We start from the raw sequence: 114,677 nt of genomic DNA, 5'->3' as shown, positions 1-114,677 counted from the left end.
AGAGGTTCACAGGGATATTGTCATCCACAGTACTCTTTCAATTTTTCATTTTTCAACTCAATTCTTTCTTGTATTCTCCCAAAGTGTTGTTTATAACTCTAATTTTTAGCAAATATTTCTTGCAGATAAATTATGTTGACCACTTTTAGTGCTATCCCTCCCTTTCCAGGGCCCATAAAGGCTTAATCTTGATCGCGTTCAAATCCATATACATCTCAATAAAATTGAGTTGGGATAACTGTCAGCTGTGCGTACTTACGACTACATCGAGTCAGTGTCAGTCGATACTTGTAAAATTAACAATTCTTCAACGCCTACCATGTACCTATGTTTGTCCTGTGTAACTGCAAACTTTTCCTTGGGTGCTGAAATCCGTAGTTTTTGATAAAAGTACAATTGCCAAGGGAGCCATTGTTTGTTAACGGAGAAAGAGCAGCAGATTCTTTAGTTTTGACAGGGGATGCACAGAATGCAATTGTTTATTAAAAGAACGATGGATTCCAACTCCGACTGACAACTCTATAACGATCAGGATAAGCACGGGTACACAGTAAGTTAAAGAATGGATCATTGTAAAAGTATCGAGTGGTAGCGCACGGTTGAATTCGTAATTTCAGCCTCCATTGGGAAACAGTGGATTACCGAGCGCAATTTGACAGACGTCACAAAAAATGGCGTTTTAATAAAAAACGACGGATTTCAGCATACACAAAAAAGCCTGCATGTACACAGGACAAACATAGTACACGATAGGCATTTAAAAATTAAAATGAGTTTTACAAGTATCGACTGACAGACTCGACACTCATTGCAACTCAACTCAAACCAGATGTATATTGAGTTGAGTTTACTAAGTAACACAGTTCTATGTGATGTCTCTGTATACCAAGTAGGTAGTAGCTCATCCGCAAAAGTTGTAATAAAAGACTTGCCTGCGAAAGTTGCAAAAAAAGTATCCAACAGCTTGAATCGAGTTTGAAGGGCTCAATTCCCGCGTCAGTTTGTCTGATAATGAGCAGCAGTATTTGTCATTATTAAGGATCTCCATTATGCTACTGCCCAGGCAGCAGCTACTCCTTCCTGATGTCCAGCAATATTAAGGCAGTTATATACAATTAAAAATATTACATGACATTACAATTAATAACACTTTTCACAACACATTAAGTGTGTGCCCTCAGGCCACTACTCTACTATCACATATCTACAATACATGGTAGTAGGCTCTTACTGGAGGGAATTGTTGAGTATTTTATTATTTAATTTCGGTAGATTAATCTCCTAAAAGATAACGGAGTTAGTTTAATCTTGCATAGAGCAAGCTAATTCAATATATGCCTGAATACTAGCTAGCTAAAATATGCAAGCAAGCTAGTATAGCAACAGCCGATGAAAGGACAATAGCTAAAAAACAGAACAGGCGGTGGACAAGGAGCTTAAAGGGCCAAGCAGGTAGGTCATTTTCATTCAAATTTTTCCTAAATAGTTGGCATTAAACATGATACATAATATGAAAGTGATGTGTCATTAGCAACATTGTTCATTGGTCTAGTCTAATGTGCAGGCGCGATCTCATAATGCGTTTGAGTTACACCTGCCATAAATATTAATGTAAAGAAATGTTAAAATGTACCAAAAAACAACTTTCTGAAGCAATAACAACAGATAGCCACAGGGAGGCGCTAAGTATCTTATCATAATCCAGCACGATTTGAGTTTGCCTCCCCATAGACTTTAAAGGCCCAGTGCAGTCAAAAATGGGATTTACCTTGTGTTTTATATATACACTACATGAGTATGTGGACACTTGCTTGTCAACCATCTCATTTGACAAAACATTTCTGTATGGACTTCGCTTACTGCACGGAGGCATTGTCATTCTGAAACAGGAAAGGGCCTTCCCCAAACTGTTGCCACAAAGTTGGAAGCACAGAATCATCTAGAATGTTATTGTATGCTGTAGCATTAAGATTTCCCTTCACTGTAACTAAGGGGCCTAGCCCGAACAATGAAAAACAGCCCCAGACCATTATTCCTCCTACACCAAACTTTAGGCAGGTAGTGTTCTCCTGGCATCCGCCAAACCCAGATTCGTGCGTCGGACTGCCAGATGGTGAAGTGTGATTCATCCCTCAAGAGAACCCGTTTCCACTGCTCCAGGGTCCAATGGCGGCAAGTTTTACACCAATTCAGCTGACCCTTGGCATTGCATATGGTGATCTTAGGCTTGTGTGTGGCTCCTCGGCCATGGAAACCCATTTCATGAAGCTCCTGACAAACAGTTATTGTGCTGACGTTACTTCCAGAAGCAGTTCCTGGAATTTTGCAACCCTATTCAGGACTGCTGTTGAAACAGCTGGGTAAGTTGTTGGACCTGCCCCCCAAACTAGTTGCTTTCAGATGAGTAGCCTATTATTATCAGATATTTATCCAATTCCCACTACTGTCCCCGACCTTTAGGTGGCAGAACTTAGTCGGAACCCCTCATTTAACCCAACTTTGACAACTTTAACAATATGACAACTGGTAACAAAATGACAACTTTTATGTTACAAAAAGGTTTTTTCTTTAATGTCACAACATTCTGTACTAAGCCTGTCCGTTAAGAAAAGACAACAAGAGAAAACAACAATACCATTTTTTATTTCCAATATTTATTAAGAGCTAACCAAACATGTGCAAAATATGACTTGGGTCCACATGGGAGTTTGGAAAACTGGAATTACGTGACCGTTTGGAATTACGTGACCCCTGAAAAGCGTTATTGTACTTGTCCATGGGTGTTTAACGGTGCCCTCAACAACAAATCTATATGGGAGGATTCCAGTGAGCTATTGGTGATGTGTGTGCCCATTGTCATTAACTTATTCCATTATGAAAATGTAAGTAATTATTGGGGTCGGTACTTTCAGGAATGGACCAGTGCTATTGCTTATCCTTTGACGTGAATCTTTTTTTGTTTTCAACCTCATGACCTTCCCTATTACTGTGGCATGCTGGTTTTCACAAGAGAGTTGAAAGGTTTTTTGAGAGTGGTAACTGAGGGACAGACAAATATGTTGAATGGCTGGAGCTACAGTATCTTCATCTAAAAGCGAAACAGAAAGGACAATAAAATCATGACTGGATAAAAAAGATAACCTTTGTCACACAAACCAAACGCCTTTTTCGCTGTTTTGAAAATAAATTATTATTGCAACTACATTGCTTTGCTACAAAGAACTGTATCCAATAAGAGTGAAATAAAACAAATTACAAGTACAAAATACATTCTCAATCAGGGGGTAGAATTGACATTGTACTAGCCTTCAGAGTTAAGTCGAAGATACACAAGCACTTCATTCATTGTATTTCTTAAATATTTCAATAAGAACAATAAGCACTACAAACAATTTTTACTCTTCTATCAACACCCATTATAGAGAATCAGTAAACGCCTATAATGGGTTGATGGTTCTTATTTAGCACTTTTACAACAAGTGCTGTACTAAATACAAAAAATACCTTTGACAAAAATGTCTTCTTCTCATAATACTGTAAACCAGGTTTACAATTGAGGTACTATACTGTAAGTCAGGTTTACAATTTAGGTACTATACTGTAAATTAGGTTTAGGGTTTAGGTGCTACACTGTAAATCAGGTTTACAATATAGGTGCTATACTGTAAATTAGCTTTAGGGTTTAGGTGCTACACTGTAAATCAGGTTTATAGTTTAGGTGCTATACTCTAAGCCAGGTTTACAATTTAGGTGCTACAGTGTAAATCAGGTTTATAGTTTAGGTGCTATACTGTAAGCCAGGTTTACAATTTAGGTGCTATACTGTAAATCAGGTGTATAGTTTAGGTGCTATACTCTAAGCCAGGTTTACAATTTAGGTGCTATACTGTAAATCAGGTTCATAGTTTGGGTGTTATACTGTATGTGCTTCCCTAGGACATTGTCTTTTGAATATGAAAATATTCAGATCAGTGCTGGCAGTTGAAGGTGTGAGGGTAGAAGAAAACAAACTAAACAACTCTACATCTCTACTCTCTGACATGGACAGACACTTTGAGAAGTGATAAAACAAATGGAAACTGAAGAGGCAACTTACTGTACAAACTGACATACTGTACATACACACATCCACAGGGCAACAAAACCACACACACACACACAACGTATACACATTTATATACATAATGTACACACACACACACACAAACACACTTGCACACTGCACAAAAACATATATACATCCACATTTCCTAAGCAGTGGAGCTACTTTTCACACAACAGTCCAGAAGGCTCTTTAAGAAGAGGAGGTGATATTCCCAGAGGATACGATGGTCTCCCTTGGCAAGTATTCCGGCTCATCCTTATTGGGGTGGGACGAGTTGTCCGACTTGCTCCGGCTGAACTCTGCACCAATAATGGGCTGGGAGAACTTGCCGGAGGGCCGGATGCAGACGCTGCAGCACAGGAGCGTTTTGAGGAAGGCGCGACGCATCTCGTTGCTGGTGAGTGTGTAGATGAGGGGATTCATGGCCGAGTTGAGCACGGCCAAGGCCAGGAACCACTCGGCCTTGTACAGGATGGGGCACATGCGGATGTCGCAGGCCACGTCCAGCAACAGAAGGATGAAAAGTGGGGCCCAGCAGGCGATGAAACAGCTCAGCACGATGATCACGGTCTTCAGCAGGGCCATTGACTTCTCAGAGCTCTTGCTGCTAGCGCTACCCCCGCCGCGGCCATTGGAGACCTTGCGGAACACCATCTTGCGGCTGCGGGTGCGCACCAGGGCGTAGATGCGCGCGTACAGCACCACGATGGCCATGAGGATGACGCTGAAGACGGTGGTGCAGAACAGGATGTAGGTCTTGTGGTAGAGCGGCAGTACGGTGGAGCAGCTGGGCATGCTCTGGATGCAGTTCCAGCCCATGATGGGCAGGCCGCCCAAGATGGCTGCAATCAGCCACACGGTGCTGATGAGCATGAAGACACGGCACGTGTTGCCATTGTTGTGCAACTTCATCTTCAGCATGGTGAGGTGGCGCTCGATGGCGATGGCCAACAGGCTGAAGATTGAGGCTGCCAGGGCCACAAACATACTACCCTCCCGGAAGAACCACTGTGTGGGTGTCAGTTTGTATGTGTTGGCACCTGACAGCAGGATGTTGGCAGTGTACACCACCCCAGCCAGCAAGTCTGATAAAGCTAAGTTCCCAATAAAGTAGTACATGGGCTTGTGGAACTTCTTGGTCCTCCAAATAGTAAGCAGGACCAAGACATTCTCAAGAATAATGAAGCAACATACAATGATGAAAACCACAGAGTCCGCTTTGAGCCTGGAGTCCTGCTCCACTTTCCGGAGCTTCCCTGTGAAGTTGTAGTGTCTGGCTATCAAGTCAGAATACATGGAGTCACCCATGGTTCTGTTTTTAATCAAATCCCCCAAATTCTTTAGTTCAAGATTTTAGTCCATTGAGTGGAGCTGGTGAGTCAAGGCACAGCTGGCAATGGTAATCCTAAACGCTTGATGGGTTGTCATTGCAGACGCTCAAATCAAATAATCCTCAATGTCGCAGGATATTCTGAGAATGTTCTTGGACCCAATCATGAAACTCCTGGAAAAAATTGAAAATACCAATTTAGAACAGTCATGAGAAAATGTTTTGTTGTAGATTTTTCTAAAATTCAATCTATTTACTAGCTCAGGCTACTCCTGCCCTTTTTATATGGAATGGTGATTGAGTATTCAGTAGGCTTATTGAACAAAAGACAAAGACAGAACAAAAGTCCTTCTAAAAACAAGTGAACATGAGACCGAGGCAATTATTTGTAAAAGAGTTGAGGATAACTCTTTTTTTGTTGTTGAATGTGTGATAAAGCAAACAATCAGAAAAGTCGGACCCAGATCGGCCCTTTATGGACATGACGATCATGATACCTGATTCTGAACTGTGTGCTGAATTCCACAAGATGGAAAAGTATCGCGATGGTGCATAGGTTAAATGACCATCGTAATAGGCTATTCTGATTCTGATCTGTGGTAAGAATGAGATGGGGGTGACTCATTGGTAAACTATGAAGTAAGCTATAAAAAAAATACGTTTGGAAAAAAAATCATGAACTTCAGAACAAACTTGCAAGAACTAACTTGCAAAACGATCTAACGGCGTCTTAACATTCACTTGAAATGCGTTTAAAATTCATGGGGAAGTGATGAGCAAGATGAACGTTATTTTGTTCAAACATGTTTTTTCGATTTCTTCTGTAAGCCTATTTAAGATATGATCTTAAATTACTTTAGAAAGCAAATAGTATTTTTGTTGTTTTATTTGCATTATTTTAAATTCTTCATAACCTACTAATAATGATGGCCAGACACCTAATTAGACCAAATACATTGATAAAATATAGAAATTGTCAATGTCATGTTTCCTTACCTTAATAATAGTCGTCATCAATGCGAATATTCTTTACAAGTGTCAACCTTTTATATTGGCACAATTTGCTAAGTAAGAAACCTTTTTGTGTATTTCCCAGTGGCTGAGTTGTTTCCCCACAGTGATCCCATGGACTGAGCACCGTGCGCAAGATAGGCTAAGTAAAAGCGAATCTTTTTGTCAGTTCAACACGCGCAACTCAACCCTCCCCTCTCATACCGTCCCAGTCGCGTTGTCCAGCAGTAAATTCACAGAGATTACATTTATTTAGAATTTCGAAATTTAGTGTGCCTTACATTTAGAAATTCTTCCAATTCTCCACAAGAACACATACATTAAATTAATATAGGCAATGAAATCAGTGTAAAAAATATATATATATTTGTCAAATCTATGTGCGTTCAAGCAATTTAGCGTCTGTTAATGAAGTGGTGGTTTGATATGGCTATTTGTGTTGCACTTTATTTTAAAATGCATAAATGACCAGGTACATACAAGAGATTACATTGTAAAATGGTAATTGCGTAGTAATAATCTGAGATACTAGATAGATAGATGTATAGATTGTGTTGATAGTTTTCATATCCGTGGGAAGATGATTATGGCTTCAACCCAAATGTTCCTCCATTGTAATCTGAACAGAATAGCCTGCCTAAAAATACCAACATCTGTCCTGACGATGTGGTGCAGTTGATTTAGTATGCTTACTAACATGAATTTAGATATTCGAATAGACACAGATGAATAATTATTATGATACCTCTACTACTATTACTTTAAGTATTGGTAAAGCCAGCAGTCGGTGTGGTAGTAATTATAACAAAACAATAATGATACAAAAATACCATTAATAAATTCAGTTATCAGAAATAATTGTGCTTTTATCTCTGGGAATGCACCAGCTGTGCACATTATTCCACCCCTGATGACCCCCTTTCACCAAATTAAGTCAAGCTATATGTGCATGAGTAACCCCCCTCCGTCGCCTGTGCTCCATGAGTAACCCCCCTCCGTCCCCTGTGCTCCATGAGTAACCCCCCTCCGTCCCCTGTGCTCCCAGAGTCCCAGGTCCATCCCCTGTGCTCCCAGAGTCCCAGGTCCATCCCCTGTGCTCCCAGAGTCCCAGGTCCATCCCCTGTTCTCCCAGAGTCCCAGGTCCGTCCCCTGTTCTCCCAGAGTCCCAGGTCCGTCCCCTGTTCTCCCAGAGTCCCAGGTCCGTCCCCTGTTCTCCCAGAGTCCCAGGTCCGTCCCCTGTTCTCCCAGAGTCCCAGGTCCGTCCCCTGTTCTCCCAGAGTCCCAGGTCCGTCCCCTGTTCTCCCAGAGTCCCAGGTCCGTCCCCTGTTCTCCCAGAGTCCCAGGTCCGTCCCCTGTTCTCCCAGAGTCCCAGGTCCGTCCCCTGTTCTCCCAGAGTCCCAGGTCCGTCCCCTGTTCTCCCAGAGTCCCAGGTCCGTCCCCTGTTCTCCCAGAGTCCCAGGTCCGTCCCCTGTTCTCCCAGAGTCCCAGGTCCGTCCCCTGTTCTCCCAGAGTCCCAGGTCCGTCCCCTGTTCTCCCAGAGTCCAAGGTCCGTCCCCTGTTCTCCCAGAGTCCCAGGTCCGTCCCCTGTTCTCCCAGAGTCCCAGGTCCGTCCCCTGTTCTCCCAGAGTCCCAGGTCCGTCCCCTGTTCTCCCAGAGTCCCAGGTCCGTCCCCTGTTCTCCCAGAGTCCCAGGTCCGTCCCCTGTTCTCCCAGAGTCCCAGGTCCGTCCCCTGTTCTCCCAGAGTCCCAGGTCCGTCCCCTGTTCTCCCAGAGTCCCAGGTCCGTCCCCTGTTCTCCCAGAGTCCCAGGTCCGTCCCCTGTTCTCCCAGAGTCCCAGGTCCGTCCCCTGTTCTCCCAGAGTCCCAGGTCCGTCCCCTGTTCTCCCAGAGTCCCAGGTCCGTCCCCTGTTCTCCCAGAGTCCCAGGTCCGTCCCCTGTTCTCCCAGAGTCCCAGGTCCGTCCCCTGTTCTCCCAGAGTCCCAGGTCCGTCCCCTGTTCTCCCAGAGTCCCAGGTCCGTCCCCTGTTCTCCCAGAGTCCCAGGTCCGTCCCCTGTTCTCCCAGAGTCCCAGGTCCGTCCCCTGTTCTCCCAGAGTCCCAGGTCCGTCCCCTGTTCTCCCAGAGTCCCAGGTCCGTCCCCTGTTCTCCCAGAGTCCCAGGTCCGTCCCCTGTTCTCCCAGAGTCCCAGGTCCGTCCCCTGTTCTCCCAGAGTCCCAGGTCCGTCCCCTGTTCTCCCAGAGTCCCAGGTCCGTCCCCTGTTCTCCCAGAGTCCCAGGTCCGTCCCCTGTTCTCCCAGAGTCCCAGGTCCGTCCCCTGTTCTCCCAGAGTCCCAGGTCCGTCCCCTGTTCTCCCAGAGTCCCAGGTCCGTCCCCTGTTCTCCCAGAGTCCCAGGTCCGTCCCCTGTTCTCCCAGAGTCCCAGGTCCGTCCCCTGTTCTCCCAGAGTCCCAGGTCCGTCCCCTGTTCTCCCAGAGTCCCAGGTCCGTCCCCTGTTCTCCCAGAGTCCCAGGTCCGTCCCCTGTTCTCCCAGAGTCCCAGGTCCGTCCCCTGTGCTCCCAGAGTCCCAGGTCCGTCCCCTGTGCTCCCAGAGTCCCAGGTCCGTCCCCTGTGCTCCCAGAGTCCCAGGTCCGTCCCCTGTGCTCCCAGAGTCCCAGGTCCGTCCCCTGTGCTCCCAGAGTCCCAGGTCCGTCCCCTGTGCTCCCAGAGTCCCAGGTCCGTCCCCTGTTCTCCCAGAGTCCCAGGTCCGTCCCCTGTTCTCCCAGAGTCCCAGGTCCGTCCCCTGTTCTCCCAGAGTCCCAGGTCCGTCCCCTGTTCTCCCAGAGTCCCAGGTCCGTCCCCTGTTCTCCCAGAGTCCCAGGTCCGTCCCCTGTGCTCCCAGAGTCCCAGCTCCGTCCCCTGTGCTCCCAGAGTCCCAGCTCCGTCCCCTGTGCTCCCAGAGTCCCAGCTCCGTCCCCTGTGCTCCCAGAGTCCCAGCTCCGTCCCCTGTGCTCCCAGAGTCCCAGCTCCGTCCCCTGTGCTCCCAGAGTCCCAGCTCCGTCCCCTGTGCTCCCAGAGTCCCAGCTCCGTCCCCTGTGCTCCCAGAGTCCCAGCTCCGTCCCCTGTGCTCCCAGAGTCCCAGCTCCGTCCCCTGTGCTCCCAGAGTCCCAGCTCCGTCCCCTGTGCTCCCAGAGTCCCAGCTCCGTCCCCTGTGCTCCCAGAGTCCCAGCTCTGTTCCCTGTGCTCCATGTCTTCTGCCCATTAATCTGTGTGTGTGTGTGTGTGTGCGTGTGCGTGTGTGTGTGCGTGTGCGTGTGTGTGTGTGTGTGCGTGTGCATGTGCGTGTGTGTGTGTGTGTGACTCATTCAAAACCACCCTTAGTTTCAAACATGATGGTGGCTGCATTATGTATTGGGAATGATTTAACCAGAAAATGCTCACGACTGTAATTGCTGCCAAAGCTGTTTTCACCAAGTATTGCCTCAGAGGATGTATACTTAGTCCTATGCAATCACAACATCAAATGTTCTTGCGTTAATTACATTTTAAAATTATTTTTACTTTGAATTAGTGGGGGGAAATCCTTACGTGTTTGTGTCTGTGTGAGAAAGAGAGAGCAAAGAGAGAGGAAAATAACTCAAAGGAAAGAGGACAACATGGAAAACTTCCTTCAAGAGGTCTCTTTGGTAAATTCTTTGACAGAAGGAGAATATCTATATCCCTGCTCCAGTTGGTTGTCTGTGAGCGAGCGTTGGCACCATCGCTGTCAGCTCTCTGGACCATCAAACCAAGTGAGATCACAAGCCTGCTTGCAGAGAGAGACATGGTCTTTATTTTGGTAAGTCCCACCGCCATACCTCTTTCTTTGTTTATTTTCGATCTCCTTCACTTAGACAGTCTTTATCCACCACAGGACTCTGGCCCATTTATCCTCCAATAGTGGTTGCTCCCAAAGTGGCCTAATGGAAGCAGAACATCAGCATGAATCTAAAACAAATTGACCATCCAAATAAGCCCTCTAGACTTTATATACGAATCATTTCACATTAATGCTTTGCTACAGTACACATTGCTGTTGTATTTGATACATTTGTGTGAATGTGATCCAAAGCAGCTGGAACCTTAGGCATGTTAACCCCCCCCCCCCCCCCCTCCAATGTCCGAGAGGTCAGAGGGAGAGTAGCCATGCAGAAAGAATACGTGGAGGGGCGAGAGGAAGAAAGGAGAAGGGGAATGAACAGAGGACTGTGCTTTTGAGGTCCAAGGACTTTGTTTCATGACTCTCAGAGGAGAGAGTCGAGGACGTGAATAACATTGGCACCATAAGGAAGAGGAGAGGCCCCAACATGACAAGCTCCGTTAACGCACTGGTACGGTTAGAGGAAAACCAAGAGATGTGCTCATTGAAATTGCTCCACCGTGCTCCAACTGATCCACCATGATACTTCAACTGTGACATTCTATACATCCATGTGCCAGCTGAATTGGGCATCTCACCATCACCCCATTCCACTCCTTTTCTTGCTATCTATTCATTCTGTTGCATCTGGTTGGTTTATCCTTATCCCAGTCCTTCTCCAGGTGCAACCCCACCAGAATCTGTATGTCCATAACCCTAACACGCACACCAACACAGTCATTGGATTGTGAGAAGACTTGAAAGTCTATTGGTTGATCGTCCTTTATGCAATAAACTCCTCCCCTCCATACTAGTACTGTATGTGTTTGATAAATGTTAACGTACCCAGACTTAAATTGATTTATGTTTGTGTAGTATATTTTCCCAGGGTGCCAAAAGTTATAGTAGTTATATATGAGCTACAGAGACATTACATCAAGACAAAGTCACACGTTCAGAGGCCACCTCTGAGCATAGCCTAGAAAATTATGGAGATGTGACATATGTTGGACAATGAGAGCACATAGGCCACTCAACCCAGTAGGCGGTACTACTCTAGATTATTGTTGCAGTTTAGCTTCATAGCCATAGGTTTAGACTGCTAGACAAATCAAGTTTTGAGTGCAAATCATCTGTTTTAAAGAAAGCAATAAATACAAGAAACAGACAAAGTACTGCAGGGCAGGTTAAGTGCAGCAAATCATTTATGGAACACAGCAGTCAATTTAGTGTCTGGTAACATGACTGTTGTTCTGTTGACCATGTCAGATGTCAGTGTGGAAAAGGAATCCCCAAAAAAGAAAAGCAGGAGTGGAAAGGAAAGCCTTTCTCTCAAACAAGTGATGGATTTACCTAGAGGTGAAGTAGAACATGTGAGAGCTGTAGGTATTTTTAGAACCCCCTCAAGTCATGGGTTGTAAACATACCGATGGCGTGTACTCACAGCGTTACACTGCTCTCATAAAGCATTCCACAGGAATATGATTGCAGGAAATGGTCAATGAAGGAGAGGACAGAAAACAAAAGTAATTTCCGGAGGTTTTTACAAGGCCTCCAAGGGTTTCATGTTACATTAGATAGGCCTAAGTGTAAAGTAAAATAAAAATGGCAACAAAGTATGTCCTTATATCAAGATGTTTATTAGTCCCATTTAAGACACACGGATAAGTACAAGTAGTATGGATGGAGTAATTGAAAATAGACTGAAAAGGATACACTTAGTCTTTTAACAGGATTTCAATGTCCCTGACCAACCTCAAGCACAGACATTAAAGTGAGTCCCAATTCTAATCATCCACCCATTCACCACTTATCTAAAATCCTTCACCAGTTCAACTGGGTCAAATATAAGTTGTAATGGGGGGTGGAAGAACAACATTTCACAAAAGATAACAATCCCCACATCCTTGCCTTTTCCTTCCAATGCCCTAAACAAATATACCTTTCTCCTTCCTCTATCCGGTTCTCACAGTCAGTATAGATAGCGCCAATCAGGCCCACACTAAACATAGTTTGGGAATCTTTGTTATACTGACCATAAAGGCCACATACAGAAGCACTGTCATCAAAATGCAGGTCAAAAGGACAACTCTGGCAGGTCAAAAAAACGTTAGGATGATCAATACAATGCATTGAATTATTGAATTTTAGATGAGCATGTTCCCATTTTATGTATCACCCAAACAGAGGAAGGCCTACAGAGCATGTAATTGAGATTGTCACCATTTAAGAGAGTCCGTGTTAACCTGTAAGGACAAACAGTATGCAATGGCATGATCAGTAGAGACAGCAATGAGACGTGGTCCCGTGTGCCTCCGTTGGTAGAGCATTGTGTCTGCAATGCCAGGGTTCTGGGTTCCATTCTCACTTGGAACCAGTATGAAAAAAATGTAAGTCACTCTGGATAAGACTATCTGCTAAATAATAAATAAAATGTGATGCCAAATACAATATGGGGTGAGATTGCAAGGCATATGTTACATGTTCTTCACGTCATGGCTAGCTGTGAAGTCCCAGGAATGTCTCTCACCCCCTAGAGTAAAATGGTTGACAGTGACACTTCAGTATTTCCATTTAATTGACATATAAATCATGGGAGCTTCATTCTCAAAGGGAGGGATTCATCAGCAAATGCAAGACTGGGAATGGAGATGGTCAACATTGTTGCTGTTCATTAAGTGTTGTGATAGAGGCTTTGTAAAGCTAACAGTAAATGAGGACCGCTGGTTATTTCAGTTCAATTATTTGTTACAGCATGAGCATACCATCATTAAAGTGAGCATTGGGGAAAGCCTTGAGAAGTAGCTAAATGCTCAGGGTTAACAACCATTGCCTAGTTACATTTTAAAAAACAATATAAAAAAACAGAAGGTCTCTAAGATGGAGACTGTCCTGGACATGCCAGGACTGTGAGGAATACTGGAAACATTTTGGCTCCATGAGAAAGTGCCATAGTTTTCTGAAACTTTTGAAAAGGTGTGTATCATATACATCTGTGTTCCTGGACATGCAACTGGCCACACAAGTAAGTAGAACAAAAGAGTAAGAACCTCCATTTGTTGTCGTGGGCATCAAATCAGAGCGTGACGTGATCCAGCTCAGCGTAAGCCTTTTGGCTTTTAGAGGGCCTTTGCAGATTGGTCCGACAAAAGAATGCTTTGTGTTTTAAATGCAGAAGAAAAAAATTAACCACACACACTCGCCCAAACACACAGATCTTGAACGGGGAGGGGAGAAGTGAGAACAAGCTACAGAGAAGTCACTAGTCTTCCGTTATCAAACTGTGGGGTTCAATCCAGTTATGGGAGCTCTTACTATGATCTGTCAGCTTCAGTAGAAAAGATTAAAGCAGAAAAATCTTTCCAAGTAATAATCTCTGCAGGAATTAAATACATCTTTCAATTTTGATTGGTTTCTCTGGAGTTAAAGTAAAATAGGAAATATGAATGTGTGCATTGCAATATTCAGTAACATCAAGCAACTATGTTTTGGTCGTACATTAGGTCTGATATGTAGACCACCATTTATTTTTCATCCCACTTGCTTGTAAATTTTCTCTAGTTCTGACATGGCAAGCCGTATACTCTTGTTCTTCACTGTCATGGATAATCATATTCAGAAACGTTAATGGCTACTGTACACATGTCTTTGTCATGATTAGTTTGATGATTATTTCAGGCAAAATCGTTGTGCTATAAAGGGTTTATTCTATATTGGTCAAAGTTCAAACAATGTCCTGTATTGTTTCCATATAACTTTCTGTTAACTTGACACGTCTCTCGGTCTCATCCATATAGCTTATAACATAACATGGTGTCAGAAGTGGCATCCAAACCCACGCCTCCTTTGGCAGGGCTTGCTGACTGACATTAGAATGTAAACTGTGGAAGGACATCATCTCCATCCCTCACTGGTGCCACTCCCACCATCTCTCTGATTGGAACTATTCTCCAAGAAAGCATTGGTTTGGAATCAGGTGAGAGGCTATATTTTGTGAAGTTCTGTCAAGTTTGGTCTCTAAAACTGTTATAGGCAGAAGTAAAGAACTATGTACTCGACCACCTAAACACATCTTAAGATTCCTGTCACGTCATAGTGTGTTTCTCTCTGATGAATCTAACATTACCGTAACTTTGGGAAAATTCACTTCCTCCAGTGGAGGTTTTCTTAAGGCACCCAGGAGAATGAAATGACACAGGCGCATTGACACTGCTAGTTCTCCAGCATGTCGCCATGGTGCTTAGTAAACTATGCCAAGCTCTGAAAAGGGTGAACTGCACTCAGAGGAAAGTCTTTTGTCGGAGGAACGCCCCCTTCACAACTCTTCTCTTTCTCGTCATCTTTTCTCTGATTTTCAGAGTCTTTCAGTCGAACAGGAAATGGGATTTGGACAGGTCATGAGTCTTGGTCACTCGCCCTGAACTGCCATGTAAAAATACACCATGGACAATTAGTTCAGTCCTACCCCAAGTTGAGCTTACCCACTAGCTAACAGGCCAAGATTGCGGCAAACACTACATTGTAATGTCTAGTTTTTGGTTTGAATCCAACAACTTTCAATGAGTCTGTGTCTTTGAAACTTCAAAACACAAATGATCGATGATGATCGAGGTCTACTATGCTCTGGAGCGTAAAGGACTGGTCAGTGGCAAACAAAAGCCTGCCTTTCCAGACCTGGCACAAAGCCATCTGGAACAAAGCCACACTGGATGTTGTTTATGAAGGAATGAATTCCATGCTGGCAGATCTCCGTTATCGCATCTAAAATAGAGATGTTGCTACATATAAAACTCTGACTCATGTAAACTCAGCAAAAAAAGAAACATCCTCTCACTGTCAACTGCGTTTATTTTCAGCAAACTTAACATGTATGTAAATATTTGTATGAACATAACAAGATTCAACAACTGAGACATATACTGAACAAGTTCCACAGACATGTGACTAATAGAAATTGAATAATGTGTCCGTGAACATAAGGGGGGGGGTCAAAATCAAAGTAACAGTCAGTATCTGGTGTGGCCACCAGCTGCATTTAGTACTGCAGTGCATCTCCTCCTCATGGACTGCACCAGATTTGCCAGTTCTTGCTGTGAGATGTTACCACACTCTTCCACCAAGGCACCTGCAAGTTCCCGGACACTTCAGGGGGAATGGCCCTAGCGCTCACCCTCTGATCCATCAGGTCCCAGACGTGCTCAATGGGATTGAGATCCGGGCTCTTCGCTGGTCATGGCAGAACACTGACATTCCTGTCTTGCAGGAAATCACGCACAGAACGAGCAGTATGGCTGGTGGCATTGTCATGCTGGAGGGTCATGTCAGGATGAGCCTGCAGGAAGGGTACCACATGAGGGAGGAGGATGTCTTCCCTGTAACGCACAGCGTTGCGATTGCCTGCAATGACAACAAGCTCAGTCCGATGATGCTGTGACACACCGCCCCAGACCATGACGGACCCTCCACCTCCAAATCGATCCTGCTCCAGAGTACAGGCCTCGGTGTAACACTCAATCTTTTGACGATAAACGCGAATCCGGCTATAACCCTGAGACAAAACCGCGACTTGTCAGTGAAGAGCAGTTTTTGCCAGTCCTGTCTGGTCCAGCGACGGTGGGTTTGTGCCCATAGGCGACGTTGTTGCCGGTGATGTCTGGTGCCCTACAAGCCCTCAGTCCAGCCACTCTCAGCTTATTGCGGACAGTCTGAGCACTGAGGGAGGGATTGTGCATTACTGGTGTAACTCGCCACACCCGTCCCGCAGGTGTGATGTTCGGATGTACCGATCCTGTGCAGGTGTTACATGTGGTCTGCCACTGCGAGGATGATCAGCTGTCCGTCCTGTCTCCCTGTAGCGCTGTCTTAGGCGTCTCACAGTGCGGACAATGCAATTTATTGCCCTGGCCACATCTGCAGTCCTCATACCTCCTTGCAGCATGCCAGCATGTTCACGCAGATGAGCAGGGAACCTGGGCATCTTTCTTTTGGTGTTTTTCAGAGTCAAAAAAGGTCCCTTTTAGTGTCCTAAGTTTTCATAACTGTGACCTTAATTGCCTACCGTCTGTAAGCTGTTAGTGTCTTAACGACCGTTCCACAGGTGCATGTTCATTAATTGTTTATGGTTCATTGAACAAGCATGGGAAACAGTGTTTAAACCCTTCACAATGAAGATCTGTGAAGTTATTTAGATTTTTACTAATTATCTTTGAAAGACAGGGTCCTGAAAATGGGCCGTTTCTTTTTTTTCTGAGTTTATATACAGTTTTTCATAAGAAAACAAGGTACCCCTGTACTATTTCGTCTCGCTGTCAACAGAAAGGTTATAAATATCCACGACTTGTTGGTCTCAGGATGTTTGAGTGACCCCACCTAGGTGAACCTTGACGCCATTGTCCAAAAGACAGCACATGTTACATATTTTAAAACACAGTCTCAGTGATTTTAAAATAAAACATTCAGCACTTGCCACAATGCAATCAATATATGATGAACTGGAACTCACAAATGGAGTCATGGAAATTGTTGTTCTGTGTCTTATTTTCCAGCCCCATTTCGTGACTTGGGATCTGTTGGTACGCACTGTCCATTCTAGAGGCACGACGCCCCTAAACAATGGCTTGGCTCGAACTGACCGGCCACAACACTTGACCCAGGATGTGTGTGTGTGTGTGTGTGACGGAGGGCTTATTCAAAGAGGTAGTGAGGTCAGAACGCATACAGATGCCTGAGTCCTAGAATGGCTGGGAACCTTCCATAAAAGGTAGGGCAGCCATGTCACCCAAAATTCAATCAAAACACATGACCATTGTTACAATCACCATGGTGATTATTATTGTTGTTGACTTCTGACTCTCTCTCCCAGGATGTAATTCCTGGTTTTCAGTTGGTGCACTTTGTCTGAATCCCTTTTTGTGTTGATTAGCATCCATGGGTTATTAACTGAGTAGTTTCTCTGTCATGATATGGCGCTCAAAAGCAGAGACAGAGATGCAGTTGTGCTCCCTGTACCTCAAAGGGCCTCGGCAACAGCTAATTGGGGAGCCTAATAAATACTACTAAATACTACCAATGGACATTTTTGCAGGGGTTGAATTATTCGTAACGGAAAATCACGTTTGAAATTTCTAAGTGGAAATTACACACTTTAGATGTCTTTTTAAACCTCAAATACACTACAGGTTGTACATTTCCTGCATTTTCCTTTTTGTACATTTCAGGTCTGTACCATGATCTCTCTAAGTGAATGTCCCTTGTTACGTAGCCTTACATGGAAGACCCCTCGCTTTGTTGTATCTGTTTGCCTTGGCTCAGATGTGGACTGAAATGGGCCCCGATTGTTCTTGGGAAATCTAATGGTAACCGGAGTGAGAAATGTCAACATCTGGCGAGAGGCCAGACGGTACAGTCTATGCCACTACAGACGCTCCTAAGAAAGTGGGATAATTCAGGGGAAGAACCAGCTAGCACCTGATGTCACTAGGAACAATAGTGATGTTTGGAAACACCAGGGTCGGCCCACTGAGGTCTCCCTGCTGGGAAATAAAAGGCACGCTTGCTAGTTTTGCTCTTCCCAAGCTAATCTTTTCAATTTAAACTATTACAACCCATCCACCAGCACAATATATTCATTATATATTCAATATATATTCATATTCATTCATATATTCAATATATATATATATTCATATATTCAATATATTGACTGTGACTCCATGGCAACAACACGTCCCACCATCCAAGATTTTGTTGAAAAAACATGCAGAATTGTAGGTTCGGTATAGTTGTTGATATAATCGATTAATTGAATAGTTGAATAGACAAACACTTAAATAACACATTTCAGCTAAAAGCCTTCATCAGGGTGCTATGAAAATTATATCAATAATCATCTTGAATCGTCTGTAAATCATCCAATAAAATGTCAGTCTCTTGTGAGAGGACAATGTAGTGATTGGGCCAAACTCTACTCTCTGCAGTCTCAAATGATAGATGTCCGGGTCCCTTTCCAGGGGACTTCCTGTATCACCGTGGAGAGTTGGACCACAGGGAAATCCAGCTCACTCTCTGCCAAGTGACAAACCCCCTCGACTCTGTGTTCATCATTCAGCTTTGTCCTCATGTCTCACAGTCTTTTAGTTGATGAGATACTGTGCTGTCAGACAGCCAATGCCAACCAGCCAAATGGTACATAAATAAAGAGTGAGAATATGGCACAATGAACACCTTGATCTCTAGGATATTATGAGGATACACTTAAAGGTTAACAATATAAGGCCCAGTTGATGCTCTCAGTAAACAAGCACCCAGTGGAGATTACTACATCGTAATCTGTAAACACTGGTGTGCCACAAGGATGTGTGCTATCCCTAATGCTGTTCATTCTTTGTTCTATCAACTGCACAAGCCATAGCCCCATCTTCTCCATTGTTGGCAGCAGCACAATAGAAGGCTGGACTAGACATCAACTAGACTCCTCCCATCAATTTGCATAGCAAAAATGTACTGTTTGAATGCACCATGAGAGCATAAATCATGTGTTGTACATAATTTAACATTACAGGATAGAATAGTTCAGTTGAAACCAGTCTTCTATATAAACACACAATGAGCATGGCATTTTCCAAACTGTAATTACTCCAATTATTCCTTTATCGCTGTAACAATTCTCGTGGGCTGAAGGAAGAGTGGACCAAGGTGCAGTGTTTAAAGTGTTCATGATTTAATCCAAAAAACCAAATCAAACAAAAACAACAAACAGGAGAACGAAAGCAAAACAGTTCTGTCTGGTGCAGACACAAAAACAGAAAACAACTACCCACAAAACACAGGTGGGAAAAGGCTACCTAAGTATGGTTCTCAATCAGAGACAACGATAGACAGCTGCCTCTGATTGAGAAACACACCCGGCCAAACACATAGAAATAGAACAAAAACATAGAATGCCCACCCCAACTCACGCCCTGACCAACCAAAATAGAGACATAAAAAGGATCTCTAAGGTCAGGGCGTGACAATCTCAGGCTACCAGCTCTTGGCATTGGTGTTTAAATTAATTATACATTTAAATTAAATCAGTGTTATCAACAATGTGCAAATGTAATCGAGTGCATGTCATTAAAAGCACATCTCAGGCATGCACTCTACAGTACAACAAAAGACAAACCTATCCTCTTGACATTTGACTTCAGTTGTGTTTCAAGATTTTTCTGGATTATTTTCAGTATGAACACAATGCTACCTCCATCTTTGACTTTACTCTGACTGAGATCTTGCTATAAAATACAACTCAGGTGCTCTACTCTACTCTACTCACATATGGAAAATATTTAGGTAAATCTTTGATGGAAATGTAATATAGGGGACCTTTTAAATAATAGATAAAAACTGATTAACAAAATCAGCAGGCCAAAGGACACTCATCGGCACAATGTTTGGACTGCTCTAACAAAAATCTCTTGTAATATGTAGGAATGTCAGAACCAACTGTCACTGTAGCTATAATTACTTCCAACTGTCTAAAGAGGGAACAAATCAGAACAAGAACTCGAGAAAAAGAGAGCAGTACTGTAGGACCCTGACCCCAACCATACCCATGGAAGACTTGTTGGGGGGAGGAGGGATGTTGAAGTGGTGGCTGGGTTTGGGCGGCTCACTGAAGGGTAGAGGGGAATTGGGGAAGGGGGTAGTTGATTTAAAGGGTTAAGCGAAGCATGTCATAGGAATGTAAATGGATTTTGTATAATTGAAGCGAGCCACTGGATGGGTTAGGAGCAGACAGAAGAAGTCCCAGAGTTGGAATGCGCAACCTGTAAATGAAAAAAGAACTCTGACTCATGTAAAAAATAACTCTGACTATGAAAAAAGAACCAGAACCCACCCACCAGTTCTTCCTACTCATCTCGACATACTGTAGCCATGTTTACACATTAGATTTTGTTTCCAAATTGCTGCCTGTGTGTGCATGGTCTTACGTGAAAGTATCTACGTCTGAGCGGAGTGTACCTGGTGGGAGTAGTAGGCTACTGTTGTAGTAGATATGAATAGTTGCATCCTTTTATGTGGTATGTCAGTCCGCTTCCTAAACGACAAGTGTTATATTGCTACTACTGTAGGTCAGTATTATGACAGTGCCTGGGTCCCTAAAGTCACGTGTGACCAAAGAGCAAGGACAGAATGCAGTAGCATTAGAATGAGTTAGTGAAACTTGACTGTACAAATCAAACCCATGAAAAAAAAAAGTGCTTTTAAATTGCTCCTCTAACTATGACCGACTAGTTACTTCTTGTGGCCTCCTTGGGAGGTAACTTTCTATTGGTTGAATAGAAAGATATAAAGGCAGTCAAGCTCTCTGGAGTCTGGGAGAGGGAGGAGGTGTAGTGGTGATGTTACCACGGGAGCACAGGAAAGCACTAGACTGCTCCCTCTCCATCAATTCCTCTGATGTCATACACCGCCCTTTCTGGTAACATAGCGGTGGTTTGGGAAGGCCTACTGACTCGTCATATCCCACATTACTTCAAATTCTAACTTTGGAATACTCAGGGCTCTATGAAGTCTGTATGGTTGAAGCGTGATAGAAATGTAAAGGTCATTTCCAATTGAGCCGACCTATACCGCATCTCCGGTGAGTTCAGTCTCTGCTAACGCGGGAACATTGCCTTTAATCACGCTGTAACGGTGAACGTCCGCGATATGGATTGAATAAGGCTCATAATAACACTTGTGGGGAGACTGATTACAGTTGCTTGTTCATCAGATCATAGAAAAGAGTTGTATAATGCTTACTAAAGGGAACCTAAGAATTATACGTCATGAATATTTATAAAATATTATTATTTTTCTAGTAAACTTTCATTGTCCTCCAAGATATTATGTTGGAACTGATCAACTGATGTGCTATAATTAAGCTGGAAACCAAAGTGCAGCATTTTCCCTCCTATATACTGTACATAGCAGGTGAGCTTAGTTTCTTTGCTCTAATAATAACATGCTATTATCCAACCTCACAGATCCCAACAGACCCCCCATTAGATGCTCTTAGTGGACCAATGGTGAAAGGGGAAACAATCAAGGGATGTGAACTCAATACATAATGGTGAGCTGAAGAGATCCTATTGCAATTATTAGTTGTTGTTTTAAGCAAACATGGTCTTTAGTAATACATTTTGTGATAAAGGCACAAACATACATAGTATACTGTACATTCACACACTATAAATGCCAATACAAACGTGTGTGTGTGTGTGTGTGTGTGTGTGTGTGTGTGTGTGTGTGTGTGTGTGTGTGTGTGTGTGTGTGTGTGTGTGTGTGTGTGTGTGTGTGTGTGTGTGTGTGTGTGTGTGTGTGTGTGTGAGCTGAACAGATTCTTGTGAGGGGACACTGTGTTCCAAGTGACAATAGAGCAACAAGAAATGTTATCAGCAGAGGAAATCTGTTGAACAACTGAATTATAAAAGAGGGGCGTTGTCAGAACTATGGCTATTTGCTATAATTAACATGCTTTATCAGCTTTCACAAGCGTGGATTCATGTGGAACACTTAATAATGTAGAAATCCAAAGATTTGGAACGTAGAGGAAAATGTTATGTAGTGCTGTGGTAGATCATTATGTCAGGGTTGATTGTTGCCTTTTGCTTGTCTGATTAATACCTGGTACGATGACAGAGTTAATACATGAGAGTGATGTGTATCTGTAACTTCTACCCTCTAATGTCTCCATTAATGCTGCCAACGTACTAATAAGCAGAAATGCATGGCATTCATAAGTGTGTATAAATCACATTACTGCCTTTCATATTACTCTATGTCTCTCTCTCACACACACACACACACACACACACACACACACACACACACACACACACACACACACACACACACACACACACACACACACACACACACACACACACACACACACACACACACACACGCAAATTCTCATCCAGTGCTGCCTCTCAAGCCAGTACTAAGACAGTGCCAGTGGCCTATAACAATGAGAACCAGGAACACCAAGTCCATAGAACAAGTTACAAGTGCAACCAAGCCAAGTGAGCGGGCCAGGGGTCCTGAGAACAACCTTTATTCCCACTAAATGGACTAGGCATTCTCTCTAGACAGAATCTGTTTCATAAAATCCCTCTTCTCCAACAGTGTTTGAAACCAGCATAAGGAATGCTGTCTACAGAGAGAGAGACATATTTACAGATGTTAAATAAGAGTGTAAAACAATGTGATTTTTGGTTTATGTGTCTGTCATTTACTGTAGAGGTCCAACATCCGGACCCAGGCTGGATCATAAAGATGGCTATTAGATCTACTGGAGGTGGTATCTGGGGTCTACTGGCCTCCTTCCTAGGTCACTGCTATAAAATCTGACATCGATCCTGAGTCATTAGTTCAACCCAAGACTGTTTTGACCTGCCAAGCTAAAGCCTGCTTTATATCTCTGGGAGCCCACATGTCTCTCCTAACCTATGGTATCTCTTTGGTTGATTTTCATCTTCTTACTGACAAGTCAGACCACAAACAGAGAGAGAACCCCCTTGGCATCACCCATTCAGGTGCATGTCAGTCACTGACAGTAAACAGTAGAGAACCCCCTTGGCATCACCCATTCAGGTGCATGTCAGTCACTGACAGTAAAAGAATAAGACGTTGTATGCTCTCGTCCCTGTCTGTCTGTCCTGTCTGTCTGTCTGTCTGTCTGTCTGTCTGTCTGTCTGTCTGTCTGTCTGTCTGTCTGAGATGTGAATGTGTGTTGATTCAACACTGTGATTCGATGATCGTCATTGGGGGTGAATTAATTGTTATTGACGCACACTCTCACCCAGTGGCCTCCAAGTACAATAAGAAACACAATGTATTGGGCTTAGACCTCTGCACAAGAGCTGATCTAAGGTCATTTTCATATTTTAATTCCTGGTGGTTAACGCTATAAATAGGGGTATGGTAAGCTGATCCTAGACCTCAGTGGTGTAAAGTACTTATGTAAATATACTTTAAATTACTTCTTAAGTCGTGTTTTGAGGTATCTGTACTTTGCTATATATATTTTTTATTACTTTTATTTCCCTACATTCCTAAAGAAAATAATGTACTTTTACTCCAAAGATTTTCCCTGACCCCCAAAAGTATTTAAATTTCCAATTCTTAGCAAGTCAGGAAAATGGCCCAATTCACACATTTATCTAGAGAACATCCCTGGTCCTCCCTACTGCCTCAGATCTGGCAGAATCACTAAACACATGCTTCATTTGTAAATGATGTCTGATTGTTGTAGTGTGCCCACTATATATACATATATAGTGGGCACACTACAACATCAGACATAAAAGAAATCAGCCAAGACCTCAGGAAAAAAAATTGTAGACCTCCACAAGTCTGGTTCATCCTTGGGAGCAATTTCCAAATGTGCCCACTATATATATATAATCTTTTGATTTTCCCATGATGTCAAGCAAAGAGGCACTGAGTTTGAAGGTAGGCCTTGAAATACATCCATAGGTACGCCTCCAATAGACTCAAATGATGTCAATTAGCCTATCAAATCAAATCAAATTTATTTATATAGCCCTTCTTACATCAGCTGATATCTCAAAGTGATGTACAGAAACCCAACCTAAAACCCCAAACAACAAGCAATGCAGGTGTAGAAGCACGGTGGCTAGGAATAACTCCATAGAAAGGCCAAAACCTAGGAAGAAACCTAGAGAGGAACCAGGCTATGAGAGGTGGCCAGTCCTCTTCTGTCTGTGCCGGGTGGAGATTATAACAGAACATGGCCAAGATGTTCAAATGTTCATAAATGACCAGCATGGTCAAATAAAAATAATCATAGTAGTTGTCGAGGGTGCAACAAGTCAGCACCTCAGGAGTAAATGTCAGTTGGCTTTTCATAGCCGATCATTAAGAGTATCTCTACCGCTCCTGTGGTCTCTAGAGAGATGAAAACAGCAGGTCTGGGACAGGTAGCACATCCGGTGAACAGGTCAGGGCTCCTGGCAGAACAGTTGAAACTGGAGCAGCAGCACGGCCAGGTGGACTGGGGACAGCAAGGAGTCATCATGCCAGGTAGTCCTGAGGCATGGTCCTAGGGCTCAGGTCCTCCGAGAGAGAGAAAGAAAGAGAGAAAGAGAGAGAATTAGAGAGAGCATACTTAAACTCACACAGGACACCGGATAAGACAGGAGAAGTACTCCAGATATAACAAACTGACCCTAGCCCCCCGACACATAAACTACTGCAGCATAAATACTGGAGGCTGAGACAGGAGGGGTCAGGAGACACTGTGGCCCCATCCCCATCCCCCGGACAGGCCCAAACAGGAAGGATATAACCCCACCCACTTTGCCAAAGCACAGCCCCCACACCACTCGAGGGATATCTTCAACCACCAACTTACCATCCTGAGACAAGGCCGAGTATAGCCCACAAAGATCTCCGCCACAGCACAACCCAAGGGGGGGGGGCGCCAACCCAGACAGGAAGATCACGTCAGTGACTCAATCCACTCAAGTGGGGATGGCATGAAAGAGCACCAGTAATCACCAGTAAGCCAGTGACTCAGCCCCTGTAATAGGGTTAGAGGCAGAGAATCCCAGTGGAGAGAGGGGAACCGGCCAGGCAGAGACAGCAAAGGCGGTTCGTTGCTCCAGAGCCTTTCCGTTCACCTTCACACTCCTGGGCCAGACTACACTCAATCATATGACCCACTGAAGAGATGAGTCTTCAGTAAAGACTTAAAAGTTGAGACCGAGTCTGCGTTTCTCACATGGGTAGGCAGACCATTCCATAAAAATGGAGATCTATAGGAGAAAGCCCTGCCTCCAGCTGTTTGCTTAGAAATTCTAGGGACAATTAGGAAGACTGCGTCTTGTGACCGTAGCGTACGTGTAGGTATGTACAGCAGGACCAAATCGGAAAGATAGGTAGGAGCAAGCCCATGTAATGCTTTGTAGGTTAGCAGTAAAACCTTGAAATCAGCCCTTGCCTTAACAGGAAGCCAGTGTAGGGAGGTTAGCACTGGAGTAATATGATCAAATGTTTTGGTTCTCTCTAGTCAGGATTCTAGCAGCCGTATTTAGCACTAACTGAAGTTTATTTAGTGCTTTATCTGGGGTAGCCGGAACGTAGAGCATTGCAGTAGTCTAACCTAGAAGTAACAAAAGCATGGATACATTTTTCTGCATCATTTTTGGACAGAAAGTTTCTGATTTTTGCAATGTTACGTAGATGGAAAAAAGCTGTCCTTGAAACAGTCTTGATATGTTCGTCAAAAGAGAGATCAGGGTCCAGAGTAACGCCAAGGTCCTTCACAGTTTTATTTGAGACGACTGTACAACCATCAAGATTAATTGTCAGATTCAACAGAAGATCTCTTTGTTTCTTGGGACCTAGAACAAGCATCTCTGTTTTGTCAGAGTTTAAAAGTAGAATGTTTTCAGCCATCCACTTCCTTATGTCTGAAACACAGGCTTCTAGCGAGGGAAATTTTGGGGCTTCACCATGTTTCATTGAAATGTACAGCTGTGTGTCATCCGCATAGCAGTGAAAGTTAACATTATGTTTTCGAATGACATCCCCAAGAGGTAAAATATATAGTGAAAACAATAGTGGTCCTAAAACGGAGCTTCTAAAGCCATGACATCATTATCTGGAATTTTACAAACTGTTTAAAGGCACAGTCAACTTAGTGTATGTAAACTTCTGACCCACTGGAATTGTTATACAGTGAAATAATCTGTCTGTAAACAATTGTTGGAAAAATGACTTGTGTCATGCACAAAGTAGATGCCCTAACCGACTTGACAAACTATAGTTTGTTAACAAGACATTTGTGGAGTGGTTGAAAAACGAGTTTTAATGACTCCAACCTAAGTGTATGTAAACTTCCGACTTTGTGTGTGTGTGTGGTGCGCTGTCTGGTTTGCTTAATATAAGGAATTTGAAATGGTTTATACTTTGATACTTAAGTATATTTTTTCAATGACATTTACCTTTTGATACTTAAGTATATTTAAAACCAAATACCTTTTAGACTTTTACTCGAGTCGTTTTTTACTGGGTGACTTTTACTTGAGTCCTTTTCTATTAAGGTACTTTTACTTTTACTCAAGTATGACAGTTGGGTACTTTTTCAATCACTGCTTGACCTGAGCTTGTGGGCAACTCCTTACTAGAGTTTGGGAGTGACTTCGGGCTGCTGTGTTTGTTTGTCTGTTATCATGGGTGTCCTGCACCCAATGAAGACGTCTGGGTAAGGCATTAAAACCCTAAACAAACACAGAGCTAATCCAGATAAATCCTGACCAAGCAGACGTGCATGTTTCTTCTTTGCTGCCCCTCTGGACAGAACTATAGCAAAGTAATAAGCTAACAAAAATCTTTATTGAATAGTAATGTCTAAAGTTGATTTAAATATGTCTTACCCCCTGTTGGAAAATGCACATGAAAATAAGGGGAAACGGAAATACTGAGTCTCAACCCTCCATATTATGTCAGCTGAACTGAGAATTGCTGTCATTGTTTCTCTCCAATAATGATACAGAAATCAGCTTTATTTGTAGAATTGTTAGTGGTAACAAAATGTAATCTTAAGTGGTAACCAGGCTATTCATTTCACAACTACTACATGCTTCTTACACAATATGTTGTACAACAGAAATACAGCAGTTCAGCCTGAGAGATGTGGAGTAGTTTATCTGTAGTACAGCCTGAGAGATGTGGAGTAGTTTATCTGTAGTACAGCCTGAGAGATGTGGAGTAGTTTATCTGTACTTCAGCCTGAGAGATGTGGAGTAGTTTATCTGTAGTACAGCCTGAGAGATGTGGAGTAGTTTATCTGTAGTACAGCCTGAGAGATGTGGAGTAGTTTATCTGTAGTACAGCCTGAGAGATGTGGAGTAGTTTATCTGTACTTCAGCCTGAGAGATGTGGAGTAGTTTATCTATAGTACAGCCTGAGAGATGTGGAGTAGTTTATCTGTAGTACAGCCTGAGAGATGTGGAGTAGTTTATCTGTAGTACAGCCTGAGAGATGTGGAGTAGTTTATCTGTAGTACAGCCTGAGTGATGTGGAGTAGTTTATCTGTAGTACAGCCTGAGTGATGTGGAGTAGTTTATCTGTAGTACAGCCTGAGAGATGTGGAGTAGTTTATCTGTAGTACAGCCTGGGAGATGTGTAGTTTATCTGTAGTACAGCCTGAGAGATGTGGAGTAGTTTATCTGTAGTACTTCCTGAGAGATGTGGAGTAGTTTATCTGTAGTACAGCCTGAGAGATGTGGAGTAGTTTATCTGTAGTACAGCCTGAGAGATGTGGAGTAGTTTATATGTAGTACAGCCTGAGAGATGTGGAGTAGTTTATCTGTAGTACAGCCTGGGAGATGTGGAGTAGTTTATCTGTAGTACAGCCTGAGAGATGTGGAGTAGTTTATCTGTAGTACAGCCTGAGAGATGTGGAGTAGTTTATCTGTAGTACAGCCTGAGAGATGTGGAGTAGTTTATCTGTAGTACAGCCTGAGTGATGTGGAGTAGTTTATCTGTAGTACAGCCTGAGTGATGTGGAGTAGTTTATCTGTAGTACAGCCTGAGAGATGTGGAGTAGTTTATCTGTAGTACAGCCTGGGAGATGTGTAGTTTATCTGTAGTACAGCCTGAGAGATGTGGAGTAGTTTATCTGTAGTACTTCCTGAGAGATGTGGAGTAGGAGTAGTTTATCTGTAGTACTTCCTGAGAGATGTGGAGTAGGAGTAGTTTATCTGTAGTACAGCCTGAGAGATGTGGAGTAGTTTATATGTAGTACAGCCTGAGAGATGTGGAGTAGTTTATCTGTAGTACAGCCTGGGAGATGTGGAGTAGTTTATCTGTAGTACAGCCTGAGAGATGTGGAGTAGATTATCAGTAGTACAGCCTGAGAGATGTGGAGTAGATTATCAGTAGTTCAGCCTGAGAGATGTGGAGTAGTTTATATGTAGTACAGCCTGAGAGATGTGGAGTAGTTTATCTGTAGTACAGCCTGAGAGATGTGGAGTAGATTATCAGTATAGAGCCTGAGAGATGTGGAGTAGTTTATCTGTAGTACAGCCTGAGAGATGTGGAGTAGTTTATATGTAGTACAGCCTGAGAGATGTGGAGTAGTTTATCTGTAGTACAGCCTGGGAGATGTGGAGTAGTTTATATGTAGTACAGCCTGAGAGATGTGGAGTAGTTTATCTGTAGTACAGCCTGAGAGATGTGGAGTAGTTTATCTGTAGTACAGCCTGAGAGATGTGGAGTAGTTTATCTGTAGTACAGCCTGAGTGATGTGGAGTAGTTTATCTGTAGTACAGCCTGAGTGATGTGGAGTAGTTTATCTGTAGTACAGCCTGAGAGATGTGGAGTAGTTTATCTGTAGTACAGCCTGGGAGATGTGTAGTTTATCTGTAGTACAGCCTGAGAGATGTGGAGTAGTTTATCTGTAGTACTTCCTGAGAGATGTGGAGTAGGAGTAGTTTATCTGTAGTACTTCCTGAGAGATGTGGAGTAGGAGTAGTTTATCTGTAGTACAGCCTGAGAGATGTGGAGTAGTTTATATGTAGTACAGCCTGAGAGATGTGGAGTAGTTTATCTGTAGTACAGCCTGGGAGATGTGGAGCAGTTTATCTGTAGTACAGCCTGAGAGATGTGGAGTAGTTTATCTGTAGTACAGCCTGAGAGATGTGGAGTAGATTATCAGTAGTACAGCCTGAGAGATGTGGAGTAGATTATCAGTAGTTCAGCCTGAGAGATGTGGAGTAGTTTATATGTAGTACAGCCTGAGAGATGTGGAGTAGTTTATCTGTAGTACAGCCTGAGAGATGTGGAGTAGTTTATCTGTAGTACAGCCTGGGAGATGTGGAGTAGTTTATCTGTAGTACAGCCTGAGAGATGTGGAGTAGATTATCAGTATAGAGCCTGAGAGATGTGGAGTAGTTTATCTGTAGTACAGCCTGAGAGATGTGGAGTAGTTTATATGTAGTACAGCCTGAGAGATGTGGAGTAGTTTATCTGTAGTACAGCCTGGGAGATGTGGAGTAGTTTATCTGTAGTACAGCCTGAGAGATGTGGAGTAGTTTATCTGTAGTACAGCCTGAGAGATGTGGAGTAGTTTATCTGTAGTACAGCCTGAGAGATGTGGAGTAGTTTATCTGTAGTACAGCCTGAGAGATTTGGAGTAGTTTATCTGTAGTACAGCCTGAGAGATGTGGAGTAGTTTATCTGTAGTACAGCCTGAGAGATGTGGAGTAGTTTATCTGCAGTTCGACAGCTGGCCTTGGCTTTCCTGGGAAGCATTGCCCGGTGAGACTAACCTTTCAGACTGAGTCAGACATCAACGTTGGGAGCCCCTGTGTATATTGTGTACGGCGGTGATTGACGGTAGGGTAATAATAACAGTATGTAACAGTATTTAGCCACCTTTTTGAATGTGTGTATTTTTTTATGAGGGGCTCCATTGTGTGGCATTGTATTTCTTTCCACAAGGACTCAAATGTCACATTCTAAGCCGGGGAGATGTTTAAGGACTTTGAGTTATTTTCCCAGCCTGGGTCAGAACAATGCAAAAGCTGTCGACCAGCCGAGGTGACTTCAGGAGGAGAGCAAACAAAATGAACCTATTGAACAATAATAATTGCCTTTTCACATTGTGTGTCCTGCACTTTGAGTGGCACAAAGCTCTTGCTGGTTATAGCATTTCAACTCTTGTTCAGTAGAAACTTGTACAATGACTGGTTTTACAGCTGGCACTTGCGTTTTGTGTGAGAATGAGAAGAGAACATCGTAGCACAAGATAAAAGAGAGCGAGAAAGACCTAAAGTCCTAAAGGAATGTAGAATAGACTGAGTCCACTTCAATTGAGCAGTTTAGAGCGGTTAGGCCCTTCTAATGATCACTATCTACCTGTGTCCCCAAATACCCTTTCAGTCAATACACTTACAAACTTATGTCTACATGATTTATTGGTGTTCTTCGATATACTTTACTGGTCTAAAGTTTTAGAACACCTACTCTTTTAAGGGTTTTTATTTATTTTTACTATTTTCATTGTAGAATAATACTGAAGACAAACTATGAAATAACGAATATGGAATCGTGTAGTAAACCCTGGAATGAGTAGGTGTGTCCAAACTTTTGACTGGTACTGTATTTTTTAAATATATTTTCCCCTAACCGTACCATCCTTCCCGTAATTGGAGTAAACTAATGGACAACAACTCTTGGGCTTCTACTTCCAGCTTATACATACTATATACATTTTACGGACACAGTATACTTTACAATAGATATATTTTGTTTGTTTTTAATCACATCCTTCAAAAAGCATGGGACTAAAACTGGCTCTAACCAGAATAGAAAGAGGAGTGGGAGGCCCTAGTGACCAAACTGAGCAAGAGGACAAGTACATTAGAGTGTCTAGTTTGAGAAACAGACGCCTCACAAGTCCTCAACTGTTAGCTTCATTAAATAGTACCCGCAAAACACCAGTCTCAACATGAACCGTGAAGAGGAGACTCCAGGATGCTGGCCTTCTAGGCAGAGTTGCAAAGAAAAAGCCATATCTGCCAGTTAGGACTTGCGAGGCGTCTGTTTCTTAAACTAGACACTTTAATGTACTTGTCCTCTTGCTCAGTTGTGCACCGGGCCTCCCACTCCTCTTTATATTCTGGTTAGAGCCAGTTTGCGCTGTTCTGTTAAGGGAGTAATACACAGCACTGTATGAGATCTTCAGTTTCTTGGCAATTTCTCGCATGGAATAGCCTTCATTTCTCAGAATTTGTATTTTTTATTTAACTAGGCAAGTCAGTTAAGAACAAATTCTTATTTACAATGACGGCTTAGGAACAGTGGGTTAACTGCCTTGTTCAGGGGCAGAACAACAGATGGGAGATTAAATCTACCAATCTTTCAGTTACTGGCCCAACGCTCTAACCACTAGGCTACCTGCCGCCCCTAGAATAGACTGAAGAGTTTCAGAGGAAAGTCTTTGTTTCTGGCCATTTTGAGCCTGTAATCGAACCCACAAATGCTGATGCTCCAGATACTCAGCTAGTCTAAAAAAGGCCGGATTTATTGCGTCTTTAATCAGCACAACAGTTTTCAGCTGTGCTAACAATTGCAAAAGGTTTTTCTAATGATCAATTAGCCTTTTAAAATGATAAACTTGGATTAGCTAACACAGCGTGCCATTGGAACACAAGAGTGATGGTTGCTGATAATGAGCCTCTGTACGCCTATGTAGATATTCCATTCAAAATCAGCTGTTTCCAGCTACAATAGTCATTTACAACATTAACAATGTCTGCACTGTATTTCTGATCAAGTTGATGTTATTTTAATGGACAAAAAATGTCCTTTTCTTTCAAAAACAGGGACATTTCTAAGTGACCCCACACTTTTGAACGGTAGTGTATATAACATTCTATTTGTTGCAATAATTCTAATTGAAAGTTTTGAATCCAGCATTGTTTTGTGTATCAGTTCATAAACCATGTGCCGTGGAATCGGTACATCAAAAATCTCTTTCCAACTATTCTGTAATCTATATGACACAGCTGTCAATGAAACTGGTATACTTTTTTATTTATCACAATTTCTTTAGCCAATTTTGGTCTTTAATGCAGGGCCGACAGACAAGTTCCTTACTTTCTTCACCTTCCACTTGCCTCTTCCATTTTTGCAGTAATGCTGCAATTCGTTGGTTGTAATTGTGAGTAGAGCAGACATTTACAAAGATTTAACCCTTTTATTTTATATCCAAAATATTGGATTTTTAATAATTTGTATATTTGAGTTTAACCATAATATTTGTTGTAATATTTATTCTGTCTTTTCTGGTGGATTAAACTGAAATTGCAAACAACTTTCTATGGGTTGTTTAAAAATAGTGATTTTCTTTTAGATTTTCAAATAACTGAAAGTGAGAGGTTGTAATCTGAATAAAAGGTAAAAGGCCATTCTTGAACATGGGGTAAGACATTCTGACTAATCTGCTAGAAAACCAGTTCGGAGTTAAATATTACTTTTTGAGTGACTGAAGCTTTTAGTGCATCTTGTTTAACCCAAATATCTAGAATTGCTGAACAGGAAACTGAGTTACTACCTTACTTTAGTTATGACACTGTCTTTTCCATCTAATTTTATGTGTTGATCTCCCATAATCTTCTACATGTAAAGTGGATTCTGGATTTTCAAGTTCAACCTTCCGGCTCAAACAGGACATGGAAACGATTCCAGCTGAGACAACTATAATTCCTTGCTTCCAGATCCTGTTTGCATAATGTATGAAAGTGGGAAAAGCACTTGACCAGAAATTGGACAGGAACTTATGGATTCTCTTGTTGTTTATTCAGCTCTAGCAGAAATATGCTATATATATAGTGCATTCGGAAAGTATTCAGACCCCTTGACTTTTTCCACATTTTACAGCCTTATTCTAAAATGTATTAAATATTTTTTTTCCTCATCAATCTACACACAATACCCAATAATGACAAAGCAAAAACAGGTTTTCATAAATTTTAACACATTTTTTAGAAATAGAAAACTTTGATATCACATATATATATAAATATTCAGACCCTTTACTCTGTACTTTGTTGAAGCACCTTTGGCAGCTATAACAGCCTTGAGTCTTCTTGGGTATGACGCTAGAAGCTTGGCACACCTGTATTGCTCTGTTAGGTTGGATGGGGAGTGTTGCTGCACAGCTATTTTCAGGTCTCTTCAGAGATGTTCGATCGGGTTCAAGTCTGAGCTCTGGCTGGGCCACTCAAGGACATTCAGAGACTTGTCCCAAATCCACTCCTGCATTGTCTTGGCTGTGTGCTTAGGGTTGTTACCTGTTGGAAGGTGAACCTTCACCCCAGTCTGAGTGTTCTGGAGCAGGTTTTCATCAAGGATCTCTCTGTACTTTGCTCCGTTCATCTTTCCCTCAATCCTGACTAGTCTCCCAGTCCCTGCCGCTGAAAAACATCCCCACAGCATGATGCTGCCGCCACCACCATGCTTCATCATAGGGATGGTGCCAGGTTCTCTCGAGGCGTGACGCTTGGCATTCAGGCCAAAGAGTTCAATCTAGGTTTCATCAGACCAGATAATCTTGTTTCTCATGGTCTGAGTCCTCTAGGTGCCTTTTGGCAAACTCCCAGTGGGCATTAATGTGCCTTTTACTGAGGAGTGGCTTTCGTTTGACCACTCTACCCTAAAGGCCTGATTGGTGGAGTGCTGCAGAGATGGTTGTCCTTCTGGAAGGTTCTCCCATCTCCACGGAGGACCTCTAGAGCTCTGTCAGAGTGACCATAGTGTTCTTGGTCACCTCCCTGACCAATGCCCTTCTCCCCCGATTGCTCAATTTGGCTAGGCGGCCAGCTCCTGGAAGATTCTTTGTGGTTCCAAACTTCTTCCATTTAAGAATGATGGAGGCCACTGTGTTCTTGGGGACCTTCAATGCTGCATACATTTTTTGGTACCCTTCCCCAGATCTAGCTGTGCCTCGACACAATCCTGTCTTGGAGCTCTACGAACAATTCCTTAAACCTCATGGCTTGGTTTTTGCTCTGACATGCACTGTCAACTGTGTGACCTGATATAGACATGTGTGCCTTTCCAAATCATGTCCAATCAGTTGAAATTACCACAGGTGGACTCCAACCAAGTTGTAGAAACATCTCAAGGATGATCAATGGAAACAGGATGCACCTGAACTCAATTCAATTTCGAGTCTCATAGCAAAGAGTTTACGAATATTTACGTAAGTAAGATATTTCTGTTTTTTATTTTTAATACATTTGCAAAAATCAAAAAAACAGTTTTTGCTTTGTCATTATGGGCTATTGTGTGTCGATTGATGAGTAAAATGTTGTATTTAATCCATTTTAGAATAATGCTGTAACGTAACAAAATGTGGAAAAAGTCAAGGGGTCTGAATGCTTTTGAATGCATTGTACCTGCAAATACCTGCAGTATTTAGCAGCTAGAGAAATAGGTTCACAGGTGCTCAAAGGAAACAATGTCAAGGACTTTGAAAAAATTGTTTTCCCCAAAAACATAAATCAATCCCAGACATTCGTGCTCTGTTTGTTTATACGTATTTATGCAAAAAGTTACACAACTGTTGGAGCAGAGCGTTTGGAGAGCGTGATGAGAATGACAGTGGTGAAGAGAAATGAAGGGATGGAGATAGGGAGAAGGAGGGGAGGCCCAGCACTTCATTGTTAGCCCCAACAGAACCATCTCCAATTACTGCACAAAGGGGGCTCATTCAGGCCCCGTGGACTTGAACACTGTGCTTCAATGAATGCTAAGAGGACCCCAGAGAAGGAGAGGGCCATTCTACAGGGATTCACCCACAGACTGGGGTCTGCTATTAAACACTACTCTACCCTGCTCCATCACAACCATACAGGCTCATTTACCTATAGGGCCAGATTTACTAGACGCTTTGTGTCACTGCAAGGTTTGCACAACATTGGCTGGCTACAGCTTTTAAATCAACCTGCATCTTTTTTAAATTGGTTTTATACTGGAAAAAAATATGTACAAATGTAACATGCAACAATTTCAAAGATTTTACTGAGTTACAGTTCAAATTAGAAAATCGGTCAATTTAAGTAGTTTAATTAGGCCCTAATCTATAGATTTCAAATGACTGGGAAATACGATCTTGTCACAGTATTTCTGTGCATTCAAATTGCCATCGATAAAATGCAATTGTGTTCGTTGTCCGTAGCTTATGCCTACCCATACCATAACCCCACCGCCACCATAGGGCACTCTGTTCACAACGTTGACATCAGTAAACTGCTCGCCGAAACAATGCCATACACGTGGTCTGCGGTTGCGAGGCCGGTTGGACGTACTGCCAAATTCTCTAAAACGACGCTGGAGGCTGCTTATAGTCGAGAAATGAACATTAAATTATCTGGTAATAGCTCTGGTGGACATTCCTGCAGTCAGCATGCCAATTGCACGCTCCCTCAACTTGAAATATCAGTGGCATTGTGTTCTGTGAGAAAACTGTACATTTTAGAGTGGCCTTTTATTGTTCCCAATCACAAGGTGCACCTGTGTAATGATCATGCTGTTTAATCAGCTTCTTGATATGACACACCTATCAGGTGGGTGGATTATCTTGACAGAGGAGAAATGTAAACACATTGAGCAAAAAATTATAGAAATAAGCTTTATGTGCGTATGGAACATTTCTGGGATCTTTTATTTCAGTTCATGAAACATGAGACCAACACTTTACATGTTGCATTTATATTTTTGTTCAGTGTACATTTTCACTGTTAACATTAATTTACTCCTGAAGTTGGGAAATTTGTGCGGCCTCAAACATTTCCGAAGGCCCCATAATGTAGTGTTAACCTTTTTATTTTCAGGAGATCCAGGTCTAAAAACATCTGGTTATAGCATATTAAAACCCCTACTAAGGAATGTATGGCTGGATGCTATTAGTCAACACCAGCTAAATGGCGTTAGGTTACAGTAAAGCTATGGCCTGAACTACTCACTGCCATATTCACCTTCCTGATCTTTATTTTCCTCGTCCCCTCATCTTTTTGATCAATTGCCCAGAGAACATCCCATTGTTACCAGAGCCAAATTTTGGTTGTCACATTTTGCAGTTGCAAACTCACCTCTCCAACTTTTTTCCTTTGAACTGAGTCAGTGTGTGTACCCTACAAATTTTGGAGAACAATGTGTGTATCTCTATGGGTTGCTGAGGACACGCTACTGACAGGAAGCCTGGATGTCACCAGGAAATTAGCCATTCTCGTCTGTACATCCCATTGCGTCACATTTATGGAAATGCATTGAATTCCTCTCGTAGTTTCAGGGATGCAATTGTAAAGGTGTTTTCTCCTGGTAGTCATCCACATAGCGAACATCTTTGTCACCTCTCACATTGACCTTCCATTGTTTGCATGTTGGGTTTATCCGTCGTTAGGATATGTGTTGTTATGATATGTGTAAGGACTTTTCCAATAAGTCCAACAATTTTGTCTCATTGCTGAAACATGGTTATCCTGCCATGAACATTGCTTGTCAGTCCAGTGAAATGCATTTGGTAGAAATAATCATTGTCATATTTCACTAAGTTGAATTCACAATACATGTCAGGCTCATTAATTAATAAGATGTAGATGTTTTTTTTTGTTGTCATTTAGCAGATGTTCTTATCCAGAACGACTTGCAGGAGCATTTAGGGTTAAGAGCCTTGCTCAAGGGCACAGACAGAGTTTTCACCTAGTTGGCTCAGGGACTCGAACCAGCAACCTTTCGGTTACTGGCCCAACGCTCTTAACCACTAGGCTACCTGCCGCCAGGAATGCTTCAACTTGTGAAGTACTCCATCCACTTTCTCTTAGTCTGATAGAAAAATGTTGTCTACATGGTTCCAGTGATAAAACGTCATCTATGCTGTTCTTCTACCCTCATTTCCATGTCACAATACCACCTCCACTATTTCAAGAGCAGGTTTCTCTCCAGTGTGCGCCTTGGGGGTTGTTGAGGGCATCGGGGGGCTATGACAACAGAACAGGTCTAAAGAAACAAATTCTTGACAATTCCCCTGACATACAGTATCTGGTTCACAGTCAGCAACATCTACCTGACATAGGGGACTACCTGACACTGTGAGACGTGGGAGAGGTCTGACTGCAGCCAGTGGAGGAAACAAGTCGTTTCATGCCCAGATAAGAGCATAGGAGTACAAGGCAGCCTTCCTGCTGTTTATATTAGTTGCTTGTAGTTTGTGCTAAATTTGTTTCTACTAATTCTAATTGTTATACTGCACTGTCATGTTGATATGTGGGCAGTGATGCCTGCTGGCTAGGCCAAGGGTATTGGTTCTATTCCAGTGGGATCGCATAATTGTAAGTGGCTTTGGATAAAAGCATTTTCCAAGTGGCATATATTATATTAAAATAAGATTGGGAACTTCTTTTTTTTTAAATGTCTCCAAACAGCTACATTCAAACACCATATTTACGCCCACTCTCTTTTAGTCCACACTGTATCTCACTTTCTCTACACATCTCTCGCCATCCCCTCTCTGACTCCTTTTAAGGATACAAAACAAGTTGCACCTTTACTCCGAAAGTCCTCCCGATGCTGAGTTATAGTAGATTTAACCAAGGGGCTCAGGATGGGGAAATAGTTCATGTTTATGTGTGTGAGGAGGACACTCACCAGAACACAGTCCAACCATATTGCCATATTGGGACAATTTGCCACTGGCTGACTGGACTCAAACAAAACGGGAGAGAAAAGGGACCACAGGACAACAGAGTTCCAGTGAAAGCTGGCAGACTGAATCAGCTCAGAGGAGGAGCACAGAATGCCATTACATAATCAGCCACTAAAACAACAACCGCAGCCATTAATTGGGCCCCAATTGCAGGTTTGGGGAGGAGTGGTGCCAGGGGAGAGCCAGGCTGTTTACCACTTGAAGGGTTAATCAGAGAGTCTTGCAATATTAGGTGAATTAGGTAGAGCTGATAGGTTGATAAGCCTAGATACCTAATATTAGACAGAGAAGAGTGACACGCTTCAAAAGTGTATCATATCATCTACCCATTCTTCCAGTACAATTATAAGGAGAGACAAAGCAACACATCTATTATACTTCATAAGGAAAAAAACATCATTGCAGAGTATTTGAGACGAGAAGCATCAAAACTGCTGCGCTAATAGAAAAATAACACCTTGACCCAGACATTATTCCTTCAAGTATTGTACATAAACAGGCACAGGGCAGTCCATGTTGCGTGTCCAAGGAGCAGAACTCCATTCCTCTTTCCGTCATCTCTCTCTTTATCCCCCTCTCTTTCACCCCCCCATTTTCCCACACCACTTGTGTGAAGTAAATTCTCATTAAGAACCAAATTGTTTTCAGATGCTGGCCTGGCGAAGTTTCCCAGGAAACGGCTGGGGTGGCAGGGAACAGGCTGGGGTGGCAGGGAACAGGCTGGGGTGGCAGGCAGTGTTGGAATGGGCAGAGGGAGAAAGAGAGAGATCCGGGCATGCCTCAAATCCCATTGCCAGGGTTCAGCGAGCTCATTTTGCCATGTACAATGTCTGCTGACGGGCTCTTTTTGGACCTTTACAAAAGGCCAAGGAAGAAGCACTGACAAGCCCTTAAGGAAATCATTTTCTTTCACGTATATTACGAAATATACAGTATTTAATTCCTCACCTTTAGGGAAAACAAATCATTCTGATGTTATGCTGGAAACAAAGTTTAAAAATGTGAAGTAGATCAAATCAAATCAAATTTTATTTGTCACATGCCCCGAATACAACAGGTAGACCTTACAGTGAAATGCTTACTTACAAGCCCCTAACCAACAACGCAGTTCTTATTCTTATTCAAAAAATATGAATAAGAATAAGAAATAAAACAAACAAGTAATTAAAGAGCAGCAGTAAAATAACAATAGCGAGACTATATACAGGGGGTACCGGTACAGAGTCAATGTGTGGAGCACCGGTTAGTCGAGGTAATTGAAGTAATATGTACATGTAGGTAGAGTTATTTAAAGTGAACTATGTATAGATAATAACAGAGTAGCAGTGGTGTAAAAGAGGGGGTGGGCAATGCAAATAGTCTGGGTAGCCATTTGATTAGATGTTCAGGAGTCTTATGGCTTGGGGGTAGAAGCTGTTAGGAAGCCTCTTGGACCTAGACTTGGCGCTCCGGTACTGCTTGCCGTGCGGTAGCAGAGAGAACAGTCTATGACTTTGGTGGATGGAGTCATTGATAATTTTTAGGGCCTTCCTCTGACACCGCCTGGTATGGAGGTCCTGGATGGCAGGAAGCTTGGCCCTGGTGATGTACTGGACCGTATATACTACCCTCTGTAGTGCCTTGCGGTCGGAGGCCGAGCAGTTGCCATACAAGGCAGTGACGCAACCCATCAGGATGCTCTCGATGGTGCAGCTGTACAACCTTTTGAGGATCTGAGGACCCATGCCAAATCTTTTCAGTCTCCTGAGGGGGAATAGGATTTGTCGTGCCCTCTTCACGACTGTCTTGGTGTGCTTGGACCATGATAGTTTGTTGGTGATGTGGACGCCAAAGAACTTGAAGCTCTCAATCTGCTCCACTACGGCCCCGTCGATGAGAATGGGGGCGTGCTCAGTCCTCCTTTTCCTGTAGTCCACAATCATCTCCTTTTTCTTGATTACGCTGAGGGAGAGGTTGTTGTCCGACAGGAAATACTTTATTTAAAGGGAATTAAATATTGACAACCATGTTTCAATTATTAACTTGAATCATAAAGAAACAGATAATTTGGCACGCTATTCAAATAATGACCTTTTACCAAATGGTTCATTGGTGGACCAGATGGTTAATGCCTTAGAGTTAGGGGACGTGTTCCAATTCTTTCAACTCTCACTTCAATTGTTAAATCTCTAATACCACATTCAATTAAGGGGCCCATTTAATCAAGCCGGGAAATTAGGTTTCTAGAGAAATCCAACCTTGGTCTTCAAAGATGTACGCTTGGATGCGTGTCCTCAGCAAAACAATGCTTAGAGTGAAACCAAAATGCACATTGATTGAAAAAAAACCTGTGAATGAATATGTAACTGAATGGTATGTTAAACTAACCCCAAAACCCAGTTTGCAGTCTTGATTGAGTAGCTTCTAATAAATAGAAACTGCCTTCATCACATAAGTCACCCGTCTTCTTTTTCCTATTTTTGAGATGGAAGATAAGAATGTCTGATCTTTTTAAATTGGTGTTCATTTAATTTACACCACAGAACTCTTCCCCAGACAGTCCTGTTAATACCTTCTATTTGTTTTTGCACACAATGGCTGGCTATCAGCTCTAGATGATCTTTACAGGCAGTTGTATGACTGCCCTCTGTCGCTCTTCCTTCAACCAAACCCTTTCTCTAAATCTAGGTTTTCATTACCAAAGTTCTCCATTTGGTGCCAAAATGCTCAACATGTAGGAAGCCATTAGCAATCTCACCAGATCAGGTTTCATATGTCTTGAAATAGATAATAAAATAGTCTTAATTTCCTCTCTTGGTGTCAGTGATATCACACTCTAAACTTGTGAGAGTTAACTCCTGTTTACTGTAATTTTTGTCACTTTCATGGATTATGTGTTGGCTGAAACGCTGGCAAATGAGTCCAAGACTGGAGGTTTAGGAAACACACACTGCTTCCCCATCCCAGCACAATGGTAGTGCCTCACTCACTCTGTTCATTCAAAGCAGGTCATTGAAAGAGCTGTTGCATAGAGACAAGATGGGGCCCGCAAATCCCTTCACTGTTGGCCTCTATCCTCAAACCCTTTCTCTAAATCCAGGTTTTCATTACCAAAGTTCTCCATTTGGTGCCAAAATGCTGCATTTTTCTGAACATTATATTGATTTAATGAAACGTGGTCAGATAATGTCAAATACTTTATTGAAGGGAAGGAGATTGGATAACAGGTCTTTTCCACATCATCTCTAGGCATCTTTGTTTACACTGTAGGCTACACTGATGCAAGAGCTTGGGTATTGCCTGAACCAGCCCCAAGTGCTGCTCCCTGGGTATAGTTTTACAATACATGAATGACCTAGAATACAATGAATCAACTAGAATCTAAACTCCAAACACATTCCAGTCAGATTAGAGCAGGGCCTCAAACTCTTCTTCCATTTTGCTATAATGGTGTTTGCAACAATTCTATGTGCATTCCGCCACCTACTGTACAGGTGGATAATAATGATCCAAAAAGGAACAAATGTGGGGTAAAATATTTAAATTCCTTACAAACTATCAGTAATGAAATATTAAACTAAATCAGCCTGCTTTTCTGTTTTAATCAGGTCCCTACACAGGCTCAGAAGGATTCTGTGATGGCGGGACATTTCCTGGCAGTGCTTCTGCCGTTAAGTCTTGGAGGCCCAAAAACTTCTCTGCTGCAGATATAATGATGTCCAGCTTCTTGGACTTCTTGGACACTTGTGCAGTACAATTAATTACTGTGGCTATAAATGCTACAAAAACCACCTTTTCACAATACGTGTATCCAGAACACTTGATTGAAGTATAACATTTGCTGTGGCCTCTTGCCCTTTCAATGCTCTTCACTGCCTCCATGTAACAGTAGTAACTTTACGTCGTCCCCTCGCCCCGACACGGGCGCGAACCAGGGACCCTCTGCACACATCAACAGTCACCCATGAAGCGTCGTTACCCATCGCTCCACAAAAGCCGTGGCCCTTGCAAAGCAAGGGGCAACACTACTTAAGTCTCAGAGCAAGTGACGTAACTGATTGAAATGCTACTAGCGCGCACCCGCTAACTAGCTAGCCATTTCACATCCGTTACACTCACCCCCCTTTCAACCTCCTCCTTTTCCGCAGCAACCAGTGATCCGGGTCAACAGCATCAATGTAACAGATATAACTTTAAACCGTCCCCTCGCCCCGACACGGGCACGAACCAGGGACCCTCTGCACACATCAACGACGGTCGCCCACGAAGCATCATTACCCATCGCTCCACAAAGGCCACGGCCCTTGCAAAGCAAGGGGCAACACTACTTAAGTCTCAGAGCAAGTGATGTAACTGATTGAAATGCTACTAGCGCGCACCCGCTAACTAGCTAGCCATTTCACATCCGTTACATCCACATAGGAGATTTGCTGTACAGCCTTGATCCTTGACACCTCAACCCCTTTCACCCTAACAGTGCACTCAGGGAATTCGGGAAATATGATCCCCACCACAGTTGAAACATTTAAAATTCAGACTCTTCAATAACATATTCCTTCCGTCTGCAAACACTTCACACATGGCCAAACTTTTCACACTTCTTTCATTGCATCAGGTTTTGCACGAACGCTTTTACGGCGATAAATACTCATCAAACATCAATAATACAGATACACTTAGCTCCCTTTTCCCTCCATACCAGCCAAGCGACGTTCATTAACTACTCCTGGATTTTTTTGCCAAAGATATTGATTATCAATGTCCAACGGACACCAGAGATGACACCTTTTACTGGTGCCCTGCTCTGAAAATCAAAGCTGTTCACTTCATGCGTCGATAATTTCGTGAGGCACAATGCACACTCCTTTTGCTCTTTAGATACACACCATATCAACACCATACTACTCCTGGTTACTTTGACTACATCCACTTTTTCCAACACCGCCTTCACAATCCTTGTGACTTCAAAAGGGTTTCCCAAATAAACATCCTTGTCCAAAAAAGTACTCCAACAAGCAATGATTCATCAGACTCATTTTCCACAACAATTTTAGCCCTTTTTGTTCCATTCTTGGACTTCAATGTTGTCCACTCATCTTTCTCGCTAACTGTACTGGACGTCCTTTCAACTTCAAACACATCTGCAGTCCTCATGCCTCCTTGCAGCATGCCTAAGGCACGTTCACGCAGATGAGCAGGGACCCAGGGCATCTTTTTTTGTGTTTTCCAGAGTCAGTAGAAAGGCCTATTTTAGTGTCCTAAGTTTTCATGACTGTGACCTTAATTGCCTCCCGTCTGTAAGCTGTTAGTGTCTTGACAACTGTTCCACAGGTGCATGTTCATTTATTGTTTATGGTTCATTGAACAAGCATGGCAAACAGTGTTTAAACCCTTTACAATGAAGATCTGTGAAGTTATTTGGATTTTTAAGAATTATCTTTGAGAGACAAGGTCCTGAAAAAGGGACGTTTCTTTTTTTGCTGAGTTTACATCAAATATGGCTTCCATGTGTTTGATGCCATTCCATTCACTCCGTTCCAGCCATTATTATGAGCCGTCCTCCCCTCAGCAGCCTCCTCTGGTAGGTGGGGTCCAGTTCCAGAGCTAGACTTGGGCTGGAACATTGACAACTGTATCCTTTCACTTTCACTATAGTCTCTACAATCAGAGCAAATCACAACCCCATGATCTCGTCTAACTAAATAAATAGTGATTGGGAATAGAGGCTAGTAAAGGCTTAGAGTGACTTTAGAAAGTGAAATATGTGTATATTTGGTGAGCAATGACGACATGCCCTCTGCACTGTGGTTGTATGATCTTCATACATGCCGTTAACAATCCCATTACTTTGTGCATTTATACTTATTATAAACAATCCAAATATGCAACCTGTAGCCTACTGTACCTGACGATCCACTGCAACTGCTGTCTGACTGTTCTAATGACGGCTGGAAAGCGGCCACATTACAGGAAGTCATGCAACTCTGTTGTAAAATCAATAATATTTTGAGTCAAGACGTACAGTACCAGTCAAAAGTTTGGACACACCTACTCATTCAAGGGTTTTTCTTATTTAAAAAAAATATTTTCTATATTGTAGATTAGTAGTGAAGACATCAAAATTATGAAATAACACACTGTATTTATTGTATTTATTTATTAATTTATTTTGCTCCTTTGCACCCCATTATTTCTGTCTCTACTTTGCACTTTCTTCCAATGCAAACCAACCATTCCAGTGTTTTTTTAGTTTTTATTTTACTTGCTGTGTTGTACTCACTTCGCCTCCATGGCCTTTTTATATTTTTATTTATTTATACATATATCTGTTTGCCTTCACCTCCCTTATCTCACCTCACTTGCTCACATTGTATATAGACTTATATATTTTTTTTTTTCACTGTATTATTGACTATATGTTTGTTTTTACTCCATGTGTAACTATGTGTTGTTGTATGTGTCGAACTGCTTTGCTTTATCTTGGCCAGGTCGCAATTGTAAATGAGAACGTGTTCTCAATTTGCCTACCTGGTTAAATAAAGGTTAAATAAATAAATAAATAAATATGGAATCATGTAATAACCAAAAAAGTGTTAAACAAATATATTGATGACAGCTTTGCACACTCTTGGCTGTACTTGGTAGTCACCTGGAATGCATTTCAATTAACAGGTGTGCTTTGTTAAAAGTTAATTTATGTAATTTCTATCCTTATTAATGCTTTGAGCCAATCAGTTGTGTTGTGACAAGGTAAGGGTGGTATACAGAAGATAGTCCTATTTGGTAAAAGACCAAGTCCATATTATGGCAAGAACAGCTCAAATAAGCAAAGAGAAATGACAGTCCATCATTACTTTAAGACATGAAGCTCAGTTAATCCTGAACATTTCAAGAACTTTGAAAGTTTCTTGAAGTGCCATCAAGCGCTATGATGAAACTGGCTCTTATGAGGACCGCCACAGGAAAGGAAGACCCAGAGTTAACTCTGCTGCAGAGGATAAATTCATTAGACTTATCAACCTCAGAAATTGCAGCCCAAATAAATGCTTCACAGAGTTCAAGTAACAGACACATCTCAACATCAACTGTTCAGAGGAGACTGTGTGAATCAGGACTCTATAGTCAAATTACTGCAAAGAAACCACTACTAAAGGACACCAATAAGAAGATACTTGCTAGGGCCAAGAAACACGAGCAATGGACATTAGACGAGTGGAAATCTATCCTTTGGTCCAAATGCAAGATTTTTTGTTCCAACCGCTGTGTCTTTGTGAGACGCAGAGTAGGTGAACAGATGATCTCCACATGTGTGGTTCCCACCGTGAAGCATGGAGGAGGTGGTGTTATGGTGTGGGGGTGCTTTGCTGGTGACAGTGTCGGGATTTATTTAGAATTCAATGTTTGGGTTAGTAGGTGCCAAGGACATCACCGTAAAGGCATTAGAAATTGTAAAGCAATGAATTTGTGTCTACCAGGAAGCCTACACGTCCATATTGACAGTTGGCCAAGATGCACTGGTATGGTTAATATTATGTACTACTTGTGAATGCGGTGACAGACTGACAGTGATATTGTGTGCATGCTACAATCCCTCGATCACGTGTACATGTTGAAGTCAGCCCTCATGTAGTCCAGAGCAGGTGATAACTGCATCAGGGTACAATCCCTCGATCACCTGTACATGTTGATGTCAGCCCTCATGTAGTCCAGAGCAGGTGATAACTGCATCAGGGTACAATCCCTCGATCACCTGTACATGTTGAAGTCAGCCCTCATGTAGTCCAGAGCAGGTGATAACTGCATCAGGGTACAATCCCTTCTGTAGTGCATGTTATTGACTTTGCTTCTAGTTTCAGATCAAAACAAGAGTACTGGTATGACATTACATTCAAGTTTCTTTAGCTGAAATGACCATTGTAGTGAGTGGCTGGAAATCTTACAGACTGTGGCTTCAGTGATAGTTCCTACTCCTAGTGTTTTCTTAAAAATGGAGTAAAGGTCACAAATTGTATAGTTCATAGACACACACGGTTTGTTTCCTAAACAACAGCTCAAGCTGGCAGAATGGGGACAAAGGTTGCCATCAGATAAAGTGAATCCATTATTGCATATAACATGACACCACTGTTTTTCAAGCAAATTCAAAGACATTGTGTGTTTTGAGTGTGAGGATCTTTGACCTTAGGAGGACTATGGACGGAAGCTGATACTGGCCGACAGGGACATGGTGAAACAGAAGGCTGATGAGCTCCTGAAAGAGTCTGAGGTCAGTGATGTGGAATTTCTTGTGGTGGGAGATCCATTTGTGTAAGGGAGGCCATTGATTACTGGACTTGCTTTTTATGCTGGAAAAGTTGTTCATTAACCTATGTCATGACTACTACTTATAGGCTAGTTTCAAAAGTTCTTGCAGTGAACAATGGCAGTCCCTGGCCTTAGGCAAACTGTCTCACCACTGCTCCAATAGGGTCAAGCCGACTTGGGGGAGATCTTAAAGAGCCTAGGATTGTTACACTATCCCCTCTGTTGCAGGAGAGCATGTCCACACACTTCAATATACCAAGTCCGTCATGTATATGTCACAGGCACCATCCTACTTCGGACACCAATGTAGTGAATAGCATCAGTGTAATGCATCTTGTGGTTCTTGAAATCACGTCTCCCTGGCAGTGGGCAGAACAAATCAGTAACACTTTACTTGAAGTGTTGTTCAACATCATGACGCATCCATAACAGTAGCTAGGTTTCCATCCAATTGGTGACAGATTTTCATGTGAATATTCTGTGGATGGAAACGTGCTTAGTGTCATAACCGCATCTTAAAATGTCATAACACATAAAATACATTTTTATTTTTATATAAAAGGCTTATGTCAACTGGAATGACATGACTTATTGTATATGTGCCTATCAAACCTTATTATATATGTGCCTGTCATGACCTATATACACTGCTCAAAAAAATAAAGGGAACACTTAAACAACACAATGTAACTCCAAGTCAATCACACTTCTGTGAAATCAAACTGTCCACTTAGGAAGCAACACTGATTGACAATAAATTTCACATGCTGTTGTGCAAATGGAATAGACAAAAGGTGGAAATTATAGGCAATTAGCAAGACACCCCCAAAAAAGGAGTGATTCTGCAGGTGGTGACCACAGACCACTTCTCAGTTCCTATGCTTCCTGGCTGATGTTTTGGTCACTTTTGAATGCTGGCGGTGCTCTCACTCTAGTGGTAGCATGAGACCGAGTCTACAACCCACACAAGTGGCTCAGGTAGTGCAGTTCATCCAGGATGGCACATCAATGCGAGCTGTGGCAAAAAGGTTTGCTGTGTCTGTCAGCGTAGTGTCCAGAGCATGGAGGCGCTACCAGGAGACAGGCCAGTACATCAGGAGACGTGGAGGAGGCCGTAGGAGGGCAACAACCTAGCACAGGACCGCTACCTTCGCCTTTGTGCAAGGAGGTGCACTGCCAGAGCCCTGCAAAATGACCTCCAGCAGGCCACAAATGTGCATGTGTCAGCATATGGTGATGATATTGATGTGCCATCCTGGATGAGCTGCGCTACCTGAGCCACTTGTGTGGGTTGTAGACTCCGTCTCATGCTACCACACAAGGGGTCTGAGGATCTCATCTCGGTACCTATTGGCAGTCAGGCTACCTCTGGCGAGCACATGGAGGGCTGTGCGGCCCCACAAAGAAATGCCACCCCACACCATGACTGACCCATCGCCAAACCGGTCATGCTGGAGGATGTTGCAGGCAGCAGAACATTCTCCACGGCGTATCCAGACTCTGTCACGTCTGTCACATGTGCTCATGTGCTCAGTGTGAACCTGCTTTCATCTGTGAAGAGCACAGGGCGCCAGTGGCGAATTTGCCAATCTTGGTGTTCTCTGGCAAATGCCAAACGTCCTGCACGGTGTTGGGCTGTAAGCACAACCCCCACCTGTGGACGTCGGGCCCTCATACCACCCTCATGGAGTCTGTTTCTGACCGTTTGAGCAGACACATGCACATTTGTGGCCTGCTGGAGGTCATTTTGCAGGGCTCTGGCAGTGCTCCTCCTTGCACAAAGACGGAGGTAGCGGTCCTGCTGCTGGGTTGTTGCCCTCCTACGGCCTCCTCCACGTCTCCTGATGTACTGGCCTGTGTCCTGGTAGCGCCTCCATGCTCTGGACACTACGCTGACAGACACAGCAAACCTTTTTGCCACAGCTCGCATTGATGTGCCATCCTGGATGAACTGCACTACCTGAGCCACTTGTGTGGGTTGTAGACTCCGTCTCATGCTACCACTAGAGTGAGAGCACCGCCAGCATTCAAAAGTGATCAAAACATCAGCCAGGAAGCATAGGAACTGAGAAGTGGTCTGTGGTCACCACCTACAGAATCACTCCGTTTTTGGGGGTGTCTTGCTAATTGCCTATAATTTCCACCTTTTGTCTATTCCATTTGCACAACAGCATGTGAAATGTATTGTCAATCAGTGTTGCTTCCTAAGTGGACAGTTTGATTTCACAGAAGTGTGATTGACTTGGAGTTACACTGTGTTGTTTAAGTGTTCCCTTTATTTTTTTGAGCAGTGTATTTACGCTAAGGAGAGATCTCCATCTGATCATTATAAATTCATCTTTACCTCGGACTGACGTGGAGAAACACTTACACACATCCAAACATATTGTCCCTTGTGGCTCAGTGGGTAGAGCATGGTGCTTGAAATGCCAGAGTTGTGGGTTTGATTCCCACTTGCTGTAAATTGCTCTGGATAAAAGCATCTTCTAAATGACTGAAATGTACTTTTCCTGTTTACACTGCTCTAATGAAATGAATGTACTAACACTTCTTGACACACAGTGATTGACTACTGTGAGATGTTATATCACACATACTGTACACACATCACTCACCATCATACGTTAGTAAGTATATACAGTAAACTCCTTATAAACAGGTTAGAATCTGGTTGAAATAACATCATTACAAACTGGTTGAAATAAGTTGCTTTGATGCACACCACTGGTTTTCCTCTAAACCTCCAGTTGATGCTTGCCATCATTTAAGCAACATCGCATGCCACAAATATTTTACATCTCATGACCTTGGTATGTTTCAGTCCGCAATGACTACCAACTGCAGTTTCCATTTGGTTTCCATTCAAATGGAAACGGAACTCATTTAAATTGCTACAAAAACACTATCTCACAAATCGTTTGGTATGACTGCGATGTTCAACGGAGCACCACACAATTAAGCAAAGTGTTTTTGCAGCTATTTTCCCCCTAAGCCAATGGGGAAATGTTCTATGGAAACTAGTAGGACAAAACTGGACTTAACTGCTGTGTAAACACAGCAGAGTCTCTGGAAAGATCCACTGATTCATTGTACTGCACTCCCATCTGCTAGAGCCACTTGAATGGTACTCAACGTCCTGGTGAAAATCAGCAGAATGTTTCTCTGCTCTTTTCCCCTCCAAAACCACTGACCAGGAGGAGGGGAGCGAGGGTTCAGGCAAATTCTCCACTTTCCATCACGGTCACGATTTGCTCCAAGGAATGTTGGGGTTTAATAAAGTTAATGACATCTAAAAACCAAGGATTCTGTTTGGGCCAAGTTTGGCTTTTGAAATAAATAAATCAAGCAGTCGAACAATAAGAGTCTCACTGCCCAAAGTACATCCAAAACCAACCTTACTGTAGCAAACTGCCAGTTAGTTTGGAATGGAAATAGAGCAGCAAAGTGAAATGGTAGACTTTATTGCTTTGTTGTCAGGTTTCTAAGGCAGCATCAGGCCATGTTTTTAGTAACACAATGTTTATTTGGTTCTACCGCCACCACCCACAGTGACATGGTCCTGAGAGAAGTGAATGCTGGAATACAATGCAGGGTCATCCATAATGCCTCCATGAACGCAGTTGAATGCTGTGGCCTCCAGGTACGTCCACTCAAAGACATGTTGTAACCTAAAACTCACTACATCCCCAAAAACATTGTCAAAAGAGCCATCATATTACATCTGGTCTACTAAGCCCCTTCATCTGAACCATTCTGTAGCAACGTCCCATGAAAGCTATCAAAGAACATAAATGCCATTGGGAAAGAATATCCTTGAACTGAGACGGCAGAGCAGCACCTATCCCGCTGAATGTCCAGGCCAGCCCAGGACATCCATAATGTGGCCCTGCATTGACCTGTCAGGGGAGCTGCCCAGCTGTCCCACCCTGCCTCTGATGTGGGGGCTGCTAGCTTAGCCCAGCTGTGTCTCTCCAGTACCTCACGGATTAGCGTCGCTAACGTCAGTGCTGGCAATTGCCAGGGTCTTCATTAGTGGGTAGTGGAGCGCATCAGGCGCACTAATTGGAAGCGATCTGACATTTCAAAGCCATTGCCAGTGAGCAATGACCGAAGAGAAGGAGACTTTGCTTTTCTAATGAAGTGCCCAATGCCTGTCGCAAGGGGTCAAGGTTTGGTGTGTTTTCCCTGCCTGTGGAACACACACTGTTTCTACTGTGTTTCACCATCTCCCTCAGGGGAGGGGTGTACTATTCTATACTATATTTGCCTGTAGAATTTACCTTTCCGTTTTAAATGTATTCCCCGTGATACTACTAATAACAAATGTTAAAAAATGACCAATTTGAGCTCAGATTACTTGGAATATGTGGGTGGAGAATTAGCATATTTTGTAAAACAGTGTAACAATTTGACATTGGTTTCAAATAAGAGGTAAATAGATGGGTAAAATTAGCTATTACAACTGCTCTCTAACTCAGTTTTTTAAATGGTAAGAAATATATTATGAAAATGACGGTTTAATATGTCTTATCAGACCGGCCCTATCCAACAGTGTTTTGTTCTTGCACTGCAGTGCTCTTGTGTTAGCTTATTGGGGAAAGGGGTGGGTTAGGTAAGGTCCTAGTGCATGTTTTGGGTCTGTGTGCTTGCACATCTTTGCCATGTGATTTTTCACACACTGAAAAACAAAGTCAGTTAAAAACACACACACACAATCGATAAGCTCACAGGAGCACTAAGAGACACACTGATTCTCAGACAAGTGAACCAGATCCACAAACTCTTTATTTGAGAAACTGACCATTCTTGACCAATGATATTGTACCCCATCAGAATGCAAAATAGAAGCTTGTTTTACTCCAATGTTTGTAAACAATGTAAATGTAAACAAAACGGTATATTCTCAACATGGTTAAAAAATATTGTCATGATATGGTCATCCATGGCTCTTTCTATGAATTTGAGTGGTTACCTTTCTCCAGGGCCATCCCTCAGCTTTTTACCAAACCAGAGGCGGGGTGGCTGCTTTGTTATTGTTTCAAATAAGGATTCTAGCTTTAAATCATGTTGTGTTCATTTCTTTTGGACAGCTGTACAACTTTGGAGAGACGGTGTCCATTGTGTTCTGGACAGACACCTGGAGACCGGAAAGATTCTATGATGAAATCAAGAAGAACAGGGACTTAGGGATGCACACACTATGCCTGATTGGTGAGTGCTACAATTTCTTTGAAGTTATCAATACAAACATCCAGATTTACAAAGTGGAAAATCTGTTACAAAGTAGTATGCATACACTCACTGGACAGTTTTAGGTATACCACCCCGTTCATAGATCGTGCCTACAGACAGTGAGTCAAGTGGCCATGGCTTGCTATATAAAGCAAGCCAGTTACTGTTTGATTGAACGTTAGAATGGGAAAAACAAGTGACCTAAGCGACTTTGAGCATGGTATGATGGTTGGTGCCAGGCGCGCCGGATCCAGTATCGGCCGCCCTCCTCGGCATTTCACGCATGACACTGTCTAGGGTTTACCGAGAATGGTGCGACAAACAAAAAATATCCAGTCGGCGGCAGCCCTGTGGGTGAAAACAACTCCTTGATGAGAGAGGTCGAAGGAGGATGGCAAGAACTGTGCACGCTAACAGGGTGGCCACAAACAGACAAATAACGGCTCAATAAAACAGTGGTATGAAGATCGGCATCTCGGAACGCACAACTTGTCGATCCTCGTCAAGGATGGGCTATTTGTACTGACCCTACACACATTCACTAGACTATATATGTACACACCATATGCACACTCATTAGTCTATATATATATACTCATTAGACTATATATATATATATATATATATATATATATATATATATATATAATGTATACATACTCATTGGACTATATACAGTTGAAGTCGGAAGCTTACATACACCTGAGCCAAATACATTTAAACTCAGTTTTTCACAATTCCTGACATTTAATCTTGGTAAAAATTCCCTGTCTTAGGTCAGTTAGGATCACCACTTTATTTTAAGAATGTCAAATGTCAGAATAATAGTAGAGATAATTATTTATTTCTGCTTTTATTTCTTTCATCGCATTCCCAGTGGGTCAGAAGTTTGCATACACTCAATTAGTATTTGGTAGCATTGCCTTTAAATTGTTTAACTTGGGTCAAACGTTTTGGGTAGACTTCCACAAGCTTCCCACAATTAGTTGAGTGAATTTTGATCCATTCCTCCTGACAGAGCTGGTATAACTGAGTCAGGTTTGTAGGTCTCCTTGCTTGCACACGCTTTTTCAGTTGAGACTGGTGTTTTTGCAGGTACTATTTAATGAAGCTGCCAGTTGAGGACTTGTGAGTCGTCTGTTTCTCAAACTTGACACTAATGTACTTGGCCTCTTGCTCAGTTGTGCACCGGGGTTTCCCACTCTTTCTATTCCGGTTAGAGCCAGTTTGCGCTGTTCTGTGAAGGGATTAGTACACAGCGTTGTACGAGATCTTCAGTTTCTTGGCAATTTCTCGCATGGAATAGCCTTCATTTCTCAGAACAAGAATAGACTGACGAATTTAAGAAGAAAGATCTTTGTTTCTGGCCATTTTGAGCCTGTTATCGAACCCACAAATGCTGATGCTCCAGATACTTAACTAGTCTAAAGAAGTCCAGTTTTATTGCTTCATTAATCAGCACAAGTTTTCAGCTGTGCTAACATAATGACAAAAGGGTTTTCTAATGATCAATAAGCCTTTTAAAATGCTAAACATGGATTAGCTAATACAACGTGCCATTGGAACACAGGAGTGATGGTTTCTGAGAATGGGCCTCTGTATACCTATGTAGATATTCCATTAAAGATCAGCCGTTTCCAGCTGCAATAGTAATTTACAACATTAAGTGTCTACGCTCTGTTTCTGATCAATTTGATGTTATTTTTATTGACAAATTTGCTTTTCTTTAAAAAACAATGACATTTCTAAGTGACCCCAAACTTTTGAACGGTAGTGTGTGTGTATATATATGCACATATATTTACACCAGTAAATCTGGGAGAAATATAGACTGAACAAGGAGTTTACAACCTTTCTGCAAACCGATATATGATACATGAAAAGCAATAGTGTGACATAAGATTAACTGTTGTCCAAAACAGTTGATTTACAAAGTGAAGAGAGCAGTCATACTTCTTTTTTGATAGCACATGCAGGGGATTAAAATACAAAATGGCTTTCCAACACTGATAACAGATTGTGAGTCCAAGTCAAACAAGCTAGTGTTTCATAACTCACTGGCCTAGCCCGTCTCCAGCTGCCAATACAGTATGTATGTTAAGTGAACGTCTGCAATAAACCTCAAAGCTGCTCCGTTTGAACCATGCTGGGTGACAACACTGACCAGATATAAATCAGACTACTCACTCTTAGACAGCCCAGCACAGGAGAGGGATAAGGAGGAAAACATACCTTATCAGGTTCTCCATGGACTTGGGGGGGCTCTAAGTGGTGAAGAACCATTCCACAGATGTGGACCATTTGATTTTTTCCCTTAAAACTGGCCATGAACAACTTCTTGTCAAATGGCCCAAGGCCAATCTGATTATCTATCTCTTTCAGCCTTCTCTGGTCACCTTTGCACCATTACATTTTCAGGAAAATGCAAAACCACACCAGCATAATAGTCATACATAATTTTGATGGGTAATATGAAACATAACATTTCACTGACGCTTACACAAAGACAATCAACAATGGTCCTGCTAGTTCCATTATAGTGATGGGGATTCCCCCTTTGTCATGTAGAATTATGGAGTACATGTTGTCTGAGGGAGTCATCATGATAGATGACCCAATCAGAGTAATGCATGCCTCTGCTTTTGTTCTCTGCACTTGTTCACCCTTTTGGGGTGGGGAGGTGACTTTGCTAATGCCAGGCTTCCCCAGTTACACAATTGAATAATGGGGTTAATGTCAATGGGGTTAACACCAGAGAGCTCACATATATACAAACCCACACATACACCCTTCTGCAGCTGGGGACACATAGGGGAGTGACCCTAAACTCACAGACTCCACTTCAACCAGCATCCATTACCTCGAATTATAGGGCTCTCCCGTGTGCGCTTCGCTCGCTCCAATAAATATAAATGATGAGCTTTCGGGCCATCTGCCTCATAGTCGCCTCCCCATTACAGAAACAAACAGTCCGCTATTGTGACTGTGATTGAGGCCTGCTTAATATGCACCCAGGGATGGCACACACAGGGGGAAAGGGCTGTTTGTATTTGGAGCAGAAACAGTCATAATATGAGGGCTTTGTTCAGTCCCAGCCTCCCAAGGGTGAAAGTGGGTAGAAATGAAAGACACACACGCAAACACACAAAATCAAATATATCAGATCAAACATTATTTGTTACCTGCGCCGAACACAACAGGTGTAGACTTTAACGTGAAATGCTTAGGTTGGTGTCATTAAGTTGGAGTCATTAAAACTCGTTTTTCTTGTTAACAAGCTATAGATTTGGCAAGTCGGTTAGGAGATCTACTTTGTGCATAACACAACAAATTTTTCCAACAATTGTTTACAGAAAGATGATTTCACTTATAATTCATTGTATCACAATTCCAGTGGGTCAGAAGTTTACATACACTAAGTTGACTGGGCATTTAAAAAGCTTGGAAAATTACAGAAAATGATGTCATGGCTTTAGAAGCTTCTGATAGGCTAATTGACATAATTTGAGTCAATTGGAGGTTTACCTGTGGATGTATTTCAAAGCCTACCTTCAAACTCAGTGCCTCTTTGCTTGACATCATGGGAAAATAAAAATAAATCAGTCAAGAACAAAAATGGTAGACCTCCACAAGTCTGGTTCATCCTTGGGAGCAATTTCCAAATGCCTGAAGGTAACACGTTCATCTGTACAAACAATAGTACGCAAGTATGAACACCATGGGACTGTGCAGCCGTCATACTGCTCAGGAAGGAGACGCATTCTGTCTCCTAGAGATTAATGTACTGTGGTGCGAAAAGTGCAAATAAATCCCAGAACAACAGCAAAGGACCTTGTGAAGATGCTGGAGGAAACAGGTACAAAGGTATCTATATCCACAGTAAAACAAGTCCTATATCGACATAACCTGAAAGTCCGCTCAGCAAGGAAGAAGCCACTGCTCCAAAACTGCCATAAAAAAAGCAAGACTACAGTTTGCAACTGCACATGGGGACAAAGATCGTACTTTTTGGAGAAATGCCCTCTGGTCTGATGAATCAAAAATAGAACCAATCAGAATGAGTTTTTCCCTTCAAAAGGGCTTTATTACAGACAGAAATAATCCTCAGTTTTATCAGCTGTCCGGGGGACTAGTCTCAGACGATCCTGCAGGTGAAGAAGCCGGAAGTGGAAGTCCTGGGCTGGATTGGTTACACATGGTCTACGGTTGTGAGGCCGGTTGGATGCACTGCCAAATTCTCTGAAACGACGGAGGCGGCTTATGGTGGAGAAATTAACATACATTTTTTTGGGCAACAGCTCTGGTGGACATTCCTGCAGTCAGCATGCCAATTGCGCGCTCCCTCAACTTGACATTTTTAGAGTGGTCTTTTATTGTCCCCAGCACAAAGTGCAGCTGTGTAATGATCATGCAGTTTAATCAACTTCTTGATATGCCACACCTGGTAGGTGGATGGATTATCTTGGCAAAGGAGAAATGTTCACTAACAGGGATGTAAACAAATTTGTGCACATAATGTGAGAAGCATTTTGTGCTTATGGAAAATTACAGGTATCTCTTATTTCAGCTCATGAAACATGGGACCAACACCTTACATTTTTGTTCAATATAGTTCTGATCCAGCACCAGAATGAAGCACTGGCACAAAAAAAAAATAGCTAGATTTCAATGTGCTGAAATAAAATAGAGATGTTCAGTTTGACCTACACAGAACAGTACTGGGTGCTTGGCATTAGGCCGTGTACTTCTTTTATCCTTCATTGTGAATGTCTTTACTGCTTACAAAGGGCTCGTCTTGTCTACACCTGTCAATTAGATGCAGCTTTTAAATTCCGAACAAGATGTCTCCTCCACAGCACGTATAGCAGTGGAAGCTGCAGAGGGGAGGACGGCTCATAATAATGGCTGGAACAGAGAGAATGGAATGGCATCAAACACATGGAAACCATGTATTCAATGTATTTGATAACAATCCGCTCCAGCCATTACCATGAGCCCGTACTCCCCAATTAAGGTGCCACCGACTTCCTGTGACTTGTAAGTCTGGTCAGTATGAACCCATTGGCCTTACATTACTCCAGAGCTGCCATTTCATTGTTTTTCAAACGAAGTAGTGGGCTTTTAATGTACACAAAAGCAATACCGCTGATTGTCTCGCTCCCTCCCTTTAGCCATTAGTGAGGAGAAGATATGCGTGGGTCTGGCCAGGGTGGGAGCCGAGGACCAGGCCATCCACACGGAGACGCTCTGCCAGCTGGCGTCTTGTGACCTGGCGGCCTGCTACACTCCACGATCGTGACGGGTCACCTGCACCCGCTGGAGGTAGACACGCTATGTCTGTCAGCCGTCACCCCCGACATACAGCAGGACCTCATGACAGACAGCTCAACGTACAACTCCTAATGCACACACCCCATCTCAAAACTGACTCTCAGGATCTCTGAAGGTTCTCCACAAAAACAGTCTGAGACAGTTACACCTAGAGCCATGTGTTGTATACACCCACCAACTCTTATCCATACCGTTGTTGACTTGACTCGCCTAACAGATGAACGACACAAATGCAGCAGTAGGGTCAGGGTGATGGGTCAACATGTTTAAGTCATTTAGCAGACGCTCTTATCCAGAGCGACTAACAAACATGCCATAAGGAGAGCCAGTGATTGCTTTAGGGCTATTGTACTCTGAATACGCCAATGTATCCCATAGTTTAATCTCACTATGGCCTTGGAACCAGGGTCAACAAATTATCTTGACGCTCGCTGGTCGTTGTCTGTATTGTGTCAAAATGTCATTAGCCTGATTGAGGAGGAAATGAAGAAAAAGGTCACGGAGGAACACAACTGCTCAGTAACATCAGTGTCTTGGTAAAAAGTGAAGCTGTTCTGTAGTCTTGTATTGGAAAATGACAACACAGACTAAGGCAAATGCAATCAGTTATCTTAGGGCCAGTTACCCAGACTAAGCCAATTCCTGGACTTTAAAACCACTTTTTAATGGAGATTATCTAAAAAGAGAATGCTTTTAGGTGATCAAATTGTTACGAGTGTTTGCTACTTCCTATTGTTATTTTCTTAGGCAATCAGAGTTGCACAGCGCAACTGCAAAAAAAGACAACCTGGAATGCTAGCCACCTTTTTCTGGGTCTGTAAAACCAGCCTTAAGAGTATGAGATTTGGTAAAGTAATTATTTACAGATAGGAAATCATGGATGACAGAGCATTTTCCTTGTTTAAAGACATGCACCACATCTGTCAAACATGTAACAATTAACAGTGGAACTAAACAAACATTGAGATATACACAAGCTTAGCCAAACCTTTTCAAGGTGAAGTTTAAACTATTATCCCATGTCAACCTCCATTCCTGCAACATAAATAATAAGAAAGAATATAAAATGTGCAGTAAAATCATTTATTACATTTCAAAAGAAGATTGGAACTGGCCAACTGCAAACTTAAGACCAATGAGGACAATAAAATCCTGGGTTTTAGGCTAACTTCATTTTGATGTCCGTTTCAACCATCCCCTTTAACAAGGTGGTAAGCAGCTGTTCATGGTTCAAATAAAGCTGCTGTGTGCCGTCCAGGGAATTATGTCAAGCATGGTCAAGAGGAATTCTTACAACTTTCCCAGGAAATATTACCCTGACAACTCTCAAAAAGGATGTTCGATCAAAGATGGAACCAAAGAGTTGGAATAAGACCCATGTCGGTTGTCTGATTCCCTCCGGGTCTTGAAGGACATGATGATTCCAGTCGCACATACGTAAACGAATGGCTTCTCACATGAGGATATGACTGATTGTCCATTATCTGATTCAAAAGGCACTTAAGAAACCCAGAATGACAGTTGAATGGCTCAAGTGTGCAAAGTGCAACTAAATGGCCAAACGGAATATGCCCCCTAGTTAATTATGTGGGACTGACTGGTATGATAGACGTACAAACGTTGATTATTGATGGATCTTACATGATTGCAGGGCTTAACACAAAATGTCCATTGAAGTGTACTTAAACTCCTATCAGACAATAGTTCAATTAATTAAAACCCCATCTTAATGGGAAAAAGGATCTAACCAAGACATACAGTATGGCCCGTGAGTTCTGACATTATTAAAACAAAAAAACATCCTAAACAGTAGAATGGGTAGAAGTGTGTGTGTGTGGATGTGCAGTGTCTGAAGCAAAGTTCTTGTTTTCCTCGCAGACGTCACATAATTGGCAAGTTTTGGTTTCCATCGTTTTTTTTTTCTCCTCCCAAAAGTCAGTGTACTTGTCCTATAGCTGCTTCGGTCTTGGTCCTTGGTTTGGGATGTAAACTTTGAGACCCAGAGAGATGCGGGGGGAACATGGTGGGGAGGAACCCCAACAGCAGCACAGAGGGCTTTGGTCCCACGACCCCCGGGGACATAGAGGAACGAGTCCCCCTACATCGCTGCCACTTCAATCTGGACATACAGTTGCCGTATTCCAGCCTGTGGATATGTACAATTGAGACAAACTGTCAAGCTTTGCATCAACATCCGTCACAGTGAAGATTTTTTCCTTTCACGTCGCTGACATTTGTGGCCCATCATTACCTAGTACAGGTGTAATGTCATTCTAATGTAAATAAGACAGTATAGTGGTCATGGCAGAGCTCTTAATACCCAGCTTGTCGAACTCGGCTGCTACATCTTTGTTTCACACCTTCCACCTGGACTTGAATAGACTGATCATCTGCCCATAAACCAAGGAGCAACTTCATTTTGTCTGCTGACCAGTTGACTGTTGTTTTCAAATGTTACCAGTGATTTTGTGGTTTCCTATCTGCTGCTGGCTAATCAGTGTGTGTACTTGTAGGAGAATGGCCATGTGTGTTAAATTACAAAGGGATGGCTTCCGTTCCTACCTGTGTGAAAATGTTGTGTGTTTGGCTAAGAATCCATTTGCCATCAGCATCGGGTGCGATTAGCAGCTTGAGTGTGCCGATGTAGACATCTGTGCATAGGGTCCAGAAGTGAGGCTCCTGCAGGTTGTACACACCCTGTAACTGCTGCACCTGCAAACACACACAGATTTATAGTACCATTTCTCACCATGTTTTCAGCTTTGATGTGAGGGTATGGTTGAGGCATGGTTGTGCAGCACTTACCCTCTGGTAGCACTCTGGCAGGGCGTTGTCCAGAGAAGGCGGAGTTCGCTGCATCAGAATCCCAATGGACTCCCTGAGCAAGGGCACCACACTGGCAGAGGGAAAGGATGAAATAAAAGTTCAGAGTGACTTATTTACCCCAACTCTACACTTTCCTGTTAACACTCATTAACCTGGCAGGCCCAGGGCCAAGGCATGCCAAAGTGATATCGTGCCACTGGGGCAGGAGTCAAGCTGACCAACATGAACCCTGGGAAATGACAGAGCTTGCTCGGCGAGGTCAGGCAGGTAGGTAAGGACCCATAACACAGGATTGACAAATGCTATTTTAATTAGTGGAAACATGGGTAATATTTCTGCTCTAGGGCTCTATTCAAGCCCCATCTCGCAAGTTCAGCTTTACATTGTGGTTTAAATTTAACGCCGATGTTCCTGCTCTAGCAGAGACCGCAATAATGGTAAATGCTGCATATGAAGGCTGTCGGAAATTCCCTTCCCATTTCTAATCGCGGAATCTGTAACGATTCAGCTTTCCAGAATGAATAGAGCCCCCAAGTCTCTTCGTTCCAACATAAACCTCTCAATTATCTGGAATTCCTCACAAATGGCAGGCCTAGGTCAAATAGGGATGTTTTGCCATCAAACCACCTAGCCATACCTTGCAGAGTTTGAAGTCACAGAAGCTGCTTTCAGAGAGCAGGAGAAGTGCTTTGCAGACCAAGCCGGCTGCAGTCGAAACTACTCGCATAGTTGAACAGTGCCTTCATGAGGCTGGACAGTGCCTTCATGAGGCTGGACAGTGCCTTCATGAGGCTGGACAGTGCCTTCATGAGGCTGGACAGTGCCTTCATGAGGCTGGACAGTGCCTTCATGAGGCTGGACAGTGCCTTCATGAGGCTGGACAGTGCCTTCATGAGGCTGGACAGTGCCTTCATGAGGCTGGACAGTGCCTTCATGAGGCTGGACAGTGCCTTCATGAGGCTGGACAGTGCCTTCATGAGGCTGGACAGTGCCTTCATGAGGCTGGATGCCATGCCAGCCACTCTTGCTCCTTTCTTTTGTCTCCTCTCAACAATCTTGCGCCCATAGTTTCAAAGAGCACATCTGCCATGGCACGTACCACCAGACCCGTATTCCAAAGCCACAAGGCCGACCACCACAGCATATGTGAGCCATTAGAGGGTTTGGCGTCTTTCCCTGTCCCCAAAACCACACCCCCCCCATCATCGCAGAATCCCCCCCTACACCCCAAATAATCCTTGCCAACATAGGCAAAAGAAATGTTGCCCTTCCTCCACGTCTACAGTCTTCCTTGCACTACCGTACAAACAGTGTGTGTGAAGTAAAACATGCTTCCATACATAAGGCAACACAAACTAGTGACATCGGGTGACAACTACATGTCTCAAACTATCAATTTGTACTTTGAACTCCTCCAGGGACACCAGGTCCTGTAGTTTTGGTTGGTTTGGAGGGAATTCCAAGACCAGGGAGCTGAGTAATGAAAGGACCTTTTTCCATGCTTGGTTCTAATTTTCGGGACTGTTAGCATAAAACAAGATTGAGATCTGACCTTTTGTGTGTGTTTTCAGTTCGAGCTAGGAGGATAGATAAAATGGCCTTATAAATAAGAATGTACCAGTGTTTGAGCCTGCTTGTTGCTAGGCTATTGTACATTCTTTAGCTTCGCCTTTGATGAGTCATACGGGTCTGGTCCAAATGTAGCAAACATCTCTCTACCCTACAATCCACCATGTAATTATGAAACCGAATATGGGTGATGAGAAAAGAGAACCTTTGAGCAAATTTGAAGTCAGGAACAACTTCACTCTGCAAACAGATTACTGCACTAGAGTCTGAAGCAAAACAGAATAAGTAGAACAATAATTGTAATAACAGCCATGACATTTTTATTTTCAGTGTCATTTTGTAATAACTTGTAAAAGCCATACAATAATTGACTAAATGTCCTTGAATTGCAGCTAAATTAATACACTAAAAGTTTGTTCACGTCTCTGTACTGTACTTTTAGAATAATAGCTTGCTCGGTAATAGAGAAGTTACGATTACGAAGTAATGTAAATGGAAGTAATGGAAGTATGGGCAGCCATTACAGAAGCTTTTATTTTCGCCAATCTGACATTAACAGTAATGAGGAGCCTTTTAGTGATCCATCCATTTCCTGACTGCTCAGCAAAGCTGGCCAGTAAACTGTGGTACCACACTTAACAATTCAGAAAACACAAGAGGTTTGTGTAATATGCGTGTTGTACTGAACCATGTATGCTACTGGGGAAGAAGCCAATAACCTCAGTGTATTAAGGCCATAATGTATTGCTTGAAAAGTCATTATTTTCGTAGTCAGGAGCTTGTCTCTTCTTGTTTCGCCTCATGATTTCATTCAAGAAAGTAAGTCATGTAGAAATATTTATTCTGTTTTCCAGAAGTACCATGCTCTTCAATCATAAATTCATAACTTTCTGTAAGCCCTTTGTGCTTAATGTCTGCTAAATTACAAATGGTGATGTAAAGTGACATTTATGACCTACTCAGCTGCCTCCATGTTTGCCAATACTCTGGACAATCATCTGAAAACAGGAAAGCTCCCAGCACGAGGAGATTGTGCTCTGACATCATACTATTGTTCCAAGCCTTCCTGTGTAGCAGAGTAGCGGCAACATCATGGACTGAGTCACCAGAGGCCCACATAGCGAAGCTTAATCATAATAATATCATAATAATTCATATAGCCCTTTTAACAGACTTAAAACATTTAGCTTCTCCTGGCATCCACACAGCCTACAAGCCACTGATGCAACTTTGGATTTAGACTTAAAAAAAAAAAAATAATAATGTAAATGTTATATTTAATATAGCCTACACCTTCACAATAAATCCATTATTTATTTTAGACAGGTCTAAAGAAGCATGATATGAAGAAAATAGTCTATTTCAGAAGACCAGAATAGCATACTCTGTGTTGTCCTTATGTTAGGTCCTGATCTGGCTATGCCATATGGCTGTGGGCGACACTAGTTCAATTAGCAGACAATATTTTCTTAGAATTCCACTGCATATTTTATAGTATGGAGAACACAATTGAAAGGCTATTTTCTCCAAACGATTTGAGGGAGTGTGCACATGCGGCTATTCTGTGTTGAGCGGTTAAAGTAATAGGTACTCCTATATGCTTAATTGGCTTGAAACGGGGGGGATACATGGCATCTAGGCACTTGGTGCCTTCGGAAAGTATTCAGACCCCTTGACTTTTTTCACATTTTGCTATGTTTGCTAGAAATCCTAAGCAATCTACACACAATACCATATAATTCAAAGCGAAAACAGGTTAAGAACATTTTCCAAATGTATTAGATATATATATATATATATATATATATATATATATATAAACAGAAATACCTTATGTAAATAAGTATTCAGACCCTTTGCTATGAGATTCATAATTGAGCTCAGGTACATCCTGTTTCCATTCTTCATCCTTGAGATGTTTCTACAACTTGGAGTCCACCTGTGGTAAATTCAATTGATTGGACATGATTTGGAAAGGTACACACCTGTCTATATAAGGTCCCCACAGTTGACAGTGCATGTCAGAGCAAAAACCAAGCCATGAGTTCGAAGGAATTGTCCGAGGCACGTCTGCAGAAGGGTACCAAAAACATTCTGCAGCATTGAAGGTCCAAGAACACAGTGGCCTCCATCATTCTTAAATGGAAGAAGTTTGGAACTACCAAGACTCTTCCTAGAGCTGGCCAACCGGCCAAACTGAGCAATTGGTGGAGACTGCCTTGGTCAAGGATGTGACCAAGAACCTGATGGTCACTGACAGAGCTCCAGAGTTCCTCTGTGGAGATTGGAGAAACTTCCAGAAAGATAACCATCTCCGCAACACTCCACCAATCAGGCCTTTATGGTAGAGTGGCCAGACACATAAGCCAGTCCTCAGTATAAGGCACATGACATTCCGCTTAGAGTTTGCCAAACGGCACCTAAAGACTCTCAGACCATGAGAAACAAAAGATTCTCAAGATGGAACTCTTTGGCCTGATTGCCAGGCGTCAGGTCTGGAGGAAACCTGGCACCACCCCTACGGTGAAGCATGGTGGTGGCAGCATCAGAATTTTTCAGCGGCAGGAACTGGGAGACTAGTCAGGATCGTGGCAAAGATGAACGGAGCAAAGTACAGAGAGATTCTTGATGAAAACCTGCTCCCGAGCACTCAGGTCCTCAGACTGTAGATAAGGTTCACCTTCCAACAGGACAACGACCCTAAGCACACAGCCAAGACAACGCAGGAGTGGCTTCAAGGACAAGTCTCTGAATGTCCTTGAGTGGCCGAGCCAGACCCAGGACTTGAACCTGATCTAACATCTCTGGAGAAACCCGAAAATAGCTGTGCAGCAATGCTCCCCATCCAACCTGACCGAGTTTGAGAAGATCTGCAGAGAAGAATGGGAAAAACTCCCCAAATACAGGTGTGACAAGCTTGTAGTGTCATACCCAAGAAGACTCGATGCTATAATCGCTGCCAAAGGTGCTTCAACAAAGTACTGAGTAATGAGTCTGAATACTTATGTAAACGTAATGTTTATTTAATAATGTTTATTTTTAATTTATTTTTAATAAAAACCTGTTTTTGCTTTGTCATTATGGGGTAGTGTGTGTAGATTGAGGGAAAACAACTATTTAAATCAATTTTAGAATAAGGCTTAAACGTAACAAAATGTGGGAAAAGTCAAGGGGTCTGAATACTTTCTGAAGGCACTGTAAACAGCAAATGAAGGATGCTTTTCCCATTTCCATGCCAGTCAAGTAGGCTATACTCCTGTTGTAAAGAGTAGCAATGTGCTTAATATGATTAAAGTTGATGTCAGAGTGGTTAGAGGGACAATAGAGTGTTGAGTACCAGGCAGTTAGCAAGTTTGGTAGGCTACTAATGACCATCAGCAGCATCAGAGCTTGGAGAAGCCTAATTACCGTGACTAAACGATCACATGAATTTGACTGCCTTCATGCCTAAACGGTCACCGCAACAGCCCTACCTCCATCCACACATTCTGAACGGAAGCATATGTTCATCGTTACAACATAAAAAAAAAAAAAAAAGGGACACAGACACACCATGAATAAAGTGGGCTGAGAAGTCAGCCATTTTGAGAAGGCAAGATGGATACATAAATAGTCTCAGATGCAAGGCCTTGAACACGACCAAAGCTACCGAAAAGAGGAGGATGAGGCGAAATAACAATTCAAAAGGAACTCGGAAACCTGTAATTACCGAAATGGAGAGCCAATGGCAATGCATGACATGCTAGTGAAATCTCCGCCCCACAACCAAGACCAACACTTCTATCAGAAGTCCCTCTGATTGAAAGGATCATGTGAAAACCTGTTATTACTCTTGGCTACACTAGAATGTTTAATGTAACCAAACGAGGGAGCGAGGGACACAGGGGAAGCAGAAGCTCTTCTACATTGTCATCCATTTTTTTAAATTAAAACAAAAAAACTGCACATTTATAAGAAACTACAAAATAAGTGAAAACTGGTTGTTTAAGAGCTATTATGCATTAACTCATTGAGTCAAGAAAACATGAGGGAACAAAGAAAATGAAAGATTGAACAATGTAAACATAGCGTCCTATGTGACCACCAGAAAGGGCTTTCACAGAAGTAATGTGGAAGAAGGGTTCCATATCTCCCTTGGCCATTACCCGACCTCAGCTTGAAATCTCACATTCATAACCAGCCAAAACAATGTCTACTGCCAAGTCCAGTTCATGAGAGGGAATGATGGAACAGAGGTCAAAACGTAAGAGTAGGCCTTTTTGACTAATTGTGTCATTACAGTGGGTATAGAAGTGACACATCTTAGAGAATGCTTTCCATTTCTATGAAGGACTTGTTCGTTAAGCCTTCAACAATTGGGTCAATATATACTCCCATTCAAGTCTACTTACGACCACTCAACCCTGTTAGGCCTTCATGTCATTCAAATTAACCTTTGTATGGCACCTGGGTATGTACTGTCCAAACACATCTGTGACAATGAGTTGCTACACTAACACAAATCCCTCTCAGCACACAATCTCTAATTAGCATTACCATAGAGGGTCTTCAAACTTAGATTTTTTTGTAAAAAATACCCGACTACACAAATACTGGAATGTAAACTTGAGAACTTGTCACGTCTTAACCGCTACCTCCGGAGGTACAACACTCTCCCGACAGTTGCCCCCCTTTTAGCAGGGCAGTGTAAACACAAATGTCTCGTTGAGCCAAAAATCTTAGGGTGTTTTCACACTTGGTATGGCAGGGGAGCTGATCGTGGACAATAGGAGAAAGAGGGGAAAGCATGCCCCCATACACATCGACGGGGCTGTTGTGGAGCGGGTCGAGAGTTTCAAGTTCCATGGCATCCACAACACTAAGGACTTAACATGGTCCACACATACCCACCGTTGTGAAACGGGTATGGCAGCACCTCTTCCCTCTCAGAAGGATTAAAAGATTTGGCATGGGCCTTCAGATTCTCAAAAACTTTCTGCAACTGCCCCATTGAGAGCATCTTGACTGGCTGTATCACCGCTTGATATGGCAATTGCACCACCGTACAAAGGGCGGTGCGGACAGCCCAGTACATCACTGGGGCCGAGCTCCCTATCATCCAGGACCTCTATATCAGGCGGTGTGAGGAAGGCCCAAATGCTCACTCTGCTACCGTCCGGCAAAAGGTATCGGAGCATCGGCTCTCGGACCAACAGGCAGACAGTTTCTACTCCCAAGCCATAAGAATGCTAAATAGTTAATTATGGTACCCAAACTATCTGCAATGATTATCTTGTACTGACCCTGCCCACACTCACTAGACTTTATATACGCACTCACTCCCACACAAAACCCTCACACATTCAAACACTACATATGCACAGAAACGACAACACAAACACACATTTGCTGTTGCTACTCTGTTCTTTATTTTACTCATTATTATTTATCCTGATGCCTAGTCACTCTACCCTGCCTTCATCTACTTCAAGTACCTCATACAGTTGAAGTCGGAAGTTTACATACACTTAGGTTGGAGTCCACACATTTCTTGTTAACAAACTATTGTTTTGGGAAGTCGGTTAGGAGATCTACTTTGTGCATGACAAGTAATTTTTCCAACAATTGTTTACAGACAGATTATTTCACTTACAAGTCACTGTATCACAATTCCAGTGGGTTAGAAGTTTACAAAAAGAAGTTTACACTAAATTGACTGTGCCTTTAAACAGCTTGGGAAATTGAAGAAAATTATGTTGTGGCTTTAGAAGCTTCTGATAGGCTAATTGACATCATTTGAGTCAATTGGAAGTGTACCTGTGGATGCATTTCAAGGCCTACCTTCAAACAGTGCCTCTTTGCTTGACATCATGGGAAAATCAACAGAAATCAGCCAAGACCTAAATGGTAGACTGCCACAAGTCTGGTTCATCCTTGGGAGCAATTTCCAAACGCCTGAAGGTACCACGTTCATCTGTACAAACAATAGTACGCAAGTATAAACACCATGGGACCCCGCAGCCGTCATACCGCTCAGGAAGGAGGCGCGTTCTGTCTCCTAGAGATGAATGTACTGTGGTGCGAAAAGTGCAAATCAATCCCAGAACAACAGCAAAGGATCTTGTGAAGATGCTGGAGGAAACGGATACAAAATAATCTACATCCACAGTAAAACAAGTCCTATATCGACATAACCTGAAAGTCCGCTCAGCAAGGAAGAAGCCACTGCTCCAAATCCGCCATAAAAAAAGCAAGACTATGGTTTGCAACTGCACATGGGGACAAAGATCGTACTTTTGGAGAAATGTCCTCTGGTCTGATGAAACAAAAATAGAAGCAATCAGAATGAGTTGAGAATGAGTTACTATTTTATATTATAATTTAACTGCATCGTTGGGATAGGTTCGTAAGCAAGTATTTCACTGTAAAGTCTACACCAGTTGTATTCAGCATGTGATAAAATCAAAAATAAAATTTGTATTTAGCTAAATGCAATCTATTTGCTTCCAAAATGTAAGTCGGTATATCTAGCTGTCCAATAACACGTTGTGATGGAATGGCTTGTCCTGCACTTGGTAAAAACCCAGAGTGCATTGAGTGAATGTAAAAATAAAAATAAGAGCTTGGTTCCTTTCTAAACATAGCAATGTGAACGCAGAAGAGGACTCGGACAACAAAATAGGTGAAGTGAACTGGCAAGAGAGTTGAGTCCTCATTCAAAGGCAAGGGCAGTGTGAAGACAAAGAGAACCGAGTTATTTGGCTTTTTTGTATATATATATTCCCCCCCCCCCACACTTTAAAGAGAACTGAGATCGGTTCGTTTAAAGACTATGTAAAAAGACCTTTACAGTAAAAATGGATTACCATTTTCCATTAAAAAAACAAATTACTTTCAATTTCAAAACAAATAAAAATGATTGACTGCACTGAGCCACCGCCACGATCCAGGCAAGAAGCAACTCCCCAGGGAATGATCAACATTTTCAGTCACAATTTGCTTTTACCTCAATGACTTCCATGTTGATAAAACAAAGCCTGGTTTGATAGTCGCTCTAAGGCTTCATTTGATCTATATAGCTATGGTTCAGCTAAACATAGGCATTCAGCTACAGCCAACACGTTTGAAAGGATGCAGAAATTATATTGCTTAGTCAGTCAGTTGTCCAAATGAATGTATTCAACTGAAATGCGTCTTCCGCAATTAACCCAACCCCTCTGAATCTAAGAGGTGCGGGGGGCTGCCGTAATCTACATCCACGTCTCCGGCGCCCAGGGAACAATGACACTGTATGATAACGTTACTGCACTTTTATATTCTTATGGGAGGTGTTAACGTTCATTATTGATATGCTAGCGTTACTTAATCATGAAGCATGTTGTTAATGTTAGTTAGCTGTATATTGTCAACTAACGTAATGTTTACGGACTAGAAAAACCCTTTGTCTGCACATGCTTGTGGATTGTTGCATTATTCAAGAGTGTTGCTAATAAGGTTTGGTTGCAGGGGATTCAATCTAGCAACCTTTCGGTTACTGGCCCAACGCTCTAACCACTAGGCTTCCTGCCGCCCCAAAGATTGCCCCTTTACGTCTACAAAAAGTGTTTGAATTTGAGCATGTGCCCATTAGGCCTATGGATAAAAAATAAAATCAGCATGATTTAGATTGAGTAATAAAACCCCCACTTTTATTTCATAGGCTGGGATCCGCCCTACGCAGCTGTTGCAATAGCACATTTGTCACCGTCTTGTCCACTGGTTTCAAAAACAATGATTGATTGGCAGCTTAAAACTAATTGAATTCAACCGTTATTGGGTTCAAATACACATTTAGATTTGTGAACAACCATCCACAACAACAATCCGTAAGGCGCAAATAGCTCAGAGAGCAGCAGTGTTATTCACATCAATGCGCTAAGTAGATATCAATAATAAGTGATATCCGTATCACCGTAGACTACATCACTACTGTCATCCTTACCTGCAAGTGGTTTTTTCAAGTTGGAAAATCTTTGGGTGCCGACAGCAGTCACACCATTGGAAGACATAGCCTACAAAAGCCTCTTCCTCCAATCCATCAAAAACATTTGGTGTGCCATCATAGTGGTCTCTGATTTATGGTTAGACTTGCCACGTTGTACAAATTTAAACTTGCGCCTTTTTTCCAGTGACGATTTGAACGTCATTGAGAAAACAGAGAAGTGTCAATTATCCTTTGAATTTAAAAGTAATCCTCAAAGTAAACATCAAGTTTTCAAAAGTATCTGTAATCTGATTACAATATTTTTGCTGGTAACGTAACGGATTACAGTTACCGGGTTTTTGTAATCCCTTACATGTAATCCGTTACTCCCCAACCCTGGTTTTAGAAGAAAATTTGCTCTGATTGTTAAATAGGTTTGTGTCTACTGGCTAGTGGCCAGTAAACTGTGATATTCACGGTCAATTTGAGCTGCAGACCAAGAACGTCGCATTGCCAGTCACAACAAAAGGCAAGGATGTAATGTGAATTGAAAAGTAGACATCACTTTCGCCACTCCGCTCCTCAGAATCTCCATCTCTTAGTTGGAATAGGGCCATAGTCATCCATATAATTTCAGAGCCAAATCACCATCCCCAAAGGCCTTGACTAGTGCTTGTATTTACATAGCCCGTGCTAATTTATTCACACCTACTTTATCTGGTTTCCAGGCTTTCACCTGGAGTCATTACCTAGCCTTTGGGTGCTTTTCCTCCAACAGGAAGAGAGGATCCTCAGCCTGGCTCTTGGTCCCACATGGGGTCCCAGCTAACACACAACGACATAGAGAGCCAAGAGGCTTGGAGGGGCCTCTAACCACTGCTCTCCACTCACTAATCACATGCTGCGCAGACTGTTCCATCTGTCCTCAGCCAGCCCAGATATCCCCCCCCCCCCCCCCCCCCCAACCCGGTGTGAGGCCAGCAGCCACAAGGCCTTACATTTTAGTCATTTAGCAGACTATTCCAGAGCAACTTACAATTAGTGCATTCATCTTAAAAATGGCTAGGTGAGACATCCTTCAGGGAGGAGGGAGAAGCTGCCCCCCTCCCCTTATTTGTCCTCCAGCCTCAAATGTGGTCAACGTCAGTAAAAGATACAGCGCAAAATGACTTCCATTTCTCCAAACAACCCACAGTCCCTCTGCCAGGCCAATAACAAAAACTCATGAATTCGCATTAGAAGAACTACGCACCATTTCACTGGTTAATTAAATAGTAAATTATATCTGTGGGCCAATATTGTATGAATCTTGAATCCCACAATCGATGATGGCCATTCAATTCCTTGGCACAAAGAACTGTAGCGAATATAGGCTACTTCAAGTAATTACACTTGAGTTCTTTCCAAATCTCACTTTTGATTTCTGGAATTAATTCAACACTGTTTCCAGTGCTAAAGTTTTTAATCAAGATATCACAACACGAGGCCCCAAAGTAACTTTAACAGGAAGGTGATTCATCTCAAAACAAAAACAAATATTCACGGCAAAACATGACATATACCAAGGCCTGTGGAAAATGCATCAACGAAGCCGCACAACATTCTGAGTGGGGGGACAAAATAGCCACAAAGGGGATTTATTTTCAAATCCCTGGTTGACAGCCTCCCTCTTTCCATTTTCTCCCATCCAGCCGATTAACAAACAAGCTCAAAAATGCTGAAATAATACCCCCAAAATCAAATGTATTTATATAGCCCTTCGTACATCAGCTGATATCTCAAAGTGCTGCACAGAAACCCAGCCTAAAACCCCAAACAGCAAGCAATGCAGGTGTAGAAGCACAGTGGCTAGGAAAAGCTCCCTAGAAAGGCCAAAACCTAGGAAGAAACCTAGAGAGGAACCAGGCTATGAGGGGTGGCCAGTCCTCGTCTGGCTGTGCCGGGAGGAGATTATAACAGAACATGGCCAAGATGTTCAAATGTTCATAAATGACCAGCATGGTCAAATAATAATAATCACAGTAGTTGTCGAGGGTGCAGCAAGTCAGCACCTCAGGAGTAAATGTCAATTGGCTTTTCATAGCCGATCATTAAGAATTTAAAAAAACAACTGTTGCAGATGAGGTGCTTTTACAAAGTTTAGGTTAATTGTTTGTTTTTAAATTTGTCTGATATTGGGGTTCACATCTGCTTCTCAATGTTTTGTGCTATTTAATTGCTCCTCCCCCCTTTTCATTCTTCCCTCACTTGTCCCATATCGCACCTGTATTAAAATGAGTCCTTCATGAGCGTCGCTCTGTTCCAAGAAGGAACGCAACATGCTGTAAAATAGGCCTAGGCGGGTTCCCTCGTCCTTACTGTCTAACATGTGAACTGTAAAAAAAATAGCCTTTCACGGATGGCTAACGACAAAAACGCTTTGGCTTAAGTCTCAATGACACAAAACCCCACTCAGAGGGAGAAAGTGGGAGAAATTCACACTCAAGGATGGCTTTGTTCACAGATATTAACGGAACAATCACATTCCAGAGAGGAAGAAAGAACTGACTCAAACACTATGAAATGGAGAACAAGTCTACCAGAGAGGCTGAGTTTATCATTTGCATAAAGGGGCCCACTCCCTGAACACTTTGCCTTTACTGTACAACTTCAGAGGACAGTGGCACACCAAGGAAAATCCCCCTAAAACATGAGCAGCAGAGCCACTATGGAGGTTACTCATGCCTCTTTCCTGTTCTGGGTCTCAAGACCCATTCCTCACCAAATAAAGCCTCTGGATTTCACTAGTTCCACCAATCACCGGGTAACAAAATATGAAAAGCAAGATATATTTTTAAGATGCCAAAATGTCACCTCTCGCAGGGCCACACGCTGACTACTAGTTGGGCTACAGCACCTACCACTGTCTCTGTTGGGAATGGCGAGGTGATCAAGGAAAAGTTATGTTGGGCTGAAACCTGATGTAATCACAAGTCATGTTGACTTCAGCTCCCTAAGTCAGATACAGGCTACACAGAGCATCCCAATCAATGCTAGGCATTCTTTAGGGCTGGGTTCAATCTGTATCCCTGAAGATCTGCGTTAATGTAAAAGGTCATTTCCGATTGAGCCGACATGCAGCATTTACTGTGAATGCAGTCTCCGCGAAAGAGGGAACATTGCATTTAAATGGAGCTACAACGCAGATCTTCCGCAGTACTTCGGCGATACGGATTGAATCCAACCCTTTGTGTATAGAGCATGAATCTTACAAAGCATAAACAAGTCTACTTGGCAGCATCATGGCATTAAATGTTTGAAAAATACTACAATGAGGGAAAGAGAATGATATCTGGGATGCCGTATGTTCTGGGAGACACAAAGACCCCTTACAGTGGTGGTGGCAGCAGCGTTTGAGAAAGATTAACAGAGGACAGTTTGAAGCAGCGAAACAAGACAATACATGCAGGCCTTCCCTGTCATTCCATCTTGTTCTGCAGCACCAGGAGCAGTGTGTCTACGGTGAAGACTGATCCACCACTAAAGACTAGGGCCGGGACAATACCAGTATCGCGATACTCGTTAGTGTCGTGGCGATTTTTTTTTATAAAGGAAAGATAACGTTGGAAACAAAACTTCATTATGATGTCATCCAGAGTCAAAATGATTGCTTTTGCAAGCTAAAGCGCACAATATTTTACATACAGGTTTTTAAAGGACTGTTGAAATATACTTACTCATGTTTCCATACTAGAACTTATTGATTACGTGTATAAGGAATGTATAGGTTGGGGTCAATGAAAAGGTGGATAGGAATTTGAGCTATGGAAAGTTACTGAGTGAGACAAGGGGAAATGCAGAAAGTTCATATTCTGGTCCTATGGAGGCAAAAGGGCAACAGTCTAGTTTCAATTCCTGATAAGGCGGGTTGTCTGTGGAACTATGGAGGGAGGGAGGAATTTGGCTTGAGGTCAAGTCAACAGATGATTTGAGACCTCTGGGAGGGGGGCCAGCACAATGACCCTCCTACTACAATCCTCTCTCACAAACATATAGTACCAGTGAAAAGTTGGACACCTACTCATCCAATGGTTTTATTTTTTACTATTTTCTACATTGTAGAATAATAATGAAGACATTGTGAAATAACACATATGGAATCATGTAGTAACCAAAAAAAGTGTTAACTTATGGCTGCAGGGGCAGTATTGAGTAGCTTGGATGAAAGGTGCACAGAGGTGCCCATAGTAAACTGCCTGCTCCTCAGTCCCAGTTGCTAATATATGCATATTATTATTCATATTGGATTGAAAACTCAGAAGTTTCTAAAACGGTTTGAATGATGTCTGAGTATAACAGAACTCATATGGCAGGAAAAAAACCTGAGAAAAAATCCAAACAGGAAGTGGGAATTCTGAGGCTGGTCGATTTTCAACCAAGATCCTATTGAATTCACAGCGAGATATGGATGAGTTTGCACTTCCTACGGCTTCCACTAGATGTCAACAGTCTGTAGAACCTTGTCTGATGCCTCTACTGTGAAGGGGGGCCGAATGAGAGGGGAATTAGTCAGATCTGCCATGACCTGACCATGCGCGTTCACATGAGAGGGAGCTCTGTTCCATCACATATCTGAAGTCAATGTAATTCTCCGATTGGAACGTTATTCAAGATTTGTTAAAAACATTCTAAAGATTGATTCAATACATCGTTTGACATGTTTCTACTGACTGTTACGGAACTTTTGGACATTTCGTCAGCTTTTAGTGAACGCGCTCCCTGACGTTGGATTTGTTTACCAAACACGCTAACAAAAATAGCTTTTTGGACATAAATGATGGACATTACCGAACAAAACGAACATTTGTGGAAGTGCGAGTCCTGGGAGTGCATTCCGACAATGCTCAGCAAAGGTAAGTGAAGATTTATAATGCTTTTTATGAGTTTTGTTGACTGCACAATTTGGCGGGTAACTGTATGGCTTGCTTTTGTGGCTGAACGCTGTTCTCAGATTATTGAATATTGTGCTTTTGGCGTAAAGCTTTTTGAAATCTGACACAGCGGTTGCATTAAGAACAAGTGTATCTTTAATTCTATGTAAAACATGTGTCTTTAATCAAAGTTTATGATGAGTATTTATGTTATTTGACGTGGCTCTCTGCAATTTCTCCGGATATTTTGGAGGCATTTCTGAACATGGCGCCAATGTAAACTGAGGTTTTTGGATATAAATATTAACTTTATCGAACAAAACATATGTATTGTGTAACATGAAGTCCTGAGTGTCATCTGATGAAGATCAAAGGTTAGTGATTCATTTTCTCTATTTCTGCTTTTTGTGACTCCTGTCTTTGGCTGGGAAAATTACTGTTTTTGTCTGTGATTTTGCGGTGACCTAACAATCGTTTGTGGTGATTTCGCTGAAACGCCTATTTGAAATCGGACACTTTGGTGGGATTAACAACAATATTACCTTTAAAATGGTATAAAATACATGTACAGTGGAGAGAACAAGTATTTGATACACTGCCGATTTTGCAGGTTTTCCTACTTACAAAGCATGTAGAGGTCTGTAATTTTTTATCGTAGGTACACTTCAACTGTGAGAGACGGAATCTAAAACAAGAATCCAGAAAATCACATTGTATGATTTAAATAATTCATTTGCATTTTATTGCATGACATAAGTATTTGATCACCTACCAACCAGTAAGAATTACGGTTCACAGACCTGTTAGTTTTTCTTTAAGAAGCGCTCCTGTCTCCACTCATTACCTGTATTAACTGCACCTGGTTTGAACTCGTTACCTGTATAAAAAGAACCCTGTCCACACACTCAAACAGACTCCAACCTCTCCACAATGGCCAAGACCAGAGAGCTGTGTAAGGACATCAGGGATAAAATTGTAGACCTGCACAAGGCTGGGATGGGCTACAGGACAATAGGCAAGCAGCTTGGTGATAAGGCAACAACTGTTGGTGCAATTATTAGAAAATGGAAGAAGTTCAAGATGATGGTTAATCACCCTGGGTCTGGCGCTCCATGCAAGATCCCACCTCGTGGGGCATCAATGATCATGAGGAAGGTGAGGGATCAGCCCAGAACTACACGGCAGGACCTGAAGAGAGCTGGGACCACAGTCTCAAAGAAATCCATTAGTAACACACTACGCCGTCATGGATTAAAATCCTGCAGCGCACGCAAGGTCCCCCTGCTCAAGCCAGCGCATGTCCAGGCCCATCTGAAGTTTGCCAATGACCATCTGGATGATCCAGAGGAGGAATGGGAGAAGGTCATGTGGTCTGATGAGACAAAAATAGAGCTTTTTGGTCTAAACTTCACTCGCGGTGTTTGGAGGAAGAAGAAGGATGAGTACAACCCCAAGAACACCATCCCAACCGTGAAGCATGGGGGTGGAAACATCATTCTTTGGGGATGCTTTTCTGCAAAGGGGACAGGTCGACTGCACCGTATTGAGGGGAGGATGGATGGGGCCATGTATCGCGAGATCTTGGCCAACAACCTCCTTCCCTCAGTAAGAGCATTGAAGATGGGTCGTGGCTGGATCCTCCAGCATGACAACGACCCGAAACACACAGCCAGGGCAACTAAGGAGTGACTCCGTAAGAAGCATCTCAAGGTCCTGGAGTGGCCTAGCCAGTCTCCAGACCTGAACCCAATAGAAACTCTCTGGAGAGAGCTGAAAGTCCGTATTGCCCAGCGACAGCCCCGAAACCTGAAAGATCTGGAGAAGGTCTGTATGGGGTGGGTTAGAATCCCTGCTGCAGTGTGTGCAAACCTGGTCAAGAACTGCAGGAAATGTATGATCTCTGTACCAAATATTAAGTTCTGCTTTTCTGATGTATCAAATACTTATGTCATGCAATAAAATGCAAATTAATTACTTAATCATACAATGTGATTTTCATTTTAGATTCCGTTTCTCACAGTTGAAGTGTACCTATGATAAAAATTACAGACGTCTACATGCTTTATAAGTAGGAAAACCTGCACAATCGACAGTGTATGAAATACTTTTTCTCCCCACTGTATGTTTGAGGAATTTTATTTATGAGATTTCTGTTTGAATTTGGCACCCTGCACTTTCACTGGCTGTTGTCATATCATCCCGTTAACGGGATTGCAGCCATAAGAAGTTACCCTCTCTGGTACAAGTGGGACGGTATCATCCCACCTCGACAACAGACAGTGAAATTGCAGGGAGCCAAAAAGAAATCCCATAATTAAAATTCCTCAAACATACAAGTATTATACAGCATTTTAAAGATAAACTTATTGTAAATCTAACCACAGTGTCCGATTTCAAAAAGGCTTTACTGCGAAAGCACACCATGCGATTATGTTAGGTCAGCGCCTAGTCACAGAAAACCATACAGCCATTTTCCAGCCAAGGAAAGGGCTCACAAGTCAGAAATAGCGATTAAATTAATCACTAACCTTTGATGATCTTCATCAGATGGCACTCCCAGGACTCCATGTTAGACAATAAATGTGTGTTTTGTTCGATTAAGTTCATCTTCATGTCCAAAAACGCGCCAATTTCAAATTAGGTTATGTTCAGAAATGCAGGAATGGTGGGTTAACTGCCCTGTTCAGGGGCAGAACGACAGATTTTTACCTTGTCAGCTCGGGGATTCAATCTTTGCAACCTGTCGGTTAACGATTCCAACGCTCTAACCACCTGCTTTACATTGCACTCCGAGGAGCCTGCCTGTTACGCGAATGCAGTAAGAAGCCAAGGTAAGTTGCTAGCTAGCATTAAACTTACCTTATAAAAAACAATCAATCATAATCACTAGTTAACTACACGTGGTTGATGAGATTACTAGTTTATCTAGCGTGTCCTGCGTTGCATATAATCGATGCGGTGCGCATTCGCGAAACAGGACTGTCGTTGCTCCAACGTGTACATAACCATAAACATCAATGCCTTTCTTAAAATATATATTTTTAGACCTGCATATTTAGTTAATATTGCCTGCTAACGTGAATTTCTTAACTAGGAAAATTATGTCACTTCTCTTGCAAAAGAGTCAGGGTATATGCAACAGTTTGGCCCGCCTGGCTCGTTGCGAACTGTGTGAAGACTATTTCTTCCTAACAAAGACAGCCAACCTCGCCAAACGGGATGATTTAACAAAAACGCATTTGCGAAAATTGCACAATCGTTGCACGACTGTACCTAACCATAAACATCAATGCCTTTCTTGTAGTCAGGTGTCCTCTGAATATTTCCTGCGCGCGAGAGAGGGGCACCCCATTTTCCTTTTGTCTCTTGATGAATAGGTTATGGTCAGGGTGAAATATTATTGATTATGTTTGTTAAAAACAACCTGAGGATTGATTATAAAAAACATTTGACATGTTTCTACGACCATTACAGATACTTTTTGGAATTTGTCGAACGGAACACGGCTTTGATTTTCATAACATAATGCGCAACCCAAATGGCGTTTTTTTGTGATAAAAGTAATATTTATCGAACAAAAATAACATTTGTTGTGTAACTGGGAGTCTCGTGAGTGGAAACATCAGAAGATTATCAAAGGTAAGCGATTAATTTCATTGCTTTTCTGACTTTCGTGACCAAGCTAACCAAGCTAATATAAGGCTAGCTGTTGTAGCATTGAAAGCTACACTCACAAAAAAAGCTTGGATTTCTTTCGCTGTAAAGTATATTTTCAAAATCTGACACGATAGGTGGATTAACAACAAGCTAAGCTGTGTTTTGGTATATTTCACTTGTGATTGCATGATTATAAATATTTTTAGTAATATTTTTTAATCTGATACGTTTGGAAATTTTCATCTTCCTTTCAGGACCGGAACGAGGCTGTAGTTCTCATCATAACGCGCAACCCAAATGGCGTTTTTTTGTTATAAAAGTAATATTTATCGAACAAAAATAACATTTATTGTATAACTGGGAGTCTCGCGAGTGCAAACATCCAAAGATTATCTAAGGTAAGCGATTCATTTTATTGCTTTTCTGACTTTCGTGACCATGCTACTAAATTGGGGCTAGCTGTTGTAGCATTGAAAGCTACACTCACAAAAGCTTGGATTTCTTTCGCTGTATTTTTTTTTCTTCAAAATCTGACACGATAGGTGGATTAACCTCTACAGAGTACCTAACCCGGATCCGGGAGCACCCCCCACACCCCCCACACTGATTAGCATCGCTAGCATAGCGTCACAATTAAATAGTAGCATCTAAATATCATTAAATCACAAGTCCAAGACACCCAATGAAAGACACAGATCTTGTGAATAAAACCACCATTTCAGATTTTTTAAATGTTTTACAGGGAAGACACAATATGTAAATCTATTAGCTAAACACGTTAGCAAAATGACACCATTTTCTTACTCCAACAGTTTCTTACTCCATCAGGTGCTATCACCAATTCGGCTAAACTAAGATATTGATAGCCACTGACCAACAAAAAAATTCTTAAGATGACAGTCTGATAACATATTTATGGTATAGCATAGTTTTTTTTTTTTAAATGTGCATTTTTCAGGTATAAATCACAGTTCTACATTGCAGCTGCAATCTGATATAGTGCTGATGCAGCTAGAACAATTACAGAGACCAACGTTATATAACTAATTACTTGTCTTAAAACATTTCAGAAAAAATACACAGCGTACAGACATTGAAAGCCCAACATCTGGTGAATCCAAACAATATTTCAGATTTTTTAAATGTTTTATAGCGAAATTAGCATAACTAGCTAATTAGCATAACCAGGCCAGCCAAAACCAGCTGGACGCGCGCGACCAGTTCACATGCACGACAGATATATGAAATAACATCGTAAATTGGGTCTTACTATTGCTGATCTTTCATCAGAATGTTGATCAAGGTGTCCTTAGTCCTGATGAGTCGTTCAATCCATTCACAATGGCAACTTTCCCTCTTCATTTAGCCTGGGTACTGGTCGACTAGCACGGCTCTGTCCAAAGTTAAAAAACTCACAGAACGGAACACGGCAAAACTCCCGAAAAAATTCTAATAATCTGATTAAACTATATTGAAAAAACATACATTACGGTGATATGGTCACATGTATCAAACAAACTTCGACACGGAGATAGTTTTCATCCGTAACGTCAGCATAACAAAAGTCAATGGCTTCTCTAAACGCGCATCTCAGGAAACCGGAAGTTGTCGGTCACGCTAAAGAAATAGGTCTTATTTCACGTCAGTACAAGATAAACAAAAAATTTCTCCTCTGACGTCTTCCAGACACCCAGAGGAAGAAGAAGGAAGTGTCATTCGGGTCATAGGTCGCGTGACCATATATAGGCAGAGCTTTGAAGCGAGCATACACATCTTGCAATCTTTTTCTGGCTCAGGGAAAGTGCTGTGAAATGACCTGTGTTTGACTCAGAGACTCAATTGGAACGGTTTTAGAAACCATAGCTTGTTTTCTATCCAATGCTATATGGTTATATGCATATAGTAACAGCAATAATTGAATAAGAGGCAGTTTAGTCTGTAGAGGCAATTATGCTAATGCGAAACAGCACCCCCTGTATTCTCAAGAAGTTAACAACAAGCTACGCTGTGTTTTGGTATACTTCACTTGTGATTGCATGATTATAAATATTTTTAGTAATATTTTTGCATTTGGCGCCCTGCAATTCTAGCGGTTGTTTAGGAAAGGGATCCCGTAAAAGGGATCCGTAGCGCAGAGAAGTTAAAGAGAAGTTTATTTAAAGTTTCATGTATAATACTTGTATCTTCATCAATGTGTATGAGTAAATTGATGTGGCTCTCTGCAAAATCACCGGATGTTTTGGAGGCAAAACATTACTGAACATAACGCGCCAATGTAAACTAAGATTTTTGGATATAAATATGAACTTTATCTAACAAAACATACATGTATTGTGTAACATGAAGTCCTATGCGTGTCATCTGATGAAGATCAAAGGAAAGTGATACATTTTCTCTATTTCTGCTTTTTGTGACTCCTCTCTTTGGCTGGAAAAATGGCTGTGTTTTTCTGTGACTAGGTGCTGACCTAACATAATCGCATGGTATGCTTCATCGTAAAGCCTTTTTGAAATCGGACACTGTGGTGGGATTAACCTGTTTGCGTTGCAAGGGGCAGTATTGAGTAGCCAGATAAAATGTGCCCATTTCAAACGGCCTCGTACTCAATTCTTGCTCGTACAATATACAATATTATGATTACTATTGGATAGAAAACACTCTCTAGTTTCTAAAACCGTTTGAATTATTTCTCTGAGTGAAACAGAACTCATTCTGCAGCACATTTCCTGACCCGGAAGTGGAAAATCTGAAATCGATGCTCTGTTCTTCTTCCTGCCTATAAATGGGCACAAGACTTATTAGTATACATGCATGTCATACACCTTCCTCTGGGTGTCAAGAGGCTGTGAGAGAAGAAATGAGTTGATTATCTTGGTCTGAGATGGAACACATCATCTTGGAATGACGTGTCCACCATTTTCGGTACTCTGAAGTGCGCGAGCTGGACAGTGGAATTGCCTTTTGTTTAGCTGTCGTTATAGGCGACTACAATCTCCGGCTTTGATTTTATTTGATACATGTCACCATATCATCGTAAAGTATGTTTTTTCAATACGCCATCCAAGATGGCGTAGCAGTCAGATGTCCATTGTCCTCGTCTTGTCCCGTGTATATATATTTTTCTTCGCATATCTTTTTTATATATATATTATTTTCTTCTTAAAAACTCAACTTCAAAACACTCTCCTGCAACCCACCTCACCAAATGTGGTGCGGATCTGTTTTTTTCTTCCTCAAAATTATTATTCACCTCGTATCCGAAATCTACAACAGAAGCTAACAAGCTAACCAGAAGTTAGCCAGCTCACAAGCTAACGTTAGTAGCTAACGTTAATAGTTCAGCTAACCACAGCTAGCGCTCATCAGCTATCCTTTAGCTCGGAAAACTATTGCCAGTTTTGTACAACGCGACTCAGACCAGAGCATACCAGACCTATTTTTCTCTCCATATCCCCGGATTTTTACCTCAAGCTCTGGACATTTACACCTGGATCTTGCAGCTAACTAGCTGCTATCCGAGTGACTATCGGCTAACATCAATTCCGGAGCAAACACCAATTATCCCGGAGCTAGCCAGCTGAAGAGTGCCATCAGCCACTCCTGGGCTACAATCACCTATCTGGACCCGTTTTACTGCCGATGCGGAGCCCCACCGGGCCTTCACGACTGGGATACCGACGTTATCTGCCCGAGGGAGTATTTCAACCGGCCCCTCCATCGCGACGTAACCTGAACGTCCATATACTAACTGCGGCCCGCTAATCGTTAGCTGTCTTGAGCATATCGGCTGCTATCTGAACAGGTCTATCGAACAATCTTCTTAGGCCACTATAACTATTTTGACAACTGGATTGGTCCCCTCTACCACACGGAACCCCACTAATCTACCGACGGAATTGCACGGCGTGGCTAAAAACAGACCTCCATCTTCTGCTAGCTTGCTACCCATGACTAGCTGTCTGAATCACGAAGCTAGCACCAGTTAGCAAACACAATTCTACAACTCACAACCTCTCTTTCGCCACCGCCATCCGGCTTGGATTCTCTGTCGACACGACCACGTCTGGTCTGCAGACAAATACCCCATCCGCTGTGCCCTCAACCGGCCTCCGTCTGAGCAGACCCCCTCCGTCTGAGCAGACCACCCCCCCGGGCTACTAACTTTAAACGCCGCGGGCTAGCTTAGTGGAGGCCTCACTACTTCATCTACGGCTGGCCCCTGGACACTATGATCACTTGGCTACATAGCTTATGCCTGCTTGACTGTCCATTAATTCACGGTACTCCATTCTGTTTATTTGTGTTTTATCTGTCGGCTCTGTGCCTTAACTCAGGATCTGTGTGTAGTTAATCCGACCCTCTCTGCCCAGTCGTCGCCATTTTTTACCTTCTGTTGCTGTGTTAGCCGACTAGCTGCTGTTATCTCATCTGTTGTTTTAGCTAGCTCTCCCAATCATGACCTGCAATCACTTTATGCCTTATTGTATGTCTCTCTCAAATATCAATATGCCTTGATACTGTTGTTCAGGCTAGTTATCATTGTTTTGGTTTGCAATGGACCCCGTAGTTCCACTCTCCGTACCTCTGATACCTCCTTTGTCCCACCCCCCACACATGCGGTGACCTCACCCATTGAGACCAGCATGTCCAGAGATACAACCTCTCTTATCATCACCCAGTGCCTGGGCTTGCCTCCGCTGTACCCGTGCCCCACCATACCCTGGTCTGCACATTATGCCCAGAATCTATTCTACCACGCCCATAAATCTGCTCCTTTTATTCCTTGTCCCCAACGCTCTAGGCGACCAGTTTTGATAGCCTTTAGCCGCACCCTCATCCTACTGCTCCTCTGTTCCTCGGGTGATGTGGAGGTAAACCCAGGCCCTGCATGTCCCCAGTCACCCTCATTTGTTGACTTCTGTGATCGAAAAAGCCTTGGCCTCATGCATGTCAACATCAGAAGCCTCCTGCCTAAGTTTGCCTTACTCACCGCTTTAGCACACTCTGCCAACCCTGATGTCCTTGCCGTGTCTGAATCCTGGCTTAGGAAGGCCACCAAAAACTCTGAGATTTCCATACCCAACTATAACACTTTCCGTCAAGATAGAACTGCCAAAGGGGGAGGAGTTGCAATCTACTGCAGAGATAGCCTGCAAAGTTCTGTCATACTTTCCAAGTCTATGCCCAAACAGTTCGAACTTCTAATTTTAAAAATTAATCTCTCCAGAAATAAGTCTCTCACTGTTGCCGCCTGCTACCGACCCCCCTCAGCTCCCAGCTGTGCCCTGGACACCATCTGTGAATTGATCGCTCCCCATCTAGCTTCAGAGTTTGTTCTGTTAGGTGACCTAAACTGGGATATGCTTAACACCCCGGCAGTCCTACAATCTAAGCTTGATGCCCTCAATCTCACACAAATCATCAAGGAACCCACCAGGTACAACCCCAAATCCGTAAACATGGGCACCCTAATAGACATTATCCTGACCAACTGGCCCTCCAAATACACCTCTGCTGTCTTCAATCAAGATCTCAGCGATCACTGCCTCATTGCCTGTATCCGCCACGGGTCCACGGTCAAACGACCACCCCTCATCACTGTCAAACGCTCCCTGAAACACTTCTGCGAGCAGGCCTTTCTAATCGACCTGGCCCGGGTACCCTGGAAGGATATTGACCTCATCCCGTCAGCTGAGGATGCCTGGTCATTCTTTAAAAGTTACTTCCTCACCATATTAGACAAGCATGCTCCGTTCAAAAAATGCAGAACCAAGAACAGATATAGCCCTTGGTTCACTCCAGACCTGACTGCCCTCGACCAGCACAAAAACATCCTGTGGCGAACTGCGATAGCATCGAAGAGCCCCCGTGATATGCAACTGTTCAGGGAAGTCAGGAACCAATACACGCAGTCAGTCAGGAAAGCAAAGGCCAGCTTTTTCAAGCAGAAATTTGCATCCTGTAGCTCTAACTCCAAAAAGTTCTGGGATACTGTAAAGTCCATGGAAAACAAGAGCACCTCCTCCCAGCTGCCCACTGCACTGAGGCTAGATAACACGGTCACCACTGATAAGTCCGTGATAATCGAAAACTTCAACAAACATTTCTCAATGGCTGGCCATGCCTTCCACCTGGCGACTCCAACCTTGGCCAGCAGCCCCGCCCGGCCCGCTGCTACTCGTCCAAGCGTCCCCAGCTTCTCCTTTACCCATATCCAGATAGCAGATGTTCTGAAAGAGCTGGAAAACCTGGACCCATACAAATCAGCTGGGCTTGACAATCTGGACCCCCTATTTCTGAAACTGTCCGCCGCCATTGTCGCACCCCCTATTACCAGCCTGTTCAACCTCTCCTTCGTATCATCTGAGATCCCCAAGGATTGGAAAGCTGCCGCTGTCATTCCCCTCTTCAAAGGGGGAGACACCCTGGACCCAAACTGTTACAGACCTATATCCATCCTGCCCTGCCTAGCTAAGGTCTTCGAAAGCCAAGTCAACAAACAGATCACTGACCGTCTCGAATCCCACCGTACCTTCTCCGCTGTGCAATCCGGTTTCCGAGCCGGTCACGGGTGCACCTCAGCCACGCTCAAGGTACTAAACGATATCATAACCGCCATCGATAAAAGACATTACTGTGCAGCCGTCTTCATCGACCTGGCCAAGGCTTTCGACTCTGTCAATCACCATATTCTTATCGGCAGACTCAATAGCCTCGGTTTTTCTAATGACTGCCTTGCCTGGTTCACCAACTACTTTGCAGACAGAGTTCAGTGTGTCAAATCGGAGGGCATGTTGTCCGGTCCTCTGGCAGTCTCTATGGGGGTACCACAGGGTTCAATTCTCGGGCCGACTCTTTTCTCTGTATACATCAATGATGTTGCTCTTGCTGCGGGCGATTCCCTGATCCACCTCTACGCAGACGACACCATTCTGTATACTTCCGGCCCTTCCCTGGACACTGTGCTATCTAACCTCCAAATGAGCTTCAATGCCATACAACACTCCTTCCGTGGCCTCCAACTGCTCTTAAATGCTAGTAAAACCAAATGCATGCTTTTCAACCGTTCGCTGCCTGCACCCGCACGCCCGACTAGCATCACCACCCTGGACGGTTCCGACCTAGAATATGTGGACATCTATAAGTACCTAGGTGTCTGGCTAGACTGCAAACTCTCCTTCCAGACTCATATCAAACATCTCCAATCCAAAATCAAATCTAGAGTCGGCTTTCTATTCCGCAACAAAGCCTCCTTCACTCACGCCGCCAAACTTACCCTAGTAAAACTGACTATCCTACCGATCCTCGACTTCGGCGATGTCATCTACAAAATAGCTTCCAATACTCTACTTAGCAAACTGGATGCAGTTTATCACAGTGCCATCCGTTTTGTTACTAAAGCACCTTATACGACCCACCACTGCGACCTGTATGCCCTAGTCGGCTGGCCCTCGCTACATGTTCGTCGTCAGACCCACTGGCTCCAGGTCATCTACAAGGCTATGCTAGGTAAAGTGCCGCCTTATCTCAGTTCACTGGTCACGATGGCTACACCCACCCGTAGCACGCGCTCCAGCAGGTGCATCTCACTGATCATCCCTAAAGCCAAAACCTCATTTGGACGCCTTTCCTTCCAGTTCTCTGCTGCCTGCGACTGGAACGAATTGCAAAAATCTCTGAAGTTGGAGACTTTTATCTCACTCAACAACTTCAAAAATCTGCTATCCGAGCAGCTAACCGATCGCTACAGCTGTACATAGTCCATCTGTAAACTACCCACCCAATTTACCTACCTCACCCCATACTGCTTTTATTTATTTACTTTTCTGCTCTTTTGCACACCAGTATCTCTTCTTGCACATGATCATCTGATGATTTATCACTCCAGTGTTAATCTGCTAAAATTGTAATTATTCGATTTATTGCCTACCTCATGCCTTTTGCACACATTGTATATAGATTCTCTTTTTCCTACCATGTTATTGACTTGTTTATTGTTTACTCCATGTGTAACTTTGTGTTGTTGTCTGTTCACACTGCTATGCTTTATCTTGGCCAGGTCGCAGTTGCAAATGAGAACTTGTTCTCAACTAGCCTACCTGGTTAAATAAAGGTGAAATAAAAATAAAAAAAATAAAAAAATATGGTTTCATCAGATTATTGATTTTTTTCGGGAGTTTTGCCGTGTTCCGTTCTCTTCCGTTTGTTGACATGGAGTGTCGTGCCACCCGGCTAGCGCGCTTGCTAAATGAAGAGGGAAAGTGTCCGTTCTGAATCCAAACAACGACTGTTCTGGACAAAGGACACCGTGTCCAACATTCTGATGAAAGATCAGCAAAAGTAAGACCCAATTTATGATGTTATTTCATATATCTGTCGTAGTCGCCGGCGCCCAAGTGTTTCTGGCTATTGTGCTAAGCTAATATAAAACGCCAAATTTTTTTCCCGCTGTAAAACAACTTCTTGAGAATACAGGGGGTGCTGTTTTCGCATTAGCATAATTGCCTCTACAGATTAAACTGCCTCTTATTCAATTATTGCTGTTACTATATGCATATAACCATATACCATTGGATAGAAAACAAGCTATGGTTTCTAAAACCGTTTCAATTTTGTCTCTGAGTGAAACACAAGTCATTTGACAGCACTTTCCCTGAGCAAGAAGAAGATTGCAAGATGTGTACGCTCGCTTCAACGCTCTGCCTATATATGGTCACGCCACCTATGACCCGAAACACACTTCATTCGTCTTCCTCTGGGTGTCAGGAAGACGTCAGAGGAGAATTTTTTTGTTTATCTTGTACTGACGTGAAATAAGACCTATTTCTTTAGCGTGACCGACAACTTCCGGTTTTCTGAAACGCGCGTTTTAGAGGTGCAATCGTCTTTTGTTATGCTGCCGTTACGGATGAAAACTATCTCCGTCTCGAAGTTTGTTTGATACATGTGACCATATCATCTTAATGTATGTTTTTTCAATATAGTTTAATCAGATTATTTGAATTCTTTCGGGAGTTTTGCCGTGTTCCGTTCTGTGAGTTTTTTAACTTTGGACAGAACCGTGCTAGTCGACCAGTACCTATGCCAAATGAAGAGGGAAAGTTGCCATTGTGAATGGATTGAACGACTCATCAGGACTAAGGACACCTTGATCAACATTCTGATGAAAGATCAGCAATAGTAAGACCCAATTTACGATGTTATTTCATATATCTGTCGTGCATGTGAACTGGTCGGGCGCGCCCAGCTGGTTCTGGCTGGCGTGGCTATGCTAATTTAGCGCTACATTTTGTTTTCGCTATAAAACATTTAATAAATCTGAAATATTGTTTGGATTCACCAGATGTTGGGCTTTCAATATCTGTACGCTGTGTATTTTTTCTGAAATGTTTTAAGACAAGTAATTAGTTATATGAAGTTGGTCTCTGTAATTGTTCTGGCTGCATCAGCACTATATCAGATTGCAGCTGCAATGTAGAACTGTGATTTATACCTGAAAAATGCACATTTAAAAAAAAAAAAACTATGCTATACCATAAATATGTTATCAGACTGTCGTCTTATGAATTTGTTTGTTGGTTAGTGGCTATATATATTTTCATTTAGTCGAATTAGTGATAGCTACTGACGCAGGAAAAAACTGTTGGAGTAAAAAAATGGTGTCTTTTGCTAACGTGTTTAGCTAATAGATTTACATATTGTGTCTTCCCTGTAAAACATTTAAAAAATCTGAAATGGTGGCTTTATTCACAAGATCTGTGTCTTTCATTGGGTGTCTTGGACTTGTGATTTAATGATATTTAGATGCTACTATTTAATTGTGACGCTATGCTAGCGGTGCTAATCAGTGTGGGGGGGGTGGGGGGTGCTCCCGAATCCGGGTTAGGTACTCGGTAGAGGTTAATAAATCGGAAATATTGTCTGGAATCACAAGATGCCTGTCTTTCATTTGCTGTACACTATGTATTTTTCAGAAATGTTTTATGATGAGTAATTAGGTATTTGACGTTGGTGTCTGTAAGTTTTATGGCTGCTTTTGGTGCAATTTCTGACTGTAGCTGCAATGTAAACTATGATTTATACCTGAAATATGCACATTTTTCTAACAAAACATATGCTATACAATAAATATGATATCAGACTGTCATCTGATGAAGTTTTTTCTTGGTTAGTGGCTATTTAAATCTTTATTTGGTCGAATTTGTGATAGCTACTGATGGAGTAAAAAACTGTTGGAGTAAAAAAAGTGGTGTCTTTTGCTAATGTGGTTAGCTAATAGATTTACATAGTGTCTTCCCTGTAAAACATTTTAAAAATCGGACATGTTGGATGGATTCACAAGATGTGTACCTTTCATATGCTGTATTGGACTTGTTAATGTGTGAAAGTTAAATATAAAAAAAAAATATATATTTTGAATTTCGCGCCCTCCACTTGAGCTGGCTGTTGTCATAAGTGTACCGGCGTCGGGCTGCAGCCATAAGAAGTTAACAACAAGTTTCTCTTTAAAATGGTGTATAACACTTGTATGTTTGAGGAATTTAAATTATGAGATTTGTGTTTGAATTTGGCGCCCTGCACTTTCACTGGCTGTTGTCATACCAATCCCGTTGACGGGATTTCAGCCGTAATGTGTATAGAATCAATCTTGAGGATGTTTTTAACATAAATCTTCAATAATGTTTCAACCGGACAATTCCTTTGTCTTTAGAAATGAAAAGGAACGCAGCTCACTCTCACGGGTGCGTGCCTGACTTAGGGGTCTGGCAGAATGCCATGAGCTGACTCAAACAGCTCTTATTCGCGCCCCCTTCACAGTAGAAGCCTGAAACAAGGTTCTAAAGACTGTTGACGTCTAGTGGAAGCCTTAGGAAGTGATAACCAATATCCCACTGTATATTGGATAAGCAAACCTACAAACCTTAGATTTCCCACTTCCTGGGTGGATTCTTTCTCAGGTTTTTGCCTGCCATATGAGTTCTGTTATACTCACAGACATCATTCAAACTGTTTTAGAAACTTCAGAGTGTTTTCTATCCAAATCTACTAATAATATGCATATATTCGTTTCTGGGCCTGAGTAGCAGGCAGTTTACTCTGGGCACCTTATTCATCCAAGCTACTCAATACTTCCCCCCAGCCATAAGAAGTTAAAACCTTTTCTCAATAGGGGGTGCTGTTTTCACTTTGTAAAAATTTAGTTCCCAAATTAAACTGCCTCGTACTCAATTCTTGCTCGTACAATATGCATATTATTATTACTATTGGATAGAAAACACTCTAGTTTCTAAAACCGTTTGAATTATATCTGTGAGTAAAACAGAACTCAAGTTGGAGCAAACTTCCTGTCAGGAAGTGAGAAATCTGAAATCAGGCAGTCTGTTCTAGGGTCAGTTTATTAATTTGCATGTATTCTATTGGTCGACATGCACTGCATACGCCTTCCCCTAGATGTCAGCAAGTAGTGAGAATTGGAATGGTGTTGCTAGGCAGATCTGAGGCCATATAATGGGTTTTGGAACGTGGGGTACACTCTTTTCAACATTCGCCATGACGCAAGACAGACCTCAGGATGGCGTTCTGGAAAGCTCTCGTTATAGGCCTTAGATATATCCGGCTCTGATTTTATTCGCTATAGGTGTTAAAAACGTCATAATGTAGTTATTTTAAACCGAGTTATATCATTTATATCAGTATATTGCGATTTTCTGAATTTTCTTAGTGCTGCGTTATAGTGAGTTGGGCACGTCTTCGCCACATGGCTAATGTTTACTGCTAATTCCAAAGTTGAAGGCGACAATCTACAGCCGAGCAACGATTCTTCTGGACAAAGGACAACTTTCCCAAGATTCTGATGGAAGCTCATCATAAAGTAAGAACTATTTATGATGTTAATTCGTTGTTCTGTTGAAAAATATCAAACTACTATTCCGCCATTAATTTTGGTGCGGTCTCGCTTTAACGCACGCTGTATGTCGTAGTAGCGTTAATTTTAAAAATCTAACACAGCGGTTGCATTAAGAACTAATGTATCTTTCATTTGCTGTCCAACCTGTATTTTTTAGTCAAGTTTATGATTAGTTAATGATTAGATTAAGTGCCTCTCCCAAGATTTCTCCCGACATTGTTGGCAGCTAGCCTACTATTCTCATTGTATAACCACGGTTTGTGCTGCTAAATATGCACATTTTCGAAACAAACTATGTGTATTGTGTAATATGATGTTATAGGACTGTCATCTGAAGAAGTTTGAGAAGGTTAGGGAAAAAATTAATATCTTTTGCTGGTTTATTCGTTATCGCTATTGTTGGCTTGAATCAATGCTGTTGTGTGGTTGGCTATTGTAGTAAGCTAATATAATGCTATATTGTGTTTTCGCTGTAAAACACTTAAAAAATCTGAAATATTGGCTGGATTCACAAGATCTTTGTCGTTCATTTGCTGTTCGCTGTGTATTTTTCATAAATGTTTTATGATGAGTATTTAGGTAATTCACATTGGTCTCTGTAGCTATTCTAGTTGCTTTGGTGAGAGTTGTGATGGTGGCTGCAATGTAAAACTATGATTTATACCTGAAATATGCACATTTTTCTAACAAAACATATGCTATACAATAAATATGTTATCAGACTGTCATCTGATGAAGTTGTTTCTTGGTTAGTGACTATTTATCTTTATTTGGTCGAATTTGTGATAGCTACCTATGCAGGGAAAAAATGGTGGGGAAAAAAAAGTTGTCTTTTGCTATCGTGGTTAGCTAATAGAAATACATAGTGTCTTCCCTGTAAAACATTTGAAAAATCAGAAATGATGGCTGGATTCACAAGATGTGTATCTTTCATCTGGTGTCTTGGACTTGTGATTTCATGATATTTAGATTCTAGTATTTACTTGTGGCGCTATGCTAGGCTATGCTAGTCAGCTTTTTTACTGATGAGGGTGCTCCCGGATCCGGGATTGTGTGCAAGTAGAAGTTAATAAAGAGTTGTAGTCTGTTTTGAAATGGGTGGCTGATGGTTGGTCCTGAACATCTCTAAAACTAAGAGCATTGTATTTGGTACAAATCATTCCTTAAGTGCTAGACCTCAGCTGAATCTGGTAATGTGTGTGGCTGTTAAGCAAGTTGAGGAGACTAAATGACTTGGCGTTACCTTATGTTGTAAACTGTCATGGTCAAAACATAGATTCAATGGCTGCAAAGATTGGGAGAGGTCTAGCCATAATAAAAGAGACGCTCTGCTTTTGACACCACTCAAAAAAGTAAGTTCTGCAGGCACTAGTTTTGTCTAATCTTGATTATTGTCCAGTCGTGTGATCCAGTGCTGCAAGGAAAGCCCTAGTTAAGCTGCAGCTGGCCCAGAACAGAGCGGCACGTTTTGCTCTTAATTGTAATCAAAGGGCTAATACTAATACTATGCATGCCAGTCTCTCTTGGCTAAGAGTTGAGGAGAGACTTACTGCATCACTTCTTTTTATAAGAAACATTGTGTTGAAAATCCCAAATTGTTTGCGTAGTCAACTAACACAGCTCTGACACACACACTTATCCCACCAGACATGCCACAAGGGGTCTTTTCATTGTCCCCAAATCCAGAACAAATTCAAGAAAACGTACAGTATTATATAGAGCCCTTATTGCATGGAACTTTATTTCATATTGCTCAAATAAACAGCAAACCTGGTTTCAAAAAACAGATAAAGCAACACCTCACGGCACAAAGCCTCTCCCTTATTTGATCTATATAGTTTGTGTGTATACATTGATATGTAGGCTACGTGTGCCTTTTTAAAAATGTATGTAGTTCTGTCCTTAAGCTGTTCTTGTCTAATGATGTTCTGTATTATGTTTCGTGTGGACCCCAGGAAGAGTAGCTGCTGCTTTTGCAACAGCTAATGGGGATCCTAATAAAATACCAAACAAATCAAAATACATTTTATATTTGAGATTCTTCAAAGTAGCCACCCTTCGCCTTGATGACATCTTTGCACATTCTTGGCATTCTCTAACCAGCTTCATGAGGTAGTCACCTAGAATACATATCAATTAACAGGTGTGCATTCTTAAAAAGGTAATTTGTGGAATTTAATGCATTTGAGCCAATCAGTTGTGTTGTGACAAGGGTGGTATACAGAATAGCCCTATTTGGTAAAAGTCCATATTATGGCAAGAACAGCTAAAACAAGCAATGATAAACGACAGTCCATTACTTTAAGACATGAAGGTCAGTCAACGTGGAAATTTCAAGAACTTTTCAAGGGCAGTCACAAAAACAAACAAGCGCTATGATGAAACTAGCTCTCACGAAGACCGCCACACGAATGGAAGACCGATTTACCGTTGCTGCAGAGGCCAAGTTCAATAGAGAGTTACCAGCCTCAGAAATTGCAGCTCAAATAAATGCTTTACAGTTCAAGTAAGACACATCAACTGTTCAGAGGAGATTGCGTGTATCAGGCCTTCATGGTTGAATGGCAGCAAAGAAACCACTACTAAAGGAAACCAATAAGAAGAAAATACTTACTTGGGTCAAGAAACACGAGCAATGGACATTAGACCGGTGTAAATCTGTCCTTTGGTCTGATGAGTCCAAATCTGAGATTTTTGATTCCAACCGCCGTGTCTTTGTGAGACGCAGAGTAGGTGAATGGATGATCTCCGCATGTGTGATTTCCATCGTGAAGCATGGAGGTGGTGTGATGATGTGCTTTGCTGGTGACACACTGATTCAAAAAGGGACACTTAACCAGCATGGCTAGCACAGCATTCTGCAGCGATACGCCATCCCATACGGGTGGCGCTTACAGTGGCTTGTGAAAGTATTCACCCCCTCGCCGTTTTTCCTATTTTGCTGCCTTACAACCTGGAATTAAAATTGATTTTTTGTGTGTTTGTATCATTTGATTACCCCAACATGCCTACCACTTTGATATAAAATACAATAAAAATTGTGAAACAAACAAGAAATAAGGAAAAAAACTGTTTGTTTTTTTGCGTACATAACAATTCACCCCCCCAAAGTCAATACTTTGTAGAGCCACCTTTTGCAGCAATTACAGTTGCAAGTCTCTTGGGGCATGTCTCAATAAGCTTAGCGCATTCTAGCCACTGGGATTTTTCCAATTCTTCAAGGCAAAGCTGCTCCAGCTCCTTCAAGTTGGATGGGTTCTGCTGGTGTACAGCAATCTTTAAGTCATACCACAGATTCTCAATTGGATTGAGGTCTGGGCTTTGACTAGGCCATTTCAAGACATTTAAATGTTCCCCTTAAACCACTCGAGTGTTGCTTTAGCAGTATGCTTAGGGTCATTGTCCTGCTGGAAGATAAACCTCCATCCCAGTCTTAAATCTCTGGAAGACAAACAGGTTTTTCTCAAGAATTTCCCTGTATTTAGCGCCATCCATCATTCCTTCAATTCGCACCAGTTTCCCAGTCCCTGCCGATGAAAAACATACCCACAGCATGGTGCTGCCACCACCATGCTTCACTGTGGGGATGGTGTTCTCGGGGTGATTGTCTGGCGTAAACTAAGTGTTTTTCTTGATGGCCAAATAGCTAAATTTTAGTCTCATCTGACCAGAGTACCTTCTTGCATATGTTTGGGGAGTATCCCACATGCCTTTTGGCGAAAACCAAACATGTTTGCTTATTTCTTTCTGGACACTCTTCCGTAAAGCCCAGCTCTGTTGGGTGTACGGCTTAAAGTAGTCCTATGGACAGATAATCCAATCTCCGCTGTGGAGCTTTGCAGGTCCTTCAGGGTTATCTTTGGTCTCTTTGTTGCCCATCTGATTAATGCCTTCCTTGCCTGGTCCGTGAGTTTTGGTGGGCGGCCCTCTCTTGGCAGGTTTGTTGTTGTGCCATATTCTTTCAATTTTTTAATAATGGATTTAAATGGTGCTCCATGGGATGTTCAAAGTTTGATATTTCTTTAGAACCAAACCCTGATCTGTACTTCTCCACAACTTTGTCACTGACCTGTTTGGAGAGCTCCTTGGTCTTCATAGCGCCACTTGCTTGGTGGTGCCCCTTGCTTAGTGGTGTTGCAGACTCCGGGGCCTTTCAGGACAGGTGTATATATACTGAGATCATGTGACAGATCATGTGACCCTTAGTTAAAGTCCACCTGTGTGCAATCTAATTGTGACTTCTGAAGTTAAGTGGTTGCACCAGATCTTATTTAGGGGCGTCAGCAAAGGGGGTGAATACATATACATGCACCACTAACTTTAATTATTTTGGGGGATTTTTTTTTAAACATTTTTTTTTTTTTCATTTCACTTCCCCAATTTGGACTATTTTGTTTATGTCTATTACATGAAATCCAAATAAAAATCTATTTAAATACAGGTTGTAATGCAACAAAATATGAAAAACGCCAAGGGGGTGAATACCTTTCCAAGGCACTGTAGTGGGACTATGATTTATTTTTCAACAGGACAATGACCCAACACACACCTCCAAGCTGTGTAAGGGCTATTTGACCAAGGAGAGTGATGGAGTGCTGCATCAGATGACCTGGCTTCCACAATCACCCGACCTCAACCCAATAGAGATGGTTTGGGATGAGTTGAACTGCAGAGTGAAGAAAAGCAGCCAACAAGTGCTCAGCATATGAGGGAACTCCTTCAAGACTGTTGGAAAAACTATTCATAGTTTTGATTCCTCATGAAGCTGGTTGAGAGAATGCCTAATGTTCAAAGCTGTCATCAAGGCAAAGGGTGGCTATTTGAATAAACTCAAATAAACATTTATTTTGATTTGTTTAACACTTTTTTGGTTACCACATGTTATTTCATAGTTTTGATGTCTTCACTATTATTCTACAATGTAGAAAATAGAAAACTAAAGAAAAACACTTGAATGAGTAGGTGTGTCCAAACCTTTGACTGATACTGTACATTTCACACCCTCGAAGGTTCTAGCGTCAGGCAGGGCCATGAATACACCTGTGAGAGGAACCAATTAAGTTCCTGACTAGCTACAGAGATGTATTATTGGCTGTCTAGATGTGTAAGGATTGACCCCACCTAGGACATGGTTTGTCTTTGCAGCTGTATGACCCAGTAGGTGAATAAACTTGGTTTGAGCTTTTTCTAGTCGTCCGTTTGAGTTTTTACTCTGTTTGTTCAGAACCTAACACGATCAGAGTTCATTTTTGCCATTGAAAAAATATTGTAATAATGGCATCATCACAGCCCTACTAAAGACATTAAGCTGGATACAAATACCTATATTCAATGTCATGGGAGAAGCCAGTGTGCAATATTCCTTGGTTGTGGCCCTACTTGTGGAGCATTCAATGGATGGGGATTGTGAAATTTCTCTGGAGTTCTCTGCTACCATGGCAAGTCAAAAACAATCAAAGTGAACTACACTAATGAGTCCAAAATCACAACTATTGGGCCGTCTTTTAAGAAGTGTTTGCACTAGTGCAAAACTCAAACAAGGGAAGGTTTTATAACCTAAAAGGTATGTCCTGGTTTGAGCTGTACTTAAGGTATTTTGTTGCATCCTGAAGATAATGCTTCCAAACTGTACTGGCGAAAACCCTTTCTAAATCTAGCCCTGGGTGTATGTGCTACTTTCCGGCAGCAGTTTGACAATGGCCTTTAAGTTTCTCTTTTATGGGAATATCTGTAAAATGAGTGTGTGACCTGTTGGGAATTTACTGCTGTGTACGGTCATCTCACCTGACTCCGATCAGAATGGAGATGCACATGGAGCAGATGGGGTCAGCGATCATCAGGTCATACTTCTGCATCAGGATGGCTGAGATGATCACTCCAACGCTGCCCAGGGTGTCTGCTACGATATGTAAAAACACCCCTGCAAAACAACATTGGTCGTCATAAGTATTTCATATCATCCTTATCTACAAATAAGTCCCGCAACCAATACTGGGCAGAAGTTTTTTTGTTGTTTTTGTTTTAACATTCATGCTTAACACATAAATCAAATCAAATTGTATTTGTCACATACACATGGTTAGCAGATGTTAATGCGAGTGTAGCGAAATACTTGTGCTTCTAGTTCCGACAATGCAGTAATAACCAACGAGTAATCTAACCTAACAATTCCACAACTACTACCTTATACACACAGTTGTAAAGGGATAAAGAATATGTACATAAAGATATGAATGAGTGATGGTACAGAACGGCATAGGCAAGATGCAGTAGATGGTATCGAGTATAGTATATACATATGAGATGAGTAATGTAGGGTATGTAAACATAAAAGTGCATAGTTTAAAGTGGCTAGTGATACATGTATTACATAAAGATGGCAAGATGCAGTAGATGATAGAGTACAGTATATACATATACATTATATTAAGTGGCATTGTTTACAGTGGCTAGTGATACATTTTTGATTAATTTAAGTATTCTGACTTCAGAAATCAAGCAACTGTATCAGTTACAACTGAAGTGTTTTTAACCCAGTTGAGCAGGAGGTTGATTTGGACTGTATGTAAGGCGCGGCTCTGACACTGGACTCACTTCCACTGACTCTGGGCTGACATCATCATGTGTGTCACGGTGTTCCCATGGGCTTATGCATTGCTCCGCTCTCCTTGAGAGCAAGCTACAACTTCCCCCCCACAGTCCCAAGGTCAACAGGTTATACAACTCTAATTTCCCCACAACACAGACTTCTGTTTAGTCCTTTCATATTCACGTAGAATGAAACATTACATGAATGGCATTACTGTTGGAGTTTGGCTGGGGTTAGCCTTCAGATGTTGAGATAGGCAGCAGGTAGCCTAGCGGTTAGAGCATTGGGCCAGGAACCGAAAGGTTGCTGGTTCGAATACCTGTGCCGACAAGGTAACGAAATATGTCGATGTGCCCTTGAGCAAGGCCCTAACCCTAATTTGCTCCAGCGCCGCTGTACTATCATTTCTACACATTTCACTGCACCTAGTCGGTGTGGAGAATAAAAAAAATGTTTACAGGCTAAGACAGTGAAATTATATTAATTAATGCACAAAAAAAGTTTTAGCCTCAAAACCTATTCCAGGTGTTTAAAGGGGCACTTCAACCACAAATTATAAATTGCTACTGTGCCTATAACTTTGATTTGGGACTTTTACTGAAGCCCAATCTAGCACTGCAATTGTACAGGAGCCATAATATTACAGTGACATAGGACCTGTGATGTGGCAAGGTTTTTGATGAAAACTGAAGTTGAAAAGGAATGTTGAGGAGGAAGTCATTCTACGCCAAAAGTACCATGCACTTTGTATATGGAAAACACAGCAGTTGACAAAGAAAATATCAACCAATCTCCTGGGATAGACTAGCTTCATAACAATTCAATCGGAAGCAGAGGAATGGTCCTCAACCAATGGCTCAACAGGGACAGGGGTTAAGTCACCTTTCGCACTGTCAACCCCCCCTTTCTTTCTCCCATCCCTCTCCATTCTCCAGAGCCCCCTATGCCACTCCAACTTCTGTGTGGGTCCAGTTTTTCCCCTGAGTAGGCCTCCAAAGGCCCCATTCTTTCGCTCTCTCTTAATTTCTCTCTATGCGCTGGGTGAAAGGGTCAAACTACTTTCTCTTCTCAGCCCTTTCCCATAAAAGCATGGACAAAGCAGTTTAAAGTGACAGTGATCCTGGACTCTTCCTCAGATGTAATTGGTGCCTTGAGTGTTTCCCACCAATGACCAGTCCCATATAATCTCACACCATTTCAAATGGTTTGGCTGCGATGTCAGAAACACAATCAAACAGATAGATGTAAGGTTTTAAGTAGGCCTACGTATAAAAAGGGAGAGTTCAAATCGAGACATTTTTTTTTATCTCGAACTGGATGAAAACGCATGACTACAATCTCACACACACAACATTAAATCGGCCATTACGGAGGTGACGGATGGTGGTGTAAGTAAATATTTAAAAATAAACGTTGTGCGCAGCGTACATACAGTAGGTGAACAAATTAGTCAATAGCTGGATTATGCTGTGCATCAAAATAGCTAAGTCATTTAAATGTTCAGTACCTTGCAAAATCTGTTTGCTGGAGCCCTTGCCTGGTGTGTGCAGTTCATCTGGAATAAATAAATACATTAAATACAGCAGACAATTGGTATTAACTATAGAAAACAGGGCAAACAACAAATTAGATTAACAACAGCATTTCAACTGCCTGCATAGGTTCAGCGAGACTTCTGCTGGGACACAATATATAATAACAACAACTGTCATTTGACAGACGCTTTTATCCAAAGCGACTTACAGTAATTACGTATGGGTGGCCCCGGGAATCGAACCCATAACCTTGGCAGTGCAAGAGCCATGTTCTACCAACTGAACCATACAGGCCATGACTGAAAAGGTGAGTGAAGTGCTGCCACATACACATAAAGTGCCAGTTTACATGTCAAACCATGTAGTGCTAGCAAAGACTGAATTGTGGTAAAAGTGATAGACAACGGTGAGTGAACAGTCAATAATTGCACACACTGAACAATCAGGCCTTGAAAAACAGCTCCCTTTCCCCACCAGTACATCTTTGAGTCCCGCTGGTAGAGCTGACAGGATTTGGAAGGTATCAGCAAATGTGGTAATAGCGCCACCTAGCGTTGTAGGCAAAAAGTCATTTTCAGCTAGAAGGCACTAATTCAGTGTATAGAGATTTAAAGGGGAAATATGTTGTTAAAACAATAAAGCGACCACTGATTTGATAAATAACTGAGGTATGGGGCTGGAAAAATGTGACCACTCAAATTCATAGACAGCTATGGATGCAAGGACTGACCATCCATGGTATCAAAATTATAGCTTTAACCATGTTTTGAGGCTATACAGTGTTTGTTTAAAATGGCGTAAAAAAAAAGCATATATTTAAAGCACTCTCAATAGTAATATTTTAATCCACCTTTGGGCAGCATGTGCTGGCACCGCCACCCGAGCAGTCGGGAGGGGAATAAGGGGAAGGGATAAAGGGGGGAAGAAGCGGGGGAGGGATAAAGGGGGGGAATAACTGGGGGGGTGACACCTACCCTCTTTCTTTCTACCTGTCCTTGTTCTGTATGTCTTGTTTTGTAATATTTGTTTTGTACCCAGAACTCTGGGTCTTTTTGTTTCTGTCTGCTCTTTTATGTTTAGATAAAAATTGTATACCTGCCTTTTATACCTATACACCATTCCTGTGTGTGTTCGATCAAAAATATTTGAACGAAAAAAAGCATATATTTGGGGTTCTGACGTGGTACGACAGTTGAACTAAGCTCATAGGCATTTATAAGTTACACTCTTTAAGAATCATTGGGTATCATGAATTTTAAAGTCCAGAAATGGATGTAGCAACCCAAATTGCACCTTTAACAAGGAATGGGTAGGAATTTATTTGGGATTGGACCCCTAAATAATGCCAACACATTGAGAAGCAGAAAACTCATTTAAATTATCTTCAATATGAATCTACAATTAATTCTTGGGAAAATGTTGCTGGTGTTTGCATTTTCATACACTGCATATTCACTCTCCTCAAATGTTTTGTGTATTTACCTAAATGGAAATAAAACATTGCAACCCACTGAACTAACTATCAATTCTGGAGCATTACAGCCATTGTTTTCTGTGCCAGGTGTGGTCTCACCATGGCAGTGGGGGTCATCGTGGGAGTGACCGTGCCCTCCGTGACTGTGCCCATGTCCATCTCCATGGCTGTGCCCATCTCCATGGCTGTGCCCATCTCCATGGCTGTGCCCGTGCCCATCTCCGTGTTTGGACTCATGCCCCCCATGGCTGTGTCCGTGTCCCGTACTGCCATTGAACAAAGAGTGACTGTGGCCATGACCTGCAGAGATAGAAGACACAGATTATTATCATTATTACTGAAAAAATGTCAGCAGACCAGTTTATTCTTGTGCTCAAACACCTACAGCTACATCTGTGTCAAGAGGAAAACATGTAAATCAGTTGGCATTCTATTGAAAATAAAGGTGAAAGAATACACTTGGCTTTGGTGCTCTTCTATTCGGGGTGCTCCCTGCTTGAGGAACGTGTTCAGCTAATTAACCTGACAAAAGTCATACTATAGTAAATGTCAAATCAAATTGCATGTCACATGCGCAGAAAACAACAGGCGTAGTAGACCTTACAATGCTTACTTACAAGCCCTTAACACTTATTTTTCTTAACTGCATTGTTGGTTAAGTAAATTATTATTATTTTTCTTAAACAAGAAGGTCCCGGTACAGAGTCAATGTGGGGGGGCACCGGTTAGTCGAGGTAATATGTACATGTGGGGGGTGTCAATGCAAATAGTCTGGGTAGCCATTTGATGAACTGTTCAGCAGTCTTATGGCTTCAGGGTAGAAGCTGTTAAGTATGGAGCTCCGGTACCGCTTGTCGTGCGGTAGCAGAGAGAACAGTCTATGACTAGGGTGGCTGGAGTCTTTGACTATTTTTTGGGCCTTCCTGGTATAGAGGTCCTGGATGGCAGGAAGCTTGGCCCCGGTGATGTACTGGGCCGTACACACTACCCTCTGTAGTGCCCTATAGTTGGAGGTCAAGCAGTTGCCATACCAGGCAGTGATGCAACCCGTAAGGATGCTCTCGATGGTGCAACTGTAGAACTTTGAGGATCTGAGGACCCATGCCAAATCTTTTCCATCTCCTGAGGGGGAATAGGCTTTGTCGTGCCCTCTTCACGACTGCCTTAGTGTGTTTGGACCATAACAGTTTTTTGGTCATGTGGATACCAAGGAACTTGAAGCTCTCAACCTGCTTCACTACAGCATGCTCGGTCCTCCTTTTCCTGTAGTCCACAATCATCTTCTTTGCCCTCGGAGAGACAGAAGAACGGAACCAAAGAAGGTGGAGTGAAGGTGAGCACAAGCAGGAGCCATGTTGTTTGCTAAATGGTGAAATGCAGAGGACATAGGCAGGGCAAACCCATTTTGGTGACTTCTGGTATATCATCAAAATACATCAGAAATCGCAGCACATTTTTGGACAGCTGTTTTTACCTGATGAAGTACAACACCATTGGAAAGTCATGTTGAAAGATACATTTATATTCCTAAAACTTAAGTTGAAAATTATGCTGCTTCCTGCTGACAAGACATTTGGATAAATATCAGGTTAAATGTCCAAATCAATAACCAATATGCAGAAACAGTGTGATGTATTAAATATAAACTGTACTACCTACAGTTGTGGCCAAAAGTTGATAATGACACAAATATACATTTTCACAAAGTTTGCTGCTTCAGTGTCTTTAGATATTTTTGTCAGATGTTACTGTGGAATACTGAAGTATAATTACAAGCATTTCATAAGTGTTAAAGGCTTTTATTGACAATTACATGAAGTTGATGCAAAGAGTCAATATTTGCAGTGTTGACCCTTCTTTTTCAAGACCTCTGCAATACGCCCTGACTTGTGGTCAATTAACTTCTGGGCCACATCCTGACTGATGGCAGCCCATTCTTGCATAATCAATTTTTGGAGTTTGTCAGAATTTGTGGGTTTTTGTTTTGACTTGAGGATTGACCACAAGTTCTCAATGGGATTAAGGTCTGGGGAGTTTCCTGGCCATGAACCCAACATATCAATGTTTTGTTCCCCTTTTGCCTTACGGCAATGTGCTCCATCATGCTGGAAAAGGCATTGTTCGTCACAAAACTGTTCCTGGATGGTTGGGAGAAGTTGCTCTCGGAGGATGTGTTGGTACCATTCTTTATTCATGGCCGTGTTCCTAGGCAAAATTGTGAGTGAGCCCACTCTCTTGGCTGAGAAGCAACCCCACGCATGAATGGTCTCAGGATGCTTTACTGTTGGCATGACACAGGACTGATGGTAGAGCTCACCTTGTCTTCTCCGGACTAGCTTTTTTCTGGATGCCCCAAACATTCAGAAAGGGGATTCATCAGAGAAAATGACTTTACCCCAGTCCTCAGAAGTCCAATCCCTGTACCTTTTGCAGAATAGCAGTCTGTCCCTGATGTTTTTCCTGGAGAGAAGTTGCTTCTTTGCTGTCGTTAACACCAGGCCAACTTCCAAAAGTCTTTGCCTCACTGTGCATGCAGATGCACTCACACCTGCCTGCTGCCATTCCCGAGCAAGCTCTGTACTGGTGGTGCCCCGATCCCGCAGCTGAATTAACTTTAAGAGACGGTCCTGGCGCTTGCTGGACTTTCTTGGGTACCCTGAAGCCTTCTTCACAACAATTGAACCGCTCTCCTTGAAGTTCTTGATGATCCGATAAATGGTTGATTTAGGTGATATCTTACTGGCAGCAATAGGTTTGCCTGTGAAGCCCTTTTTGTGCAAAGCAATGATGACAGCACGTGTTTCCTGGCAGGTAACCATGGTTGACAGAAGAACAATGATTCCAACCACCACCCTCCTTTTGAAGCTTCCAGTCTGTTATTCAAACTCAATCAGCATGACAGAGTGATCTCCAGCCTTGTCCTCGTCAACACTCACACCTGTGCTAACGAGAGAATCACTGACATGTCAGCTGGTCCATTTGTGGCAGGGCTGAAATGCTGTGGAAATGTTTTGGGGATTCAGTTAATTTGCATGGCAAAGAGGGACTTTGCAATTCATCTGATCACTCTTCATAACATTCTGGAGTATATGCAAATTGCCGTCATAAAAACTGAGGCAGCAGACTGTGAAAATTAATATGTGTGTCATTCAAAACTTTTGGCCACGACTGTACACACAGTTTGAGTCAGAAGTTCACATACACTTAGGTTGGAGTCATTAAAACTTGTTTTTCAACCACTCCACAAATTCCTTGTTAACAAACTATAGTTCTGGCAAGTCGGTTAGGAAATCTACTTTGTTCATGACACAATTAATTTTATCAACAATTGTTTACAGACAGATTATTTCACTGTATCACAATTCCAGTGGGTCAGAAGTTCACATACACTAAGTTGACTGTGCCTTCAAACAGCCTGGAATATTCCAGAAAACTATGTCATGGCTTTAGAAGCTTCTGACAGGCTAATTGACATCATTTGAGTCAATTGGAGGTGTACCTGTGGATGTATTTCAAGGCCTACCTTCAAACTCAGTGCGTCTTTGCTTGACATCATGGGAAAATAAAAATAAATCAGCCAAGAACAAAAATGGTAGACCTCCACAAGTCTGGTTCATCCTTGGGAGCAATTTCAAAATGCCTGAGGGTACCACGTTCATCTGTACAAATAATAGTACGCAAGTATAAACACCATGGGACCACGCATGGGTTATAAACTATGAAACACACCCTTCTCTCCCTCCACTATATAAGCCCTTGACAAAAATGTAACCTTCTGTTTCGGGTACATTAGGACGACGGTCCGATGTCAGAAGGATTCAGATAATAACTACAGAACGAAGCCAACCTCAGCGTGAGCTTTGGTTGTGAATGGTATGAACTTTGAACTCTTATTCGCTACAGAAGTGATACCTCCTAGCCTTTGAGTTAAATTTAAAAAGGCAAATGCTACCAAATACTAATTGAGTGTATGTAAACTTCTGACCCACTGGGAATGTGATGAAAGAAATAAAAGCTCAAATAAATAATTCTCTACTATTATTCTGACATTTCACATTCTTAAAATAGTGGTGATCCTAACTGACCTAAAACAGGGAATTTTTACTATGATTAAATGTCAGGAATTGTGAAAAACTGAGTTTAAATGTATTTGGCTAAGGTGTATGTAAACTTCCAACTTCAACTGTACATGCGCAACAATAGCAATAATATATTTATTGTATTTTCTTTAAAACAAGCACCTTAAACTGCACACGCACCAAATACCGTTTGTTTTGACAAGTGGCAACAAATCACCGATATCGATATTAGATTCCATGCTGTTCAAAACTTTTTTTTAAACTACATGGAAACTGGAGATATCTTTTAAATCACTGGCTAGAGAACAACCTGCAGAAGACAGTCAGCTACATTTGAGTGATGCATTTGGATTTGGGGGTCACCAAAACGGAAAAAGAAATGCAACACTTATTTGTCAATCACTCATATCGCTATCACGTTGAAATCAATTGCGCAAGAGGTTGCACGTCCTGTTAAAACTAACACAACTCAAAAACCACACGGATTGTAGAAGACATTTTGAAGTGTTGCATTTTGTTTCATGTTGGTCGCAACACGGTAAGTGTAACGCAACACTTTTGTTAATCACTTCCATTAATATCACACTGAAATCAATAGAACGGGGGCAAACGTTTGTGGTGTAGCGCTGTTTGAACTAACACTATCCAAAGGCCACAGGGAAACTTTGAATAACCTATACATGGCTGGTTAGATGAAACTTGTAAAAGGCTTATATGTATATTTTGGAATGTCGGATGTTTATTTCGGGAGGCTGCCATCATGGAAAACGGAACATACAATTTTTTCTGTTAGTTAACTTAAAAGAGTCACAACGCGGCATAGAATACCAATACTGACAACGGTTGACTGCTATTTAAGTGCTGATTTGACAGTCAAATCCATGTATTGTTGTGTGGCTAGAAACGTAACTATTCGTGTGATTTCATTAACCTTTACTGCTCCAGCATTCCGCCAGCGGAACTCCTCCCACATTCCAGGCAGAGCGCGAAATTCAAAATATATTTCTTAGAAATATTTAACTTTCACACATTAACAAGTCCAATACAGCAAATGAAAGGTACACATCTTGTGAATCCAGCCAACATGTCCGATTTTTAAAATGTTTTACAGCGAAAACAGCACGTATATTTATGTTAGCTCACCACCAAATACAAAAAAGGACAGACATTTTTCACAGCACAGGTAGCATGCACAAAGCCAACCTAACTAACCAAGAACCAACCAAACTAACCAAGAAACAACTTCATCAGATGACAGTCTTATAACATGTTACACAATAAATCTACGTTTTGTTCGAAAAATGTGCATATTTGAGGTATAAATCAGTTTTACATTGCAGCTACCGTCATAAATAGCACCGAAGCAGCCAGAGTAATTACAGAGACCAACATGGAATACCTAAATACTCATCATAAAACATTTCTGAAAAATGCATCGTGTACAGCAAATGAAAGACAAGCATCTTGTGAATCCAGCCAATATTTCCGATTTTTTAAGTGTTTTACAGCGAAAACACAATATAGGATTATATTAGCTTACTACAATAGCCTACCACACTACCGCATTCATTCATCAAGGCACGTTAGCGATAGCAATAGGCACGTTAGCGTTAGCGAATAAACCAGCAAAAGATATTCATTTTCACTAACCTTCATAAACCTTCCTCAGATGACAGTCCTATAACATCAGGTTATACATACACTTATGTTTTGTTTGAAAATTTGCATATTTAGAGCTGAAATCAGTGGTTATCCATTATGCTAACGTAGCTTATTTTTCCCAGAATGTGCGGATATTTCTATTAGACTCTCAGCTATTCTGACCAAATAGCTATTCATAAACATTACAAAAAAATACATGTTGTATAGGAAATGATAGATACACTAGTTCTTGATGCAATCGCAGTGTTAGAATTCTAAAAATATCTTCATTACGACATAAGGCTTATGTTATAGCGAGAGAGTGGCCAAAACCTGGGCGCAAAACTACTAGTACACAGTTCGACAGATATATGAAATAGCATCACAAAATGGGTCCTACTTTTGGTGATCTTCCATCAGAATGTTGGACAAGGGGTCCTTTGTCCAGAACAGTCGTTGTTTGGATTTAGAACATCGTTTTTCCCTCTTGAATTAGCAAGCACACTGGCCAAGTGGCGCGAAGCTCTCCTTTCTGAACAAAGGCAGACAACGCAACACGCCTAACGTCCCGAATAAATTTCAAAAATCTAATAAAACTATATTGAAAAAAACATACTTTACGATGATATGGTCACATGTATCAAATAAAATCAAAGCCGGAGATAGTAGTCGCCTATAACGACAGCTTTTCAAAAGGCAATCCCACTGTCCTCCTCGCGCCTTCCTGAAAACAGGAAATCGGTGACTCGTCATTCCAAGAGGACGTATTCCATCTCAGACCAAGATAAACACTCCATTTCTTCTCTCACTGCATCTTGACATCCAGGGGAAGGTGTATGACGTGCATGTATACTAATAGGTATCATGCCCATTTATAGGCAGGACCCAGAAGAGAGCATCGATTTCAGATTTTCCACTTCCTGGTCAGGAGGTTTGTGCCAAATGAGTTCTGTTTCACTCACAGATATAATTCAATCGGTTTTAGAAACTAGAGTGTTTTCTATCCAATAGTAATAATAATATGCATATTGTACGAGCAAGAATTGAGTACGAGGCCGTTTAAATTGGGCACGTTTTCCCCCCAAAGTGACAACAGCGCCCTCTGTCCTCATCAGGTTAACAAGATTTAAGTCCTGAGCATCCCACCGCGAGAGATAAAATTAATGGCACAAAACCAAAGATATTGATCTGATTTAAGCAATCAATCTTATGTCATCGTGATGACTAAACTTTTATACTAACATCACCAATCTGAGGTAAAACGGGTAATTCCACTAAATTTTATGGGGTGAAAATTCAACCTTGTGTAAGGTAGTAGCAAATTGTCCACATTAGCGGAATGAACACAATAATTGAATATGGCAAAAAAATGTAACATGTCAACTCACAAACTATTGCAACAACGACATCTATTTCTCACTCATTTAATCATTTAGATTTTTTTTAAATGCTCTCGAAAACAATTTTCCGGGCGCTCTAGACTAGAGCCTCCAGTGTCTGCGCAGCAGGCTGAAAGTTTGACGTCCCTAAGAGGAGTGTTTCTAATCTCTAACTGGATGTGAAGCTCAGCTGACTGTTAGCTGCATATCATGTGCTGCAGCTTCAAGTCATGTACATGTTGTCTGACTAGTTTCCCGACAAAACTAGCTTTCCTTCATACAGTATGAGACAAGCTAAAATTAGGGTGTTTGAAAAGGGTACAGGGACTGGTGACTTCAGAGTGGACAGGGGTTAGGCGGAGAGCAAAGGGACTTGGGAAAGAGAGAGATACTTGGGAAAGAAAGAGTAGAGAGAAAGCCAAACACGTGAGCCTGGGGAGGATTTGAGTGAACAACTTGGGGGACCGCCAAGTAAAGGAACCTTAGGAGAAAAATTGATAAGGCAAATCACCGCATGGCTCCACCCCAATAGTATATGCTTTAAGACCGAGCATAGAAGCACAAGGAGGAAGTACAGGAACTTTGAAGAGAGAAATTATCAGGAAAGGACTGACCACTTGGGAATGTTATGATTAGGGTATCATGTAGTGATATGGAGGTGCAAAGTGACACTGGAGAGAGAGAGAGATGTCCTGGTCCTACCTTCATCCCCGCCGTGAGAGTGGCCGTGGCCCCCGTGCTGGAACACAAAGATGCCAACCAGGTTAACCAGCAGTCCAGCGACGGACACTGGTAGCAGGCGATCGTGATTCACGTGTGGCGGCTCCAAAGCCCTCTGTCAGAAGCAGCAGGAGACAAGACCAGTCAAACAACATCACAAGAACGTTATTCAGAATGGATCATCTTAAATAAAAAAAGGTAGATACAATTGTCAATTTCAGTTTAAAAAAATATTGTCCAAACACTAGGCCCATCAACCTGGTTTCATTATGTGATATGATGAAAATGACTGTTCTGTGACATACCTCTACACCTTCTGAGAAAATGAAGAAGGCAGTGAAGATGAGGAACAGGCCATTCACAAACCCTGCCAACACCTCTGCCCTCACATACCTGGAAAAACAGATAAGAATTAGAAAGACAATACACAGGTAAACAATTAAGGCTAATCACCTATCCAAATACCAATGGGATTTAAAACAACTGCACCACCTTTGTTACATGAGTAGCAATACACACATCCAAATGTGTACTGAAGGTAGGGCTGTGACAGTCATGGAATTTTACATGTCTTATTTGTCAGTCAAACGACCACCGTTATAGTCGTTCATGAAGCACATTTTCTCCTCCTAACTGTCACAAAGTGTGCCCTGTTTTTGGTAAGCCATTGAGTGCATGCATTTCATGATACTAGTTTGCAACAAAACCTTGCTGAAACAAGGAGCAATGAAGTTTCATCACGTTGTAGAGTCCATGTGCCCATGGAAATGGAAACTTCGGACTTCAGCAGTCTTCAGTCCTCCCGTTTGTTCCACAACACTAAATTCTAAAACTTTGTCTCCGCTGCTCTCGCTTTATATCAGCTGTTATGTGAACAAGGCTTACTTTTACTTGACTACTTTTGGGTAGAGTTTGTCGACTTGAATATTAAGTCATAAATGGTTATGACTTATTTTATTTTCATCAGTCTTCATCCATAATCGTCGGTTACATGATTATACAATTACCGCGCCAGCCCTAAGTGAAGGTGCACATTCTGTCAGAAAGTTTGTGCTCACCAGGAGGATTGGCAACCGTGGATATCAATAAAGGCATAAGATCAGAAATAATGCAGGTATCCGTATATGCTTGGAATATGGAGACGTCACAAACATCAATGTAAACATCAGCAGACACACCTTATTAGTTTGAGACAACGTAACCATTGTAGCTTCACTCTTAGCTAGCACTCTACATCAGGGGTGTAAAACTCAATTTCCCCCACGGACCGCATACAGTCTTAGTTGAGGTCTGGAGGGCCACTCTTAAAAATGTGTTATATTTATTTGTAATGGGAATATTTAAGATGAATAAAATTAATATTCAGTTAAGAGTAATTAACACAATGCTTAGCATATTTATATGTTTTCCCTTTCCGCAACACACGTGCTTTCCAGTGTTCTGTTTGTGACACTGATTTGTGTAGGGGTTGATGGTCACTAGACTTGATACTGAATGTTATAGGTTGTTCTCGTATCATTTGATAGTGATTGACGTCAGAGCAACTGAAGGAACAAGTACCGAGGACACACTGATTATTATAAACAAGGAAAAAAAAAAGAAAAGTCCTCTCACTGTCAACTGCGTTTATTTTCAGCAAACTTAACATGTGTAAATATTTGTATGAACATAAGATTCAACAACTGAGACAAACTGAACAAGTTCCACAGACGTGACTAACATAAATGGAATAATGTGTCCCTGAACAAAGGGGGGGGGTCAAAATCAAAAGTCAGTCAATATCTGGTGTGGCGACCAGCTGCATTAAGTACTGCAGTGCATCTCCTCCTCATGGACCAGATTTACCCGTTCTTGCTGTGAGATGTTACCCCACTCTTCCACCAAGGCACCTGCAAGTTCCCAGACAATTCTGGAGGGAATGGCCCTAGCCCTCACCCTCTGATCCAACAGGTCCCAGACGTGCTCAATGGGATTGAGATCCGGGCTCTTCGCTGGCCATGGCAGAACACTGACATTCCTGTCTTGCAGGAAATCATGCACAGAAAAAGCAGTATGGCTGGTGGTATTGTCATCCTGGATGGTCATGTCAGAATGAGCCTGCAGGAAGGGTACCACATGAGGGCGGACAGCGAGTGAGATTGCCTGCAATGACAACAAGCTCAGGCCGACACACCGCCCCAGACCATGACGGACCCTCCATCTCCAAAACGACCCCGCTCCAGAGTACAGGCCTAGGTGTAACGCTCATTCCTTCGACGATAAACACGAATGCGACCATCACCCCTGGTGAGACAAAACTGTGACTCGTCAGAGAAGAGCACTTTTTGCCGGTCCTGCCTGGTCCAGCGACGGTGGGTTTGTGCCCATAGGCGACGTTGTTGCCGGTGATGTCTGGTGAGGACCTGCTTCACAACAGGCCTACAAGCCCTCAGTCCAGCCTCTCTCAGCCTATTGTGGACAGTCTGATCACTGATGGAGGGATAGTGCGTTCCTGGTGTAACTCAGGCAGTTGTTGCCATCCTGTACCTGTCCCGCAGGTGTGCTGTTCGCATGTACCGATCCTGTGCAGGTGTTGTTACACGTGGTCTGCTACTGCGAGGACGATCAGCTGTCCGTACTGTCTCCCTGTAGCGCGTCTCACAGTACGGACATTGCAATTTATTGCCCTGGCCACATCTGCAGTCCTCATGCCTCCTTGCAGCATGCCTAAGGCACATTCACGCAGATGAACAGGGAACCTGGGCATCTTTCTTTTGGTGTTTTCAGTGTCAGTGGAAAGGTCTCTTGAGTGTCCTAAGTTTTCATAACTGTGACCTTAATTGCCTACTGTCTGTAAGCTGTTAGTGTCTTTACGACCGTTCCACAGGTGCATGTTCAATAATTGTTTATGGTTCATTGAACAAGAACGGGAAACAGTGTTTAAACCCTTTACAATGAAGATCTGTGAATTATTTGGATTTTTACAAAATATCTTTGAAAGACAGGGTCCTGAAAAAGGGACGTTTCTTTTTTTGCTGAGTTTAGTACTGATTCTGTAGTAGGTGGCATAGTCACCGCCTTTTGTTTTGACTTCATACAAGCCTCTCGGGCTTATGTTTATATTCTAATCGGACAGTACCAAATGTTCTCTAAAGGGCGTTGCCAAGAGGCCTGTTAGACATTTTCTCTACTTCTGTTCTGGAGACTGTTCTGGAGACTCTGTTCAACTTATCAACGATTGCACTTCTTTTTTTATTCACCTGAAAATATCCTTTACATAATAGCGACGAGGATGGGATGCTAAGGTTTTTAGCCGTGTTGGTTGAAAGCTTCAGAATCAGCTCTCTGGAGGGGAGTCAAACGTGAGTACTCCTCTTTTGTGGAACATTCTGTTGTTTCTCTTACTGAAGGGTTTTCTTCCCTTGGCATCTAAAGAGTACCACGCAAGAGCCTTGTGTTGTCAAGAAATCATCTTGGTTTCATTAGTCAACTTAGTTAATATGATACCGGTATAAAGACACTTCTGGAGCCGTACGACAGTGTAGTCTGTTGGTACGTGGTGGAAAATCCTCTAGGAGCAACAATGAAAACACGCGAGACGGGTACGTGAGTGCTCGGTGTACCTCAATTAAAACATCTTACAAACTCCTTTCGATACTGCTATAACAAAAGATCAAACCACCCATGTATGTTTGAAACCCCTGGTCTACATTGATCGCATACGTACCCATATGAGAAGGAGTCATTTGACCTCCACCTGGAGATCACTGAGGCTGCAAGTCCGGCTAAAAGTGCAGTGCAGTCGAAGAACATGTGAAAGGAATCTGATATCAAGCCTAAACTGAGAGCAAAAAAAATAAACACAGTACTTTTATGAATGACTAAGTAATGGCTGATTAAACAATAACATATTTATTCTTGCACATATTAGTTCTAGCTAGCTAGTTACTTGTCTATGGGAAGACATTAATTTTTTGATAGTGACAATTGAATACTAGCCTGGGAACCCAGACAGATAATCAGCTGGTTCCAGGTAATTTGAACACATGTTGCAGCGAGGATGTCCTGGCAGAAATTAATGCACAGACGTCAAGCTGAATAGACATTTTAATACACATTGGGGAATAACAATTATCAAAGTAACTCAAATATATATCGTTTGTGGTGCATTCCCACTGATAGGGGCAGTGCAAGCAACGGTTTATGGCACAATGCTTAGACATACGTGGCACATCCTGAAATAAGAGTTGCGTGTTTTTCGATTTATATACGGTCAGAACTTACCTGTTACTCCATATGCCGTACGATAATTCCACAAAAGCAAAGGACAGATTCAGACAGAGAAAGAAAAACAAATTGCGTGATGTTGTATCAGATAGGATTGATCTGGAAAATAAGAAATTGCACTGAGTTAGAATCCCAGCTGATGAAAGCCGCAAGCTAACAAGAGTTATCAAACAAGCTAGCCTTGCGCTAATCACAACAGTCGAGCGTATTGCTTTTGTTTGGCAGTTCATGAATGAGAAGTAATGTTAGCCATGGCAAATATTGTATCCATTTAGCTGTAAAGCATGTTGACCGCATACAAATATTGAATATTATACAACCGCCCTAGGTTAGATAGCTACTACTAGATAGCTAAGTAAGTCGGAAGTAACGTTCAGCTGTGTTGGCTAGTTAAGACATCCATTCCGGCATGGAATGGAAGCTAAGTTATCTAGCCAGCTACTGTCCCCTATAAATATGTCTATGTAACGTTAGCTGACAACAATATATCTCTGGTCAACCAATATAGATTGTAAAGTTGCTAGCTAATAAATCCATTATGTTTCAGGAAGCATCATATTTTGGCATGATTTTCAGATATCTGAATTAGCATAGATACAAAATAGCTAAATAAAACAAAAAGACAGTACGAATACGACAACTTACCTGAACCATCCTGAAATCTTGGCAAGGAGGTTGAATTTGGCTGGCTTGTACTCGTCGTCTTTTATAGATAATGGTAACATTTTAGCAGTCCCAGACTGTGGCTAGCTAGCGACTGTTGGTTTGTGCTGCAACCACCAACTCAGCTCCTTCAAGCAGGAGATGGGACATGCATCCGGTCAATAGAGGGCACTCGTGCTGCCGAACATTTTTTACTATAAACTATACTGCCTGCCTAAGCAAGTATGGCACAGGTCAAATAGAATAATAAGGGGATAGGTTTTGAGACATATCTAAAATAAAGCCAATGATATGTTGGTGTATGGATACAGTTGGCTATCCTACATTCAGGGGTTCTGTTCCCCATCAGATACTACTGCTACCCAAAATCATTAATTGTAATAGAAGGCTATGCTGCTCCCCATCAAATAGTTATCGTTCAGTTGCAGTGATGGGACAAGACTGTAACTACCAATTGGATACCACGAAATTGGGAAGAAAAAGGGGTAAAAAAATAAAAATAAATTTTTAATAGAACACTTTCACCATCACATCAGATACTGTCTCAGATCAATTCAGCCTACAGTTCTTCACCCTGAGTAGGCTACATTGCCCTGATTGCACAATAGTGCTTACAAATGCAATGTCGTTACAAAAAGTAATAAAAAATGTGTTTATCCTGTGTCGCACAGTAATTTCTGATTTATTCAACAAAATAATACATTTATTTTAATATGAATGAAAAACAACATGCTCATGAAAGCTTATAATTCACATTTCCCAAATAAAGTCTAAAACGGAACAAAGTTTATTTGAGTTACTCGTTTAACAATCTAGTATTAAGGTTGACAAAATTCAGTTTTCCATTATAGAGAAAACATAGGCTACCCTATGTCATTTTTGTCATTCATATAATAGAAAACTTGTTTTTCAACTTTTATTATCAGAAATGTATTGAAATTAAGCCCTCAATAATGTAATGCAATTTTGTTCAACTTTAGGCCGAGTTTGCTAAAAGAAAAGTACAACATGCAATATGAAGAATCTGCCAATGTATTTATCTTTTTGACCACTAGATACCCCCCAAGCTCTGGATAAGCAAGCTAGACCCCATTGCTGGTGATGGCATGAAATCTACATTGCTGTTTAGGCTGTTGAATAAAAAAGAAAAAGACTGACAAAAACGTAAGACTGGCTATACATTGGACTGCAAACACTTCAAAACATTGATTCTTCCACTGTGAGAATAGTGCTGCAAGTGCATCCATATAGGCACTCATTTCCTGCTCTTCTGGATTTCATTATAAAAGAATAATGCATGAATCCCAGTGAGGATACCACATTAGGGAAACCAGGGAGTGCTGGGAAATAACCTTCATCTATCAGGAATCAAGGTAAGACCCAAGTCCAGACTGTGTGAAGTAACAATGTTTATTGTAACCACAGGGGCAGGCAAACGACAGATCAAGGCAGGCAGGGATCGATAATCCAGAGCAGAGGCCAAGGTACAGGACGACAGGCAGAGGTCAGTAATCCAGAGGTGGAAGAAAGGTACAGGACGGCAGGCAGACGGGTACAGGGTCAGGACAAGCAAAAGTCAAAAACCAGGAAGCCGAGAAAAGCACGACTAGGGATAAATACACAGGGGATAATGGGGAAGATGGGCGACATCTGGAGGTGGGTGGAGACAAGCACAAGAACAGGTGAAACAAATCAGGGCGTGACATCATCTCAAGTTTGACAACTTCCTGTGCTTATAAAAAGATCCAAGGAAGGTCCTCTCCTCCCCTGTGTTTCACACCAACACTATTTCCCTCCTTTGCTTAGAGAAGGATTATGTCTGTGCTACATGTTTGTTGTTATAAGCTATTCAATGTAGGTATGATGGCCAATGCATTAATTGTATCTGTCTGCTGAAATAAAGGAAGTATGGAAGCATACAGTAGGTGACAAAGAGACACTTCACAAACATGAGAGCTGTTGGATTCTGAGATAATCAAGCAACAAGCGAAGGTAATGATGAGAAACTGGGCATAAGGGCTGAATATTAAACAGTTGAAAAAAAGCAATGTTTGTGAACATTAAAACTGTGCTTCCAGAGGGGAAATGTTCCCATGGTAACTGTGTCTGTTGATCCAAATGGAAGAACCAGACACACACAATACGTGTCTGCTTTGATAAAATCCCAGAACTGATGAAAGTACAAAAAAGTTTGGGTGCCTAAAAAGTTAAACAGCACCCATGCCCATCTCATAAATTACCACTAGGATAATGTTGGCGAGGAATGATTTAGTTGAACAGTTGTTCTTCTGTGAAAAAAAAATGTTTTTTTTGCGCAATTCGCATAAGTATGGGAACTGGCATCCAAACTGGTTGTCACTTTGCAGTGCCATATATTTGCTACCCAAAATTGGGTAACATCCTTCACCTAATGCCAAGCCTTCATTTAGCCTCTGAAATTGTAATCCTTATTAAACTGTTGGTACACTTTGAATAATTTTAGGATTATTCAAAAATCTGAAATTAAGAAAGAGAAGTATAGTACCAAAACTTCTTTTGTCATTTTTAATCACAGTACAGTACTGATCCAAAAGACAAAGAGACTGGTGATAAGGCAGAGTATGAATTAAGTGCCAACATCTTCAAAGTCTAACTTCCTTCATTCAATAACTTCATGAATATGTATTACAACAGTATAATAACAAGTGCTTTGTTTGGGAGTATAACACAGACATCGTGACTGTCAATGAATGGCTAACCCATTCTGGTCTCATTAACATGAAGTGGTCTGCAACACAACAAGTCACAAGATGTTGTCTAATACATGAAGCAGGAACAAGTTCCTCTTTTATGTCTATAGAATAACAGATGCTCCTCAGATGGAAAAATGTCCACAAGGTTATTTTGTAAAGGATCCTGTTCCACACATTCCCTGATTCTGTATGTCACCTATGATCTGTCTTGCCTGTTTATTCCTAAAGTTGTATAATCTGAATAGAAATGAGCCTTTGTCAAAACAACAGCGCACAAGACATCCAAACCTTTCCAGGATTCTTTTCAGCCCTTGTGTCCATGGTACACGCTATGTGTTTTTGAACATCTTGCATAA

At 42.1% G+C, this 114,677-nt stretch overlaps 3 protein-coding genes across 3 annotated transcripts; 1 reads left to right on the top strand and 2 right to left on the bottom strand.

Moving 5' to 3' along the window:
• Nucleotides 1-2,627: 2,627 nt before the first annotated feature.
• s1pr1 (sphingosine-1-phosphate receptor 1) lies at nt 2,628-6,611 on the bottom strand. Its single transcript, XM_055941035.1, has 2 exons — nt 6,432-6,611; nt 2,628-5,609 (listed from the first exon to the last, which is right to left on the bottom strand). Exon 2 carries the CDS (start codon nt 5,411-5,413, stop codon nt 4,295-4,297), a length of 1,119 nt encoding a protein of 372 aa, XP_055797010.1. The 5' UTR covers nt 5,414-5,609; nt 6,432-6,611; the 3' UTR covers nt 2,628-4,294.
• Nucleotides 6,612-44,961: 38,350 nt separating this feature from the next.
• dph5 (diphthamide biosynthesis 5) lies at nt 44,962-56,399 on the top strand. Its single transcript, XM_055939324.1, is given in 5 exon segments — nt 44,962-45,081; nt 45,750-45,870; nt 49,402-49,508; nt 50,959-51,079; nt 56,272-56,399. Coding segments are annotated over 5 exon segments (597 nt in total).
• Nucleotides 56,400-57,500: 1,101 nt separating this feature from the next.
• slc30a7 (solute carrier family 30 member 7) lies at nt 57,501-111,738 on the bottom strand. The gene is made up of 11 exons (XM_055941034.1): nt 111,572-111,738; nt 110,924-111,025; nt 110,367-110,480; nt 106,966-107,053; nt 106,643-106,775; nt 98,941-99,141; nt 97,340-97,387; nt 95,028-95,163; nt 59,237-59,327; nt 58,994-59,143; nt 57,501-58,577 (listed from the first exon to the last, which is right to left on the bottom strand). Exons 1-11 carry the CDS (start codon nt 111,649-111,651, stop codon nt 58,530-58,532), a joined length of 1,191 nt encoding a protein of 396 aa, XP_055797009.1. The 5' UTR covers nt 111,652-111,738; the 3' UTR covers nt 57,501-58,529.
• Between the last annotated feature and the right edge of the window lie 2,939 nt (nt 111,739-114,677).

This window comes from Salvelinus fontinalis, chromosome 12, assembly GCF_029448725.1.
Source record: "Salvelinus fontinalis isolate EN_2023a chromosome 12, ASM2944872v1, whole genome shotgun sequence".
NCBI lineage: Eukaryota > Metazoa > Chordata > Actinopteri > Salmoniformes > Salmonidae > Salvelinus > Salvelinus fontinalis.
This window is presented reverse-complemented; position numbering and strand designations above follow the sequence as displayed.

What these genes read in the sequence shown, in the direction of transcription:
- slc30a7 (XM_055941034.1), bottom strand. Translation starts at nt 111,651, where the DNA reads ATGTTACCATTATCTATAAAAGACGACGAGTACAAGCCAGCCAAATTC. An exon ending in TCCATTCTGATCGGAGTCAG is followed by an intron (nt 59,328 to 95,027) that starts GTGAGATGACCG and finishes TCCCTCTGCCAG; the next exon opens with TGTGGTGCCCTTGCTCAGGG. An exon ending in CACACAACATTTTCACACAG is followed by an intron (nt 58,578 to 58,993) that starts GTAGGAACGGAA and finishes ACATATCCACAG; the next exon opens with GCTGGAATACGGCAACTGTA.
- s1pr1 (XM_055941035.1), bottom strand. Translation starts at nt 5,413, where the DNA reads ATGGGTGACTCCATGTATTCTGACTTGATAGCCAGACACTACAACTTC.